The sequence below is a fragment of the Heptranchias perlo genome, chromosome 19 (assembly GCF_035084215.1).
Source record: "Heptranchias perlo isolate sHepPer1 chromosome 19, sHepPer1.hap1, whole genome shotgun sequence".
Lineage (NCBI taxonomy): Eukaryota > Metazoa > Chordata > Chondrichthyes > Hexanchiformes > Hexanchidae > Heptranchias > Heptranchias perlo.
Genome location: NC_090343.1, coordinates 34,849,601 through 34,993,779, shown reverse-complemented (window position 1 = coordinate 34,993,779; position 144,179 = coordinate 34,849,601). Strand labels below are relative to the sequence as shown.

Sequence of the window (144,179 nt, the reverse complement as noted above, 5' to 3'; positions counted from 1 at the left end):
TGTGTTGGAGCCGGGATGCAGTCCTGCTTTGAAAACTTCGGTATTTTCACTACCCACCTGTGCCAACCCACCCATTCTTGGGGGTTAAAACTTACCCCATGGTATCAATACTGTCTCCTTTTATGTTGATGATGTGGAGATGCCGGTGATGGACTGGGGTGGACAAATGTAAGGAGTCGCACAACACCAGGTTATAGTCCAACAGCTTTATTTGAAATCACAAGCTTTTGGAGCTCCGAAAGCTTGTGATTTCAAATAAAGCTGTTTGACTATAACCTGGTGTTGTGCGATTCCTTACATTTGTCCTTTTATGTTGCAAGAGTAGGATCTCCTGCTGCTGGAGGTGTGCCACAGGAGGGTGACTCTAATTTAGGTCTAAGGCCCACCCTTCAGTAGAAGCATGGAGGGAGGTTATCAACCAAGTCAGCGCAGTTTCAAATGAGGAAAAGGTTTGGTGCTATGAGGAAGAAGGTGAAAGCAAATATGCTGTTCATGTTTTCACATTTCATATTGTGCTCATCAAATATGGCACAAACCTAAGTTAGGAACTGCCACACCCTCTGGGAGTTACCATTTCAAACATTATACATAACAATTGCCTTTTCGCACACAGTTTTTCATCATGCCAAGGCTGGATAAGACACTTTTCTTGTAGATAGAGATGTCTGATGTGGAACAGCAAATAGTCCTGCTTCCAACCCGAGATGCTCCTCGGCAGTTAGGGGATTTCTTAGTGGGATCCATAGTCATGGATGCAGAGATTAGTCCTGGTCTCCTAAAAGCTAATCCTCCTCCTCTTTGCACCCCCCCAAAACCCCCCGTGCTGCTTCTCCTTTCAAAAATGATGGACTCCTGAATAATGAAGGCTGCTTCCAGGACAACGGCCATTGAAGTGCATGATGATATTTTTCCAGTCAGATACCACCTGTGCATTAATTGAGTGCAAAACCTTTTCTGTTAACATAGGCCATGGGATTGATATGAGGAACTCCATGATATGTTGCGCTCAAGGGAATACTGTTACTTGGTGAATGCTCTGCATCCTTTGCACTGTGATATAGGTATTGCCCATTTGCAAATACAGCATTTGTCACATGCTCGATACTTGAGTGCATTGCAGGCTGTCTGATGTGGTGGACATCCCTGGAGTGGATTGGCAGGATCTGGCTGCATGAAAGCTTTATGCTATGGTAACCTTCACGTCTATGTTTGTTCCAGAAGTTTTCTGCAGGTCATCTTGCAGCAGATAGTATAACTCTTTGACAGCCTGTCTTGTGAAGCAGAGGCAGTGAAGAAAGGCCTTCTCTGGAGGGATCTAAAAGCACAGGACGCAAGGTAGTGATGAATGTGAACAAAATGCCTCAGTCATTGGTGCACCTGCATTTATTGGCCACTCACGAACTCCTCTTCACCTAAATCATGCTGTAATTTTGGTGTGGACATACCATAATCATCACTTTGTATGGTGCTAGCAGTAACCAAGGTATCGGCAGAAAAAAAACAATAAATACAAAAGAAACAGATCACACAGCAAAACCAACTAATGCATGGAGCAAAATGTAATTGAAAACATAAACAACACACTTTTACCATCAACAGAAACCACAGATCTCCCACTAAGAATCCTACTTGAGCAGACGAGGTCCCAACGCTCCCCATGTGCCCATTTTGAATGGGTGAGCCGGACATTGTGGGCAGAATCTCACCTGAAATCAGGAGATTCAGTGAAAGCATGGTTTAGCATAGTTCTGCAGTATAAATTAGACCAGTGCATACTTGTAGTGAGGCCTTTATTTTCCCGTCTCAAATCACTGGTCGGAAAATTGGGTGGGCAAGGTAGCAGACCCGATTTCCTGAATGGAACCCACTGTCAGTGTGCTGCAAGCCAAGCTTTGGAAAATTGGGGATTATTGTTATATTTTAAGATTGGTTTTCACGTATTTTCTTGTTCATTGATTTCTTTCCCCCTCTCGGGACTTACTTGCTTTGGAGGTTTTGTGCCAAGTATTTTTGGCACTCCTATTTTTCAAGGCCTTCCTGAACTAGACTAGATTTCTGCCTTGTCCTGCAGTATGCACATCAACCAGTCTGGGAGATTGTTCTTAAACAGCCTTCAGAAACAGCTGGCAGTAAGCAATTTTAACCCTATGTGTGCTGTGACCAGCAAGAACAAATCCAATGGATAATTCATTATAGACAAAATGTATCATTTTTGTAACAACGTCTTATCAGCAATAATTACCCAATCTCCTCAATGAATCAATACTGAAAGCAGTCTATAAACCAAAAAAGCATTGTTGACTGAAGTTATTAATTTTTAATATGGAAAATGAACTAATTATTCATTTGTAATGAATGGATTCACTGTTGCCATGTTCTAATCAAAATAGATTGTGTAACATAAATGAATGCAAAGTTATTATAAGCACGCATCACATTAAAGTGAACTGATATACTCATGAGACTTTTTGCAAATCATACTATAATGCTATGCTTTGATTCTTCAGTAATATTGGCCAAGCGATTCAAGCTATTTTTCCTTCATAAATTGCTGTCATATGACACCTAGTGGAAGAAAAAAAAATCAAAAAATACCTTTAAACATACAAGCCAGCAATATTAGTGAATATGTGATCCATTTGTTACCCTTCACAATTAATTCATTTGGAAAATTAACATGCCATTTAATTATATTTAATATTCATTAAGGTGAGGCTGAATTTGTTTTCAAGGCATAATCCTAAAATAGATGCTAAATAATCAGCCACATTAGGCATGTAAGTTCTCCCAGTACTGAATGTTCTTTTGCAGTTTTCAAAATTGGATGTGATTTTCATCAGATAGTTTCTGTAATAGGATTCCATTCATTTATGAATGGGTAAACTTTTTAAAAACACAGCGGAGAATTATTATGGGAATGCCAATGTGCTCCAATGAGGTGAGACGTACTCAAAAGCTCGATGGGGAAAGGCCACCCCAACTTGTATTGTACAGAATGTATTAGAAAATATGTACTGTGTTTTAAAATTGTAACAATGAGATCATAGTGTATACGATCTGTACTGTATTGCTTTGAACTGCTGTGCTGCATTTTGTGCCCTCTATTTGAACTGTGTGTACCTTTTAAATTTTATGAAATAAAGTATATTTTGAAATATAAAAAAAATGGGACTGAATGCACTATGCCTTTAACTGCACAAGGTCCACAATGGAGGAATTTGCTACTGAGGCAAAATATAACAAGTGATGTTGCCAAACAAAACACTTTGCTCCTGATAAGGCAAGGCTGAGGAACCAGATTAAGATGTGATCAAAACAGAGAATACAGTTAAATGAACATTACTGAATACAGAGGAATAGAAATTGGTTTAGGCCCGTTTTCAGGCCTGAAAGAGGAGATGCACTTGCAGTCCGTGCCAGAAATCAGAGGCCCGAGGTTTGTCCCGAATTGGGCCTGGGGCCTCATCAGCATATTTCCAGCAAACTGTGGATGCCAATCGGGTATGAAGGGGTTACTTCACAGCGGCCATTGAAGAATCTTGAGTGAGGCAGGTGTTAGGCCCCTCATTTACACATGTAAAGGACCTATTGCTTGTTTTAGGCAGACGTCAGGGACATCAGGAAAATGGCCTGACTCAATTTCAAGTCAGACATATTTCAGGTACCCTTGGTCGCCAAAGTGGCCGGAATGAGGTCCAGCTTCTATTGCAAAGTGTCTGGCATTTTCTGCACAAGCATCAGATTTTTGAACATTGTTGTAAAGGTTATTTAGATGACCTCATACAGAGATATGAAGGAACTGTGATGCAGCAACACTGTGGGGCTCTTCACCGAGACACTGAGGGATCACGCTATAGAAACAGAAATTTATGTAATATCATGGAGGAACTAAACAACAGTCAAACCAAGTCGATAACGTGGCAACATTATGACATTGAGATGATGTGCCAAACCACTTTCTTTGCTATTCCGATATCAAGGATAATCAAAGGAAAATTGGGATTGAAGGAAAGTAGCATGAGAATAGAGACAGTGTTATAGCAAAACACAGCTGTAGTTTATGAATAAAGTAATAAAATGATACCGATTTGCTACTATAGAGCTCAAAGGAGTAATATGCGTCAATAATCTAAAATTTAACTTGTAACAATTATTATTGGCTGACATTAATGGTCACAGAACCATTTGAGGAAACTGTTCCTGTAACTCTTCATTATTAAGCGTGGAACTTATGTCACTAACTGTAACTATTCTAAAATGATTATTATGATATCTTTTGTATATCATTACAACCTTCAGTAGAAAGATAGCAAGGTAGTAAGTCTCATCTTCCTTTCAATTTATAAATGTTAGTTATGCAATGAATAACTAAAAGTAGACAGAACTTCCAACAGACTAGGCCTTATATATTTTCAAATGAGCTATAATAGACAAAAAGTCCATATGCAGAAAGCTTACGGTTCATTAAAGAGCAAATGATGCTTTACATAACTAACTTCTCTTCCTGTTCTGGTTCAATTTTAAGGCCCATTTACAAATAAATTGAACTGGGATTATTATTGGAACAAAATCCAACTGTGTAAAGTTCTATGCTAAATTAACCCTTCTGACACAGAGCAGGTTGAAATCGTAAGGCAAAAGCTGTACTTAATAAAATTAAGGGTTGTTTGCCCCAAGTAATTGGTGGTTTCAATGCTTTGTGGTTTATATTCAGATCTGAGGTAGGGTTGACGGAGATGCATTGATACTTGGGTGAGCGCTGTGTGGCAAAAGACTTTAAATGTGGTCTGCAATTGGGTGGCCTATAAAGAGGAAATGGTTCGGGTACAGTCTAGGTACATTCCCATGGTGGGGTAAGCTCGGGCAACCAAAGCCAGAGCTCCCCGGATGACGAAAGAGATAGAGAGTAAGATGAAGCAGAAAAAGAGGGAGCAGGACAGATGTCAGGTTGATAATACAAGTGAGAACCAGGCTGAATATAGAAAGTATAGAGGAGAAGTGAAAAAATAAATAAAAGGGACAAAGAGAGAATATGAGAGTAGACTGAAACCATTGTATGGGTTAAAAATTGATAAAGAGGAGGCACTAGAAAGGATGGCTGTACTTAAAGTGGATAAGTCACCCAGTCCGGATGGGATGCATCCTGGGTTGCTGAGGGAAGTAAGACTGGAAATTGCAGAGGTGCTGGCCATAATCTTCGAATCCTCCTTAGATATGGGGGTGATGCTGGAGGACTGGAGAATTGCAAATGTTACACCCTTGTTTAAAAAGGGGTGTAAGGATAAACCCAGCAACTACAGGCCAGTCAGTTTAACCTTGGTGGTGGGAAAGCTTTTAGAAACAATAATCCAGGATAAAATTAATAGTCACTTGGATAAGTGTGGATTAATAAAGGAAAGCCAGCATGGATTGTTAAAGGCAAATTGTTTTTAACTAACTTGATTGAGTTTTTTGATGAGGTAACAGAGAGGGTTGATGAGGCCAATGCGGTTGATGTGTATATGGACTTTTAAAAGGCGTTTGATAAAGTGCCAATAATAGGCTTGTCAGCAAAATTGAAGCCCATGGAATAAAATGGGCAGTGGTAGCTTGGACATGAAATTGGCTAAGTGACAGGAAACAGACTAGTGGTGAACGATTGTTTTTCAGACTGGGGGAAAGTATACAGTGGTATTCCTCAGGGGTTGGTACGAGGACCATTGCTTTTTTAATAAATATTAATGATTTGGACTTGGGTGTACAGGGCACAATTTCAAAATTTGCAGATGACACAAAACTTGGATATGTAGAAAACAGTCAGGCGGATAGTGATAGACTTCAAGAGGACATAGACAGGCTGGTGGAATGGGTGGACACATGGCAGATGAAATTTAACGCAGTGAAGTGCAAAGTGATACATTTTGGCAGGGAGAATGAGGAGAGGTAATATAAACTAAATGGTACAATGCTAAAGGGGGTGCAGGACCAGAGAGACCTGCAAGTCGATTTTAGGATGGCCGAGTGGGTGCGTTCATGGCCGGGGGGGGGCTCTGAAAATTCGGGATTCCTGGGGCGGTCCAGAGCCCAGCTCCAACCCGCCCACTTCCGGGTTCCCTAATGACGCGCTTAGATTTGCACGCAGCCCCCACATGTGGGACTCCCGATCCCACTTAAGGCAATTATTTTGATAGTTCAGGTCGTTTGCACACCTGATTGACATGATATTTTAGGAGGGGTGGGATTTTCAGGTCAACTGAGCGTGTTTCCCGTACTGGGGGAAACACTCCCAGGTGAAACAGACGTGTTGCAGCCACCAGCCTGTGGGAGCTGCAAAGGTCCATTTGACAGGTGAAGGGGGGAGACCCTCATTCATTGCAGGAGGCCACTCTGTCACTTTGGACAAAGATTAGCCTGCACCACCCTCCTCCGAACAATAAAATTCACAAACTTGCAACCTCAACCCTGGTGTGCAGACACATTTACTTTCCTTGCAGACCCCCTCAAACGTACATCTTCTGGATGGGGGCCGCCTTGGCTGCAGTAATGACCTCATCGGAGGACAAACAGCATCACCAGCCTCGCCGGCCATGCCGTCCACTTCAGACACGTGGAGCTCCACAACACAGTGCTGTGACACATCCACCTGCACTGCAGGAGGGAGGGCAACCGCAGAGAGAGATGCGTCGCAGAAGGCACTACCCTCACCACAGGGTCTACAGACCGAGGCTCAGCTTCCTGGACCTCTCTGAGGAGCAGTGCACACGGCGGCTCAGAGTCACTCGACATGTAGTCGTGGACATCTGCAGCCTACTTGATGCCGAACTGCTCCCAGCTGACCTGAGTACCATCTGCTTACCTGTCGCTGTCAAAGTCACCACTGCCCTCAACAACTTCTCCTCCGGATCATTCCAGGGTGCCACCAGGTCATCGCCGGCGTCTCTCAGTTGTCTGCAGAAAAGAGCCCTGCAAATACACCTACACCCACTCTGCAGTGTCACAATGGGTAGCATCAGGTGTGGGTCTTCATGGCGATCCTCAGGAAAGGGAATTATTGCACAAACCAGACAAGATTTGCAAAGATGTGGCAGTAGTAGTGATAACAAATTTTAACGTGCTTTGTAAAACAAACAAAAGTAAATCAAAACATGACATTCTGTGATACACCCTTGTGCATCCCCTTTGTGCTCACAAAACCTTAGCCTTATGTTTACGGGAACCCCTACGTGGTGCTACCCCTGTGGCTTCAGCAGAGGTAGTGGGAGGTTGCTCTTGTCCATGCCTTGACTGATGAGATGCTTTGCGCGGACGCCCTCTGGGTTTCGGTGCCCGTGAGGGCCCCTCCAAAGACTGCTCCACCTGCACCTGTGTGCAGGGGCAGACTGGGCCACCTGGAGAGGAGGCAGCATTGTGGGTACTGGTTGAGAAGGGGGCAACGGGTGAGACGTGGAAGCGCTTTGAGCTGGGTCCCCACTTCCATGTCCCCTTTCACCATCATCCCTCTCCTGGGCCAGACCCACATCACTCCTTCCACCCTGCTGGACGACAGTTTGGAGGACGTGTGAAGCCTTGGAAGGCCAGTTGTATTGTATCTGTTTAAGGCAGCAGAATTTTGCTCAACCTGAATCCGAACGGCCGTTGTCAGGGCCTGAATGGACTCCTTGTTGAGCCGTGCTTGAAGCTCGATGGAGGCTAGCCTTTCCTCCATCGCAGACATTCCCGCACCTACCCGCAACACTATCTCAGATGCCTTCACGTCCCTGTGACAGTATTCCACTCATGCAGGAGTTGGACTCCTCCATCCTCTGCCCGATTGTGGAGAGTGTGCGTGGCAACTGTTCCAGTACCTCGGCAATGTGCTGCTGCCCCTCGATGCCCTCAGGGTTCAGCATCTGGGTCCAGCTGAGCAGAGCCTGGAGAAGAATGCTCCTACCGACGCGGACTCTCCACGGCTGCCCCTGCAACCAGGGTCTGCTCGTGCTCACATGTGCGTGGTGACTCACCATGTGCAAGCCCAACTAAGTGAGGACGGGGACCCACCGAGGTGTGTGTATCTCCACAGTCACGGTGGTCGCAGATGGCCCTGCCAGAGAACAGAAAGCAAAATTAAGCATGTGGACAGATGTTGAGGGGCTGCAGATGCCAAGTGATGCTAAGATCATTTGCTATCATGAGTGCTGAGTGTTAGATTTCTGTCACCAGCCGCTTGTTCAATCCCAGTCTCGGCATCCGCCACGGACAGGCAGTCCAGCATCTGGCTTATTTCCAATGCCTGCTGCTCCGCGTCCATTAAGACCACCTGGTGTGGCGGGCCCACTCCGGTCCTTACCCTCTCCCGGGCATTCTGGCATCTCTTCTCCTAACAAGGCAAAACACAGAGAGGCGTGATTGTGTGATGCTTGTATAGTGACCCGCTGCATGCATTGATGTGGGTGGGGGTGAGCGTGAGGGAGATGCATGGGAGGGTGTGTTTGAGACATAGCCATGAGATTGGATGAGGATTGGGTTGCGTGGCAGTGTTCGAATGGGAACTGGGGCGGTGAGTAAGTGCAGGCAAGGTGAGGATGATGGTTGAGTGGATGTGAGGAGTGATGCGAGAGCGTTGTGGTGGCAGTGCAGAAGGGGTTGTGTGGTGGTGGAGGTGATGTGGAAGACGGAGTGTGGGAGAGTGCTTAAGTATACTCACTTTGGCTGACCTGGTTAGGTCATTAAAGCGCTTCCTGCACTGGACCCAGGTTCGGCACACATTGCTGCTGCTGGTGACCTCCTCGGCCACCTCCAGCCAGGCCTTCTTGGTGGCAGAGGGAGGCCATCTCCTCCCATCAGATGGAAAAAAAATTTCCCTCCTACTCCTCACCCCATTGAGCAGCACCTGGAGTGAGGAGTCTGAGAACCTTGGAGCAGCCTTGCCTCTGGCCTGCTCCATGCTCCAAAAATGGTTCTTTGCTGCAGGAGGAGCATTGGAGGACTGCCCCTTTAAATAGGGCTCCTCCTGCTGACAGCCTGTGATGCAGGTGTACAGTGCGTCCGCTGCACAGGTCTGGAACGGGAAACCCAGAAGTCTGGAACAGTTACCCACGCGCCCAGTCGACCTCCCACTGCCAACCCGCCTCCCTCCTAATATCGGGCCCCTGGGTGTATATGTGCACAAATCTTTGAAGGTGGCAGGACAGGTTGAGAAAGCGGATAAAAAAGCATACAGGATCCTAGGCTTTATAAATAGAGGTATAGAGTACAAAAGCAAAGAAGTTATGTTGAACCTTTATAAAACACTGGTTCAGTCACAGCTGTAGTTTTGTGTCCAATTCTAGGTACCGCACTTTAGGAATGATGTGAAGGTCTTAGAGAGGGTGCAGAAAAGATTTACTCGAATGGTTCCAGGGATGAGGGACTTCAGTTACGTGGATAGGCTGGAGAATTTGAAGTTGTTCTCCTTAAAGCAGAGAAGGTTGAGAGGAGATTTGATCGAAGTGTTCAAAATCATGAAGGGTTTAGATAAAGTAAATAAAGAGAAACTGTTCCCATTGGCGGAAGGGTTGAGAACCAGAGGACACAGGTTTAAGGTGATTGGCAAAAGAACCAAAGGCGACATGAGGAAAAACATTTTTACACAGTGAGTCGTTATGATCTAGAATGCACTGCCTGAAAGGGTGGTGGAAGCAGATTCAATCATGGCTTTCAAAAAGGAATTGGATAAATACTTGAAGGGAATAAATTTGCAGGGCTACGGGGAACAGCAGGGGAATGGGACTATCTGGATCGCTCTTACAAAGAGCCGGCACAGGCTCGATGGGCTGAATGGCCTCCTTCTGTGTGTTACCATTCTATGATTCTATGATTCTAATTATATTTACATATTATTATAGTACTGCTTTCATGACGAAGTGAAATGGTTTACAATGTGCATTGACATGAAAGCAGCAGTGTAACTTGGGAACCAGAAGGTGTTGTGTCTTCTCAGCGAACTAAAATCAAGAGGTTTGAGACCATCGACAGAAAGTATTTTCACAAAGCTTGGGCTTCACACCAGGTGTAGTATAAGCCTGGTTCAAAGCAAAAATATAAAAGTTTCCACGTGTTACATTGGAGGGCTTGCTTTGTTATCGCTGGGTAGAATGCAAGGCATAGCCGGCAATATAACCTTCCCACCTGCACACTGCACTTGATCTCATACTGGTGCCTCTAGTATAATAGTACCAGTGCACAGCTAACACCTACTAACTCTGGTTCAAGGAACTTAACATGATTGAAGCAAGTTGGAAGATGGAGACTAAAGGGCTGATTTTCCTCTGCTTTGCACTTGGGCATCATTAGGCTGGCATAAAGGTGAGAGAAAAGGGGCAAATACAATGGATCTCTGCCCCTTTGTATTACCCAGGCTCTTCCAGGCACAAGCCTGCTAATCCCAGGTTAATGAGGCAGGATTGATATCACAATACCACATGCCTCATTTTCCTGGATGTCCGTTTGGTAGGCACCCCAGCAGACCTGTACCAATGGACAGTGCTTGTGTAGGCCCCTCAGATCAGAGGTTCTGGAAGCGAGATATTGGAGGTCCCAAAACAGGTAGGCTTCTTCTTTCCTATATATATATATCAAAGTGTTTTGGGACTAATGGCCAATTGGCTGCTGTTTTTGATCAGAAGACCCTGCAGTTGGTGGCCATTACCACTTCTATCGGCCTAAGAGGCTAATAGCAGCAGTTGGCTTTCCTCCTTATTTTTGAGCCCCACAGAGGTTGGTGGTGAAGCCACTGTTGTTTACAAGTTTTATAAATGATTTAAAGAATGGAATATTGTTCAAGATGTCTAAGTTTGAAGAGGTCACCAAATTAAGTCTAGTGGCAAATGACACTAATGATCCAAAGGGATCTGGACAGGTTCAGTCAATGGTCACAGAGGAGGCAAAAAGATTTCAACGCAGATAAGTCTAAAGTCATGAGATTCAGAAAAAATGAGAATGTGGATTACATATTAAATGGTAATGTGTTTGAGGAACACAGCAAAAGAGAGATCTGGGGTTTACATAAGAACATAAGAACATAAGAAATAGGAGCAGGAGTAGGCCAATCGGCCCCTCGAGCCTGCTCCGCCATTCAATAAGATCATGGCTGATCTGATCCTAACCTCAAATCTAAATTCATGTCCAATTTCCTGCCCGCTCCCCGTAACCCCTAATTCCCTTTACTTCTAGGAAACTGTATATTTCTGTTTTAAATTTATTTAATAATGTAGCTTCCACAGCTTCCTGGGGCAGCAAATTCCACAGACCTACTACCCTCTGAGTGAAGAAGTTTCCGCTCATCTCAGTTTTGAAAGAGCAGCCCCTTATTCTAAGATTATGCCCCCTAGTTCTAGTTTCACCCATCCTTGGGAACATCCTTACCGCATCCACCCGATCAAGCCTCTTCACAATCTTATATGTTTCAATAAGATCACCTCTCATTCTTCTGAACTCCAATGAGTAGAGTCCCAATCTACTCAACCTCTCCTCATATGTCCGCCCCCTCATCCCCGGGATTAACCGAGTGAACCTTCTTTGTACTGCCTCGAGAGCAAGTATGTCTTTTCTTAAGTATGGACACCAAAACTCTATGCAGTATTCCAGGTGCGGTCTCACCAATACCTTATATAACTGCAGCAATACCTCCCTGTTTTTATATTCTATCCCCCGAGCAATAAAAGCCAACATTCCGTTGGCCGCCTTTCTCACCTGCTGCACCTGCATACTAACTTTTTGATTTTCTTGCACTAGGACCCCCAGATCCCTTTGTACTGCAGTACTTTCCAGTTTCTCGCCATTAAGATAATAACTTGCTCTCTGATTTTTCCTGCCAAAGTGCATAACCTCACATTTTCCAATATTGTATTGCATCTGCCAAATCTCCGCCCACTCACCCAGCCTGTCTATATCCCCTTGTAGGTTTTTTATGTCCTCCTCACTCTCTACTTTCCCTCCCATCTTTGTATCATCTGCAAACTTTGATATGTTACACTCGGTCCCCTCCTCCAAATCGTTAATATAGATTGTAAAGAGTTGGGGACCCAGCACCGACCCCTGCGGAACACCACTGGCTACTGGTTGCCAGTCCGAGAATGAACAATTTATCCCAACTCTCTGCTTCCTGTTAGATAACCAATCCTCCACCCATGCCAGAATATTACCCCAAATCCAGTGATTCTTTATCTTGAGCAATAATCTTTTATGTGGCACCTTGTCAAATGCCTTCTGGAAGTCTAAATACATTACGTCCACTGGTTCCCCTTTATCCACTCTGTACGTTATGTCCTCAAAGAACTCAAGCAAATTTGTCAGACATGACTTCCCCTTCGTAAAACCATGCTGACTTTGTCCTATTAAATTATGTTTATCCAAATGTTCCGCTACTGTCTCCTTAATAATAGACTCCAAAATTTTACCCACCACAGATGTTAGGCTAACTGGTTTATAATTTCCAGCCTTCTGCCTACTACCCTTTTTAAATAAGGGTGTTACATTAGCAGTTTTCCAATCTGCCGGGACCTTTGCTGAGTCCAGAGAATTTTGGAAAATTATTACCAAAGCATCCACAATCCCTACTGCCACTTCCCTCAAGACCCTAGGATGTAAGCCATCAGGTCTAGGGGAATTATCCGCCTTGAGTCCCATTAATTTACTGAGTACCAATTCCTTCGTGATTTTGTAGTTTGTGGCAGTTAGGTTGTTAATTTTATTGTTTCGGTGTTCACAAGTGAAGAAAGCAAATAAAATGTTAATTGTATACCTAAAGATGCACGATACAAGTCTAAAGTGCTGATATCGAAGTTGTGTTGCCTTAGTGAGGCTGCATTTGAAGTACTGGTGGTAATTTTAACTTTTGGTGATAGTGTAAAACAGGCAATAGTGGATTGGCCGCCCGTTATACAGCTCGCACGACTTTCCTTCCCATTGACTTCAATCAAAAGGAAAATCGGGAGAGATGTATAACTGGCGGCCAATCCGATATTGCCCGTTTTATACTATCGCCAAAAGTTAAATTTAGCCCCATTGTGTTCAGTTTTGGTCTCTGTGTTGAAGGAGATGTAAAATTATTGGAGGGAGTCCAGAGAAAGGATAGGAACTTGATTCCTGAACTCAGGGGGCTAAGATATGAGGAAAGCTTTCCTACTCTGGATCTCTAGGGCATGATTTTAGCCTGGAGCTGGGAAGGGAGTGGGGGGCGGTGAAATTCCTGACGGGAAACCCGGAGTTCCGGAGTTTCCTGGACATCCTTACAATTTTAACATAAGGATGTTGTTTTTTTCTGTTGGTTTCCCACCTGACAGGCCAGCCTGATTGACAGGCTGGTCTCAGTCGGACAGGAGAAGAGGAAGGAAGAGGACATGGTCAGGTAAGTGTTAGATGGTGGGTGGGACGGTCAGATATCGGGGGAGCTGTCAGTCATTGGGGGGGATCGGGGTCGGGGGTCATCGTGGGATCAGAGATGGTAGGAGGGATCGGAGATCGTGGGGTGTCAGCGATCATTGGGGGGGGGGTCGGAGATCGTCGGGGGGGGTCGGAGATCGTGGGGGGGGTCGGTCACTGAGCTTGTTGGGCCTGGGGGAAGCACTCCTGCTCCTCCAGGCCCACTAGCTGTGCTATAAAGGCACTTACTTGCAGTTTCGGGCCTACTTGCCTCCTCTCACATGAAGTGAAGTAGAAGGCCCGGGAATCCCGGCCACCAGTAGCTAAAATCAAAAAAGCTTTGAAACTGGACGCCCGCAGCCTCCTTAAAAGCTTTTAATGCCCGACCCGCCTCCTGAGAGTGGGTTGGTCATCCACCCCTCGTCCCGCCCCCCTGAAAACCAGAAATGGGCGGGTTGGAGGGGGGTTGGGGGGCGGGTTTTAGATTTTTGCAATTGTTACTGACCCCTCCCCATCCCCAACCCACCCGTTTCTCCAGACTAAAATCATGTCCCTACTGTCTGTAGAAGAAGAGGACGAGAGGGGAATTAATAGAGGTCTTTAAGAACTTCATTGTATGGAGAAGTTTGCCTACTGGCACAGGATTTGAAAACGAGAGAACAAAGTTTAAAATTAAGTGTGAAAAGAAAATAGAAAACTTAGCCAACATTTTTTCAGTAAGCATTTGATGGTATTATGGAAGAGAAAAGCCTTGCATGGAAAAGGAATACGTGTCTATTAGTTCCAGAATCAGGGTAAGGAAACTAACAGATGGTTTGGAAGGATAGACTAAAAGAACCAATGATTTTCCCCTGCCCAAAATATTTTCAAGTTACTATGTATTATCAGTAATAAAAATATAGCATAAGTTAACAACCTAACATGGCAAGCAAACTAAAAATCCACTTTATCCAATCATTTTTAAGCAAACACTATGGAAATATATGTGGAATTTTTCGATGTATGAGGAAACATTCCTTTTAGAATAGATATTCTCACTAACTAGGTGCCTATTAAATGACAATCATTGGACAACACAAATTACACATTTTGCTCACTTTTATCACTGAATAAATATATTCCTTTTGAATGTGTAAAATGTATATATTTTCTTGTTAGTGCATGCTAATGTTATTGCTCTATCTCCAAAATGCTTTCCTAAGTTTATTTTTAAATGTTACCACCACAACATTGTCTGAATAGAAATTAACCAAATTTAAAACTGAGTCATTTGAGTGCAGAATCTGAGCGTTTTGAGTTATTTGAGAATAAAGTAATGATTTCTGATATTCCAGAATAAAGTAATGGACCAGGCAGTAATACTGAAAGCCTTAAACACCTCTATGATCACAGGTTCAAACCATCATTATATGTATCTTTATTTTATTGAAAGGACTCAGTGTTGTGCATTAGTCTGACATTTATTTACAGTGCATATTTCTTATTTAGGTGTCTTGCGAAGAACGACTTTTCAGAAGCTAGATATTTGAAAAATTCATTTTACAAGATTTCCTTCCACTTAAGACTTTAGAAATTATTAAACCACACTCGCAGCAAAATAAAAGCAGACATGTCATCATTACAAACTAGTAACCAAACCTTCTGCAACATGTACAGCACACTATACTTGAAATCAGGTTATTCAAGAAACATGTGTATGATTATTGTAAAACAAAAACCACAAATTTAGGTAAATCTCGATTATTTTATTTCGAGGTCATTGTCTTCTCTTACACCGTGAAAGACATCTCCCTAGGTTTATCAGTCGAGGTATGTGTGATGAGATGATTAATGGTTTACTTCCATTATGAACTGTATCTACTCCTATAAATGTTTACATTTCAAATACACGTGCTTTTGCTTCAGCAGATATCAGATCTACTGCAATATGAACTTACCATAGTATCCAACACAATGGAATGTTAGTGGGCCTTTTGAAGTGTTATTCTTGCCCATATCAGGATGCCCCACCCCTCAAAAAAACTCCCCAATCTGGTGACAATTTTCCTCTAAGGCAAATGTCTTGTAAAGAACAATTTGAGATAGCAGGAAGTCAAAAGTCAAATCCTCATAATTCCTTCATGTATTTGTTAGTGGCCACTGTGTATTATATACAAGCTCAGAAGACCACAATTTTACAGTTGCATTGAAACTAATTGGGAACACACTACTCTGCAGGGGTGTTTGCCTTTGCTACGTGACTCAGATAACAAAACTGCAACTGACAAAAATTGTCAATTCTACACCAGCTTGTTATTGACATGAAAATGGAGAGACCTCTCCTCACAGTGATGGAAATTATATGTCAGATCTGTTCAAACTTTCTTAGACAGATTGACATTTAACTTCAGAAGCAGAAAGAAATATTTTTGTAAGAATAAAGTACCTCTTTCACAAACATCTTGCAGCAGCAAAGGCATTGTTACTCTTTTTTATCACCTCACCAACCTCACACACAAAAAAAGCCCTGTGCTAAAGAAAATATCCCTAAGACTCCCCCAACGGCTTAGCTGGTTAAGGCTATGAGTGACTAAGCCTTACAAATTAGGAAAGTCACTCTTTCAATCTTTGGTCTGAGCTTTCCCTGCACTCAATGCAATGTAGTTTTCAACAGCATTCATATCATTTCCTGCAAATGTTACTGTTTGACTGCTCCTTAACCAAGAACATGAATGACCCCTTGGCATTCACCATGTTGACCGCACAATAGTACTTCTGTGCATTGATGCAAAGAATTAATTTAAATTACTTCCTGCGTATTCATTTTATGGTGGTGTAAAATGATGCTTCATTCAGCTGCATAAAATATTATTGTGAGAGAGGCACTGGGTGTTGGCACGGGAGTCACTGAACAACAAAACATTTAAATTCAGTTCATACAGTTTTCATTGCTTACCTTCCGCTGACTTGCCTAAGAAACTGTCTGAGATTTCAATCAGTAGATGATATAATACACTGAATGAAAGACTGGATTATTACAACACCTTTGCCACATTAGAGACAAACAGTCTGGCAGTTTCCCATTTCAGATCCTGGCCAGTTACTGTCCAAATACAAAGAAAGGCAATTTATTAAATAGGATCTTGATTTAAAAGTGAAATTTTGCAGGAAGTTTTAATATATGTTGATGTGAAATACAATCCATTAAAAAATCCTGTACATGCCAGACTCATTTTTATAATGTTAATTCAATACTTAAATAGATTGTAGTTAGACTGCAACATAATATAGTAATTTATTTTAATGAAATGATGTTGAAAATTAATATTGGTTTACTTCACCACAGAGCTTTTTGTGAACTACTTTGCCCTTTTTCACTTGAATAGATATTTGACAGAATATTTTACAAATGACTCAGACTGACATTGCTTTTCATTAGGATCTCTTATTGTATTAAGATTATAATGAATCTTGTATTAACCAAAGGTCACTTAGCCCATTGAGCCCATTCCTCCCAAAAATCGTGTACAATTTGCCCTTTTGCTGACTTTACCCAATTTAATCATGTTTATTTTCGCTTATCTTTTCCTTTCTTGCTAGTTTACTCTCAGATTCAATTTTCACCCTCTTTATCATGGGATTGGGGTAATATATTAGCATGGATTCAGAATTGATTAACGGACAGAAAACAGAGAGTAGGAAGTCATTTTCAGGTTGGCAAACTATAACTAGTGGGGTGCCGCAGGGATCGGTGCTTGGGCCTCAGCTATTTACAATCTATATTAATGACTTAGATGAATGGACTGGGCATGATGTATCCAAGTTTGCTGACAATACAAAGCTAGGTAGGAAAGTAAGCTGTGAGGAGGACGCAATGAATCTGCAAAGGGATAAAGACAGGTTAAGTGAGTGGGCAAGAAGGTGGCAGATGAAGTATAATGTGGGGAAATGTGAGGTTATTCACTTCGATAGGAAAAATAGAAAAACAGAATATTTTTTAAATGGTGAGAAATTGTTAAATGTTGGTGTTCAGAAGGATTTGGGTGTCCTTGGACACAAAACACAGAAAGTTAACATGCAGGTACAGCAAGCAATTAGGAAGGCAAATAGTATGTTGGCCTTTATTGCAAGGGGGTTGGAGTACAAGAGTAAAGAAGTCTTGCTGCAATTGTACAGAGCTTTGGTGAGACCACACCTGGAGTACTGTGTACAGTTTTGGTCTCTTTACCTAAGGAAGGATATACTTGCCTTAGAGGCAGTACAACAAAGGTTCACTAGATTGATTCCTGGGATGAGAGGGTTATCCTATGAAGAAAGATTGAGTAGAATGAGCCAATACTCTCTGGAGTTTAGAAGAATGAAAGGTGATCTCATTGAAATATATAAGATTCGAAGAGGGCTTGACAGGATAGATGCTGTGAGGATTTTTCTCCTGGCTGGAGAATCTAGAAGTAGGGGACATAGTCTCAGGATAAGGGGTCGGACATTTAGGACTGAGATGAGGAGGAATTTCTTCACTCAGAAGGTTGTGAATATTTGGAATTCTCTACCCCAGAGTGCTGTGGATACTCAGTCATTGAGTATATTCAAGACTGAGATCGATAGATTTTTGGACTCAAAGGGAATCAAGGGATATGGGGATCAGGCAGGAAAGTAGAGTTGAGGTCAAAGATTAGCCATGATCTAACTGAATGGCAGAGCAGGCTCGAGGGGCCTTATGGCCCACTTCTGCTCATAATTCTTATGTTCTTCTTATGTAATCATCCCTTGATAGAGGTTCTGCAAAGTATCTGCCTCCCCCCCCACCCAAAAGGTAATTGAGCAAAATTCCAGAGTAGCCATACAAAATTTATATAACCAATATTATTCATTATTGACCAGTTGCATCTCATGGCATAAAATATCTCTGCAGTTCCAATAACTCAAGTACCATTATGTTTCATAGAGCATTTGGTCACTTGTAGCCATAGTTATTGCTATAACCTTCAACCTCTTTCCTAATCAGCTGTTCATTTTTTTTTAAGAAGGATTTGAGGCACTAACTGCATTTGCTATTCTTGCATGAAGCGTGTTGATTTTCTAATTGTTGGAGTCCAAGTTAAATAGCCTACTTGTAGCTACATTATCCATGCCTCTCTATCATGTCCGCTCTCATCTATGATTTAGTTAGAGTTCCAATAGATTTGTGAAACATGGCTTATTGGGGCCAATTTTCCTGACCCATTCCCTGAACACAAAGGAAAAAGGAGTGGATATGTAGTTTTCCAGGTCTCTATCGCTTTTATATTGCCCAGGGATTGTGGGGATTTTCCAGAAAGTGGGGAGGGGGGGACTGTAGGTGTAGGCCAGTCGTAGCCATTTAATAATCCTTCATCTCCACTGTAGTACAACTACCACCATTACCTATCCTTACAACTGGATATAAGCAAAGGGGATTGTTTATCCTTAGTTAAAATATTACTCTACATTCTCACTATACCCTGTCTATAATGATTAGATTGATTTCGTAAAAATCTTCTATATTCTTCAGAATAATATTTATAACTCGGTGTACTAAAACAAAATATGTTTTTCAGCAATAAATATTAAGAATCATTCAAACCTGAGCTTTCTTGTATAGGTATACTCTCATGCTTGTATTTCCCTGCACATCTCAACAAAATCATCAGGAAAAACAGCAAGCAAAGGCAGTGTACTTCCCTGGAGGAGTGAAAAGAAAATCAGGGAGGAAAGTTAAGCCAGGCAACTTTTGCTTATCGCTTGGTTCCCGGTTACAGAGAGCACTGGCAAGGATCTGGAAACAAGTCCCTTACCTATTGAACCTGCTGGGAGAATGGTTTATGACCTAAAGAATGGAACAAAATGATTGTAAAAACTGACAAATAAGAATGATTAGAAAATAAAAATTGAACTTTTGCTACATTATACCCTGTTAGTATATTTCTTTTTCTTGTAGAAGCACAGATGGTTCTGCAGGATGTAAGGCAGAAGAGTTGACTGTTTCCTTGTCAACCTGACTTCTGCGTCCAATTGAAGCAGGAAGTTGCTTGATTCATTTCACTACACCATCGGCACTTCAACCAGTTTCCTGACTATTCAGAAAAAAATAAGCATTAGAATATCCACACGGAAAATTCATAAAACTCAATGCATTTTTACAGGCTAGGTCAATAACCAACAGTCGAGTTAACTCTTGTGTTTTTAGATAATGGACTGCAGTTCCATTCCTTGATTGATCAAGTCTTTATTTTCTGTTATCTTTAACTGAATATAACATTCATGAGGTAACCTGGAGCTAGTATTTAAATATCTACAGGAGATAGTTAGGAATAAATAAACCTGGGGAGAGGGGAAAGGCCTTACATTTTAGATGGTATAAAGTAGATTCAGTTATTTGTGTTTGATTTGGGAAATATAGGAACAGTAGTGGGCCATTTAGTCCCTCAAGCCTGTTCTGCCATTCAATTAGATCATGGCTGATCTGTACCTTAACTCCATCTAGCCGCCTTGGTTCCGTGACCCTTAATACCCTTGCCCAACAAAAATCTATCAATCTCAGTTTGGAAATTTTCAATTGACCCATAGCCTCAACAGTTTTTTGGGGAGGGGGTTCCAGAGTTCCACTACCCTTTCTGTGAAGAAGTCCTTCCTGACATCACCCCTGAACGGCCAAGCTCTCATTCCTTGTTTTGGACTCCCCCACCAGAGGAAATAGTTTCTCTCCATCAATCCTATCAAATTCTTTAATCATCTTAAACACCTCAATTAGATCGCCCCTTAATCTGCTATGTTCAAGGGAATACAAGCCTAGTCTGTGCAACCTGTCCTTATAATTTAACCCTTTTAGCCTCGGTATCATTCTGGTGAATCTGCGCTGTACCCTCTCCAACGCCAATTTATCCCTCCTGAGATGCGGTGCCCATACCTGAATGCAGTACTCCTGATGGGGTCCAGCTAGAGCTCTGTAAAGCTGTAACATAACTTCCACCTCTTTGTATTCCAGCCCCCTTAAGATAAAGGCCAACATTTTTAATTAATTTTTGTACCTGTCCACTAGCTTTTAGTGATTTCTGTACTTGGACCCCTAAATCTCTCTGCTCATCCACGTTTCCTAGTTTCTCGTCATTTAGAAAATACTCAGATCTATCTTTCCTTGGTCTTATCCTATTTCTTCTTTAATAGGATAAGTATAAAATAGATTTCATTGTAGCGTGATGAATGCAGGAGGTCTTTCACACATAGCACCCTATTTTCTGCTTGTCAATATATAAATTATTGGTATTCTGCACTGGTTTAAAGAAGTGAGCTATTTAACACACAATTTAAAGCCAAATACTAAAAAAATGTTTCAATGTTCAAAAATCATTGGAGCTGTTTTAATCTGTCTGTCATGTTCTACAACTCCACTAGGTGGCAGGCATGTAAAGGTGGTTTGATAGGTTATGTGTTGCAAAAACTCTATGGAGTTGATTTTATATTTATGCTTTTTGTCATTGCTGTGATGTTGTAATCTGCCTTTGGGTGTGCTGGTGCTCCATCACAGCACCAAAGCAATAACTTCCACCACGGCATACTTTGTGCCAGCTAAATGAGTCAGTCATTTAAATTTCAGTGAAGAATGGGTCAATAATGTACAGCATCTGCAAATGTGAGGAGCAGGAGATTATAGCATCAAAACGTGATACGAATATAGCCAGTGGGAGAAAACAGCAAGGGACGCTGAGGAGAGCAGTAGGTTTTATTTGTACAATTCTGGGTTTTCCCCCAGATTATACAGCAAACAGCAAATAATTGCTCCGCATGTGTCAATTAAAGGGAAGGGTGCATTGTACAATTGCTATATATCTAAGCAGGAGGAAATCTAAAGGATCGGTTGTAGACATAGTTCAGGAATTTCCTTGCAGCTGCTCCCACTCTGCTGCCGTAACATTGCCAGAAGTGTGGTGAAAACCCTGTTTATTTGTGTATACTGGGTTCCGTTGAAATTAGCAGCAGCCTAAGTGGCAGCTAAAGTTACCGCTCCCCTCAAAATTTCTGCTTCAAACTCTTTCCAGACTAGCATTGTTGTATCAGCTAATATGCTGGCCAAACATGTATCATATAAATGACTGATGCATCTATCAGTGCTGTCAGCACTTTCATCTGCTTTCCCACTGATGAGCAATGGGAGCGTGTCATGGATGCCTAATTTCACCACACTGCTGCATTTCAGAAAGTGCAGGAGGTTATTAATGGCCAGTGTGGACACTCAGGCAGCAGTGTGGACACTCAGGCAGTAGTGTGGAATCCCAGTTAGCAGTGTGGAATCCCAGTTGGCAGTGTGAATACTCAGGCAGCAGTGTGGAATCCCAGTTGGCAGTGTGAATACTCAGGCAGCAGTGTGGAAACTCAGGCAACAGTGTGGACACCCAGGCAGCAGTGTGGAATCCCAGGCAGCAGTGTGGAAACTCAGGCAGCAGTGTGGAATCCCAGGCAGCAGTGCGGAATCCCAGTTGGCAGTGTGAATACTCAGGCAGCAGTGTGGACACTCAGGGAGCAGTGTGGACACTCAGGCAGCAGTGTGGAAACTCAGGCAGCAGTGTGGAAACTCAGGCAGCAGTGTGGAAACTCAGGCAGCAGTGTGGACACTCAGGGAGCAGTGTGGACACTCAGGGAGCAGTGTGGACACTCAGGGAGCAGTGTGGAAACTCAGGGAGCAGTGTGGACACTCAGGCAGCAGTGTGGAAACTCAGGGAGCAGTGTGGACACTCAGGCAGCAGTGTGGAAACTCAGGGAGCAGTGTGGACACTCAGGCAGCAGTGTGAATACTCAGGCAGCAGTGTGGACACTCAGGGAGCAGTGTGGACACTCAGGCAGCAGTGTGGACACTCAGGCAGCAGTGTGGAAACTCAGGCAGCAGTGTGGACACTCAGGCAGCAGTGTGGAAACTCAGGCAGCAGTGTGGAATCCCAGGCAGCAGTGTGGACACTCAGGGAGCAGTGTGGAAACTCAGGCAGCAGTGTGGACACTCAGGGAGCAGTGTGGACACTCAGGCAGCAGTGTGGACACTCAGGGAGCAGTGTGGACACTCAGGCAGCAGTGTGGACACTCAGGGAGCAGTGTGGAAACTCAGGCAGCAGTGTGGACACTCAGGGAGCAGTGTGGACACTCAGGCAGCAGTGTGGACACTCAGGGAGCAGTGTGGAAACTCAGGCAGCAGTGTGGACACTCAGGCAGCAGTGTGGACACTCAGGCAGCAGTGTGGACACTCAGGGAGCAGTGTGGACACTCAGGGAGCAGTGTGGACACTCAGGCAGCGGTGTGGACACTCAGGGAGCGGTGTGGACACTCAGGGAGCGGTGTGGACACTCAGGGAGCAGTGTGGACACTCAGGGAGCAGTGTGGACACTCAGGCAGCGGTGTGGACACTCAGGGAGCAGTGTGGACACTCAGGCAGCGGTGTGGACACTCAGGCAGCGGTGTGGACACTCAGGGAGCAGTGTGGACACTCAGGCAGCAGTGTGGACACTCAGGCAGCAGTGTGGACACTCAGGCAGCAGTGTGGACACTCAGGGAGCAGTGTGGAAACTCAGGCAGCAGTGTGGACACTCAGGCAGCAGTGTGGAAACTCAGGCAGCAGTGTGGACACTCAGGGAGCAGTCTGGACACTCAGGGAGCAGTCTGGACACTCAGGGAGCAGTGTGGACACTCAGGGAGCAGTGTGGACACTCAGGGAGCAGTGTGGACACTCAGGCAGCAGTGTGGACACTCAGGGAGCAGTGTGGACACTCAGGGAGCAGTGTGGACACTCAGGGAGCAGTGTGGACACTCAGGGAGCAGTGTGGACACTCAGGGAGCAGTGTGGACACTCAGGCAGCAGTGTGGACACTCAGGGAGCAGTGTGGAAACTCAGGCAGCAGTGTGGACACTCAGGCAGCAGTGTGGACACTCAGGGAGCAGTGTGGACACTCAGGCAGCAGTGTGGACACTCAGGCAGCAGTGTGGAATCCCAGGCAGCAGTGTGGAAACTCAGGGAGCAGTGTGGAAACTCAGGCAGCAGTGTGGACACTCAGGCAGCAGTGTGGACACTCAGGGAGCAGTGTGGACACTCAGGCAGCAGTGTGGACACTCAGGGAGCAGTCTGGACACTCAGGGAGCAGTCTGGACACTCAGGGAGCAGTCTGGACACTCAGGGAGCAGTCTGGACACTCAGGGAGCAGTGTGGACACTCAGGGAGCAGTGTGGACACTCAGGGAGCAGTGTGGACACTCAGGCAGCAGTGTGGACACTCAGGCAGCAGTGTGGACACTCAGGGAGCAGTGTGGACACTCAGGCAGCAGTGTGGACACTCAGGCAGCAGTGTGGACACTCAGGCAGCGGTGTGGACACTCAGGGAGCAGTGTGGACACTCAGGCAGCAGTGTGGACACTCAGGGAGCAGTGTGGACACTCAGGCAGCAGTGTGGACACTCAGGGAGCAGTGTGGAAACTCAGGCAGCAGTGTGGACACTCAGGCAGCAGTGTGGAAACTCAGGCAGCAGTGTGGACACTCAGGGAGCAGTCTGGACACTCAGGGAGCAGTCTGGACACTCAGGGAGCAGTGTGGACACTCAGGGAGCAGTGTGGACACTCAGGGAGCAGTGTGGACACTCAGGCAGCAGTGTGGACACTCAGGGAGCAGTGTGGACACTCAGGGAGCAGTGTGGACACTCAGGGAGCAGTGTGGACACTCAGGCAGCAGTGTGGACACTCAGGGAGCAGTGTGGACACTCAGGGAGCAGTGTGGACACTCAGGCAGCAGTGTGGACACTCAGGCAGCAGTGTGGAATCCCAGGCAGCAGTGTGGAAACTCAGGGAGCAGTGTGGAAACTCAGGCAGCAGTGTGGACACTCAGGCAGCAGTGTGGACACTCAGGGAGCAGTGTGGACACTCAGGCAGCAGTGTGGACACTCAGGGAGCAGTCTGGACACTCAGGGAGCAGTCTGGACACTCAGGGAGCAGTGTGGACACTCAGGGAGCAGTGTGGACACTCAGGGAGCAGTGTGGACACTCAGGGAGCAGTGTGGACACTCAGGCAGCAGTGTGGACACTCAGGCAGCAGTGTGGACACTCAGGGAGCAGTGTGGACACTCAGGCAGCAGTGTGGACACTCAGGGAGCAGTGTGGACACTCAGGGAGCAGTGTGGACACTCAGGGAGCAGTGTGGACACTCAGGGAGCAGTGTGGACACTCAGGGAGCAGTGTGGACACTCAGGCAGCAGTGTGGACACTCAGGGAGCAGTGTGGAAACTCAGGCAGCAGTGTGGACACTCAGGCAGCAGTGTGGACACTCAGGGAGCAGTGTGGACACTCAGGCAGCAGTGTGGACACTCAGGCAGCAGTGTGGAAACCCAGGCAGCAGGGTCCTGTCCCTCTACTGCCATCACCATTTTCTCCTTCTCATCTTTGCACTGTGACTCACCCAGTGCTACCTCTTCAAGCTCACAAACTTGTCCCCTGGGCTGTACTAAGCTGTTTGCTGTCATGGTTGAGAGGTTCACAGGGTGTAACGTGATCCTGTCTTTTTCCTGGGCCGTTAGCAGGTTGTCCTGCAATGAGAAAAAGGGAACATAAGTTAGAACGTTGGGCTGGAAGAGAGACCTTCAAACAGAGAATGCACTGCAGCGTTGTGATGTTTGTGTGGTTATGTGTATACCCGTATGTGAAGGAAGACAAGACATAACAGTAGGTTGGTATTAACCTTGAGCTTGGGGAAAGCCTGTGGCTTCACCTTCCCCTACTCCTTTAATGCTGTTATGCAAGGATGTCCAGGATGGCCTCCTCCAAGGGAGTTGGGTGTCGTACCACTCACCACTTGCCCACAAACTATTTCATTGGGTTAGCCTTCCCTTACCTTTTGTCTGCCACTTCTCTCCCCTCATGCAGCCTTTAGAAGAGCTGAAAGATGTTCAAAAACTATTTTCAGCCTTTAGAAAAGCTAAAACAATTTTTGCCCTCTTATGTGGCCGCTTACCTTCAATTGGCCACACCCCTTTAAATTTCCCGAGCAGCCCTTTAAAAGATATTCGTTTTATTCTTCTGTTGGTGTAGCTTTTTCCTTTTTAAAAAAATTGTTGCCTGCCTTTTGACATTACTAATGGAACTAGAGATCGGTGATGAGGAAAACAGACATCCTCCAGATGGTGCTGAATGATTTTGTGTGCAGGAATAATTCTGAGTTGCAAAGTGCTAGATGCTTAAATTTGATTTCTGCCAGATGGAACGTAAACTGATGGGAAAATAATCATGAAGTTTAAAAAATTTGCCCAGCTCTGCTTAAAATGTTTCGTGGTTGAAATCATGAATGCGTAAACTACGAAAATAAATGGGTAACACTTCATTAAATAATGCTTTCCAAACTTCTATTCCAGTAGAAAACAAAGTCTCCCATTGATAAACTCAAGATCTATAACAAGGATCAGAAAAAGCAAATCAGTCCGTCAAAGCTCATCCCTCCATGGCAGTAACTCTCCCAACAGGGTATCTCTGCATTTTGAATAAGCCCAATGTTTTGGCCTCTATTATCTTGCTTGATAGATTATTCCAACCATTTATTACTCCTTGAGTAAAAAAAGATTTTCCTGATGTCTGTTCTAAATTCACTTTCCACTCATTTCTATTTAATTCCTCCAATCTTACTCTCTTGGTGTATGTTCAAGTAATAATCTGGGTTAACCTTATTTACTCCACTTAATTGAATGTTTTATGTGCTCCTATGATTTCCCCTGAACCACCTTCTTTGTCGTTTGTACAGCTTAAGCTTCTCTAATCTTTCTCATAGCTCATCGCCTTTCCCCATCACTGTATCCTTTTTAATGCATGTTTTTATGATATGGTGATCAAAACTGAACACAGCATTCTAAGTATAATCTGACCAGTGCATTGTACACCTCAGCATGATTTCTGTAGATTTATATTATATATAGTCCTGGTTGCGTGTCCTACAAGTCTATCTGGTTTTTTTTTTATCTCTTTGCCACTAAATCTGGATGTTAAAAGTGACATCTCCACTCTTACCTCCAAGTCCCTTTCTAGCTCTTCCTGTGCTAATTCCGTTTCATTCATTATAGTCCTGATTTTAAGAAATATTGAAGGTAGGGGCTGATTTTAACTCATTTTAACCCCCATGTGTCCCACCTGAAACCGGTGGAAGGGGCAGCTGGACGGCAGGTGGGAGTGGAATGTCGGGCAGCAGGAGGCCACCCTGAGGAGTGTGGGAATGGTCCTCGGCCCTCAAGTAACGTGCATTAAAAAGGATACAGTGATGGGGAAAGGCGATGAGCTGTGAGGAAAGATTAGAAAAGCTTAAGCTGTACAAACGACAAAGAAGGTGGTTCAGGGGAAATCATAGGAGCATATAAAACATTCAATTAAGTGGAGTAAATAAGGTTATCCCAGATTATTACTTGAGGAGGGTGGTGGGAAGGGGGGTTTCAGGAGGGCTTCACGGTCAGGGAAGGAAAGTCCATGTTAGGGGAGCCCTAAACTTTCTTTGTTAGGCCCGAAGGAGCATAATCTGCTCCTCCTAGCTGCACAAAGAAAGTCATAAAAGAATAAACACTTTCCATATTCAACATTCCAGGGCGCCACCGGTGACATCACCAGGATTTCTCAGCCGTCTGCACGTAAGGGTATACGACAGGTCACCCGACTACGTCAACTCCCCCATTGACGACACCAGCCAGACTGAGAGGGTTTCCACTCTCTGGCTGGCTTCTCATGGGTACAGAGCGCAATTGATTCCACACATGTAGCAATCCAAGGACCTGCACATGAGCCAGGGCTGTTCATCAACCGAAAGGGATATCAATGCGCAGCTGGTTTGCGATCACCGGAAGAGGTTTCTGCAGGTGTGTGCCAAATTCCCTGGCAGCTGCCATGATTCCTTCATTTTGTGCGAATCCAAAATCCTGGCCCCCTTCCACGCACAAAACAGACTTAAGGGCTGGCTCCTTAGAGACAAGGGACACCCGCTGCAAACGTGGATCATGACAACTCTGAGAAACCCCACCAGCGAGGCACAGCAGCAGTACAACGGCAGTCACATCACCACCGGGTCTACCATTGATCAAGCCGTAGGAACGATCAAGATGCACTGGATCAATCTGCGGAGCCCTTCAGTACTCACCGGTGACGGTGTGTAGAATAATAGTCGTGTGTTGCGTTCTGCACAACATCACTCAACAGAGAGGGTTACAGGTGGATGAGGTCCCATGTGCTCATGAAGCAACCGCACCCACTATCAACATTGAAGAAGACGAGGAGGAAGAGAAGGAGAACAATGGGCAACCCATCAGCAAAGCAGCAGCACACCTGGTTGCTAATGATGCCAAGGAGTCACTCATATTTGATAGATTCTCAGAAGGAAATCTGCAAAATGAAGTTAGTCAAGTACTCAGACCGCCTGGAACAATCACCAGCACCAACACCCCCACTCCCTTTGCACAAAACAGTCCTACAACTACACATACATCCATTGTGAACGCACCCAATGGGTGGCATCAAGTCTCGCCGTTCATGATGAAGCACATGAAAGGGCGCTTTCACAAAAGGGACTCAAGAATGGACAAGACGTGGCAGTGGTGGTGACAAGTATGACATCTATTGTGAATGTAAGAAAAAAACAAAAAGAAAGGAAAAGCATGACATTTATTCAGACACCCTTGTGCTTACCCTTGGTGATCACAAAACCTTCACATTCCTCTTCCTACTACTTCTAAAGGGTGCATCATCTGTGGCTTCAGCAGAGCTAGTGGCAGGTTGCTCACAACCCTGCCCTGACTGCTGAGATGCTCTAGGCCTAGGCCCTCTGGGTTTTGGAGCCCGTGAGGGCCCCCCCAAAGACAGCTCCATCTGTACCTGTGCAGGAGCAGACTCGGCCATCGAGAGAGGAGGCTGTATTGCCGCTACCGGTTGTGGGGGGGGGCAACGGGTGAGATGTGGGGGCATGAGAGTCCTCACTTCCATGTCCTCTTTCGTCATCATCTCCCTCCTGGGCCAGGGCCACATCACTCCTACCACTCTGCTGGACAACAGCTTGGAGCAGATCTGTAACGCATTCTAAGGCTACGGCTAAAGTATCTGTCTGTCTGTTTAAGGTGGCAGACATGATGGCATCCAGAGTCCGCACGGCCGTTGTCAGGGTCGGAATGGACTCATTTGTAAGCCGAGTTGAAGCTCAATGGAGGCTGCCATTCTGCCCATTGCAGACATTCCCGCACTTACCTACACCACCATTCCACTAATGCTGGAGGTGGAGTCCTCCATCCTCTCCGCTAATGTGGAGACTGAGTGTGGCACATCTTCCAGTACATCGCAAAGGTGCACCTGTATCTCAATCATTCTCCTTTTCAAGGATGGCACCTGGGGTTCAGCATCTGTGTCCAGATGAGCAGAGCTTGGAGAGGAGTGCGCCCACTGACACAGACACTCCACAGCTGCCCCTGCCACCAGTATCTGCTCGTGTTTACTTGTGAGTGGTGAATCACCAGGTGACAATCCAACTAACTCTCTAATAGGGCCCACCGAGGTGTGAGTATCTGTGCTGGTGCATGGCTTGCTATAATGTGACGGTGCGCCCTCAGAGGCATGGAGCTCCTCTGAGGAATTGTCCTTGTCCAGGTCGAGTGCCTCTTTGGCACTCCTTGAAGGCCCTGGAATAGAAAATAATTAATATTAAAAATCATTGCAGAAGTGACGTTGCGATGGGCATCCTCGGGTGTGCAACAGGTCAACTTAGTGGTATAAACTGGGCGACATGGACATGTTGGGCCGAAGGGCCTGTTTCCATGTTGTAACTTCTATGATTGATAACATCAATTCATGTTGTGTGTGAGGGACATTGAAGTTCTGTTACCAGACGTTTGCGAGGTGCCAGTCTCGGCATCTCCGATGGCCAGGCATTCCTGCGTCCGACTAAACGCCTCTTCCTCCGCCTCTGTCAGGACCACTATTTGTGGTGGCCCCCCTCCAGTCCTACTCCTCTCCCATGCATTTTGCGCTCTCTCCTCCTACAAAGGGAGAAAGAATAGATGTGTGAGTGAATGAGGGTGACGGGGTCACCCGATGGATGCATTGCTTTGGGTGAGGCTAACAATGAAAGAGATGCATCAGAGGGTGATTATCAGACAGATTCATCACATTGCATCAGGACTGGGGTGAGTGGGAGTGGTGGGTTCACAAATGGGGAAGTGAGGAAGTGCACAGAAAGTGAAGGTAAGTTGATACTGAGCCTTAAGTGGGTATGAGGAGTGATATGATGGAGGAGGCTTGGCAAGACAGAGTGAGGGGGGTGGGAAGTGATGTGCACCAGAGGATGTAGGTGAATCACTATCTGTACTCACTTTTCCTGGCCTAGTTAGGTCATTAAGGCGCTTCCTGCACAGCTCCCATTGGCTTGGCACAGTGTTCCTGCTGCTCAGCTCCTCTGCCACCTCGAGCCAGGCCTTCTTGGTGGCAGAGGCTGGGCGCTTCCTCCTATCCCCTGGGTATAGGACTTCCTCCCTGCTCAAAAACACCAGCTAGTAGCAAATCAAGTGAGGAATCAGTAAAGCTGGCTTTGTCCTTTGTTGTTCCATTTCTTTAATTGCTCCTTTCTCCCTCAAAATCCATGGTTGCAATGTCCCTTTAAATACTCCAGCTGCCAGCACATCATGCAGCTGCGCAGTACACCCACTGTGCAGATTGGAGACGGGAAACCCGGAAGTCACATTAAGGCTGTCCCACATTAAGGGACTCACAATTGAGTCGTGACCGCGCGAGAAAACGCACAAAAATTTTTCCCCGGTTTCCCACCCGCGTATTGACTCCCCCGCAGAGATCCCACCTCTGTGTTAAAATTTACCCCATGCAGTATACAATAGGAAAAGTCTGGCTATGGTCTGTGAGTTACTTAACTAAATGAAGATATTCAGAGGGATACATAATTCTGATCAATGGCTCTTACGATATAGGACAATCTCACAATGGCAAAGAACCTTGGCTTTGTTCTTACGTGCTGGTGTGAAGTTGCAGGAACAGATGAAGCAATTGACTTGAGAAATGTACCAGTGACCAGAGAAATAGAGGTTGACATTATTAATTGGCTGATGCTTGCAGTGGCACCACCATTTAGTGGCATAGAAGGTAAGTATCGTAGACACCGTCATTGGCTCGGGCAAGGCAGTTTTCCTGGGCGTATGACAGTCCAAATTCTCTTTTAACTCATCACACAGATCATACACCATCTGTTTTTGTAATCTAAATCTATGGTAACAGGGACTGTCAGACCAATCTATGAAACTAATTTGCTAACGGTATATCCTTTGTGAACATGCTGTTCTCCTAAGTTTTCTGTGCCTCACATTCAATGCCTTCAGCCATTTTGCAATTGAAATCAGACTGAGCTAATTTTATATGCTTTTTCTGTGATTAACACAGAATGAAAATCTTGGTCTTATGACTGCCAAAGGCACTTACAACTTAGCTTCTAAAATCTACGAGTTGGCAGGTGAAGTAGGATGAATGGTGTAAAATGTGACACCCCTGATCACCAAGTTTTTGGCGCATCAAAATAGCAATGACACAAAGTAACTGCAGGAAAATAGATCAGAGAACAAAGAATAGTACAAATACAGACAGCATCATGCAGAGCTGCTCTAGGGTCTTATTGACATGCAGCACAAATCCTCAAGGTAACCTGATTTTGATATGATGATTTTTTTAAAAAAAACACATTTCTCCCAGCTTCCTTCCTGAGCTGGGCTATTTCTTAAAATTCCCCCCAGGAAAACTGCCTTGCCCAAGCCAATGACGGTGTCTACGATACTTACCTTCTATGCCACTAAATGGTGGTGCCAATGGAAGCATCAGCCAATTAATAATGTCAACCTCTATTTCAACTACCAATGATAATCTTTCAACAACAACTTGCCTCCAATTCATACAATGCTTTTAATATAGTAAACAAACCGAGGCACGTCACCGAGGAAAAACAAAGACAAAACAAGATCGAAGAGATAGATTTTGTTAAGATTTTAAAGGAGATGAGAGAATTAGTAAGATAAGGGTTTAGGGAGTTCCAAAGTGTAGGGCAAGATGGCTTAGGGTTCTGTCACTGACGATAAAGCACAGGGTTGGAGGGATGCACAAGAAGTTAGAGATGGAAGATTGAAAGGCACGGACGGGGTTACAGGGCTGGAGAAGATGGCAAAGCTAGAGTGAGATGAGTCTGGGGAGGGATTTGTGAACAAGGATGACGATTCTGATTTCAATGAATTGGATGGCAGGGAGTCAGTGGAGGCTGGTGAGGATAGGATGGTGGTTGAGCAGTACTTGATGCAGGATAGCATGCACATGGTGGACATTTGGACAAGTTGAAGTTTATATAGAGTGGAGTTTGAGAAGCCAATGGAGAGGAGGTTGGACCAGTCGAATCTGGAAGTAATAAAAGCATGGATACAAGTTTCAGGAATGGTGGGGAAAGGGTAATGGTCAAGGCAGCTGACTTTACGGAGGTGAAACTAAGCAACATGGGTGATGGATAGGATATGGGATTTGAAGCTAAGCTCAGAGTTGAACAGGGTTCTTCTACTGTGTTGTTAATTGCTCAACTGCACTGCTGCCCCATTCTAGTGTGTGCCTGTGTATGTGTGTGTATATGTGCATGTGTATGTATATGCATGTAGTGGGGGGGGGGGTGGTGGTGGTTAGCAGGGATATTCATTTTATCTCAGGTCTATTTTTAAATAAAATACTTGCCTGTGTAGGATGGACTTACAGTTCAAACTAACCAACTGCCAATAAACCACAGTATACCAGGTCATATACATGTATAGTATAGGGAGAACTTAGTGAGTTTTTCGGAGTCTTATTGAAAATAATTCACAAGAAAAATCACTGAATCAAGGTCAATGTTACAATATACTCATGATAGCTAGAGGAGACAAACTAAAGCAAAGGGAAGTAAAGTGAATTAGAGGTTACGGGGAGCGGGCAGGAAATTGGACGTGAATTTAGATTTGAGGTTAGGATCAGATCAGCCACGATCTTATTGAATGGCGGAGCAGGCTCGAGGGGCCGATTGGCCTACTCCTGCTCCTATTTCTTATGTTCTTATGTTCTAAAGCAGAAAGAAGGAAGTGCAGTTTTGTTAAATAGTGCATTGGTACATTGATGCTCCGTACCAGAGCAGTAAGTCATGGGTTGTCCCTTGTGATTTTTCATATAGCAAGTTCCTGTTCTCAGCTGAGTCGTGTGAAGGGGGCACTAAGGAATTGGCAGAAGTGCTTTTCTCAAGGAAGATGAACAAATCCAAGTCAGCTTACCCAACTGTCAAACTCCTCTAAGCAGTCAGTTCAAGAATAGAATAAGTATAGGCTTGACAACAGTTTACATGCCTGCCTTCTTGATTAGGGAATTGTGTCTGACATGTGGCAAGCATGAAGGCTCATGAAAGAAAGCAACTTACAGAAATTGAGAAGGGAAGCAGATAGAGGAAGGAGAATTCAAAAGAATGAGGCAAAAGATAGAACGCTAAAAATATTTATGCACTAGCAAAGAAAAGTTCTAACCTGACCCTAATCGGAGTTAGCATCAGTTTGAAGAGATGAAAAATTCTCTGATTAACATTGCTATGAACATACACAATAACTATTGAACTTCTTACACCATTGCTTCAGTTGATGCTCCAATTTAAAATGTACTTAATTCATAGAACTAACTGCAATTTATAATTGCTACAATTTTATATCTATAATCCAAACCTTTTACAAACATTTATAGCCTGAACTATGGGTTATAAAACATGCAATTTTCACAAGTGAAATTTAGCAGCCATTAATGTAATTATACTAATGTATGAAAAAGTAATAAGAGATCATTTGGCAGATGTAATGGTTATAACTTTCTTTATGCTTAGTTTTAGCCCAAATCCATGATCAAATATTGTGCAGTTATTAAAATAACTCTTTCATCGCCAGCACAGACACAATGGGCTAAATGGCCTCCTTCTATGTTGTAAATCTTTCAGGATGAGATGTTAAACCGAGGCTCCACATGCCTTCTCAGGTGCACTTAAAGGATCCCACGGCATTATTTTGAAAAAGAGAAGGGGAGTTCTCCCCAGTGCCCTGGCCAACATCACTAAAAACAGATATCTGATCGTTATCACAATGGAGTTTGTGGGACCTTGCTGTGCGCAAATTGGCTGCTGCGTTTCCTACATTACAACAGAGATTACTCTTCAAAAATATTTCATTGGCTGTAAAGTGCTTTGGGACATCCTGAGGTTGTGAAAGGTGTTATGTATATGTATGTTCTTCCTTCCTTTCTTTAAATCCCATGATTTTATGATCATCAGCATTTCAGGATACACAGCAACTTCAACCAGTTTGTTCAGACAATGAGTTAGTGCCATCAGACCCTTTCTTCACCACTGTTAGTATTTTGAACCCAATCAACAATCTGGTGTACCTCTGCTTCAAGAGAAGCTGTTTGATCATCTACAAACTTCAGCCACAGCCTGTCACTGTGTAGCTGTTGTAACTGGACTGCAGTCATGTTGTTCACTTCCAGTCTGTTAGTAAATTGATGCAAACATGCAGTTTAACAGATCCACTCTCTTAATCTTGGCACAAACAACTTACTAAGATCTGAATACTTCAAGACTATTTGCCACAATAAGAAAGAAACTCAGATAATACCTCTTCCCAGTTCTGTCCTTTGGACTTCTATCAACCTCATCAGACAGTTCCATCCAAGTGAGCTTTCCCCATGTTCCTCTGACTCTGCATGTACACTCAGTGTACAGCACTTCCTGTTTATTGATTTGTCTCATTTCAGTGCAAAAAATGTCAGGATCATAATGTAAACTTTGCCATTTTATGAACAATTTTAAAAAGATGTCTAACTTTATGAAACTTATTAAGTTTGGCTAGCACATTAAATAGTATTAAGTGGATCTAATTTGGATGCGCGTAACTTATGGATTTCAATTCAGTCACCATCTCTTGCTTTACACTCACTGTCTGGTCTGGAACATCAGCTTCCACTTTTCATAGAAGTTACTTAAAATGAAGTGTTAACCTTTTGTTAATTATATAAGAATAAAATTAATGGGGTCCATCTACAGATTTTGCCCAATTTATTTGTATTCCAATTTGATGATATTTCCAAATTGCCGTATAGGAGCAATACTGATCCCATAAACATCCAGCCTCGCAAGCTCAAAACTGCATGCAAAAGTTACCAGTTGTAAGCTGATTTCAAAGAGATTTGATAATAGTTTTGCATAAATATAAGAATAAACCATGAGTGGTTTGGAACCACATCCTACAAGAATTTAACTTATCGAAAAAGGAAAGGGCAGACCAATGTTAAAGAACAAGATTTTCTATCCTCTGGGAGGAAAACAAAGCATTCATGCTGACTAGTGGAGATGTAAGAAGGGTAGACAGTCTGGAGTGCCTTCTGATTACTTCTGTGTTACAGTGTAGGAATTATATATAACGTGTGTCAGTAGGTGAAATAGGTGGAACAGATTGTACAAAGTCTGTGGAACAAGCAGGCTTGATGGACTGGATGGCGTTTTTTCATTCCATTCCTTGCTATATTTTTATCGTCATGGGTAAAGTACCCAATACCACACTCCCAGCATCCAGGCTGAGGATAGGGCTACAACACTGTAGTGCCAATTCTCCAAAGCACACCTCCTTTGAGAGTGGCTCCCAACCTTTTAATCTCTTCCAAGGCAAATAAATTTACTTTCACATGGCTCACTCTTGGACTACTTCACTCTTGGTTTCTCACAGAATCTGTTCCCAAAGTTAGACCATGCTCCTGCTGAACAGGTACATTATTTTTTTTCAATTCCAAGGAGATTCTAGACAGACAGTGGACCTTACATGGATGATTTTATAAATTTCCCTTGGGCTGGATGTGCTGTAATTCCCAATATGCACTCCTGTCCCATGAGGCTCTGCGTCAAGAGCACGATTTTGTAAAAATCGTCCACTACGTCTCTTAAACCAGCAGTCTCTCTCTCTCTCTCTCTGTTGCACTTTGCACATTGGCCTTATCTTTCTGTTTTCCAAATTATTGTGGGATTATCAGTCCATTTGAGGTCCAACTGACCTTGGAATTAGGGATACAGAAAATTGCAGTGATACTAAACCAAATGTCCAGTTGTTTAGTATGCAAGATTGTCAAGTGGCTTTGATTCATTTTCCACTTAAACACTCTCAGCTTCCCATTCTGAAGTGGAAATATTGGTGATGATATCAGATAATCAAAAGATATACTTACCATTATGTATTACATATTCCCAACTGCTTCATCATTAAGAAAAAAAGAGGCAGCATGGGTTATTTGTTGTCTGGTCTGAATTCCTAAATATCTAAATATGGCCCTTGAGATCTTGGAATCTGTTTCCTGAGAAGAAGAATTCTCATGGTCTTGTCTTGAATCTGGTATGTGATTGAATTCTCCCTCCCTACTGGTTCAGCAAGTTAATGCAGTAAGTAGCAGAGTACTACAGAGCAGGACGATGCCAACTTCAATCCCTATTCTGCTCTGAGACACTTGGGGTGGTGCCAGGCAGATTACAATTGGTCTCAGAGCCAATGGATTTAAGAGTGGAAAAAAATCAGCTGGCATTCCTTATCATGCTTGCTATCCAGTAACCCCTGATGGAAAGTGTGAGCACGTGGATACCAGATAAGGATGGGATTGAGCTTGACTGTGATCCACAGTTGAATAGTTTGGAAGCACTCACTATCAAGGTTCACAGAGGAATAATAATATATTTGGATGGATTACAGGATGGTTACTGGTTCACATTTTCAGAAGAGGAGGGAAAATTACCAAGGAAAAAAAGAGAAAATAACGACTTTGTTTACGAGGAGAGTGAGTGAACATCCACACTGAAGCAGTGAAGCTCAAGTAATACCTATGGTCTCAGTTGAGCTTATCTTTCATACCACATGAGTATTAATGTAAAGGGTAAAACCTTGAATATTTTCTTTTTAAGGGATTTATTCAAATTCTTGGGGTTTAGGCTCGGTCTGAATGCAGTTGTTGGGGATTACAAAACAGTGTGAAGAAACCTGACCAAGGAACAGCACTTTTGAATTTGGGGTATATTCTTTTTAATTAAAAGGAGAATCTCTTGAATGTGCCACCCAATGAATACATAAGCACTGGTGGAACCGGGGCTGTGACAACACTGCACGGATTGCGGAGTTGTATACTCTTGGACTACTTGCAGGTATCTCAGAAGACAAGGCCAAGGCAGGAACACTTAAAACCTTACCTTAAACTAACTGGTCCTCATGAAAGCATTGTTATTGGTTCTGTGGGGTTTTGTATTTGCAGTTAACTCTTGAACAGTATTCTGGTTTGACTGTTATCCTTAACCTTATATAGGATTTCTTCTATTCCTCTTCAAAACAAGTGTTTGCCATTAAATGGTAAATCTGCAAGAAAAATCTTTATGATGATTGAGATACTTGCAGCCAGGTGCATGTATAAACTTCCATAGAATGTCTTCTCTCATGATAGAACAGGTACAGTATGACTGGTGACAACAGTAGGAGAAAAAGAATTGAGGATTGTCACTGTACAACAATGTTATGCAGTGTAGGAAGGGAAAGATGATGTTATTCCACCTCAAAAGTCTATTAAAGTGGCCAATATTCCTGTGATTGTTATGGTAGAATAACATTTGCTATATGGAGTATAGCAAATTAAGAAATTAAATTAAAATTTTAAAACATGGCTGCCCAGTTAATCTATTTCACTCATATTTTAATGCTATCTTTTTTTTCTTTACAATGAAATATCTTTCCAAAAACTAGAGAGGATTACTTTATGTATATACTTTTGAATTAGTGGTGCTTTATGGACTATTTCATTTAACAACAACATAGCTTTAAATATTTATTTTTGGATTAAGTAATAAGGCTATAATAGAAAGATGGAATCCTGATAAGGACAGTTTTGGTCAACAACAGATTTTATTGAAAAGCTGTCCACATGCTTCTAATAAGAATCAACTATACCCGAAATGCTGTTTCTATTGTACTGTGAACAATGTGTGCAATCTCACCAAGGTTTATAACACAGAAATTCTGTTAAGCTTATCATGTGATAAGAATCTACTGCACAACAAATAAAGCCGATTCCTTATTGGTCTCTCAGCCTCCGTGCCACCATGACCTTGTGTAATTATATGTTATACATGTGGTTACTGGACAATTTAATTGCCTTGAACAGATTAAATATATTAAATAAAAGCCTTCCCAGCATAACAAGATCAAGGTCATATTCAATTCACATTTCCTTAGAACTTGTGTTTTCTTCTAATAAATTTAACATCTTTTGACATTTTATTTGCCTTTATCTGCATGGCCATTAAAAATTAAATGTCAACTAGCTTGCATTCAATATATATTTGCTATGGTGTTTTCTTTTTATCTGATAAGTTAATGAAATGCAGATAAAAATCATTAGTCTCTGATGTGCATGGTTGCTTTCTTTCATCAGACAGGCTTGGTTAGCTTTCTGCAGTAAGATCTATATTTATTATAGATTAGCCTTTTCATGGGCTTGCAAAATCAAACTTTAATAACTTTGCAAATGCTCTTTAAGATATGCATCAATCAGCTTGGTTGTTCTAAATTTGCCAGAAGGGTAAATGGCAATCGATATAATGATTCTGTAACACTAGAAAACAATTCAGCCTTACAACAAATCAGAACAAATGTAGACAATAACTTGAGTGCTTGTGCCTGCAATCTAGTTTTTAGGCTTTAAAGTCTCTTGAGGCTCTCAGGATTTATGCTATCACTTCAGTTCTTGGAACCCGGACGTTCTACAGACTCAACGGCTTCAAATTGTGGGTTGAGTGAAGTGGTGCGATGAGGAAACAGATATCTGTAATAAACTCAAGCACTTTTTTCAGACTCGAATGTCTCCATGCTTATGACCTACAGCAAATGATGTATAGGGTGCTATCGGTGTACCGCATACATGTCTTCATAGTTGTGAAGATGTATAGCAGAAGAGAGGGGTATGAGCTTGTGCACATATTCTGAAAAGGACTTTTTCTGTTTCGATATTACACCAACAAATTTTCAGGCTTATCGAATATAAGGTTTAAACTGATGACCCGCAGAAATAACATAACTGAATCCGTGTGGGTGGTTTGAGTTGAGCTGCCGCATTTATGGTGCTGTGGGTAGAAATATTTTATCCCTATAGATGTTGCATCACAGGTCTAAGAACGTTCCCTTATTTGGCAGAAGTGTCACCCATGAAATTTCAGCTTCCTGCCCTCTCCTATCAGGATTGTGATCTATCTCTACAAGGGACTGTGCTGATAATTCCTAGCATTTTTCTTGTTTTCTCTCACTGGAGAATATTCGGTACAAATTACAGAGTAGTCATGCTTCATTTATGACAACAAAACTGTACAATACCCAAAGCTAATAATTTAATACAATTAACCACAAATTCTGTGCTGTCCTGCAATCCCCACAGAACCAACACTGCCCGAGTCCTCCATCTCAAATTGCTCATTAAAAGAATGGGGATGAGGCAATCTGATTTGGGCCATGCAATTTCCTTCTTTCTCATGATGACATATATAATGTAAATTAGTATAATGTTGCTATTTTCACATCTAATATTGCTGTATTTTGACAACATTTCTCTGTGCCAATAAAGCTTTGTTTTTTGCATGTAATTACAATTCGCTACTGTGCTCACATATGTCCTGGGCTGCCAATTGATAATATTATTCATCCTTTACCTTTGTGTTCTTCTTTAAGTTGTGTTTTCTCATTTTGTGTCTGGTATTTCTGGTGATTGATACAGGGTTCACCATTCTCAAACCTGCCCCTTCTTTTGCATATATGGGGTCATCGTTTCCCATCAAAAATGTGCCTGTGAAATTCCATGACAGAGGTCATTAGGACTTGCAGGTCCTGGTTGGTAGGACAGTGTTACTATTTTTTTTACTGCTGTTCAGGTTTACCCCACTACAGGTATGTATTCCACACCTGCATTAATGAACTTTCCAATATTTATACCAGTTAAGTGGCTTTTTGGATGCTTGAGAAGCATTAAAGCTTCATTATTACAGTTACATCATGATTGATTGTTAAATTTTCTTTACCACTAATGAAATCTTATTTTCAAGTGATGCATATTACAAACATTTTGCCAGCAGCTTCTTACTTCAAACCAAAAACATGCGTTTTGCCTATTTTTTTTAAAAAACCATCAAACCTGCAATTTTGCTTATTTAAATTTCTAATAGTATATCAGCCATTGAGGACAGAGTCAAGTATCAATCATTTTCTTCATATTCTAGAGTGCTTGCCAACTCGGGCATGTAAGATTCTAGCTAACACCTTATCTTATTAATTAATAGGTTCAAGGGTCTGGTGTCATCAACTTTAATACTTTATTAAGAAATATAAGATTTGCAGACTTTCTGTCCTCTGGTATATCTTATATTGATACATCAATCATAGTAAACGCGAAAGCACCACACGTCCATGTTACTTATATGAGTCAGCCTGCTGGATGGAACCTTGAACACCCTCAGGTTGATCTCCAGTGTCCTAAGTTCAAGCTGCCCACTTATGCCAGTATGCTCTCACTTTTATATTACATAGTGATCCATCTATGGTGCCTGACCCTTCTTTGTCTTCTCCTGTTTTGGGCACGAAACTAGCAATAGTAGCTGCAACTTCTCTTGTCTATGATTTACAAAGACACATTCCTTGGTATCTAGCAACATTCAGTGAATTTTCTTCAGTAATTCTCTCATTATCCTTAGACTAACTTGCTTACTATTAATTATGTTATTTCTTATAATTTCACAACCAGAGGTATAAACATCACACATTATAATTAATCTAATCTATTACTCATTTTGGTTTAAGTTTATATTGTGGTTAATGACAGACAAAGCCCTGTTCTCCCTTCTTATCTCGTTAAGTTTCCAGCTAGTCAATTCTGAGGAATGTCTTATTTTTGTTGCCTGTTGTCTTCAGTGAAGTGCCTCTCTGAGTTTCTAACTCAGACTAACTTCTCTTTCTCATAATGCATATTGTATCTGCCATTTTCTGTCAATGTGTGTTAACCATTTTAATACTACAGTATTACCCTTAAAACCTACAGGGCAAAGTCCCAAATAAAGTACTGCTACACTGCTTTAAATGAAAGAATATTCTAAGATTGAATTCCTCATTAAGCATGCTTCTCTTAAAACCCTGACACGGTGTGGCCTATTGAGAAAGTTAAAACATTGCTGATAGCCTGAGTGATTGATTAATAAAACGTGTCTGTCTGGAGAATTTCAACATAGTAAACCTGAGGGTTCTTTGATCAATGTTTATGTTTCTGTAATAATAGGTACAACCTCTACCAAAATTGAATTACAGTTTCATTTTTTTAAATCAGTTTTTCAAGGCAATGCTAACAAAGGCAGTCGTCTATATATAATCTTCTCTGGAACTCAGTGGTGCCTTCATATACAGAGGTTAATAACTTTTATTCTGTTTCAGAGTAAGGTACATTGCAAATAGGCAATTCATTTGAGGTTTCATTGCTCAAAATTTAAAAGCTGCCTTGTCGGTAACTATTTTATATTTCATATCATACAAGTTAAATTTTCCCTCAAAAACATTTTGCTCTTTGTAGGTCAAATGGGAGTTTTTCTTCTCTCAAACTTAACCTACCTTTAGGTTCAAAATAGTTCCAAGAGTTTTAATATTCTACAACAAGAAATTCAGAAGAGCCAGCATCATTTCCAGGTGCCCAGTGATTTAATGGCAGCCAGCTTGCTCCCAGGATTGCAGCCCAGTGCTGGAAAAAGTTCAATGACCTGACGAGGGTAGGCAAGGTAAGAGAACTGCTGCCTCCCCCATTCACTTTAGCACAATGGGTCTCCCTCTACTATTCACCTTCATTTCTTTAACACAATGAAAATTCAGAATGCACAACACAATGTCTCTGTAACTGTTCCATCTGGAACCTGCGTTTGGGAAGCACAGTCATAAAAATGGAGACATTTATGGATTCAGACGAATAGTTATTAAACATATGCTAATGTTTGCATTGGCTGTGGTGTTCAATAAGCTCAATAGGCTTCATGGTTTTGTTATGGTGAATTGGCATTGTTGGTTTCTAAGATTCAAAGACAGATGTTTTGACATGAAAGTATTGCAGCAGACATGAATGCTGGGGAAATGTTGTGATGGATGTATAGTTAGGGGAGCACCGTTAATCCTATGAGAATATCTGTCTAATCTATCTACATTCTGAGTTCTTTATGAAGTAATGGAGAGAATTGATGAGGGTAGTGTGGTTGATGTTGTGTACATGGACTTTCAAAAGGCATTTGATAAAGTAACACATAAGACATTTGTTAGCAAAATTAAAGCCCATGGGACAGTGGCAGCATGGATACACAATTGACTATGGGACAGAATGAGAGTAGTGGTGAACGGTTGTTTTTCAGACTGGAGGGAAGTATTCAATGGTGTTCCCCAGGGGTCAGTATTAGGATCATTGCTCTTTTTGATATATATTAATGATCTGGATTTCAGAATAGAGGGTATAATTTCAAAGTTTGCTGGTGAAATAAAAGTCTGAAATGTAGTAAACAATCTGGAGGATAATAGCAGACTTCAGGAGGACATAGACAGTCTGGTGAAATGGGCAGACACATGGCAGATTAAATTTAACCGCAGATCAGTGTGAAGTGATACATTTTAGTAGAAAGAATGAGGAGAGACAATATAAACTAAATGGTACAATTTTAAAGGGGATGCAGGAACAGAGAGATCTGGGGGTGCACATACACAAATCGTTGAAGGGGGCAGGACAAGTTGGGAAGGCTGTTGAAAGAGCATATGGGATCCTGGGCTTTATTAACAGAGGCATAGAGTAAAAAAGCAAGGAAGTTATGCTAAACCTTTATAAAACACTGGTTAGGCCTCAGCTGGAGTATTGTGTTCAATTCTGGGCATCACACTTTAGGAAGGAAGACAAGGCCTAAGAGAGGGTGCAGAAGAGATTTATTAGAATGATACCAGGGTTGAGGGACTTCAGTTATGTGGAGGGATTGGAGAAGCTGGGGTCGTTCTCCTTAGAACGGAGAAGGTTAAGGGGAGATTTGCTAGAGGTGTTCAAAATCATGAATGGTTTTGATAGAGTAAATAAGGAGAAACTGTTTCTAGTGGCAAAAGGGCCAGTAACCAGAGGACACAGATTTAAGGTGATCGGCAAAAGAGCCAGAGGTGACATGAGGAAACATTTTTTTACTCAGCGAGTTGTAATGATCTGGAATGCACTGCCTGAAAGGGTGGTGGAAGCAGATTCAACAGCAATACTCAAAAGGGAATTAGATATATACTTGAAGGGAAAAAAATTACAGGACTATGGGAAAGGAGCAGGAGAATGGGACTAAATGGATAGCTCTTTCAAAGAGCCGGCACAGGCACGATGGGCCGAATGACCTCCTCCTGTGCTGTACCTACTATGATATTTCCATGGTATCCAGGCTGGTAACCTCCTCAGAATCAAGACTTCCTGATGTTGGGTTGCACAGCAACTGGGCCTTTCTCCTCTAGGGATTACAGTTCCAGTCCTTTTTCAAGTAACCATGATGTAGAGACCCACCCTAGATTGTACTGCAGTGCCTCTCATGATCTACTAAGGCACTGGAACCTTCCCTTCAAAGCCCCAGCAGTCCTCTCAATGGCCATTCTAAGAGGCTGAAAGTACTTAATTGTACTGACGTTAAGGATAACACTTGAAGTAGAGTCATGAGCCATGACAGCAGGGAGCATGCCTTGTTGCCCAGAATCGATCTGGACACTTAACTGTCTTCCCTGAATTGAGCTGGGGGGGCTGGACTGCCTCATGTTGAAAGAATTGTGATAACTCAGCAAATCTGGCATTGACCTGGTGAATCTGTTGCTGCTGGTCACAAACGATTTGAACATTCGTGGAGCTGAATCTCTTCGTATGTTACACAAAGCACAACATGGGCAGCAATGTTGGGAACTTTGCCATATGACATCATTGCGCCATTACCATGAAATCTGCACGGCAATGCTACTAATAGAGTGAATGGGCGGAGTGCCTGACCCGACATTGGAGGAAATTGCTTTTTGGCCAAAATGGGATAAAAATCCGATAAGAACGAGTCCCACCCTAATTTCTGCTCTGCTTTTTATTCCCTCACCACTGTTATGCTCTGATGATGACCCAAGCAGTGAGGAAATCCGTGGCCTTTATCTTTACCTAGAAAACCTTTTGGGTGGCACAGACACTGAGAATGACGCCACAGATAAAAATAATTCGTTTTGTTGGTGTGAATAGTCTGTGATACCGACATCGATGCATTACACAAAACATCCTCCACAATTCAAAAAGTAGCATTCAGAAGCAATTCTAACTGATCCTCAAACTTTATCAGGCTGGGCACCACCAAAACATTCTCATAGCCACTTATGCCCATCTAGCTAAGCAAAATGGTAAACATGTTTCTCTCCTCCCTTGTTTCTCTGTTCTCCCTTCATCTCTCTTCTTTTTCCCTTCTGCTTCTCTCTCTCCTCCTTGCATTCTGTTCCTCTCTTCCCAGTTCTTTCTCTTTCTCCTTCACTCCCACCTGTCCTTCCCTTGACTTCTCTTTCTCCTTTTTCACTTTTCTCTCTTCCTTTCCCCTTTTTTCTACTTTCATTTTTATCACTCTCTCCTGTTTGTTTATGTAACACTGTTTTCTTCCACCAGCATTTGCACTATGCTTGGGGAGATTGCAGGGCGGGGAGGGTGACTGCCGAAGGAGAATAGAAACTAAGACAGAATGATGTGGAAATTGGACCCCATTGCACCCATTTTATCGGTCTAAAACAGATGCAACGTTGCCCATTTTCGGGCCTGCACCGTAAGAATGCCTGAAAAGCATCTGAGCCAAAATTGGGCCGGGCCATTTTTTACAGGCATTAGGCCCCTTATATATATAAGTGAGGGGCTCGGCGCCTGTTTTGGGCCCCCCTCACCAAAATTGGTCAGCAATGAGCGGGGCAAGCGTCCAAAGAGAGGTAAGTTTTTAAAAATCATTTTATAAAATGTTCCTGTAGAACCAGGAGGAGCTCCTGAGGGTTACTGCCAGCTCCCTCCTAGTTCTCCTTAACCCCCCGGGATTTATCTGAGGCAGACGGCCTGAAATTCCATTCTCCAGTTGGGCGATCAGCCTGTGGAGATTGCAATGGGCTCCAGCAGTTCGCCACAATTATTTGAATGAGGATCGAGGAACAATTTCTCGGGCACCTCCATCTTCGGGTGCAGGGATTGTTCCCTGTGCTCATTTGATGCTCGAAAATTGGCCTAAAATAGAGCTTTGAAGGAGCACACAGAGAGAAGGAGGGAGTGGGTTGAGGCTGCTCATGTGAACACAGAGAGCACACTATTGGAAGTTGAAAAGGGTGAAAACCCATGGTGTGATCTTAATTATAATAAAAAGAAAATCAGCTGTGTGCACAGCTACTGAGAGGAGTTTAGTGTAATTAACACAAACTGCAGCCAATTGGAAGGAACCACGAGATGGTATCAGCATCATTCAAGTTAAATTTATTTTTACTCTGGTTCTCCAGTATTTTTTTTGTTCTGGTAGCCTTTCACCATGTCCCACCTGGATTTGCCTCGCACTTAACAACAACTTGCATTTATATAGCGCCTTTAATGTAGTAAAATGTCACAAGGTGCTTAACAGGAGCGTTATCAGACAAATTTTGACACCGAGCCACAAAAGGAGATATTAAGACAGGCAACCAAAAGCTTGGCCAAAGAGATAGGTTTTAAAGAGCATCTTAAAGACAGAAAGATAGAAAGGCGGAGAGGTTTAGGGAGGAAAAACCAGAGCTTAGGGCCTAGACAGCTGAAGGCACAGTTTGAGAACCAGTGATGTATTCTAATGAAACACAAGCAGTTACATTATAGGCCTACGACAAAGTGAGTGAAGGATATGTTTCTGAGAAAGCAAGTTATAGAACTGAATAAATGCATGTATAAAAATGAAGGTTCATGAAGTTGTTGCTTATTTTAAGAAAACAGTTTGGTACATGCGCTCATCTTAATAATTCCATGTGTTTTTTTTTAAACTGGTAGTTTTATTGATGAGAAAGATACTTTAGATGTGGGAAATATATCCTATGAGTTAAAATTGGAAAAAAAAACATTCAAAATTCATCAAAATGCTTCTCAAATTCCATTATCTCTGGTTACAATTTTCTGGAAATGCATTCTTCATGGTGAAATGACAAGACATAGTTAAATTTGATTGCTAGCATTAGGGTTAATAAAACTGATAGCTCTAATGGGATCAATGGAAAGTATGAACTCAATTAGAAAACCTCAAATAGAAAACCAGAGAAACAGGGGAACATTGAAAACTACACTAGTGGATCTCATGGCATCGCTAATGCTAAGTCAGAGGATACACTGTTTTATAATGAAGTAAGCTTTGTACCACAAAACTTTAATTTTAATCAGAAGTATGATTTAAAGTGTCACACGTTTTGCTGCCTCAACTGAAGAGTGAAGGAAGTTTCCAGTTGGTTGCCATGACAGCTGCTCGTGCAGTTGATGTGTCCTTGATTTACCAGCAGTTTAATCCAAACAGTGTCACTAAGATAAGCACTTGCTGACTGTACAGCAAGCTGCTATAGTAACTAGCTGGAGACCTATTTCAGTGTTAGACAGGCTGAGAGGAAGAATATAGGCATTTTAAAATATGTTGCTGATTAAAGTTGTTTCCCATATAAATTCCCATATAAATCACAGCACAGAAAGAGGCCATGTGATGCTAGCTCTTCAACTGGAGTTATCTACTCTAATCCTATTTCTTCTTTCCCCATATCAATTTGTATAATTCCTTTTCAAATGCTTAGTCAATTCCATTTTAAATGCTGTTACAATCTCTGTCTCAATATCCACTTATGGTAAAGTATTCCATGATCTAGTATCTCCTCCCTTTCCCTATTCTTACTTCAAAAATGTATTACTTTGATTTAAAGGACCCAATAGTTATTTTACAATGATTCATGGAAAGCTTTTTCGTTTTTTCTTCTGCTGACAACAGCTTTACCATCTGATTTTGTACCTCTTTCCACCACCCCTCCTATTCTAAAGATGGGACAATCAATATTCCTTTGGGAATATTCTTGTATCTTTACTTTTTGGAGGAAGAAGAGAAATGGGAGGAGAGGCTGGTCAGGCAACACAAGAGGCACACATCAGCCAACCACCAGTACCCCCACACTAAAATGTAGACCTAGATACTCCTACCTCCAGTTGACCCAGGAGCAGTGCTTGTGGAGGCTGCTATTCACAAAGGAAACCATCAGTGAGACATTATCACATGCTGTAACCCAACCTACAACCCACCTCCATTAGAGGCACTGGCTTTACCAGTAGCTGTAATGGTCACAAGAGGCCTGGACTTTTATGGAACTGGGTCATTTGTCTAAGGTATCTGCAATGTGCCACAAAGGATAAAAATGTAAATGTAAGTCAGTAGATGCTGCATCATATTTTGAAAAATGTTGGGTCAATTTTGAAGAATAAAATGAAATTAAGATTCAACTACCTAATGATTAATATTTTACATACTGTATATAGCTCAAATAAATAAGATTTCGCAGTAGCCATACATATCACTGATTTCAATGATCCTACAACTTATGTATAAAACCTATTTTTAACCTTTTCATGGTGAAATTTATTTGTGGCCAGTAGCGCTAAACGGGCTCTTGGCCAATCGGCAGACTGTTTTACACTGCATCCTGATTTTTTTTCCCCACAATGGTTTCACGCTACTGACAAAAAACAATTTCACCCCTTTAGCTCTATTACCACTGAAGCACAGAAAGCTAAAGAGATTTAGTACAGGTTTTTTAAATTATGAAGGGCTTTGATAGGGTGAATACAGAAAGTCTATTTTCTCTAGTTGGGAAGTCAGTTATGAGGGTTATCAATTTAAAATTGTCACTAAGGGAGAGGAGAGAGGTTAGGAGAAATTTCTATAAGCAGAGTTGTTGGAGCAAGGAATGTTTTGCCAGAGGGAGTAATTGAGGCAGACACCATTGCATCTTTTAAGGCAAAAGTGGATTTTACATTTGAAGCAGGGGAGGATGCAGGGCTACGAGGAGAGATTGGGGCAGTGGGATTAATTTTATTTGTCAGGACAGTCGTTTGCAAAAATGCAACATAGGACCTTTGGTGACAAAACTTTGTAGAATGCTTCACTCCTGAAAAATTATTCAGTGATTCATTCCCAATACATAACAACCTGAGTTTTCAAAGCTTCAAGTAGCAAAATTAGGGATCCCAAGAAAAATATGAATGAGGACGGCCATTTGTCCTATTTTAGCTCATTCTTTCAAAGAAAACCCTATAGTTGCCCCATCATATCATCTGATTGTTTCTTAAATGAGCCTAAAGTTTTCACCCCCACGACCCTACCCAAAAGTCCGTTCCTTCTGTTGATCATGCTGTGTGAAGAAGTTCCTGACATCAGTCCTAAATTTTCCTTCTACTAGTTTGAAAATGTGTCTCCTCGTCCTATTTCAGTTTGAAGTAATCTTCTAAATCTACCTTTTCCAAAGTGTTTACTTACTTACATAACTGTATAAGATCACCTCTCAGCACTTCCTTCCAAAACTAAAAAGTCCAGGTTTCCCCAGTCTCACCTCATAATTTATGCCTCTGCCATTAGGAATTGGCTTCATGGCCACCAGTGCCTGAACATCTTCCTTGTGTCTTAGTGACCAGACAAAGCATAATTACTCAAGGTATGGTCTGACCAGAGCACCAGAGTTTCAGAATTAATTCCTCTAACTTGTTATTTTTTTTTATTCATTCATGGGATGTGGGCATCGCTGGCAAGGCCAGCATTTATTGCCCATCCCTAATTGCCCTTGAGAAGGTGGTAGTGAGCCGCCTTCTTGAACCGCTGCAGTCCGTGTGGTGAAGGTTCTCCCACTGTGCTGTTAGGGAGTTCCAGGATTTTGACCCAGCGACGATGAAGGAACGGCGATATATTTCCAAGTCGGGATGGTGTGTGACTTGGAGAGGAAAGTGCAGGTGGTGTTGTTTCCATGTGCCTGCTGCCCTTGTCCTTCTAGGTGGTAGAGGTCGTGGGTTTGGGAGGTGCTGTCAAAGAAGCCTTGGTGAGTTGCTGCAGTGCATCCAATGGACGGTACACACTGCAGCCACAGTGTGCCGGTGGTGAAGGGAGTGAATGTTTAGAGTGGTGGATGGGGTGCCAATCAAGCTGGCTGCTTTGTCCTGGATGGTGTCGAGCTTCTTGAGTGTTGTTGGAGCTGCACTTATCCAGGCAAGTGGAGAGTATTCCATCACATTCCTGACTTGTGCCTTGTAGATGGTGGAATGGCTTTGGGGAGTCAGGAGGTGAGTCACTCGCCGCAGAATACCCAGCCTCTGACCTGCTCTTGTAGCCACAGTATTTATGTGGCTGGTCCAGTTAAGTTTCTGGTCAATGGTGACCCCCAGGATGTTGATGGTGGGGGATTCGGCGAAAAGCTAATGCCGTTGAATGTCAAGGGGAGGTGGTTAGACTCTATCTTGTTGGAGATGGTCATTGCCTGGCACTTATCTGGCACGAATATATTATATTGGCTATATCGTTCAGCATTCTATTTGCTTTATTGATTGGTGTTTCACATTAGTCAGACATGTTGAGTATCAAATCTATTAAAATCTCTAGATTTCATTCAACTTCAACCAGTTCAACACGATTCCTGGAGTTCATATGTCACCCAGATTTTCTTACGTGCAGTTCTTTACACTTGTCCATATTAAATTTTATCTGTTACTGTTCCACATACTTATATAACTTGTCTTGATTTATTTTGTAGTTCCTGAGCTATGTATATTCCTGCTACATACCCATTTAACTATTTAGAGCAAAGTGTCTTCCATCTTGGTAGTCCATAGCATACTCTCAGTGTTAGCTTTATCTTTTTCACATTGAAGTTGTCTAGCCAGAGGAACTCAATGCATAACTTTCCACTCCCATCTTTAATCTCAGGCTGTCTCTTACATATAGGGCTCCTCAGAATCAGCTGTCCCTCCTAGTTTAATATCTGAAAATTTGACCAATTTGTATTGAATTTCTGAATATGTCCCAAATGTAAATTAGCAACACTAGGGATTGCAAAACCAATCTCTGGGTCACCATGCTCCTCCAACCGTAGGTGCTGCTTTCTACCAGTCAGCCAATTTATTATCTATTCCTAAGTTTTAGCCTGAATCCCTACTGTTTCAGCTTAACTATTGCTTTCATGATGAACATTGTCAAAATGCTTTTTGGAAATCTAGGTAATGTCTGTTGTAGAACTTTCCACAGTCCACTTGAAATGTCACTTTCTCAAAAAAGTCAAGCAGGCTGGTTGAGCACAACCTTCCCCTTCTAAATCTGTGTAGACTACTGTTCATTACATTATTATACAAGTAATCCTAAAGTTCATTTAACCAGCAGAATCGCCCCAGTATTTGATTCCTTCATAATCCCCAGCCCTCTTACGACACTGGTATAAATACAATCCATTCCAGGTATATTTGTTTTAAACCCAACTAATTTATATTAAAGTCATTAATTCTACTTGCATTATTGTAGTGTGGGAAAGTTGTTTGTGTCTTCCATAAAGAATACTTGGAGGAAATAATCATTTAGTATATTAACTATCTTGTGCTGAGCCTCATTTGGTTCTCACCTCATCCCTGACTGCCCTGATACTAAACAAAAAATTAGGCTTTGCATCTGCAGCTATGCTTTATCTAAGATCCCTCTTTGCACTTCTGACCACCCTTTTAACACGTTTCTGTATATTCTTGTTTTCTTCCTAGTAAATTCCTTTCTCCCTGCAGAATTTGTAGTTCATTCTTCCTCATTTCACTTCTGATAAATGTTAATCCATTTAGCATTACATCTGTTTAGTCTAAACTTACTGATTCCAGGGAAGTATTTATCCTGTATGCTCAGCATTATGCTTGTTAAGGACTTCCAGTTATCCTCTGCTGAAGTGTTCCATAATTCTATACTGCAACAAGAGGCTCCAGCAGGACAAATCCAATCCGGCCAAATATCGCCCCATCAGTCTGCTCTTAATCTTCAGCAAAGTGATGGAAGGTGTCGTCGACAGTGCTATCAAGTGGCACTTACTCACCAATAACCAGCTCACCGATGCTCAGTTTGGGTTCCACCAGGACCACTCCGCTCCAGACCTCATTACAGCCTTGGTCCAAACATGGACAAAAGAGCTGAATTCCAGAGGTGAGGTGAGAGTGACTGCCCTTGACATCAAGGCAGCATTTGACCGAGTGTGGCACCAAGGAGCCCTAGTAAAATTGAAGTCAATGGGAATCAGGGGGAAAACTCTCCAGTGGCTGGAGTCATACCTAGCACAAAGGAAGATGGTAGTGGTTGTTGGAGGCCAACCATCTCAGCCCCAGGGCATTTCTGCAGGAGTTCCTCAGGGCAGTGTCCTCGGCATAACCATCTTCAGCTGCTTCATCAATGACCTTCCCTCCATCATGAGGTCAGAAACGGGAATGTTCGCTGATGATTGCACAGTGTTCAGTTCCATTCGCAACCCCTCAAATAACGAAGCAGTCCGAGCCTGCATGCCGCAAGACCTGGACAATATCCAGGCTTGGGCTGATAAGTGGCAAGTAACATTCGCGCTAGACAAGTGCCAGGCAATGACCATCTCCAAGAAGAGAGAGACTAACCACCTCCCCTTGACATTCAATGGCATTACCATCGCCGAATCCCCCACCATCAACATCCTGGGGGTCACCATTGACCAGAAACTTAACTGGACCAGTCATATAAATACTGTGGCTACAAGAGCTGGTCAGAGGATAGGTATTCTGCGGCGAGTTACTCACCTCCTGACTCCCCAAAGCCTTTCCACCATCTACAAGGTACAAGTCAGGAGTGTGAGGGAATACTCTCCACTTGCTTGGATGAGTGCAGCTCCAACAACACTCAAGAAGCTTGACACCAACCAGGACAAAGCAGTCCGCTTGATTGGCACCCCATCCACCACCCTAAACATTCACTCCCTTCACCACTGGCGCACAGTGGCTGCAGTGTGTACCATCCACAGGATGCATTGCAGCAACTAGCCAAGGCTTCTTCGACAGCACCTCCCAAACCCACGACCTAGAAGGACAAGGGCAGCAGGCACATGGGAACACCACCTGCACGTTCCCCTCCAAGTCACACACCATCCTGACTTGGAAATATATCGCCGTTCTTTCATCATCGCTGGGTCAAAATCCTGGAACTACCTTCCTAACAGCACTGTGGGAGAACCGTCACCACACGGACTGCAGCGGTTCAAGGCAGTGGCTCACCACCACCTTCTCAAGGGCAATTAGAGATGGGCAATAAATGCCAGCCTTGCCAGCAACGTCCACATCCCACAAACGAATAAAAAAAAAGTTCAAGCATTTTTTTTCCTTTCGTGCAGTCCTAAGAGAGTCTTTTGGATGAGACATTAAATTACTCTCTCGTGAACATAAGGGGTCTCAAGCTCTATTCAAAGAGTAGATGAGTTCTCCCAGAGTCCTGGCCACCATTTATCCCTTATTCAACACCACCAAAAACAGATTTGTTTTATAACTTCATTCATCTCACTGCTCTATGTGAGATCTTGCTGTATGCAAACTGGCTACTGTATTTACCAGCAATAAATGTGACTACACTTCAGAAGTAATTAATTGGCTGTAAAGCAGTTTTGGGAGGCCCTGACTACATGAAAGTAACTTCTTTCTTTTCATAAATGAGTTGCCTCCTTCCTTGACCCATTGCCTGTGTGTTACTAGTATCTGGCTCCTGTATGTTTCTCTGAGTATATGTTCATTCCGCATTCCACTCTATGATCAGCCTTGCCTGGGATCCATTTGCTCTCCTACATGATTTAAATAATTCTCTCGTGCTATCTCAACGTTCTTTACAAATCTTATTACTAAGGTCCAGGCTGTCATTCCTGTACTGGTGTTTTTTTGTCTTGAAAATGTTTCCAGTTACTTATGAAAGCAGCATTATTTTCACACCAAATGTTAGGTTTCAATGATTCTGGAGTCATAGCCTTGTAAAATGAAAGGCAACCAAACTGTTTTTAATTAAAGTATTCGTGCAATCCAACAATTTCTGCCATGAACTGCTCCTCTGCAGTGCTTGCTGATTATTCAGGTACTGCAGCAATATTCAAAGGGTTTCCAAGATTGAAAATCTCTAGTTTTGTATCATAATATTTAAAAAAAATCACATAGCAAAGATCACAATATGTCACCTCAAATCTTGATTATATTGTAATAACTCAAAGGGTGCGATTAAGGCTCAAATACACTGGCTTTAGCATCGTAGAAGTTTAATTCTTTTATTGGGAAGATGGATTCTGCAGGTTGACCAGAATGGACACTGTCGCTCAATGTGTTACAGCATTCAAAATAATAGACTGATATTTGAATGCTATGCTTGAATGTTTTTCTAATGTGGAATTTTAAGATCTGAATATTTTACAGACAATTCAAAATGTGGAACCACCGTAACAAATAAATAACTTGAGTGCAGGCACGTATAAAAAGTTTTTCCATCAAATAAATGGAGCTGCAGGACAAAAATCTTAAAAGAAAGTCCCATAATAATGAACAAAATGATGACTCTGATTTTTTTTTTAAATCGCCATTTCCTAAAGCAAACTGCAATAGCTGTCCAACCTGGGAAGTTAATCATTCAATTGAACGAGATGTGACTCGTGAGAATAAACAGTTCAGTTATCATCTGCTTCAAGGTTAATGTTGTTTCCAAATTTTGCGTAGAGCTGAACTTTAAGATCGGATAACACCTGCTGAATGGCCTCCACTCGAGACTGCAAAGACTGGATCTCATCTTGGAGACTTTGCTGAAAAATAAAGTTTAGAGTCTTGTCAGGGTACAAACAGTCAAGAAAATTAATGTTCTTTATTATTAATTCAAAACCTTCTAAATTAATTTACTTGGGATCACAAAGCAGTGAAAGCAGCTTTGAAGATTATTTTAATGGGTTAAACAAAGCCAGAGCAGTTGATAGTATTAGGTGAATTCATAGAAATCATAGAAAGTTACAGCACAAAAGGAGGCTATTTGGCCCATTGTGTCCGTGCCAGCCGAAAAAGAGCTATCCAGCTTAATCCCACTTTCCAGCACTTGGTTCGTAGTCCTATAAGTTACGGCACTTCAAGTGCTCATCCAAGTACTTTTTAAAATGAGTTGAGGGTTTCTGCCTCTTCCACCCTTTCAGCAGGGAATTCCAGACCCCATCACCCTCTGAGTGAAAACATTTCTCCTCAGCTCCTCTCTAATCCTTCTACCAATTACTTTAAATCTATGCTCCCTGGTCACTGACCCCTCTGCTAAGGATAGTCGTAATTTTATATACCTCAATTAAATCTCCCTTCAGCCTCCATTGTTCCAAAGAAAACCTGAGCCTATCCAATCTTTTCTCATGGCCAAAATTCTCCAGCCCTGGCAACATCCTCGTAAATCTCCTCTGTACCCTCTCTAGTGCAATTACATCTTTCCTGTAATGTGGTGACCAGAAGCTGTGGCCTAACCAATATTTTATACAGTTCTAGCATTACCTCCCTGCTCTTATATTCCGTGCCTCGGCTAATAAAGGAAAATATCCCGTATGCCTTTTTAAGCCACCTTATCTACTGTCCTGCAACCTTCAGGGATCTGTGGACATGCACTCCAAGGTCCCTTTGTTCCTCTACACCTCTCAATATCCTCCCATTTATTAAGTACTCCCTTGCCTTGTTTGCCCTCCCCAAATGCATTACCTCACACTTCTCTGGATTGAATTCCATTTGCCACTTTTCTGCCCACCTGACCAGTCCATTGATATCTTCCAGTCTATAGCTTTCCTCCTCACTATCAACCACACGGCCAATTTTTGTATCATCTGCAAACTTCTTGATCAAGCCCCCAACATTCAAGTCCAAATCATTAATATACACCACAAAAAGCAAGGGACCTAGTACTGAGCCTTGCAGGACCCCACTGGAAACAGCCTACCAGTTGCAAAAACACCTGTCAACCATTACCCTTTGCTTTCTGCCACTAAGCCAATTTTGGATCCAACTAGCCTTCGCTTGGATCCCATGGGCTTTTACTTTTTTGACCAATCTGCCATGTGCGACCTTGTCTAAAGCCTTTCTAAAATCCATGTATACTACATCAAACGCGTTACCCTCATCGACCCTCCTTGTTACCTGCTCAAAAAATTCAATCAAGTTAGTCAGACACGACCTTCCCTTAATAAATCCACGCTGACTGTCCTTGATTAATCTGTGCCTTTCTATATGACGATTTATGCGGTCCCTCAGAATCGATTCCAACAATTTGCTCACCACCGAGGTTAGACTGACTGGCCTATAATTACTCTGTCTATCTCTTTCTCCCTTTTTAAACAGCAGTATAACTTTAGCAGTTCTCCAATCCTCCAGCACCATGCCTGTAGCCAGGGAGGATTGGAAAATGATAGTCAGAGCCTCCACTATTTTCTCCCTTGCTTCTCAACAGCCTGGGATACATTTCAACCAGGCCTGGCAATTTATCTACTGTGGAAGACTCTAATCCCCATAATATTTCCTCTCACTCAGTTTATCCCATCCAATATTTCACACTCCTCCTCCACTATTATTGAGTCACTTCCCAACCAAGGCACAAAATGTCATTGACAGTAATGTTTTCCATCTCAGTTTGAAAGTGACGGGGGGGGGGGGGGGGGGTGGAGGGAGGAGGAGAGGCAATGTGGTCACCAAACTCATGCCTATTGATCAGGAAGGACCAGCCCCATGGTGAAGAAGAACCCAGTGCCTCAGACCATCATCACTGTCTCACTGAACTGAGAAGTTGCCTTCATGAGGAAAGTAAGTGCTGGCAGAATCCACATATATATATCCATAATGTATTAAAATCATACATGCATGCATTTCCTGTCAACCTTTTCTATTATAAATTCTTATGTCCACATTTATAATAAAAACTGCATATATATATATATATACACAAAAAAAAACTACATTTGATATGTCCAGTCACCTATCTATTTTACCCTCCTATATAACCCTTTTGCCCGTTACATTGTGACATGAATTTCCCACTCGAGTAACATTTAGAAGTGTCACATATGATGCTCATTAATATGACATTATTTGATACTGCCTTAAAAATGCGTTTTTCAGCCCTTACCTTCGAGTGTCTTTTACGTTGCATTTTTGAGCGAGAGAGAGAGAAAAAAAAGATAGGGCTACAGAATTCTCCTCTAACACTTTCACTAATTTGCTGGCTGGCTGCATGCTACTCCAGCAACTTTGACCACATGCCCTGGACCATGAATAGTCCCTAATCAGAGGCATGTCTCAGCTCCACCGACCAGTTCCTGGCTGCGAATACTCCTTATCCCTACCTTTTAGCTACTCAGCAGCCTACCACTTAACATTCAACAAAAGCAAATGAGTTCTAAAAATCTCCCAATTTCTCTCCACAAGAACCTTGCTCAGTTGCACACTTAGTTCAAATACAATAGGTAAGCAGTTACTTTTTTTTTTAAAGTTATATCCAACTATCCACCCCCACTTCTTGTAAATCTGGCAGTAAACTTGCTCCTTCTATCTATAGCTGATGTTTCGCCATTTGCTGCACCTGCCTACAACTCTTTTCATTGCAACTTACATGCCCATCCACATTTGCCCATTTGCTCAGAAAATGTAACTTTTTAAAGTGATTTTTTTTATTTTAAGGGAAAGATCAAATCAATGGACTGTCATTACCGTATCCAAAATCCTTATTTGGAATAATAAGTACACTACTTTATTTGTATTGTTTAAATCAAAAAAAAATTAAGGTTCATTTTTACAATCAAATACTCTTAAGACCAGCTAGCATCTATTTCCCCTCCCTTATCTACACTCCACTCTCTCTCCTCCCAGCTCCATTCTGTCCACACCCATCATATTGGAGTCAGTGGTTGTAAAGGCAGTGTGGCTACTTCAAGAACAAATTGCATTTATATAGCATCTTTAACGTAGAACATCCCAAGGTGCTTCACAGAGGCACAAAGAAAATAAACGGACACTGAGCACAGAAAAAAGAGATATTAGGAGGGATGACCAAAAGATTGGTCAAAGTGGTGGGTTTTAAAGGACAGTCTTAAATAAGGAGAGGGAAGTGGAGAGGTTAAAGAATGTAATTCTAGAGAGAGAGAGGCCGAGGAAACTGAAGGCCGAGCCACGAATGGTCAGGCGAGGCAAGGGTTGCCTCTAACCCTACTGTACCTTCCCCTTCCTCTCTCGCCTCTAAACCTATTCTATTGTCACTCACTGTCCAGCATTTAAGCCAATTCCATCGTCCCTTTCCAATTCCAACATGTACCATCCTCTACCTTCTGCAGCCCCACCCCAGGCTTTAACCCTGCAGTTCCTTCCTCTACCCTACCCTGCTCTATTTTCTTGCTCTGGCCTTTTCTCATCTCCAATACTGTTGTTGGACCTTGCCCTGCTCTCTGAACCCTGCTTCCTCTAAACATTTAATTTGGTCTCAACTCACCATGTGTAATGCCATGGAATATTGACTAACTATTATGTATTAAAAAATATATAAATTATGATACTTGAAAGGAAAGCGAGATTTTCAATCTTGGAAAACTTGTTGCAATACCTCAATGATAAGCTTACACTGCAAAAGGAGTTCATGGCAGAAATCGCTGTATCAAACAAATACTACAACAACTTGCATTTATATAGCACCATTTGCATAGAAAAACATCTCAAGGCGCTTCACAGAGGCATGGAGGATAGGTGGCCGACCAGGAAATCATTGGAGTAATCAAGTCTGGAGTGACAAAGCCATGGATGAGGGTTTCAGCAGCAGATGGACTGAGGCAGTGGTGTAGATGGGCACTGTTATAGAGGTTGAAATAGACAGCCTTGTGGTGTAGAGGATACAGGGTTGGAAGCTGAGCTCACAGTCAAATAGGACGCCGAAGTTGCAAACAGTCGGAGTCAAATTGAGACAGTGGCCAAGGAGGGGAACAAAATTAGTGGTGAGGGTTCAGAGTTTGTGGCAGGAGCTGAAGACAATGGCTTTGGTCTGACTGGTGTTTAACTGGAGGAAACTGGGGTTCATCCAAGACTGGATGACAGACAAGCACTGTGATAGCACAGACTGTGGAGGGATGGAGAGAGGTAGAGCTGGGTGTTGACAGCAAACATGAGAAAGCTGACCCCATGCCTTTGGATGATGTCGCCATGAAGCAGCATGTAGATGAGAAAGAGGAAGGGGCCAAGGATAGATCCTTGGCTGACTCCAGAGAAAACCACGCAGGGGTGAGAAGAAAAGCTATTGCTGGAGATGCTCTCGTCACAATTAAATAGGCAAGAATTGAACAAAGCAAGGGCAATTGCACTGAGATGGACAATGGAGGAGCTGTTGGAGGAAGATGGTGTGGTCATGTCTTATAGTCAGAAACGGGAGAATTTATAATGGGGAACAGGGAAATGGCAAAGCAATTAAACAAATACTTTGGTTATGTCTTCACGGAAGAGGACACAAATAACTTCCCAGAAATGCTAGGGAACCAAGGGACTAGTGAGAAGGAGGAATTAAAAGAAATTAGTATTAGTAAAAAAAAGTGTTGGAGAAATTAATGGGACTGAAAGCCGCTAAGTCCCCAGGGCCTGATAATCTGCAACCCTGAGTACAAAAAAGGTAACCATGGAAATAGTGGATGCATTAGTTGTCATCTTCCAAAATTCTATAGATTATGGAACAGTTCCTGCAGATTGCAGGGTGGCAAATGTGACCCCACTATTTAAAAAAGGAGGGAGAGAAAACAGAGAACCACAGACCAGTTAGCCTAACATCAGTAGTAGGGAAATGCTAGAGTCTATTATAAAGGATCTGATAACAGGATACTCAGAAAATAGAAATGGAATTAGACAAAGTCAACATGGATTTATGAAAGGGAAATCATGTTTGACAAACCTACTGGAGTTTTTTGAGGATGTAACTGGTAGAATAGATAGGGGAGAACCAGTGGATGTTGTTTATTTGGATTTTCAGAAGGTTAGTGTGCAAAATTAAAGCACATGGGACTGGTGGTAATATACTGGCATGGATTGAAAATTGGTTAAGACAGGAAACAGATTAGGAATAAATGGGTCTTTTTCGGAGTGGCAGGCAGTGACTAGTGGGGTACCACAGGGATCAGTGCTTGGGCCCCAGCTAGTCACAATATATATCAATGATTTGGATGAGGGAACCAAATGTAATATTTCCAAGTTTGCTGACAACACAAGACTAGGTGGGATCGTGAGTTGTGAGGAGGATGTAAAGAGGCTTCAAGGCGATTTAGACAAGTTAAGTGAGTGGGCAAATACATGGGATTCAGTATAATGTGGATAAATGTGAAGTTATCCACTTTGGAAGGAAAAACAGAAAGGTAGAGTATTATTTAAATGGTGATAGATTGGGAAATGTTGATGTACAAAGGGACCAGTCACTGAAAGCAAACATACAGGTGCAGCAAGCAGTTAGGAAAGCAAACGGTATGATGGCCTTCATTGCAAGAGGATGTGAGTACAGGAGCAAGGATGTCTTACTGCAGTTATCAGCGCCTTGGTGAGACCACACCTGGAGTATTGTGTGCAGTTTTGGTTTCTTTACCTAAGAAAGGATATACTTGCCATAGAGGGAGTGCAGCGAAGGTTCACCAGACTGATTCCTGGGAGGCAGGACTGTCGTATGAGGAGAGACTGGGTCGAATCAGCCTGTATTCACTCGAGTTTAGAAGAATGAGAGGGGATCTCATTGAAACATATAAAATTCTGACAGGGCTAGACAGGCTGGATGCAGGAAGGATGTTTCCCCTGGCTTGGGGGGGGGGGTCCAGAATGAGGGGTCACAGTCTCAGGATACGGGGTAGAACATTTAGGACTGAGATGAGGAGAAATTTCTTCACTCAGAGGGTGGTGAACCTGTGGAATTCTCTACCTCAGAAGGCTGTGGAGGCCAAGTCACTGAATATATTTAAGAAGGAGCTAGACAGATTTCTAGACACAAAAGGCATCATGGGGAATGGGGAGAGAGTGGGAATATGGTATTGAGATAGAGGATCAGCCATGATCATACTGAATGGCGGAGCAGGCTCGAAGGGCCGAATGGCCTACTCCTGCTCCTATTTTCTATGTTTCTATGTCAAAGGCTGTAAAGCAACAGAGAAGGGAACTGCACCATGGTCACAGGGCCACGGTTGGCAAGGGAAGAGAGGGAAGTAGCAGAGCCGACTGAATGGAAAGTCCATCTTGTTAACAAACAAATCCATGATCCTTGCACTTCTTGAGGTGAGCGTGGAGGGGGCAAGGGAGGGAGGTTTAAGAAGGCAGTTGGTATTAAAGAAAAGGAGTGTCCCAGGATGATCTTGGAGTCGTAGGCAATTTTGGCAGAGAGCCGAGTATGGTGGAGTTTGATGTGGTCAAGACAGATCAGTCAATGGAAATTATCCAGACGGCACCTAGTAACATATTTCACTAATTACATCATTGTCACTATGCTCTGTTTTTTCACTCTGTTCCAAATCCTACACACTTCCCTCAATTCGGTCAGGTTGTGCCCTTTGGACTTGAGGGAGTGAAGATGGATGCTGTACCAGAGGAACAACAGTAATGGTAGACAGTTAAGGTTCTAATGGGGATTACGGCATCAAGGGTGAAGGTGAAGGAGTGGCTGAGCAAATGAACAGCTGCAGAGGTAGAAACTCATCCAGTCTAAATCATAACTTGACATTCTCTTTTCAAAGACTTCAGGCAGACTCTATCTAACTTCCGTATGCGACAAGAAAGTAAAAAGAAACACTATGGAAGATTACTTATATTATAGTTTAGTACAGCATTTGCGAGCTATTTATTTTCCATCACACCAAAAAATTAGCTTAACAACCACAAACAGATACTTATCCAGCTTTTTTAAAGATGTTATTCAACTCAGCATCATTCCTTTTGCTGCAAGTCTATTCTGCATATGTAATCCTTCTAATCTGGTTTTGCCTGAGGCTTGTTAATTTTATCCTCATGTCCTCTTGCTCTTGTGTACAAAACGCAGGCTGACAGACCAGTGCAATATTGAAAGAGTTGCATTGTCAGAATAGCTGTCCTGTGGAAAAGAAGTTGAACCAAGGACCTACCTTTTTTTTTGTTTTTGCTGGTTCAGTTGGATGTTAAAGATCCCATGGCACTATTTGAAGGTCCTGGCCAACATTTCTCACTTAATTAATGCCAGTAAAAAATCATTTACCTCATTGCTACTAGTAGGATGTTGCTATATGCAAAGTAGCTGCCATGTTTGCCCACAAAACAAGTTGTTGCATTTTAAATTAATTAAATCTATATGAAGCAATTTGAGAAGTTTGTGAAAAACGATAAATGCAAATCTTACTTTCTTCATTTTTTTCCTAAATTTGCAATCCAAATCAAACAACTTTGTAGCACCTATAGAGTCGATTCTTAGCATTTTAAAAACCTCTTGTGTCCACTCAAAATTTTAACAGGTCAAATTTTAACAAGATTCAAACCTGAAATGTGCCTCTACAACATTAACTGTAAACACTGTAAACTTAAGTACTTGCCTACTTCAGCCTTGCTGTAGTAAAATCACACTAACTACATTTGGTGCAAGTGTAACTTCAGTCCAAGTACAATTACTCACTGGCGAATTGAAAAACTAGCAGTAAGCTCTAGGCAGCCAAGATATTTATTACCTTTGCAGCTTCTAGCATCTCCTGCGTCTCATCCTGGGAATGGCTAATAAAAACCTCCCCAATTTGATAAGGCACCAGCACAGTCTCTTCTTCGAGCATCAGGATATCATCAGAGGCATCTTCTAGATTCTGTAACTGTTTCTAAGTTGAAACAAATAAAGCAGAATCAGTGCCACTTAACAAAAAAACATTTTAACAATTGCACACATTGAAGTATTAAAAGTGTGTTCACTTGTTCCAGCTCCTTTATTTAAAACAAGTTTCCGTAGCAGTTTTGTTGCATTAATCTTTGGTTTGATGGAACATAAAGGTTCTTCTCATCCTCACAAAATAATTCACAGATCACTGAGCAAGGCTCACTTTCCAAATATTCTTTACACACTTACTTAAGTCCACTGCAGAGCAGCATACAAATAAAGTAATCTGTAGCTCAGAACATGCAAGTGAATTGCCACCTTACTAAATGGAATGTTCATTTAAAGGGAAACAACTTTTTAATGGTAAATTTTGTGTTAGTCAAAGTAAGGTACTTTGGATTATTCAGGATAATGGTACATTCACACACCTTTTGGACCCAGCGTGATAATCAAGCACTCCTGACTAGGTATAGTGTAGATCACCATTGACCAGGAACTTAACTGGACCAGCCACAAATACTGTGGCTACAAGAGCAGGTCAGAGGCTGGGTATTCTGCGGCGAGTGACTCACCAAAGCCTTTCCACCATCTACAAGGCACAAGTCAGGAATGTGATGGAATACTCTCCACTTGCCTGGATGAGTGCAGCTCCAACAACACTTAGGAAGCTGGACATCATCCAGGACAAAGCAGCCCACTTGATTGGCACCCCATCCACTACCCTAAACATTCACTTCCTTCACCACTGGCGCACTGTGGCTGCAGTGTGTATCATCCACAGGATGCACTGCAGCAACTCGCCAAGGCTTCTTCGACACCATCTCCCAAACCCGCGACCTCTACCACCTAGAAGGACAAGGGCAGCAGGCAAATGGGAACACCTGCACCTTCCCCTCCAAGTCACACACCATCTCGACTTGAAAATATATCGCCGTTCCTTCATCGTCACTGGGTCAAAATCCTGGAACTCCCTTCCAACAGCACAGTGGGCGAACATTCGCCACACGGACTTCAGCGGTTCAAGGCGGCGGCTCACGGGCAATTAGGGATGGGCAATAAATGCTGGCCTCGCCAGCGACACCCACATCCCATGAACAAATAAAAAAGAGGCAAAGGCATAGTAGAAGGCTTTCCTTAAAAAGAGGACAGTTACACAAATATTTTTGCTCCTTCTGTTCCTTTGCTCTAAAATCTCCCTCTAGCACCACTGACCAAGAAGGCAGGCAGCCAGCCAGTACCACTCCGTACCCCAACAATAGGACAAGAGAGGGAGCAGCTCTTTGATATTTCCACCTGTACATTGGATGTGCCTACTGCATTTAGCACCTCCTACAATAAAACTCAACATTGCAATATCGTATGGGGAATTGCAGGTGCTGATTCACATCCAACTACACCGGCTCCAAAACCGGTTACTTTAAACAAAAGCAACCACCAAGAGTGTAATCACATTGTCATTAACTTCATGAATAAACAGCAAAATATTACAGATGCTGCAAATTTGAATCAAAAACAGAAATGGTGGAAATACTCAGCAGGTCAGGCATCTGTGGAGAGAACAGACAAGTTAACATTTCGTGGACCCTTCATCAGAACAGCCATTAACTTGATACTGTGGTACTTTTTGATGACTATTATTGTTTGAACAGGTTTGGATCTGATTGCAAAGTCTCTATTCTGAGGCTGGAATTTATGTAGGGAAAACGAACATTGTATCTGACTTCAGAATGCTTGATGCATTTGTTAGGTGCAAAGCGAAAACATTTTCTACACCCAGCACCATTATCCCTATTAACAAGGCATAAAAACAAGCAAAAGTTAGATAAACTTAAAGCAACCACCATTTCTATTTCTAACTGCAGAATGGAGGCTTCTACTCACCCATTTTAATAATTACCCAGACTCTGAGTCACAGATTTTCTCATTTAACCCCCCTTGTAGGCTACTCCAGGAACTAAAGGAGCTCTACTCCTTATTCAAATTCTAACTGACATATCTGAGTGTGTGTCACATATGAAATTATCCCACTTGTACCCTATATCTGTCTGTCATGTGACAATGTACCCCATATAGGCCTGATGCCTATATGGGGTATGGGGATAGGGCAGGGGATTGGGACTAGCTGGATTGCTCTGCATAAAGCCGGCGTGGACTTGATGGGCCGAATGGCCTCCTTCCATGCTGTAACCGTTCTATGATTCTATATCCATAGCAAAGAGCTGATATATATGAAGCACAGCAAGGCCAAAAACAATCAAGTTATTCAACACCTGTACAGCTTATAGCATTACAGTTTGTAAACGTTACTGTAAAGCAAGACTGGAGAGTCAGAATCACTGCCTCTCAAAACCATGTACATCATTTACACAGCTATTCTGTATGAGAACCAACCCTACATAACAGAGATTCAGTATATACATATTGGGTTATATCTCAGGCATTTTAATATATGACTGAATAATAAATTCCCCCCAAACCCGATTTATAGCACAATACTCTGCATTTACCTTTTTCAGTTCTATTTCTTCTTTAAGTTCTATGAGCCTGTTATTATTTCTTGCAAACTTGTTAATTTTCTGTTGGTCTTCAAAGGTAACATTAACATCTTCTACTGCCTATAACACAAATTTATTTTTATGGTTAATATACACACATCATTTCATATACACATTGTTTCCAATTTCAAAATATCCAGAGATCTGAATTGTAATATTCAATAGGTAACATCTGTCAAGTAGGATCTCAAAGCTAACAAATGAACGGTCAAATGTAGTGTACATTAAGTAGTGCATACTTACTGCATTTTTCCTTTGTGTATTGTATGAAACTATATACAATAAATTAAAATGCCTTACTACCCACAATGAAAGAGTTTTAGAAACAAAATTCTTCTTTAATTATTGGAAAACTGCAATCTCAAAAGCTGCCAGTAGCACAAGCCTGAGTAACTTCCACACCCAATACCTTGTGTTTTGCAGAGGGATGGGTTCTGTTGTGCACAGTTGAATGTCCAGTTATACACTGTGAATGAAGGGGACCTCTTTGTGGAAAGTTGAAATTGATGGGTAACTAAGAATCCCCAAATTTTGGTCTTGCAGAAAGTGCTAAGCAACATTCCAAGCACAGAAATGAAGGCAAGTGCAATTACAATACAATTACAAACACCTATAATATAAATTAAACCATTTTTTCTTGCGTTGTGAGGCTGGATAATGTCAGACAAGAGGAGAATGGTATTTACAAGCCATGCAATGATGTGATGTCTCATGCAAGATTTTAACCAACAAAAATTCCAGATGGATAAATCAGGAAGGTAGATAATTAGGAGTGTGGATAATGGAAATTCCACTGTTTCAAGTTGATCTCTAGGTAGATGAGTCAGTAAATCTACTTACTGAATAAAATTTACATAATTAAATCTTAAAAACTTAGAAAATTACTGCAAAACCAGAGACCTATATCCAAGTTAGAAACTGCAGCTTGAAAGCATTCATTTAAAGACAGAAAATGTGAAAAATAAATCACTGCTGTATTGGTTTACAAACTAACATTCTTACAAATGCAGACCTGTCAATACTTCTCAGCCAGGAACAGAGTGATAAGGTTCTGCACTACAAATCAGAAGCAAGGGCTTACACAATATTGATTTGGGACTTCAAAATGAAAAATGGCATCCTGATTTTAAAGACAGCAGTCCATGAAACAAACCATATGGCACCTGGTAACATACTTCACTAATTGCAGCATTGCCTCTATGCTATGTTCCCCCCACCCCCCCAGTTTCAAATCCTATACATTCCCCTCAATTTGATGGGACAAGCAAGCCTTCACACTATGCAACAATGTACTACCCTCTTTGTACATGCTGACAGAATGCATTACAGCTCTAGCATATGCCTTAAGTGTACCGTTTGGTAAGGTCCACCTTGCTAACAAAGTTTAAAAACAAAACAAATAATGGACTTGATTTCTGAGCTACCGTTGATCTGTATGTCTCCCATATATTGGACCAGAATTTGCTGGAGCGGGGCATCTCACAATGACAGCTCAAAAATGTTTTGCCCACAAAGTTTCTGGAAGTGCGAGCTGATAATGGCATGGGAGGGAAACAGGGCATCTGGGACCTTGGTGAACAATGGGACAAACAGTGCATTTCCTTAACCAATGAGATTTAAGGATTGAGAAATAAACAGAAGGACTGAGAAGGAGTGAATTAGAGTGGGCGAATTCAATGTCAAATCAGGAACAGAGAAAGAGAGAAAGATTGGATTAAGAGAGAAAAGAAAAAAAAAAAAAATTTTAAAATGTGACATTTTTAAAATCTCCAACAACAATTCACTACCTGAAGTAATGAAACTCCACACTTTTAATTGTTCACTTTCTGAGCCAGAGGGGTTGATTGACAGTCATTAACAATTATCATGTCTTTAAAGGGTACTTACACTTAACTACAACTTAACTTTCTGTGGTGAATTTAATGGGCAATTAATGTGCAAATACAGCAACATCATGAAAATTACGGGGAGGTTAAGGGTAAGATGCCGTTTTCACAACGCTAAGGGCGGAGCGACGCAAATCGTCCAGCAACTTGTGGCGATTCGTAATTCACGTTATCTATTCCTCACGAGTTGCTGGCCAATTTGCACATTAATAACAGTGTGCGTCGTTCACACGCCGTTATTTTTTCAGCAAATTCTGAGCCACTGTGATCTAACTGTACATTAGCAGTAGAGCCAAAAGTGGAAAAATAAGCAATTTTTAAAAAAAGTATCCACTCTAAAAAAAATTGAAGTTAAGGGCAAATCACTATTATTTGCATACATGAAGCAACTTCACACATTTCTGTCTTTTATTGTTAACTGGCGTAACAGCAGCCCAAAGTCCCCATTTTTATGTCTGGAAAGATGCAGCTGCAGGAGATGGTGAAACATGTCCATCTGACCTACCTACAGTGGAAACAGCTGCTTGGCTACTTCAGTGCACTAGAAGCTATATATTAATAATAAAAAGCCATGACAAACTTTGTACTCTAAGACAACGATGCCTACACCAATCTCATTAAATAAGGCTTAACATATCATTTAAATATTGCCTCAATACATCAACACAGGGATGTGTCTTTACTTTTTGTACTTGTCTCCTCTTCCGTATACACATAAAATGCTGAGACTACTGTTCTACTTGAGGCTCTTCGGCAGTTGACATTGTGAAGTTTCCCACTTAAAATTCAGCCTCTCTCATACATTCACAGCCATAAAATACAAAAACTTTAATAGTGCAAGATTGCCCTGACATTTTATACATTAGATATATTTTAGTGAGGATCATTTTATACATTCTATATATTTTTGTGAGGCTGAATGATTTTTCACAGCTGGTGCTTCATTTTAATGTCTAATAATTTTGTTTTATAGTTCCTTCAAAAAGTCTTCCTTCCATTCTGTACGCAAGGGTGCCACTAATATTATGACTCCCACACAGCAGAAATCTTCTGCCTATTTGTGATGACTGGGGAGAAAGGTTACCCATTACTTTGAAAACCAGGTGATGTACATTTGTTCGAAATCAGACTTTGTAGACTTAGACCCAATGATTGTTGATTGAGTCAGACAAATAATTCCAGTCACATTAACAAGTGCATTCCCCAACATCCTCTACTTTGCAGCACTGTAAAAGGACTGAAGGAGCAGCCACAATCTTTGGTGCTTCCTCTTCCCCTAATACTTGCTTGTGTTGCCAGATTGTATAGTTAGTCACTAATGAAACACCATGGATCAATAAAGAGATATGGGTGAAATTGAAACTAAAGACAAAGGCATACTCTAGGTACATAGACAATAAAGGAGAGGATGACAAAAGGGAAAAGGAGAGGATGACAAAGGGGAATATGAAAAGGTTAGGAAAGATGTTAAAAAAAAAATTAGGAATGCAAAGAGGAACTACAAAATTAACTCATCAAGGAACATAAAAAGAAATAGTTAAATATTCTACAGGCATATGTAACAAAAGAAAAATCAAGATAGACAGGGCCGCTAAGGGATGCACAAGATAAACTCTCAGGAGATGACAATGAAATGGCAAAAATATTAAATAGTTACTTTGCCTCAGTATTTACCGGGGAGACTAACAAGGTGGGCATGACGTTAGAAGAGGAGATCAGAAAAGATTTAGACATTTAAGATAGAAAGGGGAGAGATAATTGATAAACTAATCAAACTTAGAGGATAAAACCACCTGGTTTAAATTGCATCCGCGCATATTAAAAGATGTTAGGAGACAGCAGAAGCACTATTACATATATATAAAAATTGATTAGAAAAGGGTATAATGCCAGAGGACTGGCGGACAGCAAACATGATTCCTATATTTAAAAAGGGTGAAAGAACAAGTCCATGGAAATATAGACCAGTTAGGTTAGCGTCAGTGGTAGAAAAGATAATGGAATTTTTACTCAAAGATGTAATAGAAAAATATCTATAAAATGAAAATATGAGTAGTCAGCACAGATTTCAGAAGGGAAAGTAATGCTTGACCAACATTACTGAATTCTTTGAAGTAACAGAAAGAGTAGACGAGGGTAGATAAGGGTAATGCATTAGATGTATTTTCTAAAAGCCTTCGATAAGGTACCGCACTGTAGACTCATGACTAAGGTCAGAGCATGTGGAGTCAGGGGACAAGTAGCAGAATGGATAGCAAGCTGGCTACAAAACAGAAAAGAGAGTAGGGGCTAAGGGTAGCTACTCAGACTGGCAAAAGGTGGGAAGTGATGTTCCACAGGGATCGGTACTGGGACCACTGTTGTTCACAATTTACATTAATGATTTGGACTCGGGAATCGGAAGTACAATTTGAAAATTTCCGAACGACACCAAATTGGGGAGTGTAGCTAATATAAAAGGAAAAATGCGTCAAAATGCAAGAAGACATTAATAAACTTGCAGAATGGGTACGTAATTGCAAATGCAATTCAATATAAAAGTGTGAGGTGGTGCATTTTGGTAGGAAGAACAAGGCCACATACTGCTTGGATAATAAGAGTCTAAATGGGGTAGAGGAGCAAAGGGATCTCGGGGTACAGATACATAAATCACTAAAAAGTAGTGGGGCAGGTTGTAAGGCCATAAAAAGGCAAATCAAGCATGGGGTTCATTTATAGAGGTTTGGAATTGAAAAGCAGAGAGGTTATGTTAAACTGGCATAGAATCTTGGTTAGGCCACACTTGGAGCACTGTGCACAGTTCTGGTCTCCATATTATAGAAAGGATATAGAGGCATTGGAGGTGCAAAAAATATTCAGACGGATAATACCAGAACCGAGAGGATATACTTATCAGGAAAAGAAGGGCTCTTTCCGCTAGGCCGAGGGGTGACCTGACTGAGGTCTTGAAGATAATGAAAGGTTTTGATAGGGTAGATGTCGAGAAAATGTTTCCACTTATGGGAGAGCCAAAAACTAGAGGTCATGAATATAAGATAGTCACTAATAAATCCAATAGGGAATTCATAAAATTACATGGAATGTACAGCACAGAAACAAGCCATTTGGCCCAACAGGTCTATGCCAGTGTTTATGCTCCACACGAGCCTCCACCCTCCCTACTTCATCTAGCCCTATCAGCATATCCTTCTATTCCTTTCTCCCTCATGTGTTTACCTAGCTTCCCCTTAAATGCATCTATGCTAGTCGCCTCAACTACTCCTTGTGGTAGCGAGTTCCACATTCTAACCACTCTCTGGGTAAAGAAGTTTCTCCTGAATTCCCTATTGGATTTATTAGTGACTATCTTATATTTATGGCTCCTAGTTCTGGTCTCCCCTGCAAGTGGAAACATCTCCTCTACGTCTACCCTATCAAACCTTTCATAATCTTAAAGACCTCTATCAGGTCACCCCTCAGTCTTTTTTCTTGAGAAAAGAGCCCCAGGTTTGCTCAATCTTTCCTGATGGGTATAATCTCTAAGTTCTGCTAATTTCCTAGTAAATCTTTTTTGCACCTTCTCCATATCCTTTTTATAATATGGAGACCAGATCTGTTCACAGTACTCCAAGTGTGATCTAACCAAGGTGTTATACAAGCTTATCATAACTTCTCTGCTTTTCAATTCTATCCCTCTAGAAATGAACCCCAGTACATTCACACTGCTAATTTCAAATGTTATAAAATTATGTACTTTAATTTTTCATAATTTGAAAGGATTGCATTTAAAATAACTGCAAACACAATTTTTCTTAACCAAAGCCAATAGTGCCAGAATGTAATATGCAGATTCAATTTCTTCAATATAATAATACTGAATATGCACGTTTCTTTCATAAATTTATAATGGCCCAGAATTGCCCTTGCCCATTTCATTTCCACAAGATCTTTCACTGGATGTTGCTGGAAGTGTGAAATGGAAACGCGCAACGCCCACTACAGGACATCTGGGATCTGTGTGAACAGAGCAAGCAACTGTGTGCGTCCTTAAGCAATCAGACTGAAGGATTGTGAAATGAACAGCAGAGAGTCTGAAGAAGGAAACATGCATTAGAATAGCAAATTCAATGTCAAATCAGGTACAGAAAGAGAAATAAAGAGTGAAAGATTGGATTGAGAGAAAAAAAAAGTAAAAACAAATATATTTCTTTATAAATCTTAACAACAATTAAAACCTGAAGGAATGAGATGCCACACTTGCAATTGTTAATTTTCAGTGCCAGAGAGGTTAACTGGCAGTAATTAACACTTATCACACCGTTAAAAAGGATACTTAGACTGAAATGGAACAGCCCTAACTTTCTGCAGTGCAAGTACAGGAACTTCACATTGTTCAATTTATTTTAATGGTGAGTCAGATGGCGAGATGTCGTTTTCATGAAGCTAACGGCGGAGTAGCAAATCTCTGACCGCAACTTCTGAATTTTTGCGTTTAACTGTGCATCTGCTCTTGCCTGAAGTTGCCGTGCGATTTGCGCATGAAGAACAATGAGCGCCGTTACTCTCACTGTTACTTTAACAGCAAATTCCGGGCCATTGTAAAGTAATGGAGACAGATTTCAATATACCAAAGCTATCTTTTATTTTTAAAACTACAGAAAATGAGATACGACTTGCCCACTATTCTAATAAATCTGTGAACCAGAGACCAGATTCAAAAAGTGAAGCTTGTGGTTATGGTGATCTGTTGAGGTTTTTAGGTGCAGTGTGAAGATAAATCAAACAAGAATTGATGTAGGAAAAATAATATTTCCAGTTTTATGATGCAAAATTTGAAAATATTGAAAAGACTGGTAGTAGAGTCTAAACAGTAACTCTCATTCTTTCTCAAGGCTCATTTCTTTGTGTACTATTGTGATAGCAGTTTGACACAGAAATGACATACAATACAGCTTAATGCCACCATCTGCTCTCCCACCCCCACCAATAATAAAAAGGAAGCACTCAAAATCTGAATTTTTAAAAATTGGCCAATGCTTAACACATTCAAACTACATTCCTACATGTGCTATTGTTATGTGTGCATTAATCTATTTCAGAAGATCATAATTACAGATGAGACACCATTTGGCCCATCTCACCTCACGTCCTGAATGACCCTAAAGTCCCCTATTGCAGCATCAATAAATCATTCCAGGGTTTTAGCTCCCACTACTCTATCTAGGAGTTTATGCCATGTGATGATCACTCAGTGAAGAATTTCAACATATTAGTCCTAAATTTGCCATTTATAGTTTAAACTGGTTGTCCTTTCTTCTACTCCCAGAGTTTCAAGTAATTTTACAGATTTACTTTTTCCATACCATTTACAATCTATAAAATCACTGCTCTGCTTTCTCCAGTTTTTCCACATAAATGAGAGCTTTAAGACTGGGGATCAGCTTCTTAGATCTTCGCTGTACAGCATCCAATGTTTGACTGTCTCCCTTGTATCTTGGTGACCAGAACTGGATACGGTACCCGAGGTGTGGTCTAACCAGAGCACCATAAAGTTTGATCATGACTTCCTTTGACTTGTATTTTAATTTTAAATGGGTTAACACTTAAGTACAAATATACAGAAATGTAGTGCGAGCGTGTTCAGTATGCACACATGCAGGGCACTGAGCTGAATTTTTAACCATATACAAGATCAGTTCCTAAAGATTCAACTGTACACATGCAAACCACACCAAAAACTACATACACAATTACCCTTAGGACAAATGGGAGGTTTGAGAGATTCAAATCAGAATCAAGAGAACCCAAGTGACCAACTCAATCATTCTTTGCTAACTAATATAGGTGGTAGAGAGATGGGGCTGGATGGGAGCTGACCCCATGGCTGGAGACGGCGTCGCCAAAAGTCCCAAAGCTCGGGCTGTGGTCCGACTCACCGAGCTCCCGGGAACGGCCGAGGGGAAACCATCCGCCAGACGGGGGCCCGGCGTGTGGTTTACCGTCAGCCCCGGCCTGTCCCTTCCCGGCGTGAGCAGCAGGCCCCGGTGTCAGGTGATGGCGCCGCCCGGACTCTCCGTCTCACTGCCCAGCCCCTCATTCTCAGTCTCATGCCGCCGGCCGCCCCCGGCCTGTCTATCACCCTCTCCCCGGGGTCCCAGCCCCTCCCAGCGCTCGGTTTCCACCCCCCGGGGCCGGAGCCGGGGCCGCACTCACCGCTTTCTTCATGGTGGCTGCCATTTTACGGTCCGAACCATTCGCGCTCACCCGAGAATTTTAACATCATCGTTAAACGGGTCCCGGGACCAGAGACCCGGCCCCGCGCTGACTTTCGACTTTTAAATACCGGCGTGGGGAAAAGCTGGCGATAAATTCACCGAATACTCGGAAAAATTCAACATTAATCGTAACTTATAACATGGTACATTCCATTTAAAGGGATCAACACCATTAAAGGGTACCCCATTGCTTTACGCCGACGTAAAGTGTGTGTGACAATCCAGTGCTGTATCTGTGCCATTTACCATTACATGGTACAATTTTCAGCCGCACCATAAATTGGTCTAGTTCAATATTGACTTATAGAATTAATATTTAAAATATGTGATTTTTCCTTTACTGTTACACACATGTGAGAAGTACAGAAACAATAAATACTTCATATATTTTGATATTAATTGTGTGAGTACAAATAATTCATCAAGGGAATACCAATGCTTTATCTGATTTTTCCCTGTATGTTATATTTCCCTGTCTCTCTGTGCTGTTGCTCCTGTGCATTTGTCTGCTTATACGAATGAAGCAAATCAAGATAAAGGATAGAAACATCAGCCTTAAAATTACACGGTGCGATATCACTGTACAAACGGTTAATACATTTATCAGAAATGTCACTAAAACAACAGATAAAAGAATTTCAGATGAACCTGTTAAGCATTTGTTACCTATTACCCACCAGCATAATTTCACAGTTAATGAGTTTGCACACTTATTTTAAAGAGACTTTATCTTCATAACAAATAGTTTTATTTTTGTCTGAAGAGGAACAGAGGCTTGAATCATTTTCATTACATAGAATTTAAAATTCAGAAACAGGGCGTTTAGCCCAACTAGTCTATGTCTGTGTTTATCTTCAGTAGTAGCCCTCAACCCACATGCCCGCCCTGTTCCTATACCCCTTTAGTTCTCTTCTTCGACCACGTATCTAGCTTATTCTTAAATGTTGGCATGGCCTCTGCTTCGATCCCTAGCTCTAATAGTGCATTTTACAGCCCCACAACCCTTAATGTAATAAGTTTCTTCTGCTATCCATCCTAAATCTCTTATATTCAATCTTACATCAATGTCCCCTTGTTCCAGACACCTCAATCATTGGAAACAGCTTTTTTCTATCTGCACTGTCTCATCCCTTCATAATTTTAAACACCTTTCTCAAATTTCTCTGTAACCTCCTCTGTTTCAATGAACACAGACCCCATTTTTCAAGTCTTCCTTTGGATTTGGATTTCATCACATCTGGCCAAATCCTAGTGAATCTGCTCTGTACCCTTTCCATTGCCTCAACATCCTTCCTACAGTGTGGAGCCCAAAACTGCTCACAGCACTCCATCTGTGGTCTTACCAAGGTTTTCTATAGATTCACCATTATATCTGTTGCCATAAAGCCCAGTATTCCATTAGCTTTTGTTTTATGGCCTTATCCGCTGCTTATAAGGCCTTGTGAACCTGAATTCCAAGACAGAGAGCACAAGAAACATTTTTACATGGAGGATGTGAGGAGTTAGTGATTGAAGCAGAGGACATGTCTACTCTTTCACATCACCCAGCTTTCCGCTATTCAAAGTATAATTATTTTGTTTACTTTTTTCCACAATCTACCACCTCACATTTATTAATGTTGAATTCCATTTACCATCTTTTCAATATCCTCTTGCAGCTACCATTGCTCCTCATAATTATTTACCATGCCTCCTATCTTAGAATCATCTGCATCAGGATAACATCACATGCGCGTGATAATGTGATCCAATGCATTTTACATCATTGCATTATTTGTTTGTAAGTAAATAAAAAATGGTTTGCTGAACCCTTTTTCAAGAAGACAGCACTCCTTTAATGTTTTCTCATATCCATTCAAAAAAAATGTTCTGTTTAATGTTTTCTTTGTCACTACTGTGGTCTTTGGAAACTTGGAGGGTGAACCAACAAGAAAAGAGCACAGATGTAGTAGAATTGGCCCTATGCCCTTGAGTAAGAAGCTGACATGGTGGAGGATAGATTCCTGAGGGTAGGTGAGGACCATCACAATGAAACAGTTTCCAGAAGGGCTGGAGGAAGTTATGGTTCATCCAAGATCGGATGTTGGACAAGCAGTTTGATGGCACAGAGGTAGTGGAACCCTTACGGAGGTAGTGGAGAGGTACAGCTGGTGGCATCTGCATACTTGTGGAAGATGATCCTATGGCTTTGCATGATGTCACCAAGGAGCAGCATGTAGATGAGTAAGGAGAGCAAAGGATAGATTCTTGAGGACTCCAGACATGTCTATATACATCTATGCCAACCTAGAAAACTTGTGTAAACTGACCAACAACTTTCAAAGAAGCTGACACAGCCCAAAAAGCAGACAATCCAAGAACATTTCTGACATGTGAAAACAAGTCACTTAAATGATAGGTATTCATGACATTCCTTCACCTATATTGGAGGAATAAATAAACACATAGAAGAATGAAGAGATCAGCAGGGGGTCTGAGGGCATATCCCCTGCAAAATTTTGAATTATTACATTAAAAATGATGCTTCGGTTAACTTTAAGCACTTTTTATTTCACAATTAATAGATTTTTATATTTTTAAAAAAGGAAAAATAAAGTGTAATTTGGATTTTCAAAAGGCCTACTAGACCAAAATTTACTTCAACAGCCACATCCAACTCCCTCCCGCCTCAATTCACTCTACCCCCTCTAGAGCCAGTTCATGGAGAAACTGTAACCCATTCGATTCCCTACTATTTTACTGTGTTCTCCAACCCTCCCAGTTCATCCTGACACTCATCTTTCTCTCTCTCTCCCTCTTCAGTTCAATCTACTGGCACTTTTCTTCCTCCAAACGAGTTAAACTGGTACTTCACCTCAAAGACAAAATATTGTGGATGCTGGAAATCTGAAATAAAAACAGAAAATGCTGGAAATACTCAGCAAGTGAGGCATGATCTGTGGCGAAACAAACAGAGTTAATGTTTCAGATCGATGACCTTTCGTCAGAATTGGAAGAAGTAAAGATTTAACAGTATTTAAGCAAGTACAGAGCCAGGGAAAGATTGGGGTGGGGGGGTGGGTGGGGGGCGCAGGAAAGCAGGGGAGGAAAGAACAAAAGGGAAGGACTGTGATAGGGTGGAGGGCAGGAGTGATTAAATGACAAAAGGGATGATGGTGCAAGGCAAACGGGGTGGTAATGAGTCAAGAAAATAAATAAAAGATGGGTCCAGAGGAGCTGTAATGGCAACCCAGAACCATTACCAGCACCTGCTGTCCGAGAAAATGGGAGCAGTGGTTATGATCTGAAGTTATTGAAATCAATGTTAAGTCTAGAAGGCTGTGACGTGCCTAATCAAAAGATGAGGTGCTGTTCCTCGAGATTCCATTGAGCTTCATTGGAACAGTGTAGGAGGCCGAGGAGAGAAAGGTCAGAGTGGGAGTGGGACGGAGAATTAAAATGAATAGATGCTAAATGCTTTCCTTGACATTATTTAACAGATGGTACTAACTGATTTAGTTTGACTTACTGAAGTCCTTACCAAAAATTTTATTTTTGTATTTAAATTATCTCTAACCCTTATAGGAGAAATTATATTTGGCTTGAAAGACAGAATTATAGTAGGCTCCAAAATGCTTGAAAATGCACACAATAAAGTGTCAAAAATCAAACATTTGTGGGAGGCATGCTCCTAGATCCCTCTAGTATACAAGAAAACTGTCAGTACTTTAGGCCTTCCCCCCCGGAGTATGCCAGCACTCTTTTCCCTCCTTCCCTTCCAATTCATGTTGGCACTCTTCCCTTCCCCTCACAATTAGTGCTGACACTCTCTTTTCTTCCTCAGCCAAAGTTCTGCTCCCAGTTTCAGCCCCCTTCCCTCTCCCCTTCATTACATCCATTTACCCTTTCCCTCTATTACTATCCATTTACCCTCTTCTTCACTGCCATTGATTTCCTCTTCACTTTTCCTCCTTCTGCATCCCCTTCACTGCCATCCACTCCTCTTTCCTATCACTAACGATTTCTCCACTGCCATGCATTGTCTCCCCTCCCCTTGCCATCCAAAATCCCCCCCTCCAACTCCTACCTGAGTACGATGGCTACTGCAACAGACAGGTCCAGCTCCTCATCTTCATTTGTTTCCAGTGCTAAAAGCCATAGAGTTCTCACCTACTGTATACAGAGACAGCAATCCAATCCATCAGCACTGGGGAGCAGCAAGAAGAGGAGGGGGATCTGTCCAGTGCATTAACCACTGGACTCAGGGGCAGAAAGAAATGGGGGGGTGGGGGTGGGGGCAGGTGGGAGTCAGTTGTGTAAATTTATATCAGCAAATGCTGACACACTGACAATGTCCTCCAAATGTTGACTGACAGTCTGAAGTACTGACAGTTGTCTTGTATACTAAAGGAATCTAGGAGCATGCCTCCCATAAATGTTTGATTTTTGACACTTTATTGTGTGCATTTTCAAGCATTTTGGAGCCTACTATAATTTTGTCTTTCAAGCCAAATATAATTTCTCCTGTATGGGTTAGAGATAATTTAAATACAAAAATAAAATTTTTGGTAAGGACTTCAGTAAGTCAAACTAAATCAGTTAGTACCATCTGTTAAATAATGTCAAGGAAAGCATTTAGCATCTATTCACTATTTTCGTCAACATAATTTCTGGCATATTTTATTCTTTTGAACCTGTCAAAAATGATTATTTTGTTCTACTAGAAATAAGGAAGTATTGCACAATGCAATCATTAAAAAAGTAAAGTTTTCGAAAATGTTTCCAAGAACAGTCACAGGGAACTTTCTGCTTTCGGATGCACCTGCTAAATTGCGTCCAGTTTGGGGGCAGCCATTATCCTCTTATTTATTATTACTGTCACTCCTCATATTTCCCCATGGATTTTGCCCGCTCTTCCACCGTTACTTCATGGTCACAAAGGACCCTCAACTATGTGTGTGTAAGCAAAATAAAAAGGACTAATTTACGGAACATAACTGGACACTGCAACTCGCGCATAAACAAACCAACAATCTGCAACGCACATCAAAGCTGTACACTGTTGTAAAATGCTAAATATGGGAATCTCAATGTAATTTGTCCGAGCAGCTCATCATCATTTTTACTCCACTCTTTATTTCCAAGCTCTGACAATTCCCCCAGTGCAGTGATTGGAATGCTCAATAAAGCCAATTAATGTGTTTACATCAGTGAATGTTATCCTTTTCCCAAAAAGCAGCTGCAACTAGTCTTGATAAAAATAAACCTTGACACAACAGATAGGCATGCCCCAGAAAGTTCCTTTGAGGAAAATTAAAAGTTTTTAAAAGCCACATTTTAGCAGCTTAATTGTTACGTATAACTTCTTTGGGGATAAACATTAAATAAAATCGCTTGTAACTGATTCTCAGCGATCATCTTAAAACTTTCCTGCTTCAAATTTCTGCACAGCCAATAGTGGCATAAAATTGTTCCAAATACCCTTAATTCTCCTTCCAGCTAATTTGATTGGATCAGACAGCTCTCCAGTTGTGCCTTCCGGCTGATCTATTGGTTCACACTGACAGGCTCCTATCCTAGAAAAAAGCAGACTCTTCTTATGAAATGCTGATAAGCTGACACATGGGGCTCAATTTTAAAAGTGAAAAACGGGTGGGTTGGGGGTAGGGGGGCATTGTAAATTGCCACCATTTCAGTCCCATCCCCAACCCACCTCCAACCCGCCCATTTCCGGTTTTCACCAGGGCGGGAAGATGGGTGGGTGACCAACCCGCTCTCAGGAGGCAGGTCGGGCCTTAGGACCTTTCAAGGAGGCTTTGGGCCTCCATTTTTCTGGACTTCCCAATTTCAACTCCGGGGGGCCGGGATTCTCGGGCCTTCTGTTTACGCCTCATGAAAGGAGGTGAGAAGGCCCGGGACTAACAGGTAGGTGCCGAGAAAGGCACAGCTTGTGGGCCCAGAGGAGCAGGAGTGCTTCCCCCAGGCCCAACATGTCTACCTGCACCGACCCCCCAACGATCGCGGACACCCGACCCCAGATCGTGAAATCCCCCCCGATCTCCGACCTTGATCCTCCCCCCGACCCCCGAACCCGATCCTCCCCCACCCCGATGTTCCCACCCCAACTCCGATCCTCCCCCCTGACCCCGATCCTCCCACCCTGATCCTCCCCCTCAAGGATTGCCGACCCCCGTGACTGACCCCTAATCCCTCCCACTATGACTCATGACTCTGTACCAACCTATGCCCACCCATGCCAACCTATGCCCCTGTGCCCCCATGCCTACCCATTTCCATGTGCCCACCCACGCCCCTCATGCCCACCCATGCCCCCGTGCCCATCCATTCCACCCCCCAACCATCCATACAATGAAAGACTTAACTGCAGACTTACCTGCACACATCCTCTCCCTGGCCGGTCTCCTGTCTGACTGAGACCAGCCTGTCACTCAGGCTGGTTAGTCGGATGGGAAACCGACAAAAAAAAATAAAAGATTTCCTTACATCAAAATCGTAAGGACGTCCCGGAAGTTTCCCGTCCTCAATTTGACCCCCCCGGCCCCCTTCCCAGCTCGGTTTTAAAATTGAGCCCATGGGTTGAAAAGCTGATGTCGGCTTAAAAAGCTGATGGTTGGCATGTATATGTATAAATACTGATACACTAACTTTAGCATTAGTTGCTATTATCATCCCTGTTGACCATCAAACAATTCACACATCCACTGGTACCCAACGGTCCCATCAGCATTCTGATTATGCTGACTCCAAATAACTCAACAGGAAGATCTACACCTTCACAGCCTGCAGTGGAGAGACAGGGAATAAGAAAACTCCTCCAATATAGCTTTAAGACATGTAGAGTAATCTCTGCAACACCAGAGGGCCCTCTTATACTTACAACCACAGCCTTATGAGGTACTGATGTTTCATTGTACTTATGATGTGCCAGTATGCATAACCCTGGAGAATATGCCACAACATCCTCCTGACATCCCAATCAGACAAACATAGAATTATTTTATAATAAGCTAATTCAAATAATCAATTTTGTTCATAAATAATTATTTCAATTTATGCTGATTGGAGAAGTAAAAGAATATTAATTTTTTATTAATTCATGGGATGTGGGCGTCACTGGCAAGGCCAGCATTTATTGCCCATCCCTAATTGCCCTTGAGAAGGTGGTGGTGATTTAATATATGTTTTTCCAGCTTGACTTGGTTGGTAGCACACATTCCTCTGAGTCAGAAGGTTGAGGGTCCAACACCCACTCCAGCACTTGAGCACATAATGTAGGCCGACACTTCAGTGCAGTATAAAGGGAGGACTGCATTGCCAGATGTGCTGTCTTTCAGATGAGATCTTAAACTGAGGGCCCACCTGCCTTTTCAGCTGGATGTAAAAGATCTCATAGGAAAAAGCACACAGCTCTCGGGTATCGTGGCCAACATTCCTCCCTGGACCAACACTATGAAAAACAGAGCAACTGGTCATTCATCTATGTTGCTGTTTGTAAGACTTTGCTGTACACAAATTTGCTGCTGTGTCTGACCACATAACAATGACTATACTTTAAAAGTAATCCTTTGATTGTAACGATATTTCATATGTGCCAAGGACATGATAAGGTGATGTATAAGAGAAAGTTTCTTCTTTATTTACATGTGCTTAAGAGAGGAGTATATTTTTGGCATGGCTGTTCTTACACTGGAAGCAATGGAGATTTAAAGGCAACTTGTTCTTAATGTTTGGGATCAACTGGATCAGGGTGAAAGGTCTTTTTTAATGCCAGTTAAGTTGTTTGGGCTGTTGCCCTTCCTTGTCAATAGGCCAGTCGCTTTGTTGGGAAGATGGAGGTTTGCAGCAAACGAGCCCCCAAGAACATGCCCAAGCTGCTTAATATTTCTCAAGTTTCAGGCAAGGCTGATAATTATTTGTTCTGATTGGGATATATCCAACATGTGTTTAAGGAACATATTTGCTTTAGACAACCTACACTACACCATGGAAAGACTGTACCTCCTTGTCAGCTAGTAGCAACAGCTCTGTTAGTCTTCTTGCTGTGGGGCTCGCTGCTTTCCAGTGGGTAGGCCCAGCAAGTTCTGGGCTGGTTATCTGGAATCAAGGTCTTTGTAGTCACCTGCATCATTGTCCAGAAGGGCTGATAGGATACCCTTCTGGTCATAATCCCTCCAGTCATCATATGGTATGGAAATTTGTGCAGCTTTGTGGGATGTACTAAATGCAATGTATAATCTTGAGTTGGTCATCATGCATTTTGCTGCAAATGGCTCTGCCTCTACCTCTCACCATTCCTCCTCTATTAACTGATATCCCAAGTCTTGTTCCACAGGGACCATTCAAATTTCCTATGCTGCTTTTTGTCATTAAGGCAAATATGACACTGGGTCAGCAGCAGTATGTTGGGAAATGGAGGAAGTGTTCTGGGGGCAGGGATTTGTTTCACACTGCTGTCTGTTTGCTTCTGTGGGTATAGATCAGGCTGGGAGAGATGAAATACATCTTTCTCATGCTAGGTTCTGAACCCATCCTTCTGACACAAGCCCTCTTGGAAATTCTCCATCACATGAGACTGGGGAAAGGGCTTATAGATCTGGAAAGATCCCCACTTCCAGACTGATTCAAACACTACTACCTCCCAGCGAAACTCATGGTTAAGAATGGGAACCAAGGCTTCCCTACCAACTCCCTTAAATAGATTACCCTTTATAACCTCTCCATAGAGACCCAGAAGCATCATAGAGATGCTTTTTCTGCTTTTATTTGAAAGAAAATTGCCTCCCACAAATTTTTATCCCTCACCCTTTCTGATTTAAGCAGAAGCCATTATGAATGTGAACTTAACACAAAAGGAACAATCAACGATGAACATAAAGTACAACACAATTTGAATTACAATATCTATTCAAAACAAGTGAAGAACTCACTGAAATATTGTACTGTATTAGTAATGACAGTCATAATGACAGTCGATTGCTACAGGAGGAAAGGAGATCTCAGCTTTCCATATCTAATTTGAAGGTTTAGTAATATTTTACAGGGAAATTTAATTAGGCTCAGAGCTGTTTCTCACAGAAATTGACCAAATTTACATCTATTATACAAAAGAAGGAAATGCAATTTATAATAATTCTTGTTCCTATTGTAAAGCAGCCTTAAGTTTTAGGTTTTTAAAAATTCATCTAAATATTTAAATATGTTAGTAACAGATATAAAAGATATTAACTATTTAGGCCAAAACATTTTTATTGCCTACGTAACGATGGTGACTACTTCAAAATAATTCATTGTATGTGAAGCACTTTAGGGTGTTTCTGGGAGGTGTGATAGGGCAATATATAAATGCAAGTCTTTCTTGTTGTCACTATCAGGATGGTCACTTGTGTGAAGTACTCAAGGCTCGCGACTTCCTGTGGAAACATGCCCCAATATAAATTGCTGCCTTCAGGAGAAGAGGACTAGGGAAAGAAAATTGGAGGGCAAAAAAATTGGTATCAACACCATTTGATATTTCAAAGTTTATATCTGAGAATCTTGCCTTGGGGTATGTCTTCCTCTGGTCACTAATGCAAGTGAAGGAGATGATGCAAATATAAAATGTGAAAATTATTTTATACTCAAATCAACTTTTGTCCTTGGACTGATGATTAGAGGAAAATATACCCCCTAGAGATTATTACATACATCAGAATGAAAACTAAGCCAGCGATAGTTAACTTAATACTATTTTTGTAAAAATGTGAGTCTAGGTAATACAGCATTGGTAATGTTTCTAATATTTACAAGAAGCCCTCAATCTCGCTCTGACTTTACTTGATCTTTATGCCTGATCTGATGACCAGTAAGACCTTCTAACCAATTTCCTTTTAAATCCCCATGCTATAAAGTTGATAGACAGCTGAAGCGTCTTTTCCTTCATCTAATTCTTGCGGGCTTCAAAATATCTTGGTATTTCCAAAATTGCTTCCCCATTCTGTTGTAGAGTTCAAGTTTATCTTGGAGAACTTCCACTGTGGGTCATTTAGTGATTTAGTACATGGTCCCTTCACCTCTGGAATCTGGGATTGAATCTTGCCCAGATCATTGGAATGAGAGTCTTTCTCTCTGCTAACTGTAAGAGTCCTTATAGGGAATATATTTATATATTCTCAACCCAATTGCTATTAATCGATGGCACAATGTTGTCACTAACATCAGCACAAAAGTGGCAGTTTCACTCAAAATGGTTGTGTGGAAAATGGAAAAGAAGTGTTGTTTGGAAAAAGAAAATGGAGCTGTATTCTGCAAATAGTAATGGTTTATCTGATCTAGAGTGTTCAGGGCTGACATCAGGTACAAAATAATGGAAAAGGGCTCCATTCCCCAGAATTAACATCATATACCTTGATGAACACAAAAATCTACCAAAATCAAGAAGATCAGTGATCCAGTCCACCAGCTTACTAGAGGACATTTGTGTTCAATGTCTAGACAGGACCCTTCACTCAAATAAAAGTAAACTCAAAATTATCCTCGTCATGTGTTGAGGGCCACAAAAGACTGATGGTTCTCTCAGATTTGTTAAGCCTGTCTTATTTATATTGTTCAGATTCTGCCGACCAAAAAGGTTGTACAATCAGATGCTCCCAGAGTAAATGAATAAGAGTCACGATCCTCCATTATATCTCCAACATTTTATTTAGTTCTCCAATTCACATCCAAGGAACTTGTCTGGTGTGAATTACAATCAGTGAAATACTTTCATCTGGATTAATTTACATTTTGCATCATCTGAATCTAATGTACATATTGGAATTGCTTCAATGAAGATGTTATCAGCATTTGGGAGATTACATTCACCACAGCCACGATGGTTCTTCCCCTCCACGCCCCCATGATTCTTCTTAATCACAGATGCAGTCCAAGAGGTAGAAAGGATAGAGTGGACAATTCTGCCTACACCCATTCCAGGCTGAAATGAAGAAAAATTTACAAGATCATAAGGACAGAATACAAGAACGAATTGCACAAATGAATACTTCTCCAAACTCAAATCTCTTTAACATGTGGAAATGTTATGGCCACTCCATCCGACCAGAGAATGGTGAAACTGGGTCTATTAATCCTCTACTCATCTTCATGGTGTTGGACAATCTGCACATTTTGTTCAAGAAGAACTTTTTGTTTTGATCACCCTGTCTGATGCCGTCCAGTCGAGAATTATACTGGTTTTCCCAGATGCACATCCAGAACTTCAGTAAAGACAATCATTACAACTTCAGATAGCTCAGAAATTGAAGAAATGGCAGGTTAAGGAGGACAGTTACAATTGCCATACTGTTCCCAATTGCTAGCAAGACATGCTTAAAGACTGAATCATTGATTGCTTGAATAAAAACTAGGTTTAAATGCTGCTTGAAGTGTTTAAAAGCTGACTTGAATACCCATCTCCTCGGTCCTTGAAGTAGAAGAATTAATAGACCCTCACACCACCAAAGATCTCAGAGGCAGATTGATATTCAGCTAAGATTTTTTAGACATTTCAGATAGCATTTTGCCATAGTTCATATGTAAATAAAATAGATTTTAGGTACAGGATAGTACAGTGACACAATACCTTAAAGCATATTTGTTCTGTGTCATGGATGAAGCGACTCAAGTTCCTGCCCACACTTCTCACATTGTGAGTTCACAATACCAATCATTGTGCCAGGGGCAGAGCTAAGGGAAGATAGTGCCCTTCTTTACAGGAAGGGAGGGACATTCATCACCAGGTTGCTTTCAGAGGCTACCCACAGGTTGGTTATAAGCTGGCACTGGTCCTCATAGCTTAGATAAAATAAAAGAGTGAAAAACACAAAAATAACAAGAGTCCAAAAATAAATAAACTTTAAACATAATATACTATTTGAGACACACTTTATTACACATATGTAAAACATTTTGATAGTCAGCACAATCTATACACAAATAATGAAAAGGTTTAAAGGAATTTGTTATCATTGTACAGTGTTTCCAAGATATTTGATCATATTTATACACACAGGATTGTGAAATTGCACCATGGATGACATGGTATAATCTTGTCACTGATTACATCTGCTGCTATTATTTATTTTGGTTATAATGTCAGTGCAAATTAAATGGAAGCTGCATTGCAAACGTTCACATTGCAATAAATAATTGTGTCTGCAGCAGTACTGACTTTTCCATTGGCCAACATGGCAGTGTTTGCAATTTATCGTTCTAGAAATTGAAAACTCCTTACTTGAAAACGCATAATGCATTAACAGTTCCTTTTATTGAAATATCCGTTTGATGTTTTGTCTGATATGTTCAAATTTTAACAGAAAAATGGCACCAAACTGGGTGTGTAATGAAGCCTGTTATTTTGGCTCTGCAGTTTAATATTTGCAGGACTATGAACCTTCAAGGTGCTCTCCTACATCTTCCATTTCCTGTGATGGGGAGGATGTGCCACTGCTTTCTTTACCATCATGGATCAATAGAGTAGAATAATTAACAATAAGCCTTGGAATTAATTCTGCCGAGAGGTCTCGATGGTTGCCAGTGTCCTATGAGTTTGTTTATTTTTACAGCATAGCCGAGGTTAGGAGAAGCAAATCTGAACTATCTTGAGTGCAATTGAGTTTTCTCAGATTTCAGATTTTAATGCCAGACATGGAACAGGCAGGCAGAGGGCAAAATTCCCACCTGCTCCTGCCAGCAGGAGGCCCAGCTCATTTTGAGGGCTGGTCTCATTACCATGCCACCAGCGAGCTGCATGCCCCAAACGGATGCCCTACTGCAGCTAGCCAGCTCCAGATGGCGCTATATCAGCTTAGAGGCTGACCTGGTCGGCAGGCAGATAGGTCCGGGGGCTGATCGCAGAGGGGGCAGAGTCTGAGGCGGCAGCATCGTTCACTATTTTTGGTCCTCCTGGTCCCACAAAATGATGGTTTAATTACGTTTTTGGGGCCTCTTCCTCTTCACTGCCCAGTTCAACTGGGCAGAGCATGCAAGGTGCGCAGTCTACCCAGCTGTAACTCAAAATTGCATTGGGGTCCTACATATGTCATAGGACCCCAATTCATAGACAGTAATGAGGCTTTTGCCTGATTTAGATGAGCGTCTGGGGGCCATCCAGCGGAGGGCTCAGTAAATATGGTGCTGGAGCAGTAACGGGGCGGTGAGTGCTGCACAGCGATTTTAACTCCGCTACTGCTCCGTTTCCATTGGGCGGACTGAGTTAAAATTGGCCCTGTCCATTTATGATATGACAATCTTTTGAATTTAGGTGGTATTCAGGATGCTGTCACTCACTGAATTTAGTAAAGCCCAATCATTCAAGATAAACTTCCTCACTGACCTGATCAAATGTTGAAATGCACATGATTAAGATGATCATATTTGATTTGGTGCTGAACTCAAGTCAACATGACTTAGCCTTGTATAAGATGTGGGTCGGAGTGATTTAATTCTGTTACCCTACAGTAATGAATCCATGTCTCGCCATCTCCGATGCTCAGGGACGCTGACATGCTGCTTATCTCCAAAGCCTCCTGCTCTGCATTTGTGAGCTGCACAAATCTGTGGAGGTCCACCTCCGGTCCTCTCCCTCTCCCTTGTATTTTGTACTCTTTTCTCCTGCAAGGAGGCACGACAGACCTATGAGTGACTGTAAGGCATGTGTTCATCTGATGAATGCAGTGCATTCGGTGATGGTGACAATCAGGCAGAAGCATCACAAGTGGAACTAGCATGCATTTGAGGAATGTGTTGAGAGTACCATTTGAGGATGTGTGCTGAGAATTGGGGGAGTTGACTCAGGGATCACATTACATAAGGATTGGGGTGAATGGCAGTGGTGGAAGGACGAAGGGGGAGGTGAGGAAGTGCATTAAAATGGAACGATGGGTATTGCTGAAACTTAAGTGGGTGTGAGGAGCCATGTGATGGAGTATTTTTTTTATTCGTTCATGGGATGTGGACGTCGCTGGCGAGGCCAGCATTTATTGCCCATCCCTAATTGCCCTTGAGAAGGTGGTGGTGAGCCGCCTTCTTGAACCGCTGCAGTCCGTGTGGTGACGGTTCTCCCACAGTGCTGTTAGGAAGGGAGTTCCAGGATTTTGACCCAGCGACGATGAAGGAACGGCGATATATTTCAAAGTCGGGATGGTGTGTGACTTGGAGGGGAACGTGCAGGTGGTGTTGTTCCCATGTGCCTGCTGCTCTTGTCCTTCTAGGTGGTAGAGGTCACGGGTTTGGGAGGTGCTGTCGAAGAAGCCTTGGCGAGTTGCTGCAGTGCATCCTGTGGATGGTACACACTGCAGCCACAGTGCGCCGGTGGTGAAGGGAGTGAATGTTAAGGGTGGTGGATGGGGTGCCAATCAAGCGGGCTGCTTTATCTTGGATGGTGTCGAGCTTCTTGAGTGTTGTTGGAGCTGCACTCATCCAGGCAAGTGGAGAGTATTCCATCACACTCCTGACTTGTGCCTTGTAGATGGTGGAAAGGCTTTGGGGAGTATGCATGACAAGACAGACTGGACTGGGGGGTGATGGGAGGGGGATTTACTACAGGATGTAGGTGAATCTGCAATTTTGCTCACCTTTCCAGACTTGGTTAGGTCATTGAAACGCTTCCTACACTGGATCCAAGACCTCATCACAACACTCCTGCTGCTCACCTCTTCAGCCACCTCCAGCCACGCCAACTTCGTTTTCGCAGCAGTTTTTTTTTCCTTTACCAGGGGACAGCACTTCCTTTCAAGCCCTTACTGCACCCAGCAGTACTTCAAGGGACGCCTCATTAAATTGGAGCGCAGGTTTTGCCCTCCCTGATTCTATTTCTACTTCCACTTGACTTTATTCAGTGCACCCAACTCCTCCAAATTGCATCTGTGCAGTGGCCCTTTAGATAGTCAAGGTGAAATCGCATCATGTGGGTCCGCATCATACCCGCTCATGTGCTTTGGAGACTCGAAACCCGAAAGTAAAATTATAATGAGGCATCCCTGTTGAAATCAGACATTCCCACACATCCCATGATCTTCCGTGCTTCTCGTCAACCCCCCCAACCCCCGTCACCCGCCCCCACCCTGATCCGCTCACATCCCGGCTCCATGTTAATATCAGATCCTCTGATTCCATCATCAACTGTCTAAATTAGTCAGAGCACTGGTTTTGGAATCTTTGTCTTATTTTCTTTTGGCTGTCCCCTTGCTGAAATTCCTTATCTGCTCACAGTCACTCACAAGTGTCACTTTGACTATCTCCTCTGTCTCTTGGACTGCTGTGTTTCAGTTGCAACCCTTGTCTCCTACCTAGCACTAGGGATTTTTTTTAGTCAATTTTCTTCACAATCTTCCTCTCCTGAAAGTGCTAATCAATGACGACTAACTTCCCTGGGGGGAGGAAGGGGGTTTCTTTGGGGCTGATTTGGCTTCAGGTTGACATGCCGGCTGGTGAGATGAGTTAATCCAATGTGACAGATAATGCGGTAATGCGGTATCAGGGGAAGGAGGTCCGCGATAATCCAGGGCACTGTTGATGATTGACCAGTAAACTAGCTCAGAGATGGAGGAATACATCTGTCACTGTGGACTGAGATGTTTTTCCCACTTGGGTAAAGATCAGGAATAACAAGCTTAACTAATTTTCAAATCCTTTAACTGGCTCACTGAGGCCAATTGTAGCACTCCTCGTGGCCCAGCTGAGATTAGTTAACACATCCCAGACCAGGAACAAACTTGGCACCTTCCAGCCTCTGTACAGCTCAATTATTAATTGACTAACCTCACTAAGCCATCAGAGGAGCTTGGGATTTTTTTTACTTAAAGTGTGCTGCTAATAAAAGAAGATATAGTTTAAAACTTTTCTAATTTTCAGATCAAAATTAGAAAGGAAAGGAGCTATGTAACTATTAAAAGAGACTAATTGATCAAGGTAGAATTTATGTTCCAGCTTTAGCTGAACTTGGTGTGTAAATGAAGATTGACACTAGCAGAGCAGATCAAGCTTGAGCTGTTAAAGTGAAACCCCCCTAGAAACTAATGCTGAAGAAATGTAGCATGTAGCGAGGGTACACCTGAAATTTACCAGCAAGGCAGGTAAAATTGAAAATTTAATGAAAATACGTAAAATCATTCCAAGTACAAAATGTTTATCATTGATGATAAATTTTACAATCCATCCTGCGTGCATTCTTAAAATGTTTTCAGCCAAGGCCGCATTTATTGCCCATCCCTAGTTGGCGTGAGAGTATTAAGTGTCGATCACATTTTGTGCGTCTGGAGTCACATGTAGACCAGTCCAGGTAGGGGAGATAGGTTCTCTCTCCTGAAGGATTTAATGAAGATTTTTACCACTATCTAGCTGCTTTGATAGTCATTTGTTTCCTGTATCAGCCCACAAATTACTAGATTTTGTGACTACAATTTCACTCTTGCCATGGTGGGATTGTGAACTCGTAAACCTTTGGGTTACCAGTCCAGTACTATAACCACTACACTACCATATTGTGACATTATCACTCATATGTCATGATTCATTAATGTCAACAGGCTTCAGAGCGACTTGAATTCCAACAAATAAGAACGTTTTTTGGCAGAGCCAGTGTAAATCAGCTCTCCAAACCCAAAGTGAATTCAGAAGCGATCCACTCTGAGTTGGCTTGGTGCAGTATAAATATAATCCTTCATATGAAAATGTTTTTCCTGAATTTCCTTCGTAGTAAACCCTATGAACAAAAGAAAATACACTGAAATTAAAATTTATAATGAAGGCACATTCATACTTTAGGGAAAACTGATGAAAGCATATGAAAAGATATGCTTTTCATATAAAAGGTAGACAATTCTGATCTTAAATCATCTATTGAGACTAATCTAATTATATTTTACTTTTCTATAATATTTCCTGATTTACAGGGCTAAAATTTGCTACTTTCGTCTTTAGTGAATGATTTTGGCACAAAAACACTTGTGTTTTAATTTGTTAAACATATATTTGAACAAAAAAATCTTTGGTTACTTGCTCCTTAAACATGATTATGTCATTTATCTAAACCAAATAGCCCACACAGTTATAAGTCAAAATCCACTCAAAGCCCACAGGGTATATCAGTGCTCATTTTGTTGCTCTGAATATAACTAAAGCAGATTTAACAAACGATGGATCTGTCATACCGGCATGAATCAGCTATGGAACAGCTTAAAGTGTGAATCTTCAAGTAATGGTGGTATGACCTTAGTATAATATATTAAAATAGCTAATGCTGAACAAATATTTGGAAGGGAATTCAGTGTTGAGTTTGTGGGTACTGGTTTAGTTGAAAGTTTGCTTATTGTCAGTTGCTTATTTGGTCTTGATCATTTCTATTGAATTCCACTAGATGGCAACACAATACCTTAACATTAGAATGTGAAAAATGAACAGTCTTGCAGAAGCTGTGGGGTGGGCAGATCTTGTCTTTCACTGTTAATCACTCGCCTTGTCACATTGGTAAGGTGTCAGTTGTAGGTAGGTATCTGTGTTATTCAGTCTGCAATTAAATAATTATAGCTTGTCACTGGCATTTGGCAGGCCGTTATTTTATGCCTCAGCTGACTGATTGGAATATCCACACAGAGTAAAGTCCATTATAATATTCACCATTACAATTTTTCAAAATATCATTTATGTAGTTAATATGTTGTAAACGTACTTGCATCTTACAATCTGCAGAGGACTCAAAGACGTAAATTGTTACACCATAGTCTGCATTGCGATTATTTTATTTGGTTGCTTGTCCTTGTCTTTGCCTGTTTCACTTTTATTCATTTACTTAAGCCGTGCTCTTCTATACATTAATCTGAAGGGGTGGAACAGACTGTGAAGCTCTCAATGATTTCTGATGCTAAAGATGGATCGATATCCTTTTTTAAAAGTGCTACATTCAAACTTTACAGTATACCCCAGTTTAAGCCTCTCTGTCACTGTGTTGTTTAATTAGGCAGCAGGACCTTGGCTCTTGCTTGTTCATGTTACCTTTTATGCTGTGTTTTGGAAGACATGTATAAAGAAGCCTGACTTGTGTTCAGTCCAAGTACATTCATATCTGCATTTGATTACTCTGAAACAGGCATAACTGGTCGTTCCTGGCTCAGCTCGACAAACTAACCGTGCCCAGTCTAATGACATTATTCCATGTCTGATAGGTTAGAAGTGACGTATTGGCCTGCACATTCTTTCTTTTATTGATGTCCATATCCACACATGTTTTGCCTGTTGATCCATTGTAGATGATATCATTTCAGCTCAGCTCAATTAAATCCAGAATCTGGCATAAAGAGAAGCTATTCGTAAGAGAACCAAACATGTGGCCATTTCAGTTATAGTTCTGATGGAGAGTTCCAGCCAAAACATTAACCTGTCTTTATATTGACTTTGTCTTGCAGATGCTGATTGACCTGCTTTGCATTTCCAGCATTTCTTGCTATTATTTCAGATTTCCAGTCTTCAAAATGATTCTTTATATCTCAACTAGGAAGTCAGTTAACCTTAGATGCCCCACCTTGTGGCTCAATTGAGAAGCACATCATGTATCTGGTAGTGGATATGAGTGTCAGATATTGTTGATACTCAAACCCACAATCGCAGTTAGGATCTTAAATGCTATGTCACAATGTTGTTGCAAAAATACATAGTCTTATCACAGTTAAGGTGCCCTGTATCTTTTATTCGTCCTGAGCTAATATGCAACTATCTAAATAATTGTTGGGAGTTACAGTATAGTGTTAATTCATTTTTAAAAATTCTAATAGATTTAATTATCATTGTGATTACTCTTGAAGGATATGTTGTCTGTGAAAAGAATGAAACTCCCTCATTGATGTGCTTTTTACATGAAACATAATGTGAGTTCAAGGACAAACACCACTCTTTATAATGCATTGCTTAGTACACTCTGGTCTGTTTCGAGCACTTTGCTAAAGACATTTGTGAGATCTTTTATATAAATGATAAGACACATTGTTTAAAAATGATTTCTGTTGGAATGTTATTTCAGAGCACCTAAATCCATTTTTATGGATGCCAAAATTGGTTAAAAATTGAAAATCTAACCAATAACTCCTCTGCATGAATTGTTAAAGTACATGATTTATTTTAGATTGGGGATATTTAGATTTTATTTTTCCTCATTGAGCATTTACGAAGGTTTAGAAGGCTCCTACATAAGGCTTCATGTGTTATACAGAGCATGGTTAATATCCCTTAACGAACAATAATTATCAGTACAGAGCACCAGTACACAGGAGTTTACAGGCAAAGCAAAAAAAAAGGCACCGGTCAAAAAACAGGAGAGAGTAATGTAATAGTCCATAACATGGGACATCCTCATATATGTCTGCCCCACTTAAGAGATGTTCAGGGGCTGCCAAGTGCCAAGGGAAAGGTATTTTACTATTTTAATAGCAGTTTCTCTAAAAGGTTGGCTCTAAACTCTTATGCTGCATTTATATTACAGCACTGCCACTGTAATCAGACTACCTCTAGTGACAGCATTGTATATAAATGAGATGGCACTTCCAGTAGCACAGACTGTTACGTCAAGAAGTGGTTTTTCCCCATGCCACTGGCAGCTTAGCTTTACCAACAGCAAACATATGGCCACCATTGGTGGTCTTAGACACTACAAGCCCACCCACACAGGTCTGCAGTGAACTTTCTGCATTGCTTGTCCGGACAGGCCTTCTTACATTACTGTTGTTCAATCACTGAACATCAACCATAACTTGCATTTATATGGAACCTTTAAGGTAGAAAAATGCCCCAAGGCATTACACACAGCAGAGACCGAGCTAATTAAGAAAACATTAGGAGGGATGACCAAAAGCTTGGTGAAAAGATGGGTTTTAAGGAGAGTTTTAAAGGAATATAGGAACAGGAGTAGGCTATTCAGCCCCTCGAGCCTGTTCCACCATTCAGTTAGATCATGGCGGATCTGTACCTCAACTCCATTTACCCACCACTACTCCAAATCTCTAGATATCCTTACCTAAAAAAAACTATCGATTTCAGTCTTGAAAATTTTAATTGACCCAGTATTCACAGTCTTTTCGGGACAGAGTTCCAGATTTCTACTACCCTTTGTGTGATAAAATGCTTCCTGATTCCACTATTAAATGACCTAGCACTAAATTTTGATTGTGCCCCCTTGTTCTGGATTCCCCCACCAGAGGAAATAGTTTCTCTATAACTACCCTATGGAATCCCTTTATCATTTTAAATACTTTGATTAGATTACCCTCAACCTTTTAAACTCAAGGGAATGCAAGCCACATTTATGCAACCTGCCCTCATAATTTAACCCTTTAAGTCCTGTAATGATTATTGTGAATCTGTGCTGTACCCCCAAGGGAGGAGAGGGATGTTGAGAGGCAGAGAGGTTTAGAGAGGGAATTCCAGAGCGTGTCTAGGTGGCTAAAAGTACGGCTGTCAATAGTGGGGTGAAAGAAAAGGGGGAAGCAAAAGAGGTCAAAATCAAAGGAATGGAGAATTTGGGGTGGGGCGGTTGTAAGGCTGGTGGAAGTTACAAAGCTCAGTTGGGGTGAGGCCATGGAGAGATTTAAATAGAAGGATGAGAATTTTAAATTTGATGCTTTGGGAGACTGGGAGCTAATGTAGGTCATCAAGGTCAGTGGAGATGGAGGAGCAGGATTTGTGTGGGATAGGATACGGACAGAGGAGTTTTGGATGAGCTGAAGTTTACAGAGAGTGGAGTATGGGAGGCTAGCCAGGAGAGCATTGGGGTAATCAAGACTGGAGGTGATTCATGAACTGGTGATAATTGTGGTCTTGGCTCGGAACATCAGATTTGAATGTGGTTCAGTGTGTGTGCCTGCCCTGTTGAAGATTCCTACATTCAACAATAGCAGTGGCATGAGAGTGACATGCTTCCTGCATGGGAAGGCTGAATTCAAGCAACTCTGCTAATATTTTATCATCTGAATTTGTGACAGAGATGGGTGGATGAAAGGTAATTGCATGACCCATGAACTGCAATATGAACATTGGAAGTTCTGTTATGTGCCACAAATATAAGAAAATAAAATAGTCAAGAAAAAATCACAATGTTACATTAGTATTTCTGGATAACAACAGTGTACATATTATACATAATGATATAATTGAGAGGCTCAGACCATGAACATAAAACTGCGGAAACCTCACCTGAACCCCTCAATTGAACTACTGTCTTGTAATTAATAGTTGGCGTCCAGTATTCTTGATTTAATCACTGGCTGATGCCAGGAACTGCTGAACATTTCAGCTCTTAAAACCCAATTCCACTTTATATCTCACAAATTACAGATTAAATATTTTAACATTTACACTGAATGGTACACTGTTCAATTGGCAGCATTCTAGCATTTTTTATTATGTAGCAACATAATATGTTTTTTTTCAGTAATGTTATTTGCACTTCAGAACTACTAGAAACTCACTTGAATTAAATTGGTATTATTCATGATTTTATGCGTTACTCATCCAATCCTAGTAAATAAAATGAACAAAAACCTATTAGTTTAGATGTGCGCTACACACTAACATAGTTATTTTTTTCTTTTGATTTACTTTTTCTGAACAAAATTAAATGTAACAGGAATTTGTGCAATACCAGGAACATATTTTGTCAAAAAGATTGGGTTAATCATTCATTCGGAACCTAATAAACATTTAGGGTTACAATAGAATTAAAGCACATTATTATGCCCCTAATAAATAATAACTGTGGTTATTGCTGGAGATATAAATGGGCAGTGGCACACAATGGGCGATACCACCTTTGCCGTCTGTTATATGCCCTACCTGATATTCAGCTTCACTGAAGTCAATGTGGGGCGGGGTGGGCATATAAAGGGCAGCCTCTGTGATACCACCTGTTTTATACTTGCTGCCGCAGACTAGTCTCTACCCGAGAAAGTCATGATAAAAAAAACAAGGTAGAGAAGTTGCAGGTACTGAAAATATTTATCTCTTCAAAGATATTAGCAGCAAAATAGTTATTCAATAACTATTTCAGAACAACATTGAACTAAATAATTGAGGTATGAACAGTCGGAGTAAAAAAACGGCAACAGATCATAGTGAAGCTTGTACAGAATTACCATGTCGTGTGTCAAATGTGGTAGTCTGGTTGCAGTTGTTGCCAGGTACACTGCATTGGGGTGCCACCTTGATTGCTGCTCTGCATTGCTTGGACATATTTAGTATCAAGTCTACTAAGACTCCCAGAACTCTTTCAACTTCATCCTTAGCTATTTTAACACCATCATGGAGTATGCATGTCATCTATTTTTCCTTCCTATGTGTAGCACTTTACGTTTGTCTGCATTAAACTTCAACTCCCATTGTTTGTCCACTTGCATATTTTGTCCAAGCCACTCTGTAATTTCTGAACTATGTCCTCAGATTCCATTGCCCTTTCTAGTTTGGTAACATTTCCAAATTTGACCATTTTGCATTGATTTTCTGAATCCAGGTCATTTATGTAAACAGCATTGAGGCACCTCCCTTAGTACATCCCCCCACTCTGATAGAACTCCTCTAACGAGTATTCATAGTTTCCCACCCTTCAGCCAGTTCTTATCCATTCCCATGGTTCTCTGAATCTTCCCTGCTTTGAGTTTAATTGATAGCCTTCACGTGATCTTTATCAAAAGCCTTTTGGAAGTTAGGGTATACCACATCATAGGGCTTTCCCAGTCCACTTGGGTTGTGGTCTTCTCAAAGAAATTAAGGAGATTGGTCAGATAGGATCTTCCCCTTCTGAATCCATGCAGACTGCTGTTAACTAGGTTATTATTGTATAGATGATCTTTATTTTATTTTAAGTAGGTTCCTACCAGCATTAAAATAACACAAATTGGAAACTTTAGGCTGTTATAGTCAGAGTTCAATAGATCAGAATCCAACGTTGATTCCTTAAAATTTCTGGAATTTTGATTAATTTCAACTGAAAATAATGACTGTTTATGTCCTGATTTGTAAAAGCAGGCTAAAGTTGGAAGTTAGAAAATTTAACTTGTCAAACTTTTTAATGTGGGGTGCGAGTAATATTTTGAACACTTTCAAGTTTAATTACTTTTCTTTCAAATTGAATTGTCTCTCAACCAGTATTCAAATTAAATGCAGCCGCAGCACCCCAAGGAAAGGGATGGAAAAAAAAAATCAGCAAGGGTTCCCACTCCTGACTGCTACCTTGGGACTTCTCCTGGAAAATCCCTATTGTGGATGTCAGATAAGGACAGACTGAACACATCTGTAAAGCCCCCACAGTCCAATTAAACGTCAAGTAAAAAGTCAAGTGGCTTAGAATGTCTTACTAATGTCAATTATTAACCATGTAATATATATTTATAGAAAATATATTTATAGAAAGGATATTATTAAACTAGAAAGAGTGCAGAAAAGATTTACTAGGATGCTACCGGGACTTGATGGTTTGACTTATAGGGAGAGGTTGGATAGACTGAGACTTTTTTCCCTGGAGAGTAGGAGGTTTAGGGGTGATCTTATAGAAGTCTATAAAATAATGAGGGGCATAGATAAGGTAGATAGTCAAAATCTTTTCCCAAAGGTAGGGGAGTCTAGAACGAGGGGGCATAGATTTAAGGTGAGAGGGGAGAGATACAAAAGGGTCCAGAGGGGCAATTTTTTCACTCAAAGGGTAGTGAGTGTCTGGAACGAGCTGCCAGAGGCAGTAGTAGAGGCGGGTACAATTTTGTCTTTTAAAAAGCATTTGGACAGTTACATGGGTATAGAGGGATATGGGCCAAGTGCAGGCAACTGGGACTAGCTTAGTGGTATAAACTGGGCGACATGGACATGTTGGGCCGAAGGGCCTGTTTCCATGTTGTAAACTTCTATGATTCTAATCACTACTGATATTGTGAGACAATTTCTCATCTAGTATTGAAATAGTAAAACAAACGCTTCCCTAAACATATTATAATTACTCCTCTAAAGAGGAACTGATGATATAGTGGGTTTGTGTGCAGTGCCTTTTTGACCTAGACTTGAATCTCACCCAACTGATGGGATGAGTCTTCTCCCTTTGCCAGCTGCAGGAATACTATGTCAAATAAATTCAATTGCTAAACTGATCCTAATTTGACATGTATTTGCATAAAGTTGCTGATCTCAATTGGAAAGGTTGTTGTGAGATATGGAAATATCAGCCTGGTATGATGTGGGGTGCTCCATCGATGTTGGGGTTAAAGCACATTGTTCAGCCAGTGTAGAGGCAGCGTTTTCTGCAGCTGTACCTGAATTGAGGATATTCGATGCTGCGGAGAAAAAAGCAAAATAGATAAATAATCTTAATAAAAATAAATGATTGTAAAAATGATTTATAACACTCTTGTATGCCTAGGGATGGTATTTCATTACAAAATAAGAGTGTCCCTGGCTTGTGTAAAAAGAGTAGCTTGGTGATTGCCTAACTGGTGCTTGAGAGAACAATCTGGTTCAGGCTATTTAAAAGATGGTGCTATTGATTGAATAGTTTACAGTTACATAATTTGTCATCTTGCTTTTTTATTGATGTAGCATTTTTACTGATTGTAGACGATATACTAGTAAAGAGTGGATTGTTTGTTAAATGTGCAACATGAACACTGCTACTCAACATCTAAACCACCACCCAGGAAGGGAAGTAGGCCAGCAGCAGAGACTCAACCTAAATCAGCCAGGGACAGCAACCACCCTTCAGCAAGACCAATAGGTGGGAAGTAGACCCTGGGGTGGATGTTCATCTGTACCATTTGGGCATAAATTATCACCTGGATGGAGCGGGGAGAGGAAAATCAGGATGGAGAAGATTGCACGTCCGTAATAAGCGTGTCCTACTTTCCTCCCATTAACTTATATGGAAGGAAAATTGGATTGACTCCATTATGGGTGTGCCATTCTCCCTGCTCAGTTGTCCTCTTTGTGCTCTGCCCAGGTGATACTTTATGCATAGACAGTACAGATGAAAATCTAACCTCCACCCACGTAATATGTATCTCTCTGTGAACACTTAAAAAGTTAATTAAAAAGAATGGGGGCAATTTTGACTTTGTGCCATCGTGTAAGATGGGTGATAGTGAATCAGCAGCCCATTTTGCCTCTCCTAATTTTTATTTCCATTGACTTCAAGTCAAAGTTACCCCAATAAACCCAAAATCGATGCAACTTTACTATGGTCTGATATAGCGTTTTTTTTACTCATACTGTTTGTATCTGTAAATTTACCTGGACAAAGAAAATCATGTAAAAGGGAAATTCAGTTTGCATGAGCTTTCCTGTTCAAGGGAGAGTAGGATGTAAATATCAAACAAAAAATGCCTTTGCTTCATTGTTTCATATGGTCAATTTAATGTTCCCAAATTCCAAATGTGTACCCTGGGTTTCCAACTGTTCTACTGACTAACTACCTGAACCCTCAAATGGTCAAAAATTGTGACACAATCATGTGGAACCTTTTCTGAATTGCATGGGCCTAATTTTACATGTCTCCAGTTAATTTCAAATCTAGTTACAGTGCAGTTAACTGTTCAACAGAAGACATTCCAGGAAATATAAATATATTTTTAAAATTTAAAAGGTTCCATCTTCAAAATTCAGTAATTAGGTTAAAGCTCAAGAGCTATTTCCAAATCAAATTTGAGATGATTCAACTCTGACACAGTCTGATTTTTTTTCAAATTTGCCTACTTATAATCCGTTCCAATTCAAATCTTATGAAGTCAGTTGAAATAAATGGGTTTTTAAAAAACTTTTTTTTAGCATTGCTAAGGTCCAGAATGTTGGTGAAAGAATTTAATATTTGAACTCGAGATTCAGAAATCCCCTAGAATAATTTCTGAACTGTTAAAGATTCTGCTGTGCAGACGTGACACATCCCTGTCAGTCAGTCATTAAAACATTTAGTACATTCCTAATACACTATTAAACAGCACAATCATCTGGTAAAGTATCTAATGACAATCTACCAAGTCAATAAAGAGAGGAGAGCACACTAATGGGTTCAATGATGTGCTGACTTCATTGAATCACCAATTGGTTTTGTCACTTAGATTTAAGTATGACTTTTTATGAAAAAAATTAAGAAAATAACTAAAAAGCTATGCTCCAAAAATTCAGATCTAATGGTATGGAATTTCCTGTGTATTTGTACCCAGAGACACGCATAATCGGGGTAAAGCAAATACCTGGTGTAAAAGATCGAGGAAATTTGGGCACAAGTGTGTTACAGGTGTAATCGATCCTTGTGCCCCAATGCATTTTGGCTCATTTTAATGGATCCGCCCCCAGATTAGAATTGTACATGCAAATTTCCTGTAATTACGCTGGATCAAAATGGATGTAAAAGCACCAGAATTTTAGACACAGTAGGAAAGAAAATCATTTTACTGGAGTTTTATTTTGACTTTTTAAGTGATTTTTTAAAAATTGCACTAGATATTTTCTGTTTCTTTGAATGCATTTTTATGGCTTCAGAATATGTCATACTAAAAATTGGAAAGCTTCTACGATTGGATCTTTTTAAACACGCTGTGCCTAATGTGCATGAATGATGGTTAGATGGCTTGAAACTTTAATTTTCATACTTAAAAAAGAAATATATGGTGTTAATTCCGCACCTTCCTCGGGCCCTGATTGTTTACATTGATTTCTGCTTGTTTATGCCAATTTTTAAGTTCCAGCATGTGCAAAAGGAAGGAAGTTTAGACATAAATTGACAATCGGCAAAATGGGTGAAATTTTGGACGTAACTTCCCGATTACGCCCCCCACAGGAATATCAAGCCCAGTGTCCTCCACAGCACTGGCTACTCAACAAAGCCAAGAGGTGAGTGTCATCACTTTGTTTTTACAACAGTAATTGTAAACAATTTTACAACACCAAGTTATAGTCCAACAATTTTATTTTAAAATCCACAAGCTTTCGTGGGTTCCTCCTTCCTCAGGTGAATGTGGAACTGAAATCGAAAATTTGAAATCGAAAACTGAAATTTTTACAACAGGTTATCCTTTGCTTTACCATGAGCTGAAGCTAGCTCATTACTGGGGTTGCCACCTTTGACTAAGTCCAACACTAGGTTTTGGCAGAATCCTCGAGAGATGCCACTCTTTTAAAGAAGTACTTTGAAGACGATGATGCAAAATGCAGCAAAGTCTATGAATTTCAAATCTGCGGCAGCCATTTTCCACACTGCATCAGGATGCTAGCAGACTGAGAATAGCTCATATCTCAGATAATAACATGATGGAAAGATGGCACCAGAACCACAGATGCTTCGATTCCGTTGATATAGGCAGAAAAGTACTTTCCATCTTAAAAAAAACTAGATAGGTAGCCAACCCACCTACAAGTAATGAGATGTTAAAAATTCCATCTGATAAAACATCAGGAGCCTACTTTAACTTATATCATCTCTTAATATTGTAACTTAGTTTGATCTATATTTTGCATATCAATATCTTTAACAGTACATAACCATTTTAGCATAAAATAAAAAACAGTAACATAAAACATGGAATTTTTAACTTCTGTATTGTAGCACTATTTCTGTACAGAAAAATAATGATATATTAAGTGGCACCCGTTTTGGTTAATGAATAAGAATACAAATTAATACACATGGTTAGCAATGTCAGTTTCAATTAAAAAGATAATTCTCATACATTTAATTTTCTCTTGTGTAGTTTTGTATCATAATAACGAATAGCCGGATAGGCACAGGACTTAACCTCACAGCTAAACTGTTGAAAATGTCAACTATTCTGAGCTGAGAACAAAGTGTTTGGTACAAAAGCTGAACAGCAGCCATTTAATCAATGAAAATTTAAGAATATCACAGCAATAGCAAGTTTAGATGTTTGCTGCATTCCATCGCTAAGCAACACTGCCTGGAACTGACAAAGCTCACAACTCATTGGGAATGTGGCTGGCAAACTCCAATATCTTAGTGTGTTATATCATAACTCATTTGCTATTACCTGCTTAGGTGTCAGCCATGGCTCGGAGGTAGCACTCTCGTCTCTGTCAGAAGGTTGTGGGTTCAAGTCCCACTCCAAAGAATAGAACGCAAAATCTAGGCTCACAATCTGTGCTGCATTGTCGGAGGTGCTGTCTTTTGGATGCAATGTTAAACTGAGGCTCTGTCTGCCCTCTCATGGCTGTAAAGTGCTTTGGAACATCCTGAGGTTGTGAAAGTCTTTCTTTCTTTACTTAGAATCATAGAATGTTACAGCACAGAAGGAGGCTATTCAGCCCACTGTGCCAGCTCTCTGAAAGAGCTTTCCACATAACCCAGAGATTCCACATAATCCACAAATCCAGCAGTTACTCCTTATTTGTTGGACTAAAATATACTATCCTAAAAAGCACCTTGGTTATATTCTGAAAACCCTTCCCCTTCTTTGTCACCTTATGTTACATATACCCCAGTCTGTCTTTGATTAATTAATGTCACCCACTATTACGGCCCTGCCATTTCTGCATATTTCACTAATTTGTCTGCATATTTCTTCCTCAAGCTCATTTTCACTGTTTGGTGGTCTATAATAAATACCCAACAAAGAGTTGCCTTCTTATTTCTTAACATTATCTAAATAGATTAGGCTTTTGTACCATTCCCTATATTATCTTTATATGCGAGTGCTAAAATGAAATCTTTACTTTGATTAATACAGCTATCTCCCCTCTTGTTTTCCTACTCTATCCCTCCTGAATATTTTGGACCCAGGAATTTATAGCCTTCAGTCCTGCCCTTGTTTAAGCTGTGTCTCTATTAATGCTATTGTATCATAACCCTCTCCCTATAGCAATATGTGCCTCCAGCTCACCAGTTTTATTCAGAATACTTTGTGCATGTATGCACATACAACTCAAACCTGCCTCTGTCTGTTTGGCAATCTTACTATTTTAATCCCTCCTCCTTCCAATCTGTACTCTATAACTCTCCTGTTTTTCTCTTTTATCTTTGCTACACCTCTTTTACTTTGCTCTCTGCTTCCTCTTCTTGCTTTTCATTCCACTCCCTCTGCCATATTAGTTTAAACTTTTCTCCACAGTACTAGTTACTCAACCAGCAGGGACATTGATCCCAACCTTGTTCAGGTGAAGCTCAACTGCCCTATCACAGAATTAGTCCCTGTGCTCCAGGAATGTGAACCCTTCCCTCCTTTGCTAATTGGTTTAAGTACTTTAGGGTACGAGTAGAGTGCAAGAGCAGAAGTGGCTGGCTCAGTCGTTGTCTTTCCTTACCTGTGTGGAACTGCCTGGCCTCTGCACGACTGCATAATTGAGGTAAAGAATTCATCAGGCAAGAATTCATGGATATAGAACTATGTTCTACCATTCTGTGGCACAGTGCATTGAACTACTGCCACAGAAATTCACTAATAGGGTTAAAGTCATCAATTTAACAAAATATGTTGATTAATAGCTGTTATACTTGTTGATGGAACATGAAACAGCTACTCCGATTAAATGATGTTGACAATGACCAAAAATTTTCATTTTCTTTGCGAGCTTGGCTGCATTTGATGTCAATTTCCTGGATATGATCAATGGGTTTCTTGATATTATTTTTCACAACACCGGGTGTACTACATAAGAGTCCCTTGTATGTTGAAAACCATTCTATGTAGAACAGTTTGATCTACACTAGGAAAACAGATAGTATAAAAGTTCAAATGGTCGTAAGTGCCACCCATACTCCTCAGTATAGATAAAACTACTCAATAGACTTCATATTTGAGGCTCAAAATGCAACGACGTAATGTTGACTTATTCTCTACAAAATTAGACGCCAAAAACACTAAGCAGTAGTGTCAGAAAATCTTCAAATTGTGTGGAAGCTCCTAGGTTATCAGCAAAACAAACAATTAATCAAACAATTAATCACTACATGTAAATGCTCTAACTGGGTTAAAGAACATAAGAGTTAACATGTATAAGCCACAATAACAGGCAGCCCAAGAACTCACATCTGTGATTCGTAGATATTGATGTGAGCCCACATGGTGGGCTGCTTATTAGTCTCTGAGAAATGTATGAAGCATGATAAGATGTTTTATTCCTGCAATATATGTTTGGCTTTGTACAGTTTGGAACAGTTTAACTGGTGAAGCATTTGCTTAGGTTTGCAACTCCTAACATTTACATAAAAAATATTAATAACCAATTTGAAACAACTTGCCAATAATGTCATTATATAAACATAATCCTACAAAAGAAAATAATGCAAAACAGTTTATGTTGCTTGTTCATCACAAGCCACGACATTAAACAAATTTGTTTGCCAAAGGTGGAATCTCATGCCTTGATGTGTGGGGTGTTCTATAAACAAGCAAGACACCAGCTTTCAATTAAATGTTTAGTTTGTGCAGATATAAGAATTCAATATGAGTTATGGGTTACCAAGGCCTTGGAGGCAGCAGTGTGTGAACATACATTTCTGAGGGTTGAAGAGAAAAATGACCTCTTTGAGTCGATCTGGGCTTCCATTCTGAATTATATCAATAAATAGCTCACAAAATAGCATTTGCTCTAAAATAATTCATTCCATTACTGCCCACAAACTAAATAATAATGACACTTGAATCTCAGATATGGTCCTTGAGGGTGAAAATGGCTATCCTGATGTGAATGGTAATGTAATTTAAGATAACAAAGTGTCCTGCTGTATTAGTATGGTGCAAGCAAACCTTTTGTTCCCTTTTCTAAATATCAGTGGAAAATCTAAAATAAGAATTAAACCTTAAAACTTGAACATTGTTAATTTGGAAAATTTCAAGATTAATTCTAAAATCATTCTGTACTAATTCATATCTCTTATTATTAGAAACAACTTCCATGTTTATGAGGCATTGTATTCTTTTGTTCTAGCACATTTGTGTACTGGACAAACTGGTGATGACTATCATACTTGTCCCTGGGATAAGGCAAGGTTTGATATTAAAAATATAGATACTAATGTGAGCACATCTCTCACTTTATGCTGAATATTAGAACATTTGCGTCCTTGCGGAATATTCACTGTAATGGCATTGTAGGATAATTATGCAGATGCAGCAAATTCACATTATTTGTGTAATACCACCAGGGATGAATGAAATGGCTGACAAAGACCAGATATTGGAACTTTCCCCAGTGGAACTTTAAAAAAAATATTAGAGAAGTGGAAAAGTCCCCTGGAGCTCGATTATTTTACTTTAAGTACTAAAAAAGAAATTGAGAAAAATGCATACAAAAACTTAACATGGAGCAGAACCCCTACTTGGCTCCATTTTAGAACAGATCTTCTGTTAGTGTTGCTCACGATGAGTCACGAGATCATAGGTAACTACAGATGAGGAAGGCCATTCAGCCCATCTTAATCAATCCATCCAGAAAACTATTGTTCTTCCTATTGTTTATTAAATGGTTCAAGAGTTTTTAGCTCCATTACCTTTCTAGAGAAGAGGATGCTGCCATTGTAGCAGTAAAGGAGGAGGTAGTAGCGATATTGGATAGGATAAAAATAGATAAAAAGGAGGTACTTAAAAGATTGGCAGTACTCAAAGTAGAAAAGTCACCCAGTCCAGATGGGATGCATCCTAGGTTACTGAGGGAGGTGAAGGTGGAAATTTTCAGGTTGGCAAGCTGTAACTAGTGGGGTGACGCAAGGATCGGTGCTTGGGCCTCAGCTATTTACAATCTATGTTAATGACTTAGGTGAAGGGACCGAGTGTAAAGTATCCAAGTTTGCTGATGATACAAAGCTAGGTGGGAAAGTAAGCCGTGAGGAGGACACAAGGGGCTCGATTTTGGCGTCGGGTTTCCGGCGGGTTTCCAGCGGGGGGGCCCCGAAAATCCCGATATCCGGTCACGTGACCGGATCGCGACGAAATCCCGGCCACTTCCGGGTACCGCGCTGACGTGCGGGGCTGCGCGCGCAAGCCCCGCTGGTGGGAATCCCGCAGGCAATTAAAGCCAGCGGGGTTCCACTTGAGTGTACTTACCTTGCTTGTTGAGGTCAGTTAATGAGCTGAATCAGCTGTCAAAAGAGGAAGTGTGGGATTTTAGGTTCAAGGCAGTGAGTTTCACACACTGGGTGAAACAGTCTCTCTCCAACCAGGCGTGTTGCAGCCAGCAGCCTGTGGCAGGTGCCAAGGTGCACTCCACGGGGGAGAGCCCTCACCCAGGCAGGAGGCCACCGCGTCACATAGGGCAACCCCTGCCCCCCACCACCCCCCGCCAAGCCAGAGGACAGACCGACACGAAACCGCAGCCCCAGTCCAAGGAACCACCCACCTACCCTGCACAACCCCTCAGACCAACACCTGCCAAATGGGTGGTGTGTGGACACCCTCGGAGGACGAACAGCATGACCAGCACCAGCAGCCTCGCAGTCCACGCCGTCCGCCGCAGAGACGTGGAGCCCCCCAACACGGTGTTGTTGCACGCCCACCTGTACAGCAGGAGGGAGGGCTACCGCAGAGAGAGACGCATCGCAGAGGGCACTACCCTCGCCACAGGGTCCACAGACCGAGGCGCAGCTCCCCGGACCTCTCCGAGCAGCAGTGCACAGGGAGGCGCAGATTCGCTCGACATGTAGTCGTGGAGATCTGCAGCCTCTTTCATGCCGAGCTGCTCCTGGTTGGCCCCAGCACCAACTGCTTACCTGTCGCTGTCAAAGTCACCACTGCCCTCCACACCTTCTCCTCCGCATCCTTCCAGGGTGCAGCAGGCTACACCGCCGATGTCTCTTAGTCGTCTGCGCGGATGAGCCCTGCAAATACACCTGCACCTACTCTGCAGTAACACCCATCAGTGGTGGGTCCTCATAGTGATACCCAGGAGCGGGCATTATTGGACACAGCGGACAGGATTCGCGGAGACGTGGCAGTGGTGGTGTCAATATAATGTGTGCTGTTTGTTGCTCTGAAATTCAATATAGGTAACACCCATGACAAACCCTCAGACACCCTTGTGCACCCCCTTCATGCTCACGACACGTTTGCCTTACGCTTCCTTCTGCACATATGTGATGCATGCCCTGTGGCTGCAGTACAGGTGGTGGCAGGTTGAGTGAAGCTGGCCGTGAGGGAGATGCACGAGAGGGTGAGTATGGGATGGAGCAATGAGATTGTATGAGGATTGGGTTGCGTGTTAGTGGCAGGATGAGTACTGGCGAGGTGAGTAGGTGGAGGTAAGATGAGGATGGGGTTTGAGTGGGTATGAAGGGTGATGTGACAGAGTAGTGTTGGCGGTGCCGAAGGTGATGTGGGGTGGGGGCAGTGTTGTGGCAGACGGAGTGTAGGGGAAAGACTTCGTGTTCTCACTGTGGCTGACCTACTGCGGTCATTGCAGCACCTCCTGCACTGTATGCAGGTGGGCCATATGTTGGTGGCGCAGGTGACCCCCTCTGCCACCTCGAGCCAGGCCTTCTTGGTGGCAGAGGCAGGCCGCTTCCTCCCGACCACCGGGTGGAAGATCTGTGTCCTCCCCCTCCTCCTCACCCCATCTGATGATACCTGGGGTGAGGCATCATTAAACTGGGAGCAGCCTTCCCCCTGGGCTGCTCCATGCTGCAATTTGTTCCATTGGTTGCAGCATCTGTCAGTGGAGGACTGCCCCTTTAACTAGAGAGCCTCCAGCTGACAGATCGTACTGCGCATGCGCAGCCCGCCCGGCACGCAGGCCAGCGCCGTGGACCCCGGAGGAGCAGGTAATTGATTCCAATTAGTGTGTTGCCTGCTACGATCGCGCGGGAAACCCACTCATTTCTCCGAGCGTGATGACCACGCTCCCGAAACCCAACCCGCCGGAAACCCGCAGGCCTGCTAAAATCAGGCCCAAAGAGTCTGCAAAGGGATATAGACAGGTTAAGTGAGTGGACAAGAAGGTGGCAGATGGAGTATAATGTGGGAAAATGTGAGGTTATTCACTTTGGTAGGAAGAATAGAAAAACAGAATATTTTTTAAATGGTGAGAAACTATTAAATGTTGGTGTTCAGAGAGATTTGGGTGTCCTCGTACAAGGAACACAAAAAGTTAGCATGCAATTAGGAAAGTAAATGGCATGTTGGCCTTTATTGCAAGGGGGTTGGAGTACAAGAGTAAGGAAGTCTTACTACAATTGTACAGGGCTTTAGTGAGACCTCATCTGGAGAACTGCATGCAATTTTGGTCTCCTTATCTAAGGAAGGATATACCTCAGAGACAGTGCAATGAAGGTTCACTAGATTAATTCCTGGGATGAGAGGTTTGTCTTATGAGGAGAGGTTGAATAAAATGGATCTATACTCTCTGGAGTTTAGAAGAATCAGAGGTGATCTGATTGAAACAAATAAGATTATGAGATGGCTTGACAGGGTAGATGCCGAGAGGTTGTTTCCCCTGGCTGGAGAGTCTAGAACTAAAGGGCACATTCGCAGGATAAGGGATTGGCCATTTAAGACTGAGATGAGGAGGAATTTCTTCACTCAGAGAGTTGTGAATCTTTGGAATTCTCTACCCCAGAGGGCTGTGATGCTGAGTCGTTGAATATATTCAAGGCTGAGATAGGTAGATTTTTGGACTCTAGGAGAATCAAGGGATATGGGGATTGGGCAGGAAAGTGGAGTTGAGGTCGAAGGTCAGCCATGATTTGATTGAAATTGATAGCCAAGTTCCGCACCCATGAGGACAGCCTCAACCGGGATCTTGGGTTCATGTCACGCTACACGTAACCCCACCAGCAGGAAAAAAAGTTATCTGTTTTTAATACAACTGGACATTCTCTCTCTCTCTTTCTGCCTTTCGGGTCTCTTTCTCTATCTGTCTGTGTAATCTGACCCATTGTGTATTCAGTATACTGGGATGTACTGTTTTCCGTGGCTAACCTGTCTGAACACCAATGACACCTTTGATTGGTGTGATCGTGTCCCAGCCTAATATAAGATATGCGATTTGAGAACCTTTCACTCACTCACCTGACGAAGGAGATAATCTCCGAAAGCTTGTGATTTTCAAATAAAACTGTTGGACTATAACCTGGTGTTGTAAGATTCCTTATGATTTGATTGAATGGTGGAGCAGGCTGGAGAGGCCACATGGCCCACGCCTGCTCCTATTTCTTATGTTCTTATGTTAATTGCAGAGGCTCTGGCCACAATCTTCCAATCCTCCTTAGTTATGGTGCCAGAAGACTGGAGGATTGCAAATGTCACAACCCTGTTCAAAAAAGGGGAGAGGGATAAACCCGAATTAGGCCGGTCAGCCTAACGTCGGTGGTGGGGAAACTTTTAGAGACAATAAGTGCACTTGGAAAAGTATGGCCTAATAAATGAAAGTCAGCACGGATTTGTTAAAGGAAAACTGTGTTTGACTAACTTAATTAAGTTTTTTGATGAAGCGATGGAGAGGGTTGATGAGGGTAGTGCGGTTGATGTGTATATGGACTTTCAAAAGGCATTTGATAAAGTACCTCATTATAGACTCATTAGCAAAATTAAAGCCCATGGGATTAAAGGGACAGTGGCAGCGTGGATGCAAAATTGGCTAAGGAACGAAAAGCAGAGAGTAATGGTGAACGATTGTTTTTCAGACTGGAAGGAAGTATACAAGTTTCATGAAATTGCTGCATTTTTGCATTAATTGCCAATTAAACTCGCCGCAGAATGTTCGGGCTCGTACTTAACAGCATAAGTACCTTTTTAATGATGAGATTTATGTTCCTGCAATTCTACTCAACCTTTCCGGCCCAAAAAGGGAATAATTGAAACTGTGGAGTCTGAATCCTACAAATAGTGAATTGATCTTAGAGACTTTTAAAATTTTAAAAATGTTTTCTTACTTTTCCTGTCTATCTCTTTTTTCTCTCTCCCTTAATCTAATCTTTCTCTCTCTTTATTTTTCTTTCTGTACCTGATTTGACTCTAATTCACCCTATTTCCTTCTCTGTCATTCCTCCACTTCTTTCTCAATCCTTAAATCTCATTGGGTAAGGAGATAGACTGTTGGTCCCATTGTTCCCCAAGGTCCCAGATACTCTGTTGCTCTCACCGTGCCATTATCAGCTTGCACTTCCAGCAACTTGCAAGGCAAAATCATTTTGAGCTGAAGGATGAGGGAAAAATGTCTAACTAATGGGGCGCAATGTGGGATGCCATGCTCCAGCAAATTCTGGGCCAATAACATTTTATTTCAAACATTATCAAAAGAGTTTTGGAAGTCAAGGTACACCATGTCATAGGGCTTCCCAAAGTCCAGTTGGGTTGTCCCTCAAAAAAGTTGAGGAGTGTAAGTGGTTTGCTGGTGCCACAGGAGGTTGGTTAGGCAAGATCTTAGCCTTTTGAATCCGTGTTGACTACTGTTTACCAGTTTATTGTACAGATGATCCTCAAGTTTACTTCTGATAATCAATTGCACTATTTTACATGGAATGGAAGTAAGACTAATGGGTCTGTAGTTGTCTATGTCTGTTTTATCACCCTTTTTGAATATGGAAATGATGTTAGTCTGTTTCCAATATACTGGTATCTCCCCAGTGTCTAGTGATTCCCTCATAACGATTGTCAGTGGCTCATAAATCTCTTCCCTAGTGTCTATCAGCATGCTGAAATGAAACCATCTATCCCTGGATATTTATTTGTTTTGAGTTCTTTTAGCCTTTCTAGGACCGTCTTATTTAGATCAAAGTAATTGATTTTACTTGAGATATTTTTGGAGGGGAGGGCTTTTTGTTCATATTTACCCTTGTAAATACTTGGGAGAGTAAGCATTTGGGATATTAAATATGTTGTGCGCATTCTACATTTCAAGCTCATTTGTATCACATCATAACTTGCAAGCATCTGCACAGAGACACACACCCCAGGGCTGCAGGTAGTCAATTGGAAACAAGGTCACCAAATGATGCATAGTGTACACGCAATAAAGGGTAACTTTTGGAAGCCAAGGAAAAGGCAACTATCATAGGATAGAAGCTCTTCATAGTGACTGGCTTTGGGAATAAGACCTCATTGGGCACACTTTTAAAAGGAGGATGTTGCATGAACAGTAATAAACCAACCAATCACTTGTCTTCATCAACCAAATGTTAGAAGCTATTCTGGGTAATGTGGGGCAATCTGCTATTCAGATCTGTGCTAGCAGCCAGGAATTCAGAGATTCCATTTAAGCTCTGCATGAGTGTACAGCATTGTCTGTGGGTGAATGGCACAGGACATTCCTGGCACATCTGCTGGACCCTCAAAGCCAGAAGCAAATAGAGGTTGGGTGTCTGTGGAATCGTGAAGCTACACACAGGACCTTACAGGCGGCCTTTACAATTACACCTCCTACTAGAAGCCCACTTAGAAGTAGATCAGAGCATAGAACATGTGGTAAGTCATCAAGTGACAGAAGTTAATGTCACAGCAGAGCATCACATAGCATATACGAAAGGTACTCACTATTAGTACAATAAACACTCATGATTTCACTGAATTCTTCCAGTATATGTTTAATTTATTGTGTTTATGTAGTTCAAAACACCTGCACATGAAATAATCCCTCTGTAGTGAATGAATGTCCACATAGTGAAGGCAAGATTGCTGCAGAAGCTCAGTCATTCTGATGCTAGCTCAATGGTGGAGGCCTGTGCTGGTCTGAGGCACCTCTCTCTTGTACAGCAGTGGCTGTTGAGCTGTTCATTGATCATATACATCCTTCTCCTCTTTCATCGTTCTGTTGCTGAAGCTATTCTTCATCCGAGACCAGTGTAATTGATCTCCTACGGGCCATATCACAATGGTTTTGCTAACTCTCTCAGACATAGTGGGCTCGATTTTGGCACCCGCGATCGGGTGCGTTCGTGGCGGGTGGGCTGCGAAAGTCGGGGATTCCCGGGGCGGCTCTGGAGCCCTGCTCCAACCCGCCCACTTCCGGGTTTCCCCACTGACGCGCTGACATGCGCGCGCAGCCCCCGCATGTGGGACTCCCGCCGGCAATTAAAGCCAGCAGGGTGCCACTTAAAGTAATTGAACAGGTACTTCAGGTTGTTTACAGACCTGATTGACCTGTTATTTTAGCAGGGATCAGATTTTGCAACTGACTGAGACTGTTTCCTGTACTGGGGGAAACACTCCCAGTTCAAATGGACGTGTTGCAGCCATCAGCCTGTGGCAGCTGCAAAGGTCCATTTGACAGGTGGGGGGGGGAGACCCTCACTCATTGCAGGAGGCCACTCTGTCACTTTGGACAAAGTTTGGCCTCCACCACTCTGCTCCTAACAATAAAATTCACCAACTTGCGCACTTACCCCGGTGTCCAGACACGTTTACCTACCTTGTGGACCCCCTCAGATGTACATCTCCCAGATGGGGGCTGCTGTAGCTGCAGTCATGACTTCCTCGGAGGGTGAACAGCATCACCAGCCTCGCCGGCCACCTCTGACACATGGAGCTCCACAACAAAGAGCTGTGACACATCCACCTGCACAGCAGGAGGGAGGGCAACCGCAGAGAGAGATGCGTCGCAGAGGGCACTACCCTCGCCACAGGGCCTACAGACCGAGGCTCAGCTTCCTGGACCTCTCTGAGCAGCAGTGCACACGGAGGCTCAGAGTCACCTGACATGTGGTCATGGACATCTGCAGCCTCCTTCATGCCCAGCTGCTCCCGGCTGGCCCGAGCACCATCTTCTTACCTGTCGCTGTCAAAGTCACCATTGCCCTCAACAACTTCTCCTCTGCATCCTTCCAGGGTGCCACCGGGGACATCGCCGACGTCTCTCAGTCGTCTGCACAAAAGAGCCCTGCAAATACACATACACCCACTCTGCAGTGACACAATGGGTGGCATCAGTTGTGGGTCTTCATTGTGATCCTCAGGAAAGGGCATTATTGCACAAACCAGACATACTGCCAATATAATATGTAATGTGAGTTGATCAGAAATTAAATAGAAGTAAATACCATGACAAACCCTCAAACACCCATGTGCATCCCCTTCATGCTCACAACACGTTTGCCTTATGCTGCCTACTGTACATATGTGATGCATGCCCTGTGGCTGCAGCACAGGTAGTAGCAGGTTGAGTGAGGCTGACTGTGAAAGTGATGCACGAGAGGGTGAGTATGAGATAGAGCCATGAGATTGTATGAGGATTGGGTTGAGTGGTAGTGGCGGGATGAGTACTGGCGAGGTGGGTAAGTGCAGGTAAGATGAGGATGAGGTTTGAGTGAGTGTGAGGGGTGATGTGACAGAGTAGTGTTGGCTGTGCAGAAGGAGATGTGGGATGGGGGCGGTGATGTGGCAGACGGAGTGTAGGGGAATGAGTAAGTGTACTCACTTTGGCTGACCTACTGAGGTCATTGCAGTGCCTCCTGCACTGTATGCAGGTGCGCGATATGTTGGTGGTGCAGGTGACCTCCTCTGCCACCTCGAGCCAGGCCTTTTTGGTGGCAGAGGCAGGCCGCTTCCTCCCGCCGCCGGGGGGAAGATCTCTGTCCTCCCCCTCCACCTCATCCCATCCAATCCAATAAGAGCTGGAGTGAGGCATCATTAAACCTGGGAGCAGCCTTCCCCCTGGGCTGCTCCATGCTGTAATTTTTCCTATTTCCTGCAGCATCAGTCAGTGGAGGACTGCCCCTTTAAATAGAGCTCCTCCAGCTGACAGACCTTACTGCGCATGCGCAGTCCGCCTGCCGCGCAGCTCAGCAGTGGGGAACCCGGAACAAGAGGTAAGTGGATCCAATTAGCCTGTGATTGCGTGCGGAGCAGACTGATTTCACCGGGCGTACCCACGCGCCCAATCGACCCCCCGCCGCCCTGGTAATATCGGGCCCCGTATATCTATCCCCTAACCAGTACAAGCATAGAAAATGCTGCTTTAACACTCCACAAGTCTGCTGGGTGATTCTCTGTGTCCTTGCATGAGCCACATTGTATCTGGTCTCAACTATGGTCTGGGGTCTGTGCAGCAGTGCGAAAAGCATGTGTTGCAGCAGGCAAGCCAGATCTATTCAACTTTTGTTCTTCCTCAAAGAATCCTGGTATACCTCTGAAGATGAAGAAGTCATATCAATTTTAATGCATGATTCTCACATGACCTGACCACATACCACTTTTTCACTTACCATTAGAACATTCATTAAAAAAAAGCATGGCAAAGCATGGTTCAGAGGCACATGTAGGGCTACAATGACAATGTAGGCTGGATTTTACGCCGATATCCTGGCTAAAATTGGAAAATGAGGCTAAATCAGGTGGTGAAGCCTACTGCTATGCTCCTGCCTGTACCTCGGTTTTCCTACCCCTGCCCCAAGTGAGATGACTGCTGGCCACTCCTTCTGTGCTCACCACAGGTAAATGTCAGCGGGGAGACCAGGGTCCGGGTTTGTTATATGCAGGCAATGCCTCGTTTGACTGTGTCAAAAATCACCCATTTCAGACCTGGAAAAGGGAAAGTAACTACTGAAAATACTTTGAAAACATGAGGTAAGAATTCCTTTTGTTACTATGTGCAGTGATATTGTAAATGCCTTCAAGAAGCTTTTCTCTGTTCGGTATATCTAGTGAAACTGTAGATATTTTCTTTCAGAATGTGATTACATTTCACTAGAAACACTAAACAAAGTAAATATTCACAAGTACATTTATAATTCTGGTACACATGCAAGCAGAATAATTCTAAACTCAATATCATTATTTGCAAATCCATTTGCCTTTCTTTTCATTATTTGAAGATAATTTTATAATTTCCTTGTTCTTTCTTCCTGAACTCTCTGTAAAACACACTTTTCCTGATGGGGGATATGGTTCTACCAATGTCAATCTATGATCGGACACAGAAGGTGTGATACAGTAGTCCTGAATTGCGCTAGCTCTGATAACCTATTTTGTCATTTGGAGAGGCAACATGGCCTCCCCTCGCTATCTCTCCATAGCAACAAGGCTCAGACCTGTAACTTGTTATATGTAGAACACAAAACTATCTCCTATTACCTCCATTATACTGCACATTGGGAATTTAAAGAGTTGAAGGTACTCTCAGTGATATTTGTGACAAACAAATGAGTGAGTTTGTATGAACTCGGTTTGTGGATTATTTTACACAGTCATTAACCTGCTTACTTTAAATGGATTAACAAATACTGCTGAGAGGAACTTCAATCCTTCAAACTTTTAAATAAAAGTAAAAAGCACATATCAGGCAGTGAAGAAGAAAAACAAAGCGATGGGGAAACTATTAGTTAATAAATTTAGTGAAAGAGGTACTTCCTGCATGTACAACTTATAACACATCCTCCAGTTGGTGCTAAACTCAAAATTTGGCAAAATTAATTAATTAATGTCTTCTCCTATTTAAAACTGATGACCACTGTCAAAGATGAAGGTACTGTTTTTGCTTACCAATCCAAGTTGTCCTGGGAACAACTCTAGTGCCATTTAAAGGAAACATTTTGACCATATCTTTGTGATGTGGTCAATAGTGAATACTTGCTGTAAAGCACAACAGGGATGACGATGGTCTGGTGAATTCAAATTTGTATTTGAAGCTCTACTTTTCTCATATCAGCCTCTGGATTTGAATTTCCATTTCTTCAGGATTTGAGCATTGTAACGCTTTTTAAAAAAAAAAGTGCAACACTGTTTGAACAAATATTAAAGCTGCAGTTGCTAGTAATGGCCAATAATGGCACCCAAAGTCTAAATTGATTCAAACTGAGTAAATTCAAAAACACTTCAATGGATCTAGTTTAAATTTATTTCGATTTAGATAAAACTATGAAATTGACCCTTAAAATAAAACATTTTGTATGCTGTATTTAGTTTGGTGCAAGTTAATGGAAACATTTTCATTTCAGGCTGTATGTGTGCTCAGCTGTTCAAATCCCATTTAAATATTTTCACTTTATGGTGCAGAGTAGTACAACCTAATTATGTAAATTACATTCTAATATGGCAGCCAGTGCACCTAATTATGTAAATTATATTCTAATATGGCAGCCAGTGAACTCAGATGATATTCATTTTAAACCAGTTAGAAGAAGCTGTGCCATTTCTCCCTTTTGTTTCACTGTTACAAATTAAATTCTTCTCAAAAAGGAAATCTTCTATTTAAAATAACAATACTTTGATTGAAATTGTGGCTTAACTTTGGTCATATAAATGTAAAATATCAGTTACTGTCATTCAAAACATGCTCTCTCCAGTGTATTACAGGTTAACTTCACTTTGAATCTCTCATACTTCAGATACTAGCCCCATGACTCGTATATTTTATTTGCCTGCATAGCATCTTGCATTCATTTACATCTAAGGACAAATATCAGGCAAACTATGCTTGTTTTCATATAAGGACGACCGTACCTCCTTTGCAAAACAATAGCATTCAGACAGAAAAAAAAACAGTAACGTTACATCTCATAACAGTGGAGGTTGCTGTGAGCATGAACAGGCTTGGAAAAATTCGATTTGGGTACCAACAAAAAGTGCAAGGACAAAAGAGAGAGAACATCAGGTGTATGAAACATCTAAAATGCTGATTTACAACATGGGCAGTGTAGAGAATATAGCAAAGGCTTAATTTATACAGATTGGCTGAATGTACATCCATTCATTCAAAACAGTCATCAGAGCTCACTGGAAATTAATGCATCCTTCCTTCTAATTTATTTAAAATATACCCATCTCAGCTGTGAAGGGGGCAGGATATTTCAACCAAATATTTAAAAGTAAAATGGAACTTAGGCCCACAGAGATAATACTGATTTCAAGGTCTTTTGGTATTCATGTAAGAGAAACTTAAACTGCCTGTGTTTTCTGTGCCTCAGATCCTATTTTACTTTGAAGCACCTCTGACTATAAGGCTCCAATATTTACGGGGCAGCAGGAAGGGAGCGGGGGGGGTGGGTGGGGAGGTTTAGGGGCCAGGAACCCGAAAGTACGGGTTGGAGGCGGGTTGAGGTCGGATTTCCCATTTTTAAATTTTAACGCCCCCCCCCCCCCCCCCCCGTCCTGGGGGGTTAAATTATTCCCCAAGTCTCTGCACTATCATCGTAATTCATGCAGGGCAAGGGAGGGGAAATTACAATTTGGAAACAAATTAAATTTATTGAATGGGCAAACATCAGGCCAATTAAGAACAGAAATTGCATCTTCACCAATCGCCTGGCAAGTTTAGCCAGCAAATAGGTTAGTCGTACATACCAGGAAGGTGATTACCAGTCTCTGCTGAATTACCTGATATCAGCCAGATCAACAGTAGAGGGCACTATAATTGATTTTAGCACGCCAAAATGACATTCTGTCTGAATGTTATTTCCTTGCTTCCAATTGATCCAGGTGTACTCAGGAGGGGGGACTAAGTATTTTCTGTTGGAACAGACATTATGTAGTGTTTGTGTTACTTGTAACAACAAGGACTTTTCCTGGAAATAAATATTCAGTAAGACAAACATGAATTTTTGGAAATGGAGATGGTTCAAAAATATTAATGAGGGAGTCATAGATAATTTAGGAGAAATTACAGTTCAGGAAGTATGAATATGATTAATTCCTGTGGGGTATGCAGGCTACACTTAAATATAGGTTTGTGTACGTCTGGAATATGTCAAAGATCATCAACCCAGACAGTAACCATTGATCCAGTTTATGCCACGTATCTATCTGCCTCAGTAACTGTAAATTCAAGTAACGTGGCATCATATACCCTCATTTGACTTTTAAAATGACCTTATTTCAGTCTCTTCAAGCTGGGAGGAGTGAAATCATTCGAATGTGATGATGGGTTTTAAAATGACCAATACTACAGGAAACTGAGCTTTATTTTTGCATTATGGGGGAGAACATGTGCAAGATAGATTGCCAGCTACTGGAACTGCTACAGACGCTGATAAAGCTGAGAAAACCCTAACTGATCATTTCACTCCCAAGCAAAATACAACAGATGAACTGATCATATTTCAATGGGCTGAATCAGGAGATGCCTTTTTGCACACATTTAGGTTGACAAGCAACAAAATGCAATTTCACTGATGCAGGTTGTGAAATTAAAACACAGAAGGATGTTCATCCGAAGTTTTATGCCCTGGAGAAGGATTGCACCTTGAATGAGCCAGAGCACTTGCTCTAGTCAAAAGTCATGCAGCAGATGTGGAAATTAAGTAACAAGCCTCTATTAACTGGATAAGTGTCAAGTGAAAACTGCATCACACCAAGGCAAAATCTTAGTCAAGTCAGGTCAACTCCAATCATATATATGAATACAATGTTGGGTAGTACCTCCATCCTTGCGATTGCTCAGAAAAGGACAAAGAATGTCAGGCAAACAAGAAAGTGGATCATTTGACTCAGTGCTAAGTGATCCAGCCATTGACCTCTACAAAACCATCTGACAAAACATAGTGTTCCAGGTACATAATTCACAGCAATATAGCCAGTCAAAACAACACAAGGTGCAATTAGTTACTGAAACAGAACCTATTGTATGCAGTTTACCACGTTAGAACATGATGCATTAATTCAGTAGTGAACAATGAGCTGACAATAACAGTATACTTTTGAGGTGTACCAATTCTAGTCACTTTTGATTCCAAGTGGAAACAGAATATGATTGATGAATCCAGTTACCAGTCTATTGTTACTGATTCTGAATCTCAGGTAATGTTCCACTACACACACATCTATTTATTTCCATCTGGTATAAAGATACTTCCTCCAGTGCTTGGCAAATGTTCTATTGACGTTGAGTCTGGTAAGCAAACAGTTTCAGTGGATGTTCTTGTGTTGAAGAGAAAGCCTGGTTGTCTACTTGGCCTATATATAGTTCAAGCACTAATTTGTTCATCTACTCTCTATAGCATCAATATACCAGCATTGGAGGATGCTACTTATAGTGAATTCTTTTAAGTATTTGAATGAGGGCAAATATAAAAAAGCTGGAGGATAATGGTATCGCTGAAGTTACAGATGGTCTTCTACTTTGGTGACCAAGCCTAAGAACCCTAATGAAATATACCTTTGTGTCAATATTCAAACTGCAAAACAATTAAGTTTGAACAATATGATACCCCAACCCTGGATGTGATTTGAACAGATCATATGTTTTCTCAAAAGCTAGACCTGAAACCTGGTTATCACTAACTAGAGCTGCTATAATACAACATTTGCAACACCAACACTTGTCTGAAGCAATACAATACATTAACCTTCAGTGTATCTTCAGCAGCAGAGATATTTCAACGTACCATCTGCCAAGTTATGGAAGGAATTTCAGGCATGTTGAATGTAAGTGATGATATTCTGATCTATGCACCCAACCAAATAGAACATGATGCATGCCTTCACAGCACTCTCCACAGGCAACAAGAAAATAGCCTTACACTTCACCCAAGAAGTGCAGATTAGTTGAGAAACACCCACAATACTTAGGCCTAGTCCCTACTCTTCATAAATCAGGGAATGTCACCAGATCCCAAGAAGGTCTACACAATCCACAATGCTGTAGCCCCATGTAACTGTCTTCTCATCATGGTTAGTTACAATTTCTATTTTATTCCCAATTTGATTACAATTAAAGAGCTGTTGTGAGAACTAACAGCTATAGTGGGAAGATAGATATGATCACACCCTGCTTCAGATCAAGCATTCATTATCTAGTCACACTGTGATGGTTTATTTTTATGCCAGTAGGCCAACTGAGGTCTATATGTTGATGCCAGTACAGTGGGCTTGGGAGCCATTTTCATGCAAAAAGGTAATCTTGGTGCAAAATTTCACAGAACAATGCTACAACCACTTTAAGTGTGAAATATTGGTAAGTATCTGGACTGTGCAATGATTCCACACATACATATATGACTGACAATTTATGGAATGTGATCCCCATTTTCACCAAGCCACGGTCTATACCTAGGATTCAGTGCTGATTGCTGAATGCCCATTCTAATTATATGATCATTTACTATCAGCATGGACCTGATAATCCTGCTGACGACATGCCAGGACACACAGATCCAGATGCTGCTACAAGTCAATATTTGGAGAGAGCTGAGGAGTTCATTAATTTTGACGGTCAACAGTCTACACTCAAATAAATCACTCTAGCTGATATCAAGCGAAATACAGAGAAGGATCTTTCACTGCAAGCAGTCATACAATGTTTATGCACAAATCAATAGCACAAGTTGAAAGCAGACTACCAGCAGCTATAGCTGGTTCTCCATGAACTATTTGTCACTGAAGATGATATTATTCTGTACAGTTAGCCAATAGTGATCTCAATGGAGCTACAGGATTGAGTATCATCTGTTGCCCCCAATGGCCATCAGGGGACAGTTAAAACCAACGTCGTCCTCAGAACCAAAGTGTGGTGTCTAGGTGCAGATAGCAAGGTAGAATAATCTATTAAAAGATGCCTCACTTGTTAGGCAACAACTGTTGAACATGAGATAGCACCTTCAGGAGACTATAGGGGCAATTTTAACCTATCCCGCCTGGTGGTAACAGGGCGGGCACGCAGTTAAAGTAGCTACGCAAAGAGTTACCACCCAGTTCCTGAACGATTCCCACCCACCACCAACTTAACCGGGCCTTTCTTTCAGGCAGCCGAGGCTTAGGTGGGAACCTCAATAATATATGCTAATCAGGGCCCTATAGTGTCCATAGGATCCCAATGGCATTTTAACGGTCCACTGGGTGGGCTGCTCGCCATGGGCGCCATGCTCAATAAAACCTGATGGGGAAGAAGAGGAAGCTTTCAAAGTTAAGTGGAAAACATTCCTTAGTGTGGCCTCAAGGAGCAGGAGTGCCTTTCCAGTCCCCACAAGGAAAGTCTGGGCCTCTGCTGCCTTGGGCTTCCCCACTTCCCACCCCTGAAGTGGCCCCGATTCGCCCCCTCAGCGAGCAGCGCCGGGGCTGTATGATTCTGACCTGCTCAAAGTGGGCCACTGACTTGCAGGATGTAAATGGGGCCGGCTATTAAAATTGGCTGAGGCTTCCCACTGAGACTTCCCGGCAGGATGCCGTAAGCTCCCCCTGGCTTCCCGCTAGGGAGTTAAAATCCACTCTTATCTCTTAGCAGTGACCGACAACGTCTCTCAATTTCAATCAGTTGAAATAAGCAAATTTATAATGGCTGGAGCCAGTATTCTATGTCTGGAGAAGATTTTTGCAATTGCAGAGGTATTAAAGACAGTCAACAGATCTCCATTCCAGAGTTCAGAATTCAAACAGTTTGAGGAGCATCTTGGACTTTGCCACCATTGAATTACACCACACTGGCCAGCTGCAAACGCCGAGCTTGAAAGATGTAGGACAGCCATCAAGAAGTGTTTCCAGACAGTTCAATAGGACGGTTTATCATTGAGCCTTCTTGCATAACGACTGTGCTACACGTCACTCCACCATGGGTGAAGCACTGCAACAACTTTCCTCATTCGTAAATTGAGAATCACAGTGCCTCATAATTTGGCCTCTGAATGAAATGATAAGACTGTGAAGAATGATCATAATGCTGAGGCAAAAATGAAGGAGTATGCTGATTGGAAACATCATGCCCAAACTTGTGAAATCCAAGTTAGTGACCATGTTCTAGTGACAAACAATGAGGGATGAAAATAAATACCCCCATATAAACCAATTGTTTACACAATGATTAAGAGACTATGTTCCACCATAATTGCTCAGAGAGGTGCTCATCAAATGGACCTGCCCAGAAATATATCTCTCTTCAAAAAAGTAATAGCATCACTGGAATTTAAACATATTATGTAGACTGAACATCATATTGATTTTAATGGTTATGAACCAAAGGAAGCAACCATCAATATCCAGAATCAATTGCCAACTACTTCCATTCTCCCTTTCAAGAATAGGAGACTCAACCCTCCCACCATCGTTCACCACCCCCCCACCCCGCCCCATCACATGATTCTTTTGTGCCTGAAGGCCTAGTGGTACATTGTCCACCGGTATACTCCCAGCACAGAGCTCCACCTGTGTGGGAGCACATCACAGAAAATCATTGCCATGACAGCCTTTGATTTTCTGCCCACTCCGAGCCCAGAGTGCACTTGTGTAAACACCACATACGAAGAGGATCAAGTTTGGTTCTGACATCTTCCTGTGAGCAAATAGTCTGCCGACATTCACCATTATAAGCATCAGTGCAGGCCCCAGGGATTTACAAACAGACATTTTGTGGACTCTTGTGCTTTAAGATTTTTCTGCTGAAAAAAAACAGCAGCCCGTTTGAAAAGTGGGTGTGGCCCAGGTGTGTGTAATGGACAAGGGATTCTGACCAGACCCCTAAGCCAATTAAGGGAAATGTCTGAGTGGACAGAGTTTCTCATGGAACACAATGAGCCAGGAAGGGCAATGCATATGGTAATTGGCAGGAGATGGAGACACCATTGTTAATCAATGTTAAACCATTTACCCCAGGACCGGGTGTGAAGTGAAACCCACTATCAGCCATTATACCATTGCCTAGATGAGGTAAACCCGAAGGGCGGGAAACCAAACAAAGGAGGGCCATCAAATCCCAGACTGGTTGGAAGCAAAAGGACATCACTGTGAGATTACTGACTACACAAAAACATCAGCTTGTGAAAACAGCACCGCAGGAAAAGGAAGGTTTCATTTTTTTGGCGCGAAGAAGTTTGAAACTTTGGGGGGTATAAGAGGAGGCAGTTTTGGGACTTTTCGCTCCTCTTGCTTCCTCGCCTGTTCTTGTCTTCGCTTGTCCTCACCTTCACAACAAGAACCAAGCACTCTGCCTGGGACGGAGAAAAGAAACCACCACAAGAAGCAGAGCCTCGCTCTTCAACTGTATGGACGAACCTCAAACTGAGACTTGAATACTGCGCGGCGGTACGGAATCAGGAATCACGTTTTCTACAAGGGGAAGTAACGAGAAAGTCAAGGGACAATCGAGGTGAGCATTGTCCAATTCCACATCCTTAAGACCACCGGTATTGTATGAAGAGGTGTTGTGTGTTCCCAACCAAGCCATAGGGGTTTAGTGGGAAGGTTTTGTGGGGTGAGGTATAGCGTATACTGTACTCTGGGTAGTGATGTAGTGTACTGTATTGTCTTACACCACTTTTTTTTTGATATTGAAGACGGCGGTGTGTGTTAACCTTAATAAACACTGTACGATTGAGTCCGAAAAACATGTCCGTGAGTCAATTCTGTTCACCGTAATACCCGTCGTCTAGAACTGTGTAAGGAAGAGGTGATTCGAACCACCAAGGCCAACCACTTACAGATCTGGTGACCGCGGCAGGACGACGGTTGTGTGAACAGAATCATGGAAAGTTTAGAGGACAAGAGATCTGCAATGGGGGACAGAATTTCCTTCTACGTGTTTAACAAGGTTAATGTATCTCAGCAGAGGATGCTGGAGATGTCGTGTTCTGACAGTGCTCAGGATAGGGCTGCGGAGTGGACAGGGAGCAAGGAGCATAAAAGGTCTAAAGAAAAGGCAATTCGGCTCCTGTGCCTGCAGAAACAGGTCCAGCTGCTCAGGGAGCAGGTTGGAAAGCTGCAGGCCGAGCTCAAGGAGTCAGAAGAGAAGTCAGATGAAAGGAGAATAGTGGGTAACAGGTTGGTAGAGGAATTGCACGAGGAAAGGCAGGAAAGACGTGCGCAAGAAGAAACCTCCCGTAACACCAGGGAGTACCTGCAGTGCCAGGTCACCGAGGCCAAGCTCAATGAGCAGGTTGTAAGGGAAGAAAACGCACGTTTAACGGGTGAAGTTGATGGGTTAAAGGGTCAGCTAAAAGATATGAAAATAGCCTGCAGGGTGGCCAGAAGCAGGGGGTACGAGAATTTAGACCACGGACCCTGCGAGGAAAAGATCCATAGTTTAAAACAGGCCCTGTCCAAAGCCAGAGGGATGGTTTGCTTAGTTTGCTTCGGGAAGCTCAGGTGGACTGGGAAGTCAAGGGACTGGAGACTGAGGATTGGGTCCGGGATAGGGAGGCCCAATCGGCGTCGGAAGCGCCACCGGGACCGATGTGTCCTCTGCGGCAGCAAAAGTACGGTCCGCCCGCACCAAACGGTGCGCAGGGCCCGCTGCAGAGCGATTACATGGTCCCATTCACCACCCCACAACTGCAGGCTATGGTAGCGAGCATGCCCAAGCTCAAGAAGGAAGGGGACCCCTCCGTTCACTTCATGGAAGTAGAGCAAGTCGGGGGGATCAATGGGTGTGGTGAGGGTGAGGCTCACAAGCTGTTACTGTTTTCCCTGGACGGAAAATTGTACCAGGCCTTGTCCGCAACCACCAAGCTGGGACAGGGAACCACGGAAGGTTTAAAGGAAGAGATCCTGAGGGCCATGGGGCACACCCAGGGTAGTCCGTTCTCTCGAGTGGAAAGAACACTGCAGCTGGCGGGCGAAACACCACAGGCATTCACAGAGAGGCTATGGCCTGTATACGAAAAGGCCACGGGTGGGTTGCTGGACAGGCTACAGTTGCTAGGGGAGCCCAGGAATCACTGGCTCAGGACCCTTGTGGCAAACAGTTTGTCAAGAATAAGGGCTAAGGCAGGAGCCTGGTTTGACTCTGAAGATCTCGCAAATACGGGGGCCGACGTGCTCAGTCAGATGAACCCGGCCTTTAAAACCGGTTCAGAGGAGGAGGTCAGACCAAATAAGGGCAAAGTGCATGAGATGAAGGACAGTGGGAGTGGCAAGAAGGAATGGCGTCAGGAAGGAGTTAGTGCAGAAAAGGCAGGGACACGTTTCGGGTGTGGGAAGACGGGACACTGGAGGCAAGAGTGCCCGGCCCAGAAGAAGGGGACAGGCCGAGGGGAACCTCCAGTGCAAAAGCCACAAGCCGTCGAAGCGAAGGGGGCGACCGGGGAACCGTTTGACGTTCTGGTAGCCGCCCTTCGCACGGTTTTTGTGCAGGAGAAAGGGAGGATAGAAGCTGCCGTGAGGGGTGTGATCCCGACCACTCCCGTAGGGAGGGTAGACGCTGCCGTGAGGGGTGTGATCCCGACCACTCCCGTAGGGAGGATAGACGCTGCTGTGAGGGGTGTGATCCCGACCACTCCCGTAGGGAGGGTAGACGCTGCCGTGAGGAGTGTGATCCCGACCACTCCCGTAGGGAGGATAGACACTGCCGTGAGGAGTGTGATCCCGACCACTCCCGTAGGGAGGGTAGACGCTGCCGTGAGGAGTGTGATCCCGACCACTCCCGTAGGGAGGATAGACACTGCCGTGAGGAGTGTGATCCCGACCACTCCCGTAGGGAGGGTAGACGCTGCCGTGAGGAGTGTGATCCCGACCACTCCCGTAGGGAGGGTAGACGCTGCCGTGAGGAGTGTGATCCCGACCACTCCCGTAGGGAGGGTAGACGCTGCCGTGAGGAGTGTGATCCCGACCACTCCCGTAGGGAGGATAGACGCTGCCGTGAGGGGTGTGATACCGACCACTCCCGTAGGGAGGGTAGACGCTGCCGTGAGGATTGTGATCCCGACCACTCCCGTATGCCCATTACCCTGACTAGAGCGGGCCCAGCCTGAGTACCCGTGTCCTTCACCTATGACGAGTGGGGAGACCATAAGAACATAAGAACATAAGAAATAGAAGCAGGAATAGGCCAATCGGCCCCTCGAGCCTGCTCCGCCATTCAATAAGATCGTGGCTGATCTGATCCTAACCGCAAATCTAAATTCATGTCCAATTTCCTGCCCACTCCCCGTAACCCCTAATTCCCTTTACTTCTAGGAAACTGTCTATTTCTGTTTTAAATTTATTTAATGATGTAGCTTCCACAGCTTCCTGGGGCAGCAAATTCCACAGACCTACCACCCTCTGAGTGAAGAAGTTTCTCCTCATCTCAGTTTTGAAAGAGCAGCCCCTTATTCTAAGATTATGCCCCATAGTTCTAGTTTCACCCATCCTTGGGAACATCCTTACCGCATCCACCCGATCAAGCCCCTTCACAATCTTATATGTTTCAATAAGATCGCCTCTCATTCTTCTGAACTCCAATGAGTAGAGTCCCAATCTACTCAGCCTCTCCTCATATGTCCGCCCCCTCATCCCCGGGATTAACCGAGTGAACCTTCTTTGTACTGCCTCGAGAGCAAGTATGTCTTTTCTTAAGTATGGACACCAAAACTGTATGCAGTATTCCATGTGCGGTCTCACCAATACCTTATATAACTGCAGCAATACCTCCCTGTTTTTATATTCTATCCCCCTAGCAATAAAAGCCAACATTCCGTTGGCCTTCTTGATCACCTGCTGCACCTGCATACTAACTTTTGATTTTCTTGCACTAGGACCCCCAGATCCCTTTGTACTGCAGTACTTTCCAGTTTCTCACCATTAAGATAATAACTTGCTCTCTGATTTTTCCTGCCAAAGTGCATAACCTCACATTTTCCAATGTTGTATTGCATTTGCCAAATCTCCGCCCACTCACCCAGCCTGTCTCTATCCCCTTGTAGGTTTTTTATGTCCTCCTCACTCTCTACTTTCCCTCCCATCTTTGTATCATCTGCAAACTTTGATATGTTACACTCGGTCCCCTCCTCCAAATTGTTAATATAGATTGTAAAGAGTTGGGGACCCAGCACCGACCCCTGCGGAACACCACTGGCTACTGGTTGCCAGTCCGAGAATGAACCATTTATCCCAACTCTCTGCTTCCTGTTAGATAACCAATCCTCCACCCATGCCAGAATATTACCCCCAATCCAGTGATTCTTTATCTTGAGCAATAATCTTTTATGTGGCACCTTGTCGAATGCCTTCTGGAAGTCTAAATACACTACGTCCACTGGTTCCCCTTTATCCACCCTGTACGTTATGTCCTCAAAGAACTCAAGCAAATTTGTCAGACATGACTTCCCCTTCATAAAGCCATGCTGACTTTGTCCTATTAAATCATGTTTATCCAAATGTTCCGCTACTGTCTCCTTAATAATAGACTCCAAAATTTTATCCACCACAGATGTTAGGCTAACTGGTCTATAATTTCCAGCCTTCTGCCTACTACCCTTTTTAAATAAGGGTGTTACATTAGCAGTTTTCCAATCTGCCGGGACCTTTGCCAAGTCCAGAGAATTTTGGAAAATTATTACCAAAGCATCCACAATCCCTACTGCCACTTCCCTCAAGACCCTAGGATGTAAGCCATCAGGTCCAGGGGATTTGTCCGCCTTGAGTCCCATTAATTTACTGAGTACCAATTCCTGAGTGATTTTAATCGTATTTAGCTCCTCCCCCCCCCCAGAGCCCCCTGTTTGTCCAGTGTTGGGATATTCTTAGTGTCCTCTACCGTAAAGACTGAAACAAAATATTTGTTCAGCATTTTTGCCATCTCCATGTTTCCCACCATTAATTTCCCGGTCTCATCCTCTAAGGGACCTACGTTTGCCTTAGCCACCCTTTTTCTTTTTATATAACTATAGAAACTCTTGCTATCTATTTTTATATTTTTTGCTCATTTATTTTCATAATCTATCTTCCCTTTCTTAATCAATCCTTTAGTTACTTTTTGTTGTCTTTTGAAGACTTCCCAATCTTCTATCCTCCCACTAAGTTTGGCTACCTTATATGTCCTTGTTTTTAGTCGGATACTATCCTTAATTTCTTTACTTAGCCACGGATGGCTGTCATTTCTTTTACACCCTTTTTCCTCAGTGGAATATATTTATTTTGAAAGTTGTAAAATAACTCCTTAAATGAACACCACTGCTCATGTACCGTCTTACCCTTTAATCTATTTTCCCAGTCCACTTTAATCAATTCCGCTCTCATACCATCATAGTCTCCTTTATTCAAGCTCAGTACGCTTGTTTGAGAACCAACCTTCTCACCCTCTAATTGGATATGGAATGTAACCATGTTATGGTCTTTCATTCCAAGGGGATCCTTAACGAGGACATTATTAATTAATCCTGGCTCATTACACAGGACCAGGTCCGAGGTTGCTTGCCCCCTTGTAGGATCAGTTACATACTGCTCAAGAAATCCATCCCTAATACACTCAATAAGCTCTTCCTCAAGGCTGCCCTGCCCAATTTGATTTGTCCAGTTAATATGATAGTTAAAATCCCCCATAATTATAGCTGTTCCCTTATTACATGCCCCGACTATTTCCTGATTAATACTTCTTCCAGCAGAGTTGCAACTATTAGGAGGCCTATATACTACGCCCACTAGTGTTTTTTTTCCCCTTATTATTCCTTATCTCCACCCAAACTGTTTCATTATCCTGATCCTTTGTCCCAATATCATTTCTCTGTGTTACAGTGATTCCTTCCTTTATTAACATAGCCACCCCACCTCCCCTTCCTTCCTGCCTGTCCTTCCTGATTGTTAAATACCCTGGCATATATAATTCCCAGTCGTTGTCACCCTGCAGCCATGTTTCTGTAATGGCCACAAGATCATACCCATACGTAGTTATTTGTGCCGTTAACTCGTCCATTTTGTTACGAATGCTACGTGCATTCAGATAAAGAACTTTCAAATAAGTTTTATGACACTTAGTTCCTGCTTTTTCCTTTTTTAACACTTTACCTTTTACTCCATACCTTCTGTCCCTTCCTGACACACTTTCCTCTGTCTCCCTGCTCAGGTTCCCAACCCCCTGCCACAGCTTTGATGCTGGGTTAATCGCCTTTCGCCTTATAGTTTTTATTTTATCTGTCGTGCCTAAAGTACACTTTCTTTCCGCTGCTCTACGCTTTTCCCTTTCACTTGTTCTTGAACAACTGTTTGTACTATTTGTATTGTAGATTTCCCTTGGGTCTTCCCCTCTCTTGCTGCTCTCAACTTTATTCTCTTCTGACTCCCCGCTCAGGTTCCCATCCCCCTGCCACTCTAGTTTAAACCTTCCCCAACAGCACTAGCAAACACCCCCGCAAGGACATTGGTCCCGGTCCTGCTCGGGTGTAACCCGTCACGCTTGTACAGGTCCCACCTTCCCTAGAACCGGTCCCAATGTCCCAGGAATCTAAATCCCTCCCTCCTACACCATCCCTGCAGCCACGCATTCATCCTGTCTATTCTCCTGTTCCTATACTCACTAGCACGTGGCACCGGTAGTAATCCTGAGATCACTACCTTTGAAGCCCTGCCTTTTAATTTATCTCCTAACTCCTTAAATTCACCTTGCAGGACCTCATCCCTTTTTTTTACCTATGTCGTTGGTACCAATATGGACCACGACTACTGGCTGTTCACCCTCCCCCTCCAGAATGCCCTGCAGCCGCTCTGTGACATCCTTGACCCTAGCAACAGGGAGGCAACATACCATCCTGGAGTCACGTTTGCGGCCGCAGAAATTCCTATCTGTTCCCCTTACCATGTGTGAAGATAGGGGTGGGGAAGTTTAAGAGGGAATATTTGGTGGATACCGGGGCTTCTAGCATGGTAGTCCACACAAATAACCCGACCACTTCACCCTGGTCTAGCGGGGTCCCCTTCAGCCTGGTGGGGTTCACTGGGAATGAACAGGCTGGGGCGGTTTCAAAACCCCTCGTCATTACGTTAGGGGCGCTTCACACCACGTGGAAATGCGTCCTAATAAAATGGGAACAGCCATAGTCAGGAGTCCTATGGGGCTGACTTCATGTTAGCCCACCGGATAATAGTGGATTTTAGGATTCACTGCCTTTGGGGAGCAGTGGGTTCCGATAAGGAAAGGGAAATCATAGTAATCCCAAAGGAAGGGGTAGCATGTGCATGGTGGAGCCCAAGGGGAGTTACGACCTGGAACTTTTGGTCGGTAATACCCCAGCCCAGTATCAGGCGAACGTGCAGGACAACCTCGCCGCAATCACCACTCACAAACACGACTGTGGCAGGGTGACAGGCGTAGAAGTCAGGGTACAAGGGGACCCCATGTTACGATCACAGAAACAGTACAGTTTCCCCAGAGAGGCAGAAGCCGACTTAGAGACGGCACTGGGATCCCTCGTAGAACAGGGGGAGCTGAGGCCGACAGCCACCCACCTAAACTCACCACTTTGGCCGGTCAAGAAGCCCAACCAGTCGTGGAGAGCCACGGTTGACTATCGTGTGCTCAATAAAAACAGCCCAGCCTGCGCGCCCACAGTCATGGCTGTTGCTGACCTCATAGGGAGCATTCCAGCGACCGCAACCACTTTCACAGTGCTGGATATCTCCAATGGATTCTGGTCGATTCCCCTTAAACAGGAAGACCAGTACAAATTTGCATTTACTTTTAAAGGGCAACAGTACACATGGACATGCCTTCCCCAGGATTTCATAACAGCCCTTCTATATTCCATCAGGGTATGGCAGACGCTTTAAAAGATTTCAGCAGACCCCAGCAGCTAGTCCAATATGTGGACGACTTGCCTTTGTTCTCCACCGAGGGGTGGAGCACGGACCATTGCTGGCCGAACTGCTCGAGCTGCTGCATGGGACAGGGTTTAAAGTGAACCCAAAGAAAGCTCAGATCGGTCAGGAGGAAGTCAAATTCCTCGGGCTGACCGTAAGGGCTGGGGAGCGGGCCATAGATGAGGCAAAAAGAAAGGCAGTGCAGGAGTTACCGGCCCCCAAAAGTGTGACAGGGGTTAGATCTTTTCTGGGACTCATGGGGTACTGCAGAGACTTTATTGGGGGTTACGCAGCCACTGCAGCCCCTCTGCTTCGCCTCCTCCGCAAGGGACTGGGACCAGAGCTGCGAGGAAGCGTTTACTTGCCTTAAAGAGGATCTGCAGACGGCACCCGCACTGGGAGCCATAAATGGTGGGGAGGAATTCTTTTTGGAGGTAGCAGCCAGCGGGGACAGTCTGAGTGCAGTGCTGCTCCAGGAGTGGCCCGGCAGGCTGCGACCTGTGGTCTACTCCTCAAGGGTTCTCACCGATGTGGAACGGGGATACTCCAATTGCGAACGGCATCTCCTGGCCACGTATTGGGCTGTAAAGCACTCCCAGCTCTTTACAGGATCATCCCTGATAACTTTACTAACTCACCACACCCCCACTCAGATGTTGTTAGACGGGAGGATAAAGGATGGAACAGTGAGCAGTGCTCGCTGGACTTTATTGCTCTCGCAGATGAATCTGAGAGTACAGGGTTTGACTGAGCCCATGTTGGCCGCAAACATGATCGACCCAGGGACAGTCCCCAAGTGTACGGTGGAAGAGGTGTGGGACGTAGATGTGGGATTCCGGGCTGGGATACACTCGATGGGCCTGGAGATTTAAGTAGATGGGTCCAGTTCGGTAGTAGAAGGGGAGCGTCTCACCGGGTGAGGGATTTATGACCCTACTGCTAGTATAGCGAAGGCCATTTATGTCCCCGGCACCCTGAGCGCTCAGCACGCCAAACTGTCGGCAGTGGCCTACGTGGTTACCCACCCCAACGAGTTCCCCACCCCATATACCATCTGCTCGGATTCCATGTTTACACGTAATTGGTGCACCGAGTACCTGGCCATCTGGGCCCGGCGCAGTTTTAAATCCGCAGATGGGAAGCCCTTAGCAACAGCACCGTTGCTAGGGAGAATCCTAGAGGTCACGGGCACGAAGGGGGATCATTACATCCACAAGGTCAAGGCCCATTCTAAGACAGAGCCCAGAGGGGAAGGTAACCAAAGTGCAGACGAGTTGGCCAAGCAGGGGGTCAGGGAAGGAGAGTTCTGGGATCATTACGAAGCAGGCCCGGTAGCAGCAATCGGGGACAAGGGAGGAACACAGTGGTTCCATATCAACCAGTGCAAGCTGTTTAACCCCGGGGATAGAGTACCAAAGGTAAAAAGACGCCTAGGCACAGTCATGAGCACGGTGGACGCGGGTCTTCCTCCCATGATTTGGGACGACGATGACCCAATGGCTGGGGCAGTAAGGAGGAGCGGTAGGGTCCCACGGCCGAGGGGGCCATGGATGCCTCCTTACATGGCGGCCGTGAACCGAAAAGGGCGAGAGGAACCTTAGCGGAGGCACCCGACAGCACGGATGGTACTGTACATAGTTTTACTGTTGTATATAACGAAGCCAGACCTGTGGAGGTAAGACCCTCTCACAGCAAAGGATTGTCGCTTTTGTTTTCTAGGAGGCCGAGGACGGAATGGAGACGGCCCTGAGACTGAGCGTGATCTTGATGTTGGCCGGGACGGGGCACAGTAGGAGAGGGGACACCGAGTTGTCCCTCATATTCGGCTGTACGGAGGGGAAGCGGGCCCACTGTGACTAAGGGGGGTAGGAGGGGGGACATGGGCAGGAGGGCAGCCTATTTCCACGAGGGAAGGTGGCCAGGGTGGCTGGGGTCGAATTCAACGAGATACTCCAGTCACGGCGGGTTCACGTACGGGGAGGCTTCCATCCCCTGTCCCCAGATGGAGATTACGGCCACACGGGTTGGGGTGACCGAGGGTGAGCGCGTGTGGGGCTTTAGATGTAAGGGACACATTCCCTCGGGACGGTGGTGGTGGTTGAGGAAGTTGGACCAGGCCAAGGGTGACACATCCACGGACTGGGAGAGACTGGGGGACGAGACGTACCGACAGATTACAGGGACAAAGGGGGGGCGTGGAATTGTGGTGGAAGAAGGAGCAGGGCATTCACGTTTGTGTGTGGGGGTCGGAACGGATCTGCCCCGCGGGTGTGTCGATTGCCTTTTTGTGGCGATGGCAGGATTTCGGGGTCGGGATCGAATGGGATCGGAGTATGGCCTCCCGCGTGATCCCAGACCCTCCCAACACAATAAATGCCACAGAACTTGTAGCACAGGAGAGGAAACCCCTGCCCACAGCCCCACGGGTACAGGGAACAGAGGCTAGGTGTCCCGCCACCACACCGGGCCCAGGGAATGGTTTAGTTTTAGTCCCCATCAGGAAGGTTGTATTCCAGGCGGTGCATTACGCGGTCGAGTCGGTCATTTTAAATTTAACCCGGGTGCAGCTGCCCAAGTGGTGTCCGAAGGGGACTGAGCAGTTTTACGAAGCCCTTATTAAAGATGTTCCATCAATTTTTCAAGCTCAGCTATGGGGATGTGAGTCAGGAAGAACTGTATAATATGGATGCGTACGATGGGATTAATCCGGGTAGACAGAGGCGAGGGACGTTTAATGACATGACCACAGCTTTTAGCACGGGCACGTCCCTCATCAACAGCATGGATAACACACAGCTACAGACCCAGGTTAATATTTTAAGGAACCAGCTGCGAGAGATACTGGGGGAAGGGAATGAGGTGGAAGGTTCGGAGCTAAAGGAAGTCCAGGCAATGACCATTCACTTAAAAGAGATCATTGCTGAGCTGGAAACACACGCCAAAACGATTAACAGTTTAATACGGGAGGATAGGGATGCCTCGGCGCAGGCAGCCAGAAATGACGCCTGTGTGTTGTACGGTGCGTGGTTGCTGAATGAGGGACGCCGTAATTTGGAGGACCTGCGTCCCGTCGTGGGTTAGCAACCGGCACCTCGCAGCGCTCAGCCCGTACGATAATTCGATGAATCCGTGTCAGCTCCAATTGGCTTCCGAAGCCTACTCAGTCCCAGTTGATTGAGGCCGGTCCAACCACACAGTTATGGGGATTGTACTGCGTATGCCGGTAATGGGCAGGTCACCGGGGCCGGCGCCGGTGTACCAGGTAGAGAACATTGGCGTTTTAAGGGACAGGGTGCATGTGCAACATCATGGGGCCCCACCGTTTGTTGTAATGGCCAGCACTGACCTGAAGGGGTGCCAGAGCAGGGGCGCACACGTGATATTGTGTCCCCAGCGCCTGAACGGGTTCGATCGGCCGGAGTGCGGGTTTGAATCTGAGAGTGCGGAGCCCATTAATTGCACCATGGAGGTGACGGCCCAGAGCCATGTTCCACCTCAGGTAGCATACGCGGGTAACGGGACGTATTGCGTCACGACAAGCGTGGACCAGTACCGGGTACACAACGACACTTGGTGCCCGGTCACCGACACAACTTTCTGCTTCAAACCCCACACAGAGGTTCAAGTGGGCCGGGAGCGCATCATTCCCATTCCGGAACCATCTACAGCGCACCTCACGGTAAACAACACAGTACAGAACCTGCAGCAGTAAATTACACGGTTCGGGTACAACATACCTCCTCTGCCCGAACACCTCACAGAGTTACTAAAAGACGTTGAGCTCGCGCAAAAACATTTTTACACACTCGAACAGCGAAAGCGGGATGTGGGGAGGGAGATAAGGGAATTGGTTTCCCAGCCCCGGTGGGACATTGGATTAAGTGTCGAGGTCCCTCTGTGGATCCGTATACTTTGGCACGCTCTGGTAATTATACAGCGTTTGTTTGTACTGTACTTGTTATGGCTGTCCTGTAAAAAGCGAAACAAAACACTCTGAAGTCATCGGGAGGCCCTGATTAAAGGGTAACCAGGAGTTTTGTTCTTTGTAAATATGTTGGAAGTGTGTTGTTTTGTGATTGAAGAACAGAACCCGGAGTTGTTAAAAGTAATAAACGGTTTGGTTGGGGGCCACGATGCTTTCCACAGTGGAAGGTACACGGATGCTTGATATTCCAGTACGGACATTGAAATATAAAAGGGGGGTCTGTAATCATCAGTGCAGGCCCCAGGGATTTACAAACAGGCATTTTGTGGACTCTTGTGTTTTAAGATTTTTCTGCTGAAAAAAACAGCAGCCCGTTTGAAAAGTGGGTGTGGCCCAGGTGTGTGTAATGGACAAGGGACCCCTAAGCCAATTAAGGGAAATGTCTGAGCGGACAGAGTTTCTCTGGGAACACAATGAGCCAGGAAGGGCAATGCATACGGTAATTGGCAGGAGATGGAGACACTATTGTTAATCAATGTTAAACCATTTAACCCAGGACCGGGTGTGAAGTGAAACCCACTATCAGCGAAAACAGCACCGCAGGAAAAGGAACGTTTCAATTTTTTGGCGCAAAGAAGTTTGAAACTTTGGGGGGTATAAGAGGAGGCAGTTTTGGGACTTTTCGCTCCTCTTGCTTCCTCGCCTGCTCTTGTCTTCGCTTGTCCTCACCTTCACAAGAACCAAGCACTCTGCCTGAGATGCAGAGAAGAAACCACCATGAGAAGCAGAGCCTCGATCTTCAACTGTATGGACGAACCTCAAACTGAGACTTGAATACTGCGTCGGCAGTACGGAATCAGGAGACACGTTTTCTACAAGGGGAAGTAACGAGAAAGTCAAGGGACAATCAAGATGAGCATTGTCCAGTTCCACATCCTTGAGACCACTGGTATTGTGTGAAGAGGTGTTGTATGTTCCGAACCAAGCCATAGGGTTTTAGTGGGCAGGTTCTGTGGGGTGGGGTATAGTGTATACTGTACTCTGGGTAGTGACGTAGTGCACTGTATTGTCTTACACCACCGTTTTTTTTTATATTGTTAACCTTAATAAACACTGTACGATTGAGTCCGAAAAACTTGTCCGTGAGTCAATTCTGTTCACCGTAATTCCCGTCGTCTAGAACTGTGTAAGGAAGGGGTGATGCGAACCACCCAGGCAAACCACTTACACCGTTCAGACTGACGCGTGAATTAAAGCTTCTTGGGTGAGATATGGAATTAAGCAAGGAGTCAGGGTAGGAGGAAAAGAGCAGAAAAAGGACAGAAAATACATGTTTAATGAAAGAAAATGCATGGAACACTACAATGATGCCACATGTTGTAGTACCAGAGACAAAAAGTGGGGACATGTGAGTTTGATTCCCCCACTCCACTGAGTTCCCAGCCACAATCATGCTGTTATGGAAGGGGATAGAAAAGCAGAGGGAGCACCTTTACTGAGCATAGAAATACATAGAAGTTATACCATGGAAACAGGCCATTTGGCCCAACCAATCTGTGTTGGTGCTTATCCTTCATGTGAGCAAATATTCTGAATCACATTTACCCACTCTGTTCCTATATCCTGTCATCCCCTTTTCTTCATCCACCTGTCCAATCTGTTATTGAATGTTGCCATAGTTTCTGCCTCAACCACAGTGAATTCCACAGCTTCATAAATCTCAATGCTAAGAAGTTTCTCTTGCTCTCTGAACTACGTGGTGCAGGAGGGAGGGCTACACATTCCTGGGCCATTGGGACCATTTCTGAGGCAGGAAGGGCCTGTACAAGCCGAACGGGTTGCACCTGAACAGGGCTGGCACAAATGTCCTCATGGGGTGATTAACTAATGCTGTAGGGGATGATTTAAACTAATTTGGCAGGGGGACGGGGAACCAAGACGTAGCAGCAGAGAGGACAGACAAGGTGCATAGAAAACTAGGAGGGACAAATAGCAACAGAATAAAAATTGTGTAGAAAGACCAAGAATTAGATGAAGGAAAAAAGCAAAACAGACTAGTACGGTGTTGGAATACTTGTGTGTTAATGCGAGGAGTGTTAAAAATAAGGTTGATGAACTGGCAGGCACAAGGTACCACATGGGATTATGATATAGTGCCTATAACGGAGACCTGGTGTAAACATGGGGAGGAATGGGAACTAAACATTCCTGACTAATATATTCAGGAGGGATGGAGAAGGAAAAAAGAAAGGAGGGGAGGTGGCAGTATTGATCAAGGATAATATTACAGTTCTACAGAGGGACGATATACTAAAGGGTTCAAAATCTAAATCTATTTGGTTAGAGTTAAGGAACAGAAAAGGAGCTGTTACATTGCTGGGGATTTACTATAAACCCCCAAATAGTGAGAAGGCGATAGATAGATAGATCTGTAGGCAAATTTCAGAGAAATGTAAAAATAATAGAGCAATAATAGTAGGGGACTTCAATTACCCTAATATGGACTGGGAAAAAAAGTGTAAAGAGCAAGGAGAGTGAGGAATTCCCAAAATGTGTACAGGAGTACTTTCTTATTCAGTATGTTTCTAGCTCAACGAGGAAGGAAGCAGTGCTGGATCTTTTGGGGAATGAAATACATCAAGTGGAGTGTGTTTCAGTGGGAGAACATCTGGGTAATAGTGATCATAATATAATTAGGTTTAAAGTAGTTACGGAAATGGACAAAGAAAAATCAACGGTGAAAATACCCAACTGGAAGAGAGCCAATTGCAGTGATTTGAGAAGGGATCTAGCACAGGTGGACTGGAAACAAAGATTGGCCAAGAAAACAGTAAATGAGCAATGGCAGGCCTTCAAGGCAGAGATAGTTCGGGTACAAACCAGCATATTCTCATAAGGAGGAAATATAGGGCATCCAAAGCTAGAGCTCCTTGGATGTCAAATAAAACAGAAATAGGAGGTTTAAGATAAATGTTAGGTATAGAATACAATGGAAAACTAGGCAGAATACAGATTGCAGGGGAAAATTGAAAAAAAGATATAAGAAGCACAAAGAGAGACTACATGAAAAGATTAGTGGGTAACATAAAAGGGAACCCAAAAATCTTTTAGAAACATATAAAAAGCAAAAGGATAGTTAAAGGAATGGTGGAGCCGAATTGGGCCAAAGAAGGAAATCTTCTTGTGGAGGCAGAGGGCATGACTGAATTACTGAATGAGTACTTTGCATCTGTCTTCACAACAGAAAAGGATGAAGTTAATGTCGCCATAGAGGAGGAGAAAGTAGAGATAATGGATAGGATAAAAATAGATAGAAAGGAGGTGTTAAATAGGTTGCCATCACTCAAAGTTAACAAGTTACCCAGTCCAGGTGGGATGCATCCTGGGTTGCTGAGGGAAGCAAGGGCGGAGATAGCAGAAGCTCTGACCACAACCTCTCAATCCTCCTTGGATATGGAAGTAGTGCTAGAGAACTGGAGGATTGTAAATGTTACACCCCTATTCACCTGGTAACTACAGGCCAGTCAGTCTAACATCAGCGGTGGGAAAACTACTAGACAAGGACAAAATTAATTCTCACTTGGAGAAACATAGGTTAACACGAGACAGCCAGCACGGATTTGTTAAAGGCAAATCATGTCTGACTAATCTGATTGAGTTCTTTGATGAAGTATCAGAGAGGTTTATGAAGGTAGTGCAGTAGATGTTATATATGTGAACTTTCAAAAGGTATTTGATAAAGTACCACATAACAGACTTATTGGGAAAATAGAAGCACATGGGATTAAAGGGATGGTGGTAACTTGGGTACATAACTAGCTAAGAGATAAGAGGCAGAGAATAGTGATGAACGGATGTTTTTCTGACTGGAGAAAAGTTTGCAGTGGGGCCCCCCAGGGATCAATATTAGGACCATTGCTTTTCCTGATATATATAAATGATCTGGACTTGGCTATAAAGAGTACAATTTCGAAGTTGGTGGATGATACAAAACTTGGCAATGTAGTAAATAGTGAGGAGGATAGTAGCAGACTTCAGGAGGACATAGACAGACTGGTGAAATGGGCAGACACATGGCAGATGCCATTTAATGTGGATAAGTGTGAAGTGATGCACTTTGGAAAGAACAACATGGAGAGGCAGTATAATCTAAATGGTACTATTTTGAGGGGGGTGCAAGAGCAGAGGGACCTGGGGTGCATATTCACAAATCTTTGGGTGGCAGGCCAAGTTGATAAGAAGATTAAGGAAGCGTATGGGATACTTGGCTTTTTAAATAAGGACATTGCCTACAAAAACGAGGAAGTCATGCTAAACCTTTACAAATCACTGGTTAGGCCTCAGCTGGAATATTGTGCACAATTCTGGGCACCACACTTTGGGAAAGATGTCAAGGCCTTGGAGAGGGTACAGAAGAGGTTTACCAGGATGATACCAGGGATGAGGGACTTCAGTTATGTGGAGAGTTTGGAGAAGCTGGGATTGTTCTTCTTAGAGCAGAGAAGATTAAAGGGAGACCCAACAGAGGTATTCAAAATAATGAGGGAGTTTTGATGGAGCAAATAGGGAGAAACTGTTTCCTGTATCAAGTGGGTCAGCAACCACAGGTCATAGATTTAAAATAATTGGCAAAAGAACTGGAGGGGAAATGAGGAGACAGTTTTTCACATAGTGGGTTGTTGAGATCTGGAACGCACTACCTGAAAGGGTGGTGGAATCAGATTCCATAGGAACTTTCAAAAGGTAATTGGGCATGTACTTGAAGAGGACTAATTTGCAGGGTTATGGGGAAAAAGTTGGGGTGTGGGACTAAATTGGACAGTGGACAGCACAGGCACGACGAGCTGAATGGCCTCCTCCTGTGCTGTAAGATTATATGATTCTATTCTAAATCGCATACATTTAATCTTGTATCCATAGCCCCTCATTCTTGATGCCCCAATTACAGGAAACAGTTTGTTTCTATCCACCCTATCCCATTCTTTCATAATTGTAAACATTTCTATCATGTGCCCCCATCATTTGGATCGAAGAAAGACTCTAATGTTTTCAAATAAGCGGGCCTCCCAGATCTCCTAATAGTTAGCCCAAAAACATGGCAATACATCACCCCAACAGCTGCAAGAGACATATGTCCCATGGGGAAACAATTGGAGGATATTATATTCTTAACTAAATAGGAAGGTCCCAGAATAAGTTATAAAAGTGCCTAAGGTGCAGATAACATTTCCAAACCCCCTCAAATTTGCTGCAGTGTATGATTTCACAGGAATGTTCTGACTGTAGACTGCCATGTAGCTTATTCCAAACTCTCTAATTATTGTGTATTTATTATTAGATAAATGTGTATCCTCAGATAATTAGAGGGCTGAGTGGCCCCAATACAAGGGCCTCTGTGACCAGATGATTACATTTATACAGGACTGCTATAAAGAGTATTGATCTACTCCAGTAAAATATGGGCTTGGACTAGCAAGTGCCGGGGAAGTAGGCCATTAGCAGGTTGGAACTGTCTTACATTTTATTTGTAAATGGATATTTTATTGCTAAAATAGCGTTTTTCATCTCTATGGTTTTCAGGAGGAAATAAGTTATCAAGAGTAATTTAAATTTCATTCTTATGTTAGGTATTGTGCTCTGTTTTGCAAGCTTGAAAATAAGGCTTTTTAAATCTATTTTCAGTGATTTGGTCATTTAGATGATGTGGTCCAGTAAAGAAACTGGCTGAAAGTCTGCACTGGTATAATATTAATGTGCTGTACAGCTATCATATTTTGGCATTTATGGCTGTTAGAATCTGCTACAATTACATACCTATATTGTGGTTCAATTGAAAGATAGATGCTGCATCCAGTCCATTGTTATTCTGTTGTGCATATGGATCCAAATGAAAAACTTTTTTTTAATGCTGGAATAAATTGGTATTGCAGAACATATTCCTAAAAATCTATCCAACCTGTAAGATTCTCAAAATTCACAGATCCCCCAAAACTCAGAGGAAAACCCTAAAGAAAAGGACTTTGGACTCTTTTCTAACCATTTCAGGGTGATGAAATATTGGGCCAACTCACACATGTGCCGCACCAGGAAGCATCAACCAGGGAAAAGTACTTTTCGAGGAATCCACGTCCTTTAAGGGACTCGTTTCCTTGTAGGGGCGACTGTAAGAATTCTGAGAATTCACCTTTTCCGTGAGTATGGAAAACTTTGGCCATTGACTAAAATCCTAAGATGGAAGGATAGGTGGGAGGTCACCAGACGAATCAACAACACACACAGTGGAATGTGGGAGAATTACTGCTTCAGACATGTCTCAGTTTTAATGCAAAACCTACAGCAGGTGGTCAATACTCAGCACTAATTCGAAAGGCAGTAGGCCATTGAAAGAGGCAACTGCTCCAGACATGGTGGGGCCATGTCTTTGTTTTAAGGCAAAACCGATCAACACCTAGGACGTTGGATACAAAAGGAAGCCTGTATACCAGGTGATCAGAAAATCGGAATTAAAACAATGACCCATCGGGAGAAGCAATTGCAACATGATGAGGGACCATCAAAAGCCATCAAAGATTCTTACGGACTTTGTAAGAACTGTTTAAACAGACATGAAGTGCCTTTTTTTTTTAAGTGACGAAGACCATTATAAGAGAGGGATATAGAAGTGGAAACTCGAAACCTCTCTCTCTCTGGCTGTTGCTGGCTGTTGTGTTCTGCTTCTCTTGTTCTGCCTGTCTCTGGAAGGAGAGCAGCTTCCAGCGAAACCAACAAACCCTACATGAGAGAACCAGTCAGCCAGACCTGCAAGTGCAAAGGATTGTTCAGTTCAGTTCAGCCAGGAGTTCGACAGCTCGGGTGGCGACAGTTCAACAAGGCGAGGGGGCAACAGAGAGAAGGTCAGCAGCTCGAGAAGCAGGCCGACACACAAGAAGAAACCAGAGCAACAGCCCCAGTGACCATCAGACACCTCGTGGCAACAAGGGCCTTACGAAACAACCAACCGAATATTGCCACCAGCCAACCGGGTAATATTGGGCCACCGCGACCAAAGAAAACCAATTCGGGAGAAAACTGAAGATCCGCAAAGTTTCCACTCTACGATCTATTCCTGACTTACCTCTGGGTGAATTACTGTCAAAGATTCGTTTGGTGAGCATTATCACTGGTCCTTCAGAGTCCAACTTAGCTAGTAAAGTGGGATTGGGAGGGGTGAGGTATCTTTCTACTGTAATTTCCCTCATGTGTACCGAAGTGTTCCCCATTTTATTAGAGTGTTAAGATTGTTGTGTTGTATTTTCTCTTTTGAATAAAGGTCGAAGTTTCTTGCACCAAAACCGGTTGTCTGCTGCACTTTGTCACAACCCCCAAATAAATCCAAGGTCTAGAACCTAGGGAGTGGGAGCGACTGAAACCGCTCAGAAGTCAGAGGTGAAGCTGACACATACCACCACCCCTTACAAACCTCTTCTGGGGTATATCCAAAGGTGTAATTTTAACTTTGGGTGGTGGTGCAAAACGGGCGATATCGAACTGGCCGCCCATTATACCATTAAAGGCAATGGAAGGGAAAACGGGCACAGTGTATGATGGTCGGCTAATTCTATATCGTCCGTTTTACACCATCACCCAAAGTTAAAATGGCTCCACTTACAGTTTTAACAGGGATGAGCATTCAGACCTAGAATTGGAGTTTCCATAATCCAGATCATCTAGTTCTGAAAGTTAAATCTAATGAGGCTGAAAAGGACCTACTGGTGCCCGACTGTCCGGTCACGTCTTTCTGCTGCACGTTGTGCACGATCTTCTCCTACAAGAAAGGAGTGTGTTAGCGACAGCCTTGTGAGTTGTTTTGAGAATGTGCCTTTCATAGTTGAATACTTTGTATGTTGTGTGTAATATGTGAGGCGTGGGGATGTGAGGGTTGTATCAGGGGCGTGTGAGTATGAGGAGAAGGAGATGGAGTGAAGTATGGTGAAGTGATTGTAGGAGAATGAAGGGAATCAAAGAGTAGTTGATGTGAGAGGTAAGATTCTTACCTTGACAACTGTGGTAAGGTCATTAAACTTTTTTCTGTATTGCAGCCATATTCTTGGAGCTGAGCTCTTGGCATTGGCCTCCTCAGCGACTCTTCCTACTGGCGGCGGAGGTGTCAATTGTAGGGCTTTCTGCCCCCTGGTGGATGCAGGACATCCCCCCTCCTCCCCATCGCCTGGATCAGGGCCTCCAACTCTGTATCTGAGAACCTGGGTGCCCACTCTGTGCCTCATCCAGCCACTTTCACCCTTTCACAACTTTTCCCTGCTATCTGCACCCACAGTGCATTGTCCCTTTAAGAGGTGCCGGTTGCCTTTAAGTGGTGTCAGTCAAGCCCTATTTCCCGTTCACCCCCCCCACCCCCCCCAAAAGGCACGCAGCCAATAAGCAATGCGGCTAGCTCTGGCTGTATGCCTGGCTCATTATAATGAACTGGCAGCACCAATATCACATGATCGCTGTGACCACACATGCAGCACGAACTCCGCTCCCCGTGTGTCTGTTTTCGGGCGCGATCGAATTTCTAGGCCAGGATTTCTGAGAATACCATTTTATTAGTTGGTTGGTTATTTTCAGGCATTGGTCAGGCATTTTCTCACTTTTCATTAAAAGAAGAATTTCACCCTCAAGATGGGCCGAGTCAGAGAAAATAGACACAAATCTATGAAACAAGAAAAAACATACCTACTAAACCAGCTCAAGCTCACAAAATTATCAGAGAAGATATAAATCATCACATGATTCCTGGTCACCAGCATCCAGCATAATAGAGGCAAACCTTTCACTTGACAAAGAAAATGACATCGCATTTGCAGAGAGAGACATTTTAGATCTCCGCACATGTCCCATGCCTTGTCTTTTAAAGGCGCAACATCCAAATCCTGACTGGTCCAAGATTAAATCTCTTGTGAATAAAAATTCAGATGCTGTAGTTATATCCTTCGTTTGCTCCCAATTTTTAAAAAAATAACATTTCTTGTTTGAAGCTACATTTTCCCTTAAGCATGATTTATCCTTCGGAAAATTTGAATTAAATTATTTTATCCAGTTACGATGTGTTTATCATGCATTTATTTTGCGTTTTAAATGTCTTTTGTCTTTCACCTGGGATGAGAATTTTTTTCAGGTGCCTTTGTTCACAGTCCTGAATAGCATCAATCATGTGATGCCGGCCCCTTGAAATCACGGAGCCGGGGACTGGTATTGGAAGATCGGCACCAACTGGATTTGCAAATAGAATGCCACACAGACGAAATCAAGTTAGAAAAAGTCAGATTTTATGCCTCAAACACAAAGCTTGACTTTTCAGTTGATTCAATACTTTAATTCTGAAGCTACACAGCGAGAAACTGTAGTTATAGGACAATGCAGCTTTAAAACAGCTGCACAGATCCTGCCTGCGTTCTGTCCTCCCGTGATGGTTTAGTTTTCAGGAGTCCCTGAAGTCACATAAGTACTGCAGTGCTGGCAGTGGCTGCTGCGGGTACTCTGCTAGAACGGTTTATCAAACTAATGAGCCACTGAATGATACAACTCCTGGGCCTGACTCCATCAGGGAGAGTGCGGACGGCAATTCCAGCTGTGAGGAATGAACAGTGGGAAGTGGCAGTTATTAGTGGCTAGTTCACCTATCATTTGTTAGCTTGCAGACACCACACCATTTAAAATGGCCTCTGTCTCCTTTTTTGTATGCTAAAAAGCTTTTTCATGTGGTCAACGGGAGAGATAAATCGACAGAACATGTTACCTGATCTACCTCATGCCGTGGAATCAGTATTTGAGAGAAGTTGGTGGTGGTTGCTGACTGATGTTGTACATGGGCAGCACTTTTACAGATTATTAATATCCATCTCTTGTGTCATTATTCCTTTGAGTGATGATTTTCTTTTGTAGCCTGCAGGGCAGCAACACATTTTCTCTCCTGACATACTCCACTGATGATGTTAGCTCAGCAATGGAGCAGTCAAAAGTTCACAGGGATCTAAATTACATTTTATACTGCCATCCAGATGCCGACATCTCTCTAAAAAAAATTTATTAACCATACCAAAATCTTGCTAGCTGAATTTGCATTAAGTCAATGGTAAAATGATATTTTGCTTAGCTGACCAAAAGTGGGGGGAAATATTAGCTAGGCCAGATTTTAATCAACAATTTTCACTTTTAGTATGCTACAGAAGCTTAGAAGTGCAACATATTAGTACATGACTTATTCACTATCTTTGTAACACAGTAGGGTGCAGTCCCTCCTGCCATAAGTAAATATAGGATATTTGTTAGATCCTGGAATGAAACCGTGTGGAAATGCAGAGTGGAATCAACGGTATTACACAGGCAAAAAAGTGAAATCACAGCCGACCTCTGCAGTGTTGTAATTATACAAATTTTAGTGCTTTTTAATTTTTAAACATTTCTGCAAATAAGGAAAAATTAAATAAATGAGATCCTATCTTAAGCTGTTGGTGAGTTCTGAAGAAAGGTCATGGACCTGCACCGTTAACCCTATGTTTCTCTTTCCACAGATACTGCCTGACCTGCTGAGTGTTCCCAGCATATTCTGTTTTTATTTCCTATCTTAAGCTGATGTGTGTCATTGTGGTAGAATTATGACAGTGGCTTATAGTGATTCAGTTGCAATGCTGGCAGTTGGATGTGATTTACATGCTGTGAGCATGCTGCAGAGACTATAGCGCAGGATTGGCCTAAAGTCCGGGCCCAAATTTTCAGAATGGGAATCCAATGTTGGAGCTTATGAACAGTTCAACAATAACATAGCAACAAATAATTGTTTTTTTAATGAAGAACGTTAGGGTTTGTTCTTACTTCTTTCACAAAATTTGGAGAATTAAAGCAGCAGCATTAAAGCAGCTGCTTGATCACATGATATACCTCAAGGTAGTCAAAAATGGTACTTTTTTTTTAGTTTACAACATGGAAACAGGCCCTTCGGCCCAACATGTCCATGTCGCCCAGTTTATACCACTAAGCTAGTCCCAATTGCCTGCACTTGGCCCATATCCCTCTATACCCATCTTACCCATGTAACTGTCCAAATGCTTTTTAAAAGACAATATTGTACCCGCCTCTACTACTGCCTCTGGCAGCTCGTTCCAGACACTCACCACCCTTTGAGTGAAAAAATTGCCCCTCTGGACCCTTTTGTATCTCTCCCCTCTCACCTTAAATCTATGCCCCCTCGTTATAGACTCCCCTACCTTAGGGAAAAGATTTTGACTATCTACCTTATCTATGCCCCTCATTATTTTATAGACTTCTATAAGATCACCCCTAAACCTCCTACTCTCCAGGGAAAAAAGTCTCAGTCTATCTAACTTCTCCCTATAAGCCAAACCATCAAGTCCCGGTAGCATCCTAGTAAATATTTTCTGCACTCTTTCTAGTTTAATTATATCCTTTCTATAATAGGGTGGCCAGAACTGTACACAGTATTCCAAGTGTGGCCTTACTAATGTCTTGTACAACTTCAACAAGACATTCCAACTCCTGTATTCAATGTTCTGACCAATGAAACCAAGCATGCTGAATGCCTTCTTCACCACCCTATCCACCTGTGACTCCACTTTCAAGGAGCTATCAACCTGTACTCCTAGATCGCTTTGTTCTATAACTCTCCCCAACGCCCTACCATTAACGGAGTAGGTCCTGGCCCGATTCGATCTACAAAAATGCATCACCTCACATTTATCTAAATTAAACTCCATCTGCCATTCATCGGCCCACTGGCCCAATTTATCAAGATCCCGTGGCAATCCTAGATAACCTTCTTCACTGTCCACAATGTCACCAATCTTGGTGTCATCTGCAAACTTACTAACCAT

At 42.7% G+C, this 144,179-nt stretch overlaps 1 protein-coding gene across 2 annotated transcripts; it reads right to left on the bottom strand.

The window, feature by feature from the left end:
* Positions 1-52,532: 52,532 nt before the first annotated feature.
* Positions 52,533-72,130, bottom strand: pfdn4 (prefoldin subunit 4). Of its 2 annotated transcripts, none has more exons than XM_068000827.1 (4): positions 72,014-72,130; positions 63,888-63,995; positions 61,244-61,384; positions 52,533-53,347 (listed from the first exon to the last, which is right to left on the bottom strand). In XM_068000827.1, exons 1-4 carry the CDS (start codon positions 72,035-72,037, stop codon positions 53,216-53,218), a joined length of 405 nt encoding a protein of 134 aa, XP_067856928.1. In that variant the 5' UTR covers positions 72,038-72,130; the 3' UTR covers positions 52,533-53,215. The 2 variants fall into 2 exon arrangements, with proteins under 2 accessions (XP_067856928.1, XP_067856929.1); XM_068000828.1 differs by lacking the exon at positions 72,014-72,130 and adding an exon at positions 71,164-71,183.
* Positions 72,131-144,179: the final 72,049 nt, after the last annotated feature.

What these genes read in the sequence shown, in the direction of transcription:
- pfdn4 (XM_068000827.1), bottom strand. Translation starts at nt 72,037, where the DNA reads ATGGCAGCCACCATGAAGAAAGCG. An exon ending in AAGAAATAGAACTGAAAAAG is followed by an intron (nt 61,385 to 63,887) that starts GTAAATGCAGAG and finishes GTTTCAACTTAG; the next exon opens with AAACAGTTACAGAATCTAGA. An exon ending in AGATGCTAGAAGCTGCAAAG is followed by an intron (nt 53,348 to 61,243) that starts GTAATAAATATC and finishes TTTATTTTTCAG; the next exon opens with CAAAGTCTCCAAGATGAGAT.